Consider the following 129,416-nt stretch of genomic DNA (forward strand, 5'->3'; position numbering starts at 1 on the left):
GATGTAATACAACGAGGTAAAAGCAAAATACTGCGGGTGCTGGAAATCTGAAACAAAAACAAAAATAGCTGGAAAAACTCAGCAGGTCTGACAGCATCTGCGGAGAGGGATACAGTTAACGTTTCGAGTCCGTACGACTCTTCATCAGAACAATGAGATTCTTGGCGCCTGGTGGCGGAGAATGCCTCCCGCCATCGACAGGCTGAGCGGAGGATGGCAAACTGGTTTCACGCCGTCGTGAAACCAATCGCGGCATATTGTTCGCTCACGCCACTGAACACGCCCGATGCCAGCGGGCATGGAAAATCCCAGCCATTGTCTTTTAAAGTTTGGTGTCTCAAAATGAATTTGTGCAGGTTTATTGATAAATGGAAGGAAAGAACTTGAACACGAGTTAAGAAACTTGTGACTAGTTCCATTTTCAGTCAAAATATTGATATTAAAGTTTTCCATTAAATATTTTTTTATTTCGAGTTAACAATGTGTCCAGTCAAAATTTAAATTCATTGAGCTACAAATCAAGATCACCATGAGGTGGCCTATATATGATACTGACAATCATATTCTGATCATTCGTATCATATATTCAGTACTGTTGGTCAAAATACATAATTCTTCTATAGTTTTAAATGAACATGAGCTTTGAATGTATATGGCTACTCCTCACCTCTTGTATTTTCTTGAACTGCACATATCACTGTTACACCTACACCTTCGTGGATAATCAAGGATTGACAATAGCTCATAGAAAACTTCAACATTCTTGACTATGTGAGTTTAAATGAAGTAGGCTAAATAGAATCATAGAATCATAGAATGGTTACAGCACAGAAGGAGGCCATTCAGCCTGTCATGTCTGTGCTGGTCCTCCGAAGGACCAAATCACCTGGTATCACACCCCACCTTCTCTCCACCCAGAGGGAAAAACCAGTTCGGACCAGTACTCTTCTTTTCTCGTTTTTACTGTCCTTTCATTCTGCATAATCCTGCACATTCTTCCTTTTCAGATAATAGTACAATTTCCTCTTAAATGCCTTGATTGAACCTGCCTCCATCACACTCTCAGGCAGTGCATTCCAGATCGGAACCTCTCGCTGTGTGAAAATGTTTTTCCTCATGTCGCCATTGCTCCTTTTGCCAACTACATTAAATCTTTGCCTTCTGGATCTGGATCCTTTCACCAATGGGAACTGTTTCTCCCTATCTACTCTATCCAGATGCCTCATGATTTTGAATACCTCTATCAAATCTGCTCTTAACCTTCTCCTCTCCAAGGAAAACAGTCCCTACTTCTCCAATCTATCTACGTAACAGAAGTGAATAGTGGAGTACCAGAGGGTCAATGCTGGGGCCTCAGCTATTTACAATCTATATCAATGACTTAGGTGAAGTGACAGAGAGTAATGTAACTAAGTTTGCTGATAATATAAAACTAGGTGGAAAGGTAAGCTGTGGGGAGGACACAGAGGCTGCAAACAGATATAGACAGGTTAAGACAGCGGGCAACAAGATGGCGGATGGATTATAATGTAAGGAAGTGTGAAGTTATTCACGTTGGTCGAAAGAATAGATGAGCTGAATACATTTTTAAAGGTGAGAAACTTATTGGTGTTGATGTTCAAAGAGACATGGGTGCTGTAATACAAGGAGGGGAATGAAAGGGAAGTGGTATAATAAATAAATAAATGGGAATATACTAAGAGGGGTAGATGAAGTGAGAGATCTTGGCGTACAAGTACACAGGTCTGTGAAGGCAGCAGTTCAAGTAGACAAGGTTGTAAAGAAGGCAAATGGAATGCTCTTCTTCATTGGCAGAGGTTTAGAATATAAAAGTAAGGATATAATGTTGGAATTGTATAAAACACTGGTGAGGCCACAACTGGAGTATTGTGTGCAGTTCTGGTCACCACATTACAGGAAGGACGTCATAGCTCTGGAGAGAGTGCAGAGGAGGTTTACAAGAATGTTGCCAGGGTTAGAAAAGTGTAGCTACGAGGAGAGATTGGATAGATTGGTGTTATTTTCCTTAGAACAAAGAAGGCTGAGAGGTGACTTGATTGAGGTGTACAAAATGATGAGGGGAATAGATAGAGTGGACAGGATAAAATTGTTTCCCTTGATGGAGAATTCTAGAACCAGGGGACATAGATTCAGGATAAATGGCAGAAGGTGTAGGGGGGACATGAGGAAGACATTTTTTACCTAGTGGGTAGTGGGAGTCTGGAATTCGCTGTCCAAGTTGGTGATAGAGGCTTTAAACTCTTTCAAAAGGTACCTGGTTCTGCACCTAAAGTGCTGTAAGCCGCAGGGCTATGGGCCGGGTGCAGGAAGGTGGGATTAGAAAGGGCACCTGGGTGTCCTCGGGCTGGCATGGACAAAATGGGCCAAATGGCCTCCTTCTGCGCTGAAACTTTTCTATGATTCTATGGTAAAGCCACTGGTCTAGTAATCCAGAAGTTCAGATTGATGCCCAGGGGCCATAAGTTCAAATCCCACCATGGCAGCTGTTGGAATTTAAATTCAATTAATTAAACCTAGAATATAAAGCTAGTCTCAATAACGATGACTATGAAACTGTCATTTATTTCTGTGTTTTTAAAACAACCCATATGGTTCACTACTATCTCTTAGGGACGGAAATCTGCCATCCTTACCTGGTCAGGCATACAAGTGACTCACGATCCACAACAATGTGGTTGACTCACTCTGAACTGTCTTGGCAAGCCCATTTGCTCAAGAGCAATTAATGTGCGGCAACCATCGCTGGCCTTAGTAGTGATGCCCCATTCCATGAAATATTAAAAAAATGGAATGCAAAAAATTTATCATACAGATGCAGCAAGCAATTAGGAGGGCAAAGACATGTGGGCCTTTATTGCAAGGGGATTGAGTACAGGAATAAAGAAGTCTTGCTACAGTTGTACAGGGTTTTGGTGAGGCCACATCTGGAATACTATGTACAGTTTTGGTACTTGTATTGGAGGCGGTACAGCAAAAGTTTACTAAATTGGTCCCTGGGATGAGGGGTTGTCCTGTAATGAGAGGTTGAGCAAATTGGGTCTATTTTTTCCTGGAGTTTAGAAAAATGGCAGGTGATCTCATTGAAACTTACAAGATTCTGAAGGGGCTTGATAGGGTAGATGCTGAGAGATTGTTTCTGCTGGTTGGGGAATCAAGAAAGTTGTGGATGCTCCATCATTGAATACATTTAAGGCTGGGATAGACAGATTCATGGTCCTTCGGGGAGTCAAGGGCTATGGGGAGTGGGTCTGGAGTTGAAGCCCATGATCAGCCATGATCGTATTGCAGGGTGGTGTCAGGAAGATGTAATAATTTTCTTAATGTTATTGGAATTTATTGTAGAGTAGTAGTGGGGTCTATGTGTGTGTGTGTGTGTGTCTGAATTGAATTAAAGGCAACTGGTCTGAAGGCTTTGATGTATCAGAAGTTAAGCTAGGTTTGAAATGTTAAGCAAACATGGGGGAAGTTTTAGAATGTGAGGTGTAAAGGGAACAATTACATTTTTAAATAAACCAGACTAGCTTGAAATAAAAAGAGGGGGTGAAATGTGTCACCTAGCCAGGTGAAGTTAAGAAACAATGTGTTTATTTTTCCCAAAGATTACTGTTAAAATTGGTACTATGATAGTTTTTTTATTATTAGAGAGGTAAAGTCCAAAGACATGTTAAAACAATGGGCATTTGCATTCAAAGGGGAAAATATGTATAAAGGAGAGAAGGCTGTGTGGAAGGGCAGGCATTCTAAGATCTAACACAAGTGTGAAAAGCCTCCAGCATCTAAGCCCCAAGCTACTGCCTACAAAGTACCGAAACTGAGAAAAACTCACTTTGAATTCGACTGTTCAGGGTATTGTGTGTTACCTCGCCTGGGTCTTTCACAATCTATGTTGCCTTACTGTTGCCTTAATGAAAGTGTAACTGGGAGTTAGATTAACTAGATGATTTAGAAGTTATCATAGTAGATATTTGTAGATCTATGTATGTGCTTAAAATAATTTCTTCTATTAATAAAGGTTTTAGTCTTGTAAGAAACCTATAAGACTTGTGGTCTTATTATTACTGAATTCAAGGCATGCATCTCAAAATATATACAAATTGCAAAACAGTTATGGCAATTGTTTCAAGCTTCCCATTGGGATTTGAGCAGCTTAGCATTTGGCATCAGCTGTGCCATAACAGCAGTGCAGGCTTGATGGGCCATATGGTCTACTCCTGCTCCTCTTTCTTGTGTTCTTGTGTTGAAGTTCCTCATCTCTGGAACATTTCTCATAAATCTTTTCTGCACCCTCTTTAATATCTTCGCATCCTTCCTAAAATGTGGTGCCAGAACTGGACACAATACTCCAGCTGAGGCTGGACCATTGTTTTATACAAGTTTAACCTAACTTCCTTGCTTTTGGACTCTATGCTCCTATTAATAAAGCTTAGGGTGCTGTATGTTTTATTAACCACTCACCCAACTTGTCCTGCTACCTTCAATGACTTATGCACATATACACCCTGTATTTGCTCCTGCACCCCTTTTAGAATTGTACCCATTATTTTACATTGTCTCTCCATGTTCTTTCTATAAAAGGATACAGACAGGATGGTGGGATGGATGGAGAAGTGGAAGATGAAATTTAAAGCAGAGAAGTGTGAAGTGATTCATTTTGGTAGAAAGAATTCGGAGAAACAATATAAAATAATGGGTACAATTCATGGGCTAGGTCATTAAATCAGAAGAGCAGGGGTCCTAATGCCGACCCCTGGGAACTTCACTATATGCTTCCCTACAGTCTGAAAAACATTAAACACTACCCTCTGTTTCCTGTCACTCATCCAATTTTGTATTCACGTTATTACTGTCTCTAATATTCCATGAGATCTAACTTTGCTCTGTTGAGTGGCACCTTATCAGGTGCCTTTTGGATGTCCATATACACCACATCAACAGCATTATCTTCACCAACATTCTCTGTTAGCTCATAAAAAACTCATGCAAGTTAGTAAAACAAGGTTCTCCTTTAACAAATCCCTGCTGACTTATCTAAATTAACCCACATTTACCCAAGTGACTGTTAATTTGGTCCCGAATTATTGTTTCTAGAAGCTTCCCCGCCACCAAGGTTAAACTGACTGGACTATAGTTGCTGGCTTTATCTTTACACGCTTTTTTGAACAAGAGTGTAATATTTGAAATTGTGCAGTCCTCTGGCACCAACGCTAAGCCTAAGGAAGATTGGAAAATTATGGCCAGTGCATCTCACATTTCCACTCCTACTTCCTTCAGTATCCTTGGATCTATCTGATCTGGTACTGGTGCTTAAGTACAGAGAATCATATCCAATACCTTCTCCTTAACAATTTTAAACCTATCAAGTGTCTGAACTACCTCTTCTTTCACGATGGCCTTGGCAGCTTCTTTTTCCTTGGCAAAGGCAGATGGAAGGTATTCATTTAATGTCTTAGCCACGCATCTGCATCCACGTGTAAATCCCCACTCTTCCTTTTACCGCTTTTTTACTATTTAAGTGCCCGTAGAAGACTTTTGGATTTAGTTTTATGTTAGCTGTCAGTCTCTTCTCTGGAGTGCTGCTTTGGGCAGCATTTAAGTGCTTCAGTTGGAGTTTGGTGAGTCAGGGAGTTTTAAGGGTTAATTTAATTTAGGGGTTAATTTGTATCTACAATCTAGTCTTTCTTTAATTAAACAATTAACTGAAAGTTGCTCTTTGGGTAGGGAGAAGGCGAATTTTAGTCCAGTTTTAAAACAGGGCTCATTCAGGCTCTGCTCGAAGCGAGTTAATTAGTTAACTGGCTTAAACAGGTTTCCAGAAGCTAGGTTCAGACAGCATAAAAGTAAGCCATATATAGTGCTGTTTTTGTCTGTGCTGGAGTGCAGGCTTTGGGCTGTATTCAAGTGCTTCAGTTGAAGTTTGGTGAGTGAGGGAGTGAGTGAGTGAGGGAGGGAGGGAGGGAGGGAGTGAGGGAGGGAGTGAGTGAGGGAGGGAGGGAGGGAGTGAGGGAGGGAGTTTTCTGAAAAGGGAAGGTGATCCTTTCATTTTCTACCTTTCCTCAGAAAGAAGGGCAGCTGTGTTGGTAAGTGGGACTTGGTGAGTATTTCTGCTGTCCTTAATATTCTCTAAACTGGAGGAAGTAAAAGTAAAGGGAGTAATTTAAGGGTAAGTCATGATAGGGCTACTCGGTCATGTGGATTGCTCCTCCTGTGCAATGTGGGAAGTCAGGGATACTTCCAGTGTCCATGGTGACCACGTATGCAGGAGGTGTCTCCAGCTAACCTGCCCCTCCCTCCCCACTGTGGGCCACTCCCATGACCCCACCCCCTGACCTCTGATCCCTCGCTCCCCCCCATGACCTGCAACATTTCCGACCCCCTGACCTCCGACAACGCTCACCCCCCACCCCCCCCACCCCCACCAAAACTTCGGCCATCCCACTCCCCATAAACTGCCAACCCCCTGTCACCTCTACTCACACCCCACCCTCTCCCCCCAGGAATTCCAACCTCCCCCCCACAGCTGACTTCGGATGCCCCCACGAACACCCCTGGACCTTCGACCACCCCCATCTCCACCCCCGCAAACCTCCGACTTCCTGGGAGCCTAATGTTATATAGCTGAAATCTGGAAGTAACTTTGTTGAGTTGAGTTTCAAACTTGTAATTAAATCTGAAGCATTGGCTGATGTCAAGAATGCAGCACCAGTCCAGTTAATCAGCAAGACACTGGAAACAGGTTTTACACCTTATCGGTAGCACCTCCTTATAGTCAGACATATGAAGCAAACACCCTCAAAAAAGCATCTCAAGACTGTTTAAATAGGACCTAATGCAGTGAACATTCAGTTAATGAGAAGATTCCAAGGCTGGAACAGCCTCTGTCTCATTATGGAGCCCAGGATGCTTCCCTGCTTCACTTTAGTAGTTGCACTTTTCTGTAAGTTTTCTGCTATCTGTTTTATTTTTAAAAGGGCATGAGCCTTAGATGTATCTAACTCAGGTTTATTCTTTTGGGGCACTGTGGGTAGGATCGAGCTATCACTGAGCAAGATATACACTTGACACAGCTTGCAGTATTGATGGCTCGAATTTTTGTCAGACTAATTACTAATGAGAAAGTAGTTTTAATTGTTTAGTTAAAAGCAAAATACTGCAGATGCTGGAAATCTGAAACAAAAACAGAAAAGGCTGGAAAATCTCAGCAGGTCTAACAGCATCGGTGGAGAGAGAAAAACAGAGTTAACATTTTGAGTCTGTATGACTCTTCTTCAGAGCTCTGAAGAAGAGTCATATGGACTCAAAACGTTAACCCTGTTTTTCTCTCCACAAATGCTGTTAGACCTGCTGAGTTTTTCCAGCATTTTCTGTTTTTGTTTAATTGTTTATTGTTGTTTTAGCTTAAAAATATTATTGGTGTCTGGTATTTTCAAAATAAATTTCAAATTCTGCTTTACTTTTTTTTTCATTTATAAAATTTTGTCCCTTTTATTTTCCTAAGTCACAAAGCTGCTGTGCCTGAGGCATTGGGTGAATGGTCTGCCCGCACCCCTCTAACACTGTTTCCCGTCAGCTGGCTGCAAAGTAGTGTGCACAGCAGCGAAGAGATGACTCTCCCTCTGGCTTCACCGTGTCACATAGACCTTCACCAGACAGTCGTGACTAGGATGAGACAGTCAGTGATGGGTCAAACCTTTTTCATCCTCTCGATGGTGTGATGAAATTGATGATCCCATCAGTAGCATCAGTGAATTTAATAGTGAGGTATTTTGGAATGTGTCACAGTTAATACGATGGAATAAAATAAAAGTACATTAATCTGGCAATAGAGCCTGAGTTTTCAAATCCTTCTTAAGAGTGATTGTGAAATGCTCCCTTCAGAGATCCTTTCTTAGATCTGCAATCTGGCACTTGCAGCTTTTTATTTGTTTGTTGATATTTTACGATAGAGGGCGTGTGTAGCAGGTCATAAATATATAAAGAAGAAATAATTGAAAGTTCAAGGTGTATGAAGAAAACTTCTCACTTAAGGTATTTTGTTTTATAAATGGGTTCACCCTAGAAAGGGCTGAGAAATGTTGTCTCTTATTAACAAGAAATGGGAGTTCTTATCATCTAAGGTATTTCCAATATAACACGAGTGTTTATAAAGCTAAATAAAAAGAAATCACAGTTAAATTGTGCCTTATCACATCCTCGGGACATCTTAAGACATTTTCTAACCGTTTGTTTTTAAAGTACATCAGCAGAATGTTAACCTAGCTTAAGTACCCTAGTCTTGGGATGGGGTTTAAGTCCAGAATCTTTGGATTAAGGATAAAGAGGGCTACCAACTGAACCAAACTACCATTGTGCAAAAGCTGCTGGGGCTCAAATTTGAAAGTGAATCACTATCTCTTGCTGTCAAGTGATTGTTGATAATTTTATTTAAAGCTCATGATGCATGTAACTTTCTTTTGTCAATGGTAAATTCAATCAGTCTTCTAATGCACAGTATTTTCTCCCGTGCATATCAATTAACAGAGTATCCTTAGGCTTGGGAGGTGAATAAACACATCAAGCTAAATAAAAAGAACTTGCAGTTAACTCGTGCCTTATCTACTCTCAGGGCATTGTAACTAATTATTTTTAACGTATTGTAGTCGAATGTCACCCTAGCTTATGTACCTAAGTCTTAGAATGGGGCTTAAGTCCCATAGGAGCATGTGAGGAAGGGTTGGCCATTCAGCCCCTCGAGCCTGTTCCACACTGTTCAATGAGAACATGACTGATGTGCGACCTAACTCCAAATACCTGCTTTTGCCCCATATCCCTTAATACCTTTGGTTAACAACAATCTATCAATTTCAGATTTAAAATTAACGGTTTATCCAGGATCAATTGTCATTTATGGAAAAGAGTTCCAAACTTCTACCAACTTTTGAATGTAGATGTGTTTCCTGATTCAACTCCTGAAAAAATCTGGCTAAATTTTTAGACTATAACCCTTAGTCCTGGACTCGTCTCCCTTCCATTCCTATTGATTACGCTTCATATCTTGAAAACTTTGATTAAATTCCCACTTAACCTTCGAATTTCCATGATTAGAACCCTATTTTGTGAAATCGTTCCTCATATTTTAACCCTGGGAGTCCAGGTATTATTCTGGTAAAGATATGCTGCACTTCCTCCAAGGCCAGTATATCTTTGTGGTGCCCAGAACTGCTCGCAGTACTTCAGGTGTGGTCTAACCAGAGCCTTGTATAACTGAAGCATGACCTCTACCCACTTTGTATTCCATTCCTTGAGAAATAAAGGCCAGATTCCATTTGCTTTTTTGGATTAATTTCTATACCTGTTCATGATATTTTAATGATCTACGCACCTGGAACCCCATGTCTCTTTGAACCTTCACTGGTTCTAACTTTTCGCCATGTAGAATGTACCCTGTTCTTTCTTTTTTAGGTCCAAAGTGGATGATCTCACACTTACCTACATTGAAATCCATTTCCTTTCGTTTTGTCCATTCATTTAGTCTATCAGTATCTCTTTATAATGTTACGCTTCCATCTATTCTGGTTACAATGTCACCTATCAATGTGCCATCAGCAAATTTAGCTGTGTGGCTTTCTGTCCCATTACCTAAGTCATTAATAAATAGGGTGAATAGTCGGGGCCCCAACACAAGTTACATGCTACCAATTCCCTCAAATGCTATTCGGAGATTTTATTGGGAAGTGCCGATGTGTGAACAACAGATGAGGCAACATTGGCCCAGCTGTGATGTCTAGTAATGGTAACTATTCTGACAATGTTCAATGTCTTGTCACATATGTTGGTGTAAAAATATTATGCCAACGCTATAACTGGGGTACTTGCGCTCACACACAGAATGAAGCAGCGTCCACATGCTAATTGAACGGAACTTACCATGAGTTGGTGCATGCTGTGGCCCCACCTTTCACAACAAAGAAAATGTTACAAAAGGTGACTAATTCTACAAACAGTAAATAATTATAGCCGGGCAGTGGAGATTTTCTCTTTGAGGATATACTGTATCTTCATAATAAATAAAACAATGGGATGGAATTCATTATTAACTGTCAGATGTATTGAATGTTAAGTAATATGTCAAAAATGATCTGCCTTCTTTCATATGTGAGAGGCACCTTGTTGATTACACTTATTCATGCACAACTTAAAATTATAAGAAAGCAAAACATAATTAAAAAAAAATTAAAACAATCAAGTTCAGGATTAAATTAATCAGGTTTTAAGTTACAGCCCAAAAGTGACATGCGAGAAGCAGGTTGGTTTGGCTCTGTGAGAATTACTGGTGCTACTGCTTAAATAGTTTGGAAGAGCAGCCCGACTACATGTGTTTTGTTGAGTGCGGAGGTAGAAAATAATGAGAAGTGGACAGTAATTACAAAGGCCCTGAAAAGCTGAGCAGGGCCTGATGCCAAGAGTTAGAAAGGAGAACGATGTCAAGCCTGGAGGCACATAGGAACAGGATATTCAGTATCTCGAGCTTCCTCCAACATTCAATTAGGTCAGGGCTGATCTGTCCCTCGACTTTATTTACCCAAATCAGCTCCATATCTTTAGATACCTTAACCTCACAAAAATCTGTCAAGCTCAGTCTTGAAAACTCCAGCATCCATAACCTTTTGGAGGAGGAGAAAATTCCAGATGTCTATGATGCTTTGTGTGATAAGTTATTTCCTGATGTTCCTCTTAGCTCCAACTTCATGCCCCCTCGTTTTGATTCTCTCGTCAGACGGAATGGGATATCGTTATCTAACCTATCAAATTCTTTTAACATGTTAAGTACCTCAATTAGATCATCTCTCAATGTTCTATATGCAAAGGAAGACAAGCCAAGTTGATGCAACCTGTCCTCATGATTTAACCCTCTAAGCCCCGGTATCATTCTGTGGTATAACATTGGCTTGCTAGAATTTAACTGGAGGAAGTTGAGGCTCAGCCAGGATAATGCTGAGCGGGCAGTTGGAGGCAATGGGTTCAATGGAGATGGCAGAGGATGGATCTGATGGGGGATCTAACCTCACAATCCTGAATGACAATTGACAAGTGGCAGTATATAAATTGTGAAAAGGAGGGATGGGAAGTGCTTCTAGCTTTGGGGTACATCAGTTTATTCAAGAGGATTTAGACAAAGGTACAAGAAGAATGATTTTGAAGTTTGCTGACGATAGCAAATTAGGGGGAACTTAAAAGGAAGATTGGAAGAAATTTCAGGACGATAAAGACAAAATGAAAGAGTTGAATTTATAAAGCTCTTTCATGATCTCAGGAGATCATAAAGCGCTTTATAACCAACATTTTCGTTTGTGTAGGCATTATTGCAATGCAGGAAATGTAACAACCAATTTATGCACAGCAAGGTCCCATGACCAGCAATGTAACATGACCAGATAATCTGTTTTGCTGATAGATATTAAGGTTCCCTCAGCATTGCACGGAAGGGGAGGATTTTCCCAGGCAGGAAGGGGAGATGGGTTTGCATGTGTGTGGGGTGTTAAATCACTGAAATTGACTTCTGGTCAGGACCTCAACGTCATCGTGCCCTCTTACGGGTTTCACCTTCTGAGGCTGGCGGTGTTGCCCTTGAATCTCATGGAAAACCAAATAAGGCAATTAAAAAGGCAATTAAGAGCTCCGGTAGCCCTGGATCCTGACTTTGGCAGCCAAGGCACTTATTTCCTGATCTGTCATCAAGTTGTCATGGTCACCAAGGCGAGTGCACTGTGGGAAGAAGATCTTCAGTGAGGCTAACAAGCTGGAAAAGCTTTGGTCAGTTACACTGAAGAGCTCCAGCCATGACCAGATGAGAGAGTGCTGTTCAAAGCACCTCTTCTCTCCGAAGAGTGCTCTCACTGCGTGACAGGTGATTGCCAACTTGGAAGGTGCTCACCTTCAGCACTTCCCTGCTGCCAGGCTTCACCATAGATTTGGAGGAGTTCCGCCTGGACCTCTGATGAGGGGTAAGAGCAGAAGTGATATCATTGCCAACAGTAGCAGCTGAGTAAAGATCAAAACAGGTGAAGTGCCTTTCAAGAAGCTGTCAATCAACTGCCAAGCAGTGATAGCATTCTCTGAGAGAAGAGGTGCTTTGAATAGTACCTGGCCATGGCTGGAGCTCTTCAGTGTAACTGATTAAAGCCTTCCCAGCCTGTCAGTTTCACTGAAGAAGCTCTTCCCACAGTGCTCACCGTGGTGAACTGCTAACAGGTTGGGAAACTGGTGTCCTGGCTTGGAAAGCTGGAACTGGGTGTTAAAACAACAATTCTTAATTAGTTTTTTAATTACATCACTAAATTACCTGACGGGTCTAAGGAGGTTCCTTCCTTGTCGACGATCCCACCCCATGGAAATCTGGAAGAGGATGGGATGACGTTGGATCCTGATTCAACCCCAATTTCAGGGGGTTTAACTCCTCCCTGCATTCACCCAAACCTGCTTTCCCTTGCCTGTGAAAATTTCCCCTAAAGTCTCTGGAGTGGGAATTGAACTCACAAGCTCCTGACTCAGAAGTGACAGTGCTACTAACTGAGCCATGGCTAACACAGTGATTATATTAGTCAGTGAGGTAGGCAGCTGGTATCAGGTTCTGAGGAATAAAACATTGGAAAAGAGAACAATGAAAGGAAATATGTGCTAAAATCTTGAGTTGAATAGAGGAACAGAGACCTAGAGATTAGAGATCAGAGATCAGAGAATAGAGTAAGAGAGATCTGTTTCTTGATAATGTTGGGAGAGCATTTAGAAAGACCAATAAAGACAAATGTGTTCACAAGGAAGGACTTATATTGAATTTGTACGAGGCTACAGATGGAATATTGCAAGGAATGGAAGCTTTTTTCACAGAATTGGGGAAGGTTAAGTGGGTGGGGTGGGAAGATCTAATGCAAGGTTACAAAACTCAGAAATACTTCAATTGGGTAGTTCAGGAAAGATGAGAGGGCTGTCCAATGAGGAGTGATTGACTTAAATGAATAGGCCATATTCTCCGGAGTTTAAAAGGATAAGAGTGGATGTCATTGAAATATTGAAGATTCTGAGGGGGCTTAACAGGGTAGATGTTGAGAGGCTGTCTCCTCTGGTTGGAGAGTCTAGAAAATGAGGCCACAGTCTTGGAATAAGAGTGGGGGAGAAATTTCTTCATTCAAGGGGTAGCGGACATTTGGAATTCTCTACCTCAGAAAGCTGTGGCTGCTCAGTCGTTGAGATTGATAGATTTTTGGATGCTAAGGGAATTAATGGATATTGAGAAGGTGCAGAAAGGTGGGAATGGTATGGAAGATCAGCCATGATCTTAATGACTGGTGGAGCAGGCTTAAAAGACTGAAATGCCTACTGTGGTTTCGATTTCTTATGTTGTTAAGGTGTTTGCGTTCTTCATGGTGCGGTGCCCAGAATTATTTTGACAGGTTTCGAAATATTTATGAGAAACATAATAGATTCAATGCGAATGATAGTTTTACTTTATATTAAGAGCATCTAGGAACTTGCACAGTCAAGTGGGTTTTATCTAAATAAAAAGTAATTTTGATAAAGTTATAAAACTACATGGTTACCAGAATTAGTACGATTGAGGGAGATTTACTGTGGCCAGTTCACGACAAACACGTGACATATGTTTGTGTCACAAACCTTGTATATGTTTAATTGTTCAATATTCAATATATTTAACTGTTCCATCGCCTTCAGATAAAAAAAAATTCCTAAAATGTGAACATTATTAGTTTTAATCCCTGTAATTAACAAAACCTAGCCCTGCTTGGCTACACTATGGCATAATGTGCTCTCAAAAAATTGTTTTGAAACCTTGGGAAGAATAATGAATATTCTATAATTTCTTTGTCTGTTTTAGTGCCTTATCAGGGACTAAGTGTTGCTAACTGCCTTGTTCAGCTTGAGGTGCTTGGTTCCAGCACAACTCTATACCGTGACATTCATTGTTATAGTGTGCAGATAATGTGGGTATTAGCTAAAGAATAATTTCATTAAATAATTGGAATTCTCTCACCAAAGTTATGACAGAGAAATGGGAGAGGTTTTGGAAATACCCCTCCATGAACTACATTTTAAGGAGCTTGGTTGACCTTTGTACAACATTGCTCATGCCCTCTGCTCAGTCACGGCACCCTTACACTCTGAAATTTTCTTTCCCAACATTACAGTTTTGCAATCTCACTCTCTATTTTCAGCAGCCTCCTCCAAACCTACCGTTTGGACTTTGGCCATCACCCCAAACGACTTTCTGTCTCACTGTTTGGTTTGCTTTAAAACGTCATGGGATGTTCTTGGCACACAAAAGGTGCACTAAAAGTACTAATTATTACTCTTTCAGTAATTGTTCAGCCAATTCTTCTGTTTACCAATGAATTGCAATGTGTTAGTGATCTAAATAGAATGCTTCTACTTGCAAACAAACCTCTTCTAAAATAAATTATGTTTCATAAGCTTAACTACCGTAACCTTTAAGAGAATCATTAGAAAGGAATGTAACCTCACTACATGGTGACTCATGGGGCCGACGTTCCACCCGAATGGTTTCATTGTTGGTGAACTTCTGCTGGTCTCTAATGCAACCCCACTGTTACCCTAGTACATTCTTCCGAGTTGCCTCCAGTGGCGGATTTAGAGTTAGTGGGATGCTGCGCGCAGCTTCATTTTCGCATGGTGAGACAGTATAAAATAAAGGAGACTATTCTAAAGGGTGTGCAGGAGCAGAGAGACCTGGGTGTATATGTACATACGTTATTAAAGGTGGCAGAGGACAGGTAGAGAGCTGTTTCCAAAGCATACCATATTCTATGCTTCATTAATTCGGGCATAAGTATAAGAGCACGGAGGTTATGATGAACTTATATAAGACTGGTTAGACCTCAGCTGGAGTATTGTGTACAGTTCTGGGCAGTGCACTATAGCAAAGATGTGAACACATTGAGGAGAGTGCAGAAGAGGTTTACGAGAATGGTTCCAGGGTTGAGACACTTCAGTTATGAGGAAAGATTGGAGAAGCTGGGACTGTTTTTCTTGGAGAGGGGAAGGCTAAGAGGAGACTTAATAGAAGTTTTCAAAATCATGAGGGGTCTGGACAGAGTAGATAGGGAGAAACTGTTCCCGCTGTAAACGGATTGGGAACCAGAGGGCACAGGTTTAAAGTGTTTTGCAAAGTAAGTGAATGCGAGGTGAGAAAAAAACTTTTTCACACAGCGAGTAGTTTGGGTTTGGAATGAACTGCCTGGAAGTGTGGTGGAGGCAGGTTCAACTGAGGCATTAAAGAGGGCATTGGATGATTATTTAAATAGAAACAATGCTCAAGGTTATGGGGTAAAGGTAGGAGATTGGCACTAAGTTAAAATGCTCAGAGAGCTGGTGCAGGCACGATGGGCCAAATGGCCTCTTTCTGCACCATAACTGTTCTATGATTCTGTGATTCTCTCTTATTTCCACCACCCCGCACCCCCCCCAGCATTTTTCATTCTTGCGTGCGCAAACCACAAGGACAGAAAAATGGATCGCTGGCCCTTAAATAGTTGAACACTTTAAATGTCCCATTTAATTCATTGGTGCATTTTCAAACTGAGTTTTACAGTTTAATACAGATACTGATGACTTTTTACAAAGCAGCTGAAATCTGTTTGATTTATCTTCATTCAAATGTACTGGCGTCTGCAGCAATGGTGAGATAAGTAGCTTTTAATAGCGTTTGTGTACGGTCTATTGGGGCCAATAGAAAGATTTTCATCTCATCTCCTGCATCAACAAAAACATATATCAGATATCTAAAAGTATTACATATCTAAGCGCACATGGAGCTTTAAAAAAAATATATATAAATTCCTCTAGATGAGGGAACTGGTGACCAAGGAACACATAGAGAGTCGATGCAGAAGATATGGGGATTGTATGGGAAAGTGAAGCTCAGTCTGTTAGACTAAAGGAAAGACTTTCAATGAGCAAAAGATTCAAAGACTGAGACAGGACAAGATCTCCAGCAGTGCCACTTGGAAGATATCTTGTCAAGTGCACGAATTCATAACAGAAACAATCTAACCAACCTGAAAGATAGTTGCAAACCATGAGAGGCAAGTAGTTAAATCTCTTGGGAGAAGAGATTTGTTTACAATTCCTAATGATGCTTTTTGAAAAAGAAAAAGAGCTCCAAAATAACGTGCTTTTAAGAGACCTGCAGGTGAATTGTGCTTTTTACTGGATGGTGCATTGAGTCATGTGCTCATTGCATCTGACGTACACAAAATAAGTATACATAACATGCTTAATTACAGAACTCTTAAACCACTAACAATCAAACTTATCTCCCATTATATAGACAATTTTAAAAATAGATATTCTTTAACTTCAACTACTGTAATTTAATAAAAAGCATTCAAAAAGTGCAAAATCACAACACGGGGAGATGGCGTAGTGGTATTGTTGCTGGACTAGTAATCCGGAGACCTAAGGTAATGCTCCTGGGGACCTGGGTGTGAATCCTGCCACGGCTGATGGTGGAATTTGAATTCAATAATCTAGAATTAAATGTCTAATGATGACTATGAAATCATTGTCGATTTATTGTAAAAACCCATCTGGTTCACTAATATCCTTTTAGGGAGGGGGAATCTGCTGTCCTTACCTGGTCTGGTCTGGCCTACATGTGACTCCAGACCCACAGCAGTGTGGTTGACTCTTAAATGCCCTCTGAACAAGGGCAATTAGCGATGGGCAATAAATGCTGGCCCAGCCAGTGATGCTCCCGCCCCATGAACAAATAAAAAAAATGTAATGCATGTGGCTGAATTCTAAAAATGCCGGGCCTGAGAATCCAGAAGATGGTAAAGGTTGTTGGGTCGCTTTATTAAGCTATAGAAAGAAAGAGGACAAACTCAATGATGGTGGAGAGAGTTTAGACAATAAGGCCAAATAAACTAGGCCTTTCAGTAGAGGATGGAGGGGTGATTTTGCTCAGTATCTGCTCCAAAAAATGCATTTTTAAAAAAACAAACACATGTGGTTTTGCTAGCTACAGTCGTAAATCTAATGAACGTGATCCTATATATGTCTGATTTCACTTTTACTTCTATTTAGGCCATATTGTGTCATAAGAGATGATATCCTGCTTGTCTTTGATTTTCAGAAAATTAGCAAGAATGATGCACATATATAGTAATAGGGTGGACAGTGCACTCACTGGGCGTAAGGTTTCTCGGTTCGGGACCACAGTACCCAAATAGGCAGTTGAATATTCGTAATTTTAAGATAGCTTATTGAGTTTATTAAGAAACAACAGTGAAGATATGATACATTAACTAATTAGACTGAAAAATAAGTATACGACCTGTAACAGCTTGTGATAACAAGCTCTCCAGCTGAAGTTTCAGGAAGCTCTTCCCTCGATCTTCCTCCTCCTCCTCCTCCTCTGGTCCAGCTTCCATCTCAAGAGGGCAGCTGACCAATGAGCACTGCCGCCTCACCAACCCCTCAGCATGACACGAATCTATACAACCTTCTTTAGGAGGCCGGTAGCTTACCCAGTGTCAATCATCTATCTAACTATTCTGACCAATAGACACAGGACAGGTCCTCAAAATGTCAGGGTGGTTGCCACCCACCCTGTGCATCACCCCGCTTGAGCTCAGGTTTTTAGTTTACATCTTGCTGAGGGTTACATCCTGGTCTTTTTTAAACAATTGCGTAGATAAGGGGGTACAGAAGACGCCATCTTAACTGAGGAATGACAACATGAACTAAGTGACCTTGCCTGTTTCCACAGACTGTTTAAAAATTGTTGCCTTTTTAGAAAGTTTTTTAGGGGGCGTTATATTGCGCAGAAAATATCTGTTTACTCAAGACCCCCAATTTCTTACAGTACAGTACTTTGCAAGCTGCCTCCTGGTGCAATGCCCAAGTGGTTAACGAGTCCAAGTAGATGGCTTTTGGAGTGTTCAATGGGATGAAGCAGGGGAGATAAAGAAAAGGGAGGCATGTTAAAATATGATCCAACTCCCTCCTAATGTGATGAGCAATCTCCTGTCCCCCCCCGGTCCATAATTTTCCCCAACTGAAACTGTGTTGCTTTGCTCCAGAAACAATTGCAGCGGGTGATTTTAATGTTTGGTCTGCGAGAGACAGACAGAGTCCCACTCGGCTCTGCGTTCCCCACTAACTGCAAGCTATCGAGGAAATTGTGGAGCACCTCGCTTTAAATTTCTTTGGCCAAAATTCGTTTGTGAGGGATGCAGCTTATATCTCGTCGACTAACTGATGTGGAATTTGTTAATCTAAAGATATCGTTATCTTCATTTTAAAGCAGGAAGCGGCGCGTTATCTCTTCTTGAACGCAAGGCAATCCCATCGCCATTTTTGTGAAACTGTAGACTTGTCAGATTGGCCCTGCAATTTGGGGCCCCTTGTCGTTGGGGGGCCCTGTGCCACCGCACGGTTTGTATCACGGTAAATCCGCCACTGGTTGGCTCTCATTCGATTTGAAGGTTGGGCTTCTGCCACTTCCGGCCAAGGGAATTCATGGATAAAAGTTTAAAACTGGAGGCTCTTGAGGAACTGTTGGCAACATATTAATGTAAATTTATTCCAGCTTTGAGGAACCACAGGATGGCGGGGTGTGTCAACTGAAAATAGGAGGTGGTAGGTGTACAACATGACAGGTTTGGATAAGGTAGACAAGGAGAAGCTGTTCCCATTAGCTGATGGTACAAAGAATAGGGGGCACAGGTTGAAGGTTTTGGGCAAGAGATGCAAGGGGCGGGTGTGGGGAAGAACTTCTTTTATGCTGCGAGTGGTAATGACCTGCAACTCGTTGCCTACCAGGGTGTTGGAAGCAGAGATGATGGATGGTTCCAAAAGGCAATTGGATGAGGGAAATGAACGGGGGAATGGGAATGACAGGATTGCTCTACAGAGAGCACACATAGATTTGATGGGCTGAATGGCCTCATTCTGTACTGAAAATAACTCTATGGGAAGAATTTTCCCTCCGTCGGGGGGAAGTACAGGGGCGGGCGTGGGCAGGTGCGTCTCTGATCGGCGCCCCCAAATTTACGTAGGCGGGCCAATTAAGGCCCGCCCAGCGTGATGTCCGCCAAGAGGTGCTATGCACTCCCTGGGGGGGGTGGGGGGTTTTCCCTCAGCCAAGAGTGTGCTCTTTCACGCTTGCGCGCCAAAGAGTGAACTCATCTTCCTGAGGCTAAGTGCTGCCTCAGGGAGATTGGCGCCAAATTTAAAAATGGTCGATGCACAAAAATCAGATTTCCCTGACATGCCTCCTCACATGACACTGTTACATCAGTTGGGACATGTCCATCACATTTAATCAAACTTTGATTTAATTTTTAAAAACCCTCATGAAACCTCATCCCGCCGGTGGATGAGGTTTGATGCTTTTTCTAATGCCCGCCAGGGCTCCCGGCCTGCCCGCCAACCTTAAGGCTGGACGGGCAGGTCCATTAATGACTTGAATTATTTTATCAATGGCCTCAATGTGCCGATGACAGGTCGGCGGGCGCACAGCTGATTCGGCTGCTCCCCCGCCGACCTGACAATTGAAATGAGGCGGGGTGACGGGAGTTCCGCCCGACCTCATCCCGCGTCATTTTACGCATCGGCGAGCGGGCCCCGCCCCTCTCCCGCTCGCCGACCTAAACATCCTGGCCTATGTCTGGGATTTTCCCTTCCCGTCCCGTCATGGTGGGACCTGCAGTGGGAGATTCGGCAGCCTAGCCAAAAGCCCATTGGCTTTCAACAGGACTGGACCATCCCGATGGTGGGCAGGGCCAGATAATCCCACCCTATGACTTTATGACATTGCCAGGAAAGCAGGGAAGGGGCTTTGTTCAGGTAAGTTGTGTTAAACCTGTTCTCGCCTTCCGGGAGCGGAGGCAGCCGGACCTTCGAGGGACAGCTCAACTCGGGCAGCGGACTGAGCTTGGAAAAAAAACCCAGGAGCGACATCGCGGGAAAACTGTAAGTTCATTGGTTGGTGAGAAGCTGCTGTTACGGAGTGTGTTTAAATAGCTTAATACTAGAAAAACGTATCATTTATAAAGACGTCGCTGCTTGGATTTCAGTAAGGAACACTAGCGATAGGGAAGTAAAGTTAAATCAAGTCAAAGTGAAATAAGGTAATAAAGTAAACCAAAGTAAGGTAAAATTAGCATAAGTGTAGTTAAGTTACTAGTAATTTATTCTACTCATTCTACTTACTCTAAGTGTAATAAATAGTTTTTAGAGTTACGGGATGGCAGGTCAGCTTGGCCAAGTGGAGTGTGCATCCTGCGGTATGTGTGAAGTCGTGGACGCACCATGTGTCCCTGACAAGCACATCTGTAGGAAGTGTTACCAGCTGCACAAGCTTGAGCTCTGGGTATCGGAACTTGAGTGGCGGCTAGAGTCACTGGGTATCTGCAAGGCAGAGGGCTATGTGGATAGCACGTTTAGGGAGGTGGGCACACCGCAGATCAGAAGCGTGCAGCCAGAGAAGGAATGGGTGACCGCCAGGCAGTCTAAGTGAACCAGGCAGGTAGTGCAGGAGTCCTCTGAGTCTATCCTTGCTAATCAGTTTTCCATTTTGGATGCTGATGAGGGCGATGGTTCCTCAGGGGAGTGCAGCCAGCGGCAAGCCTGTGGCACCATGGGCAGCTCAGCTGTACAGGGGGGTGGTGGAAGAAGAATGGAAGAGCAATAGTGATAGGGGATTCCATAGTCAAGGGATCAGACAGGCGTTTCTGCGGCAGTAAATGTGACTCCATGATGGTGTGTTGCCTCCTTGGTGCCAGGGTCACAAGGATGTCATGGATTGACTGCAGGACATCCTTCAGGGGGAAGGGGATCAACCTTAAGCCATGGTTCATATTGGTACAACGACAAAGGTAGGAAGAGGTCCTGAAAGCAGATTTCAGGGAGTTAGGTAGGAAATCAAAAAGCAGACCTCAAAAGCAGTAATCTCAGGATTACACCCAGTGTCACGTGCTAGTGAGCATAGGAATAGGAGGATAGATTGATTAAATATGTGGCTGGAGAACTGGTGTAGGAGGGAGTGCATCAGGTTTCTGAGGCATAGGGACCAGTTCTGGGGCAGGTGGGTCCAGTACAAACTGGACGGGCTACATTGTAACAGGCCTGTGACTGGTATACTCACAGGGAGATTTGCTAGTGCTGTTGGGGTGGGTTTAAACTAACTTGTCAGGGGGTGGGAACCTGAGGGGTGGCCCAAATTGGAAGAAAGTAAAGTTGGTAACAGGGAGTAATAGTGAGACTAGAAGGCAGGAGAAACAAAGCAGAGCATTGAGTACGCTTTGAATGCAGAATGATGTCAAAAAGACAAAGTCACTGATGCACGCAGCATTTGCAATAAGGTAGATGATCTAAAGGCACAAATAGAGGTAAAGGGGTATGATATAATTGTCATTACGGAAACATGGCTGCATGGTGACCAAGACTGGGAACTGAATATTCAAGGATATTCGCGTTTAGGAAGGACAGACAAGAAGGGAAAGGAGGTGGAGTTGCGCTGATAATAAGGGATGGGATCAGTGCATTAGTAAGGGAGGATCTCAGATTGGAAGAACAATGTGTGGAATCTGTTTGGGTGGAGCTAAGAAACAGCAAAGGGCAGCAGACATTGGTTGCAGTTGTTTATCGGCCACCAAACAGTAATGGTAATGTGGGGCATGGTATTAATCAGGAGATGAGAGAAGCATGTAGCACAGGCAATACAGTAAACATGGGTGACTTCAATCTGCATATAGACTGAGTAAACCAACTGAGCACTAATGCTGTGGAAGAAGAGTTTCTGGAGTGTGTTAGGGATGGTTTTCTAGAGCAATATGTTGAGGAGCTGATTACAGGACTGGCTATTTTAGATCTAGTATTATGTAATGAAAAAGGGTTAATTAATAATCTTGTTGTAAAAGAACCTTTAGGGATGAGTGTCCACAATGCTTTATGTTTGAAAGGGAGGTACTTCACTCTGAAGCAAGGGTGTTGAAGTTGAATAAAGGAAATTATGAAGGCATGAGGGACAAATTGGCTGAGGTGTATTGGGAAAATACATTAAAAGGTATGACTGTACATAGGGAATAAATAGTTTTCAAATAACTATGACATAGCTTACAGCAGCTATACATTCCTTCAAGGTGCAAAAACCCAAAAATGTCAGTCAACCGTGGCTGATAAAGGAAGTTAAGGATTGCATAAGATTAAAAGAAAAGGCTTATAAAGTTGCCAGAAGTAGTAGTAAACCTGAGGATTGGGAGGTTTTTAGAAAACAGCAAAGGAAGACCAAGAAACTGGTAAAGAAAGGGAGAATAGAACATGAATGCAATCTAGCAAAAAGCATAAAACGGGCTGTAAAAGCTTCTATATATATATGGAAAAAGGAAACATTTGGCTGAGATAAATGTGGGCCCATTACAGGCAGAGTCAGGAGAATTCATAATGGGGAATAGAGAAATGGCAGAGAAGCTAAATGATTACTTTGTGTCTGTCTTCACTGAGGAAGATACAGGAAATCTCCCAGATTTAGAGATCCAAGGGACTAGGGAGAATGAGGAGTTGAAGGAAATTAGTATAAGTAAGAAGGTTGTATTGGAGAAATTAATGGGACTGTAGGTTGATAAGTCCCCAGGACCTGATATTCCCAGAGTGTTGAAAGAGGTTACTATAGAGATAATGGATGCATTGGTGATCATTTCCCAAAATTCTATAGACTCTGGAATGGTTCCTGGAGATTGGAAGGTAGCAAATGTCACCCCACTATTTAAGAAGGGAGGGAAAGAGAAAACAGGGAACTACAGACCTGTTAGCCTTACATCAGTGGTACGGAAAATGCTAGAATCAATTATAAAGGATGTGATAAATGGATACTTGGGTAATCATAATCTGGTTGGGCATAGTCAGCATGGATTTGCGAATGGGAAATCATGTTTGACGAACTTGTTGGAGTTTATTTGAGGATGTTACTAACAAAATTGATAAAGGAGAGTTGATAGGTGTCGTATACCTGGATTTTCAGAAGGCTTTTGATAATGTCCCCACAGGAGGTTGATTAACAAAATAAAACCATATGGGATTTGAGACAATATACTGGCCTGGGTTAGGGATTGGTTAACAGGCAGAAAGCAGAGTAGGAATAAACAGGTCATTCTCGTATTGGCAAGCTGTGACTTGTGGGGTACCACAAGGATCAGTACTTGGGCCCCCAGCTGTTCACAATATATATCAATGATTTGGGTGTGGGGACTAAATGTAATATTTCCAAGTTCGCAGATGATACAAAGCTAGGTGGGAATGTGTGTTGTGAAGAAGAAGTAAAGCAACTACAGGAGGATTTGGACAGACTTAGTGAGGGGGCAAGAGCATGGCAGAGGGAACATAATGTGGAAAAATGTGAGGTTTTCCACTTTGGCGGAAGGAACAGATGTGCAATAATAGCATTTGATTTTTTAAAACTACCTATCGCTAAAAGGCTGATTGTCTCCACCTCTATTAAAATTATTCTTCGATTTTCGCTGCTAAGTTATTTTTCTTTATTCTTCGGCCAGCGGGGGCTGTTTCCCGCTTCTTGGCAGAGTCTTGCATTTTCACGCCCCCTTTCAGCTGGGGTTTCCTTCCGATGTGGAAGGAATTTTCACTCAAACTTTATTACAGTTTTTTAAACCCTACATGAAACCTCACCCCGCCGGTAGATGAGGTTTCATGTTTTTTCTGAAGCCCACTGGGGCTCCTGGCCTGCCCGCCAGCCTTAAGGTTGGACGGGCAGGTCCTTTAATTGTTTTAATTATCCTGTCAATGGCCTCAATTGGCTATTGACAGGTCGGTGGGCCCGCAGCTGACTTGGCTGTGCCCCCGCCTTCCTTAAAATTAAAAAATGGAGCGCGGGCCCCACCCCCTGCTCACCAACGGCAAAATTCAGCCCACAATGTTTCGTTAGCTGCTTCAAATGTGCCAGGTAGCATGCAATCACCCGGGACTCTATTTCATGAATTAAACCTGAACCTGAGCATCCTGACTGAGGGCTTGGGTTGAAAATGACCCTTCAGGAGCTCCACCAATTCATCGAAATTCTTTGAATCTGGGGCACTGAGTCCTGTCATGATTCGAATCACACTGTAGTTTTGCTCCCACAAGCACTCAAGAGGCTCACCTGTTCCCTTCGCCTGTAATCCTGTTCACTTGATAAGGAACGTGAGGCGTTCTATGTAATGAGACTGTGGCTGGTTCAAAAAAATCAATTCTCCCAAATTGTGGCATTTTGAGAGGGGATAACTTCTTCAATTCTAATGGAGCTTGCTACTTACAATCACTGGATGAGGTACAGTGCTGATTTCTTTTTAACTTGATTTCTTCTGTTCATTCCTGTTTTATCCTCATCGCCAGTTTGTTACATGAGTGGCGGAGTTGCTAATATTGTCGATAGAGTTGATCTTCAGACACTTCTTGGGTAGAAACATTAGGTTTATTTACAATATACTCAGCAGCAAATACACGCGTGCTTTCAACTCCAACTCTATCTCTACACCGACTGCTGAGGTAGCCCGCGGTACTCTCTGATTGGTTACTACAGATCATGTGATCTTCCTTAACAAGTAATATTCTTAAAGGTACATTACACACTAAGTTAAACCATAATTACACAGAAGGCTAATGGAATCTTACCCTTTATCGCAACAGGATTTGAGTACAGGAGTAGTGAAGTCTTACTTCAATTGTATCGAAGGTTGGTTAGATCGCACTTGGAGTACTGTGTGTAGTTTTGGTCCCCTTACCTCAGAAAATATATTATTGCCATAGAGGGAGTGCAATGAAGGTTCACTAGACTTGTTCCAGGGATGGCGGGACTGTCTTATGAAGAGAGGTTGGGAAAACTAGGCCTGTATTCTCTAGAGTTTCGAAGAGTGAGAGATGATCTCATTGAAATCTACAAAATACTTAAAGGAATAGACAGAGTAGATGCAGGTAAGATGTTTCCCCTGGTTGGACACAAGTTAAAATAAGGGGGAAGCCATTTAGGACTGGGATGAGGAGAAATTTCTTTACACAGAGGGTTGTGAATCTTTGGAATTCTCTACCCCAGAGGGCCGTGGAAGCTCAGTCAGTGAGTATGTTTAAGATAGAGATTGATAGATTTCTGATTAACAATCACGTAAAGGGTTATGGGGATAGTGTGGGTAAAGAGCATTGAAGTATTCGATCAGCCATGATCGTATTGAATGGTGGAGCAGGCTCGATGGGCTGAATGGCCTTCTCTTGTTCCTATGAACATTACTGATGCTGAGGCAGAGGTCAACAGAAGAAAAGTGGTATCTCACAAAGTAGTTGTACTTGGCAACCACTTCATATTGACAAATTATTCCTCCTTTGTAGTTTATTTTGCTTTGAAAGACACTTATTGTTCAGCATCTTTTAGATATCAGTCCAAATTTGTTACGTCAGCTTACCGTAGCTGGTATTAATAGTGCCTCTGAATTAGAAGGTTTTGATTTCAAACCTTGCACTAGAACGTGAACATCTGAAGACGGTGCAAGGAGTTTTCTCTCCACCAGATGTCACTGTAAGACTGCGGAACACGAATGCAATGCAAGCTTTCAATTTGATAATTCTTCCCACTTGAGCAACAAGGTGTCCTGTATCTTAACTAGAATAAATGAAGGCGTTTACGTGTTACTTTGCTCTCTTCTTCCTATTATTTACAACACTGCCATTTCTAGGGATTTTCTTTTCAACGTTTACCATACAATACAAAGCACAAGAGCGATTTCAACAATAACAACAACTTGCATTTATATAGCATCTTTAGCATAGTAAAACATCCCAAGGCATTTCACAGAAGCATTACCAAACAAAATTTGTCATTGCATCACATAAGGAGATATTAAAGCAGCTGATCAGGTCAATGAGGTAGAGTTGACGTTTTGAGTCCGTATGACTTCTTCAGCTCTGAAGAAGAGTCATACAGACTGGAAATGTTAACTCTGTCTTTCTCCCTCCACAGATGCCGTCAGACCTGCTGAGTTTTTCCAGCATTTTTCGTTTTTGTTTCAGATTTCCGGCATCTGCAGTATCTTGCCTTTATCAAAGAGGCAGGTTTTAAGGAGTGTCTTGATGAGGAAAGATTGGTAATGAGGTGAAGAATTTTAGGGGGGGGGGATTTCCAGAGCTGAGGGCCGAGGTCACTGAATGACAGTCAGTGGTGGATCGATTTAAAATCGGGTATGTTCAAGCGGCCAAAACTGGAGCAGTGCAGATATTTCCGAAGGTTGTTGGCTGGAGGAGGTTGCTGAGAGGGCGAGGGGCGGAGGGATTTGAAAACAAGGATGAGAATTTTAAAATTATTTCACTATGTAGATCAGCCAGCATTGGGGCGATGGCTGAACGGTGTTTGATGAGAGTTATAACTTGGGCAGCAGGGTTTTGGATGACCTCAAATTTATGGAGGGGAGTCTGTCGGTTGCTGGCCAGGAGTGTGTTGAAATAGTCCAGTTTAGGTTAACAGTTTTGGCAGGAGATGAACTGAGGCAGGGGCAAACAGATCTCCACTCCTTCCTTGAGTGAAGACTCAACCAATCTCCATTCAGCACCACTCTCCTCCGCCTGGCTGAATTTTCTCTCACGCTGAACAACCTCTCCTTCGACTCCTCCAAATAAAAGGTGTTCTCTGGGTGCCTGCGTGGGTCCTAGCTACGTCTGCCTTTCTGTGGGACATTTTTCTTTCCCAGTTCGAAACAAGCACTTCACCCCTCTTTCCGGTGCGTCGATGACTGGATCAGTGCCTCGCTCTCGCCCAAAAGTGGAAAATTTCACCAACTTTGCTTCCAATTGACAACCTTCTCCTGTCTTCAGATGGTGAATCTCTGACTCTTCCCTTGCCTTCCTTGACTTTTCTGTCTCCATTTCTGGTGGTTAAACCATCAACCAGTTTTCACTGCAACCCCAGTGACTCCCACAGCTACCTTGACTACATTTCCTCACATCCCACTTCCTGAAAGGACTCTTCCATATTCCCAGTTTCTCCAACCCCCCCCTCCATCTGTTCCAATTATTCCAATGATGTAACCTTCCCTCCCAGCGCTTCCAAAATGCCTTCCTTTTTCCTTACCCATGATCCCTCTCCTCTGTTGTGGGCAGGGCCTTCACTGTGTCCGATTTATTTCCAAAATTTCTGCTTTCACCCCCTTCTCCTCCCTCCCAGAACCACACCAGTGTGCCCCCTGTCCTCACTTTCGATCCCACCTGCCTCTGAATTCAATAAATCATTCTCTGCCATTGCTGTCACTTTCAACACGATACCATCAACAAACTAATTTTCCCCTCCCTTTTCAGAATTCCAAAGAGGCCGTTCCTGCTGTGATACCTTGGCCCACTCCTCAGTTACCCGCAATATGCCTTCGCTTTCCAATGGCACCTTTGCCTGAAAGACCAGGAAATGCAACATCTTGCCCTTTTTACCATCTCCCTTCTCACTGTCCGAGGTCCCCCAACACTCCTTCCAAGTTAAGCAGCGATTTACTTGTACTTTTTCAATTTGGCACACTGTAATCGATGCTTATGATATGCCTCTTTGACACTGGAAAGACCAAATGCAGACCAGGTGACCACTTTGCAGATCACCTCTGCTCATTCCGCAAGTGTGACCCCCTAGCTTCCCCGTCGCCTGTCATTTTAATTCTCCACGCGGCTCTCACACTGACCGCTCTGTCCTTGGCCCCCTGCAATGTTCCAGTGAAGCTCAGTACAAGCTCAAGACACAACACCTCATCTTTCAATGAGGTGCTTTATAGCCTTTTGGACTTAACAGTGAGTTCAACAATTTAAGTCATGACCTCTACCTCCATTATTTTTTCATGTTTCTTTGCTGGTTTGATTTTTTTTCTCCAGTTGCCTCTTATTTCCTTTGCTTTTGGATGGCAACTATTCAGAGTCCTCCCATTCACACCCCCTCTAGACACATCTTTTTTTTCCCCCCTTGTCCCATTACTGTTTCATATGCTCTTGGCATGATTGCTGGCTCCTGGTATGCCTGATCTATCTTCCCTTGAGAGTCTATAGTCTTACGCTGGTACTTGCTTTTAAACTGGTTTTTAACACTATATATAAGATGGCTTACAAAGCAGGTATGTCTCTGCTGAGTACAAAATGTTCCATCCTCTCTCCAAAGTGTCTAGCACGTGACTGCCGATATCATGGTCCACATGACTCATTAGCATATCCATTCTATTAACCCATTACACAACATCTCTGCCTAAGTATTCTACCAACTTTTTACCAACAAGAGGAAACTATGGGCAGAATGTTTCCGTTGGCGAGCTGGGGGCGGGGCCTGCTAGCTGACGCGAAAATGATGCGGGATGATGTCGGGCGGAACCCCTGACATCATCCCGCCCTATTTAAATATTCAGGAAGGCGGGGGCACAGCGCGATCAGCTGTCTGCCCGCCAACCTGTCAATGGCCAATTGAGGCCATTGACAGGGTAGTTAAATCAATTAAAGGCCCTGCCCGTCCAACCTTAAGGCTGGCGGGCAGGCCAGGAGCCCCAGCGGGCTTCTGAAAAAACATGAAACCTCATCCACTGGCGGGATGAGGTTTCATGTCAGTTTTAAAAAACTTTAATAAAGTTTCTGTGATATTTATTAACTGTCCCATCTCGTGTGAAATTGTCACATGAGGGGGACATGTTAATGATTTTTTTCATTTTTCTATTTTTAAAGTTTCAAAAACTTTCAGCGATCTCCCTGAGGCAGCACTTAGCCTCAGGGAGATGTGCGCTCTTTTGCGTGCATGTGCGAAAGAGCACACTCTCGCATTTAGCGAATGCCCCTCCCCTGTCCGCACAGGGAGCGGATAGCGCTTCCCGTCGGGTGTCACGCTGGGTGGGCCTTAATTGGCCCGCCCACTTAAAATGGCGGCGGGGCCCGTTTCGGCGGCGGTGATTGGCTGCCCGCCCGCCGCTGAGTCGGTTGGGCCCGCCCGCCCATCAAGGGCAAAATTCTGCCCTGTATTTCAAACTATTTACATTCTATTTTGCTGCTACAGGTCCTACCCAACTTTTCCTCCTACTGCACGTCCGCCCACAACTCCCCCCACCTCCAAATCGCTGCTATAAGGGATTCAGTCTCCCACAGTGTTCTCAGATTTTTGGGATGGCATCTTGGAGATATGGGCATTCCTCTTTTCCTTGGAGGGCATCATCATCAGTGAAATAGGACAGCAACTTTGCTGGACCGCTGGTAATCAGAGTGTAGGCTTCAGGGCTGCTGAACGGTAAGGATTGCCGGACCCTCTGCAAAGGGATCTGATCCAAGGGAGGAGACGGAAGGGCACCAACACTTGAACTCGCTTGAACTAGAAGAAAATAAATTCGGAACTCCCTCAGGATTACTCTGCTCTCTAAAGCACACTGGGAAAAGACCTGAGGAAAAGAAGGATCTTCAATCCCAACGAAGGCTCTCACAGCTGGATCATTCATTGAGGACTGGAAAAGTATTGAAGACCTGAGATTCTAGTGAATCTGGATGACGGGAAGAAAAACATCAAAATTCCGCTGGGCATTGCAGGAAATTAAGAAGAGATGATTTCCTGATGACATTTTTGGAACGGTCATTCCCTTTCTGTTGGCAGTGGTGACATTGCCACGCTTACCTCTGCCCGAGGCTGCTCCACTGTGGGCAATGGGAAGAAGTTTTGAGGATAAGATAAGACAGCACCATTTTCTCAGATGGGTTGAAACTCTAGGACAATATGAAGATAAATTTCCTGTTAGGGCTTCCGAAGCTGTTGGAGTTCCGAAGATTCTGCCTCAGCTCCTGCGCTGAAGGACAGCTCTAGTGGGAAGGATATTTTCAGCTGGGGCTGAAATGTGGGCATCAATTTACTTTCCCCCTGGGAAACCGGTGCTACCAACTCTCTGGTAGTGAGATCTTCTATGGACTCAAGCATGGAATCCAGTATGTTGTTCTCCCTGGAAGATCTTCATGGTTAACCAGCAATGCACAATGCATTGTATTGGGAGGAGCAGATCTGAATGCCACAGTTAAACACAGCTGACTCCTGAGAAAGGACAACAGAGTTCATCTGGCTCAGAAGTAGATTGGAATAGCGCACCAACCTCTAGGATCTCATCTTCCAACCCGATCACTCGGTGCTACAATGGCCTTTTCCTCATTAGCTCCTTCGGGGAAGAGCCAACCCATGTCCAAAATGCTTTCTTGCGGATGGCCACTGTCTGCCGCAGTGCCTTTGTGTCTGCATCCTCTGGCCTAGCTTCATAAAGGACTGAGAGACCCACAACCTTAATATCCGCCCAAGATCCAGTGGATGGTGTCTCTGTGACGGAGAGGGAGTCGCTGCTTACTGAATAAACCTCCCTAGCTGCCTTAGGCTGAAAATCCACTGGTTCTGCATAAAACTTTGGAAATTCTTCCATGAAAGGCATCGAGTTGTCCAAGTGCAGATTATTATCCGTTTTTTTCCAGAATAGCCAGTAGTACAGTAGTAGTAACATCTTCACCTAATAGGGATGTGCACTGCTTGTGAACAACATAGAAAGAATCAACAATCTGTTGCCCTTTATAATGAAGACAGGCAATTAGCCTGCCTTTTATTGGAAGATCTGTGCCACCTGGACATTGCAATTTAATATCTTATAGATGAAAGGATATTGGCTGAAGCCAGTCCAGATGATCAGCTAGTATGTTAATGCCAGCTCCAGTGTTAATTTTAAAGTTGGTGCCAAAGCCGTTAACTTGCATTGTAACTGACCAATAGTCTTGATTAAGACCACTTACTCCCCCTAGAAACTCTGGAATTTCATCCCTGTCATGATTTCCGATTTCTTGGATAGAATGCATTTCATAAATACTCTCTTGTCTTCTTCCCCGAATAAAGTCATGTCCATGAAGAAATGTCCAGCCTTCCTGCACTGGAAGCACCTGTGCCCCCTGCTGGGCCATCTTGGCATCTGTGCTGTTTCTTTCCATCACAATGTAATCACCACAAAATGGCTGCTGTGGGGTTTCCCTCCCTTTTGCCCGTTTTGGCAGGCTTTTGAGTAGGTGGTGCCACTGCCCGTGGGCCTACCCAGTTAATGGAGTAATCTGGAGCCTCGGTGTCGCCACGAATTATAGCCTGTTTCATCTCCCTGAGTTCAGCCTGTCTCGCGTACTGAACAGCTTGATCTAAAGTGAGGTCACCCTCATCTGTAAAAAAAAAAATCGGAATGCTTTCCATTGTGGACCTCAATGACTCGGTGATATATGTCGGTAAGAAATAATTCAACTGATTCCCTGGTCTTTGGGACCTTTGGTTAAAGTGGGCACACTCAATTACTAGGTTTAGCTTCGGGCTAAGTTATGTGTTGAAGGCTTTGAGAACGGTGTCGAAGTCCGTGGAGGGCTCTTCCCCCACCCCTGCCCCCCCATTCTTCAGGAGGACATCATCAGCTACCGGACCTGTGGCATTAAGAAACAAACTGACCTGGTGCTCCTGCTATAACGCATGAAGGCCCGATACTGCTCGATATTGAAGGAAGTGCTTCATACATAGGACCCACTTTATGTCCTCTCTGTAGCCCATGGAGATTCTCAAACAGGTAGGGTAAGGGCAGGGACTGCTCACCGGGTACAGATACTTTTACCTCTCAACAGCTTGCCTCCCTCTTCAGTAGGAATATAAATCTTCAGTCTACCAGGTTTTCTTACACTTTCCTGCAATGATTCTGTTGATGGCACCAGTACGTCTTTAGATTGCTGTCCCCACTGCTGCTACCATGTTACACATCCTCTTGGCATGGTTGCTTGCTTCTGATCTGCATGAGAAACTGTAATCTTATTCTGGTACTTGTTTTAACCTGCTTTATTAACACTATCTCTGGGATAGGTTACAGAGTAGGTGTGTCTCTCCTGAGTACAGTGTGTTCCACCCTCTCTCTTGAAAGCCTAGCACATGACTGCTGATGTCACTGATACATCATGGTATACATCATTCATTAGCATAACTATTCTATTAACCCATTACACTACAATTACCACTTCCATTGGTCATGCACCTTCTGTCATTTAATCTCTTCTGCCTTCCACCCTATCTCAGACCTCACTTTTTTGTTCACTTGATTCAATTCACTTGATCAACGCCTATTGCATTTGTAGATTTTCCCAGTTCTGATGGAAGGTCACAGATCTGAAACATGAATTTGGTTTCTATCTCTTCAGATTGCTCCAGAATTGCTGGGCATTTCCAGCGATTTCTGTTTTCATTTCCAATTTCCATCATCTGTGGTATTTGGCTTTTGTAAAAGCAGATGAATGTTCTGATTTATATCAAACGGGTGAAGATAGAGCTGATTTTATCTTTTGAGCAACTGGCCAATTTACTTGGCCGGTCCACTCGGTCCCGATTGCAATATCGTTTGCTGTTGGCATAGTGAGGACTCACTGAAATGGGTCAGTCTGCTGGCATGTGAGCTCTCCTGCATCAGCAGTGACAATGGGGAATGTCGCAGTTCAACCCCAATCCAAACAGCGTCAAAGGAAAGCACAAGCTTACGCAGTTGCCTTTCATATCCTGCGGACATCTCAAAGCACATCACAGCCAACAAATTTCTTTTCAAGCACAATCATTGTCACAATTTGGAAAGTGCAGCAGTCGATTTACACACCATAGAGATACATATCCCTAAAATCTATGTCAGTGGTATTGGGTGAGGGATAAATGTTGGCCATAGGATGTCAGGAGCACTCTTGAGCTCTTTGAATTGCTGCAGAATCTTTTATGTCCACTTGAGAGTGCAGACATGGCCTTGTTTAACACGTCCCAACTCAACAGCACTGGACTGAAGGGCTAAAGCTAGATTATGCATTGAAATCTCTCAAGTGATGTTTGAACTCATAACTATCTAACTCAGGGACAAAAGCCTTATACCAAGTCAACACTGATGCCTTGGCAGCACAATAGCATCAGAGCAACTAACTCCAAAGTTTCCTTTTATTGCCTCGTCCTTTATATCATTTAGAAGTTTTTTTTATTAAGCATTCAACTTTGACTGATGTTTCTATTGCTTCCTCTCTTTCCTGTTCTCTTGTTAATTTGTCCAATCTTATTACAATTCCTTCTTATCTCTTAGTCAGTTCTTTTGAAGGATCCATGTTAATTTGTTCTTTCTCTTTGCAGATGGTGATTAACCAACCAGATAAATCTGCCATTTTGTACTTTTATATCCGAATCTCAAACCATTTATTTTGATATAGTGTTGCCAACAAGCACAGACATTTTTTGCTTTTTGGCCACAGGTTTGACATTAGAATCTACAACATTTAACATATCAACAACTTCCAGCCCGATGCCAGACACTACAGCAACAGGTAAAGAAATCCTTAACCAATAAGCCTTCTACACCAAGCTAAGTTTCCTCATGCACATTGAAAGTTACTGTTAAGTTACATTAGATGTCCCTGATGTCTCAGTTGGTAAAGAAATTGTGTAACTAGACCAGGAGGTCCCTGATTTGAGCCCCAATTATGCTGAATAGGCAGTCAAAACCCTACACAACTACACCCCTTCCTTCTGGTAATAGAGTTGTGCAATAGTTTACTTGGGAAGACCATTGAAGTGATCAATGTCAATATATATACATATCAGGTTTTTGGACAGTGAAGGGCTTGAAGGATTTGGTAGGGATGTGATGCATGGTAAATGAATAAGCTTAGACAGCGTGTAGGATTTTGTTCATGGTGCCAATATGGATATACAGCTTGCCCCATTTCCCCTGGTATTGCTTATGCACAAGAATATAAGAGCATAAGAAATAAGAGCTGGAGTAGATTATTTGGCCCCTCGAGCCTGCTCCGCCATTCAATAAGATCATGGCTCATATGATCGTGGCCTCAACTGCACTTTGCTGCTTCACCCCCACCCCATAACCTTTGACTCCCTTGGAGGGCAAAAATCTGTTTAACTCAGCCTTGAATATTTTCAATGATCCAGTCTCCACTCCTCTCCCGGGTAGAGAATTCCAAAGACTAACAACCCTCTTGAGAAGAAATTCCTCCTCATCTCCATCTTAAATGGGAGACTCCTTACTATGAAAATGTGTCCCCTTGTTCTAGATTCCCCTACGAGGGGAAACAACCTCTCAGCATCTACCAGCTCCTCAGGATCTTATATGTTTCAATAAAATCACCTCTCATTCTTCTAAGCTCCAAAGAGAATAGGCCCATCCTGCATAACCTTTCCTTGTAAGACAACCCCTTCATCCCAGGAATCAGCCTAGTGAACCTTCTCTGAACTGCCTCCAATGCAAGTTGCCCCCCACCCAAGTAAGGAGACCAAAACTGTACTCTGTACTCTAGGTATGGTCCAACAATACCCTGTATAGTTGCAGCGAGCTTTCCTAATTTTACACTTTATACCCTTTGCAATAAAGTCCAACATTTCATTTGATTCACGTACAAAGATACCCAGATCTCTCTGTATCTCAGAGTTCTGCAATCTCTTTTCATTTAAATATGTTGCCTTTCTATTCCTCCTGCCAAAAGTAGATAACCTCACATTTCCCCACATTGTAATCCATCTTGCTGCCCACTTACTCAACCCATCTCTATCCCCTGGCAGAGTCTCGGGCTGGGGTTTTCCAGCCCCTCATGCAGGCGGGATCTTTTGGTCCTGCCGATGTGAATGGAGATTTCAATGGCTCACTGGCCCTGCCACGGGGGTGCAGGAGAATTTCTGCCTTTGTGCCCTCCTCACAGCCTACTTTCCTACCTATCTTTGTATAGTTATTTTCTTAGGTCTGCTGTGCTCATTCCCGAAGAGGGATACCTCCCTTGGCTCACTTCGTCCAAGAGAGTTTCAACAGCCCCATCACCGCGATAGAACAATTTGTTGTCCACTTATATCCAGACGTGGGTCTGGATTCTCCTCTCCCATTCTCGGCCCACAAATGGGTGTTACTATGGCAGCGGAGTAGGAAAACTAGAGCAGGATGGCTATTTTCTGGATCCACCATGCTCAAAAAGAATCCTGGAATATATTTCTTATGTGTGACTGCTGGCTTTTGTTGTAAAGTAGAGTTACTGCCAAGAACCCAGCCCATTGTGAACACCAAACCAGGAAAATGAGTTGGAATGAAGAGAGCATCGGGCAAACAGGAATATGTTTTTTATTATTCATTCATGGGATGTGGGCATCACTGGTTAGGCCAGCATTTATTGCCCATCCCTAACTGTCCTTGAGAAGGTGGTGGTGAGCTGTCTTCTTGAACCGCTGCAGTCCATGTGGTGTAGGTACACCCACAGTGCTGTTAGGGAGGGAGTTCCAGGATTTTGACGCAGCGACAGTGAAGGAACGGGGATACATTTCCAAGCCAGGATGGTGAGTGGCTTGGAGGGGAACTTGCAGGTGGTGGTGTTCCCATCTATCTGCTGCTCTTGTCCTGCTAGTTGGAGCGGTCATGGTTTTGGAAGGTGCTGTCGAAGGAGACTTGGTGAGTTGCTGCAGTGCATCTTGTAGATGGTACAAAATGCTGCTACTGGGCATGGATGGTGGAGGGAGTGAATGTTTGTGAATGGAGTGCCGCCATCTAGGTTCGGTGGTCAAACGTCCCCCGATAGAAAATTCAACACCAAATCTTTTGTTGTCCGCCATAAGAATACTCAAACTTGGTTGCTCTAGAATAGAAAATTACTTTCTGTGAGCATTCTGTGAAGCACTTAAACATCATGCAACCTTTCTCAAGTAGACACCAGAGTGAAGCATTCATGCTTTAGTTGATGGCATTTTGGCTACCAGGAAATGTATGAGAGAAAACAAAGGAAATTAATCCACTAAATTTCCCAATATAGTGTAAAGGGAAGGGTGCAGCCAGAACACTGCATTACCTCATGATAATGCAGTGAAGAGGGGTTCACTTCTGATAGCAAACCAAAGGATTGCCATTATGTTGTGTGGCAAATTAGCCATAGGAAACCATGAAGCTAAATATTTCTCAGCGAATTTGGAAAAGCTGAAGTTTACAAGATAAATATTTTTCCTTTCAAAGCGGATTCCAGCAGTTCAAAGGGGGATTCCTCAACAGGCATGCTAACATGGACAACTATGGAATCAACAAGCCTAACAAAGACGTCAGAAACAATAGCACCAACTAGCGGAGCAAACCTAATGACCACAGCAGCAACAACTGCAAACCTAACGACCCCACCAGCAACAACTGCAAACCCAACGAACACACCAGCAACAACTGCAAGCCCAACGACCACACCAGCAACAACTGCAAGCCCAACGACCACACCAGCAACAACTGTAAACCTAACGACCACACCAGCAACAACTGCAAACCCAACGACCACACCAGCAACAACTGCAAACCTAACGAACACACCAGCAACAACTGCAAACCCAACGACCATGCCAGCAACAACTGCAAGCCAAACGACCACACCAGCAACAACTGCAAACCCAACGACCACGCCAGCCACAACTGCAAGCCCAACAACCACGCCAGCAACAACTGCAAGCCCAACGACGACGCCAGCAACAAATGCAAGCCCAATGAACACAGCAGCAACAACTGCAAGCACAACGACCACAGCAGCAACAACTGCAAGTCCTACGACCACACCAGCAACAACTGCAAGCCCAACGAACACGCCAGCAACAACTGCAAGCCCCACGACCACAGCAGCAACAACTGCAAGCCCAACGACCACAGCAGCAACAACTGCAAACCTAATGACCACAGCAGCAACAACTGCAAACCTAACGACCACACCAGCAACAACTGCAAACCTAACGACCACAGCAGCAACAACGGCAAACCTAATGACCACAGCAGCAACAACTGCAAACCTAACGACCACACCAGCAACAACTGCAAGCCCAACGACCACAGCAGCAACAACTGCAAACCTAACGACCACACCAGCAACAACTGCAAACCTAACGACCACAGCAGCAACAACTGCAAACCTAACGACCACACCAGCAACAACTGCAAAACTAACGACCGCACCAGGAACAACTGCTAACCTAACGACCACACCAGCTACAGCAAACCTACCGACCCCACCAGCTACAACTGCAACCCTAACGACCTCACCAGCAACAACTGCAAACCTAACGACCACACCAGCTACAACTGCAAACCTACCGACCCCACCAGCTACAACTGCAAACCTAACGACCACACCAGCAACTACTGCAAACCTAACGACCACAACAGCAACAATTGCAAACCTAACGACCCCACCAGCAACAGCTGCAAAAAGAACGACCACACCAGCTACAACTGCAAACCTACCGACCCCACCAGCTACAACTGCAAACCTAACGACCACAACAGCAACAATTGCAAACCTAACGACCACAACAGCAACAACTGCAAGCCCAACGAACACGCCAGCAACAACTGCAAGCCCCACGACTACAGCAGCAACAACTGCAAGCCCAACGACCACAGCAGCAACAACTGCAAACCTAACGACCACAGCAGCAACAACTGCAAACCTAACGACCACACCAGCAACAACTGCAAACCTAACGACCACAGCAGCAACAACTGCAAACCTAACGACCAGAGCAGCCACAACTGCAAGCCCAACAACCACAGTAGAAACTACTGCAAGACCAACGACCACAGCAGCAACAACTGCAAGCCCAACGACCACAGCAGCAACAACTGAAAGCCCAACGACCACAGCCGCCACAACTGCAAGCCCAACGACCACAGTAGAAACAACTGCAAGCCCAACGACCACAGCAGAAACAACTGTAAGCCCAACGACCATAGCAGCAACAGCTGCAAGCACAACAACCACAGCAGCAACAACTGCAAGCCCAACGACCACAGCAGCCACAACTGCAAGCCCAATGACCACAGTAGAAAGAACTGCAAGCCCAACAAGCACAGCAGCAACAACTGCAAGCCCAACGACCACACCAACAACTACTGAAAGCCCAATGACCAAAGCACCAACAGCTGCAAGCCCAACGACCTCACCAGCAACAACAGCAAGCCAAACGACCACACTAACAACAACTGCAAGCCCAACGATCACACCAGCAACAACTGCAAGCCCAACGATCAGAGCAGCAACAACTGCAAGCCCAACGACCACAGCAGCAACAACTGCAAGCCCAACGACCACAGCAGCAACAACTGCAAGCCCAACGACCACAGCAGCAACAACTGCAAACCTAACGACCACACCAGCAACAACTGCAAACCTAACGACCACAGCAGCAACAACTGCAAGCCCAACGAACACGCCAGCAACAACTGCAAGCCCCACGACCACAGCAGCAACAACTGCAAGCCCAACGACCACAGCAGCAACAACTGCAAACCTAACGACCACAGCAGCAACAACTGCAAACCTAACGACCACACCAGCAACAATTGCAAACCTAACGACCACAGCAGCAACAACTGCAAACCTAACGACCACAGCAGCAACAACTGCAAGCCCAACGACCACAGCAGCAACAACTGCAAACCTAACGACCACACCAGCAACAACTGCAAACCTAACGACCACAGCAGCAACAACTGCAAACCTAACGACCACAGCAGCAACAACTGCAAACCTAACGACCACACCAGCAACAACTGCAAGCCCAACGACCACACCAGCAACAACTGCAAACCTAACGACCACACCAGCAACAACTGCAAACCTAACGACCACACCAGCAACAACTGCAAGCCCAATGACCACACCAGCAACAACTGCAAACCTAACGACCACACCAGCAACAACTGCAAGCCCAATGACCACACCAGCAGCAACTGCAAACCTAACGACCACACCAGCAGCTACTGCAAACCTAACGACCACAGCAGCAGCAACTGCAAGCCCAAAGATCACAGCAGCAACAACTGCAAACCTAACGACCACAGCAGCAGCAACTGCAAGCCCAAAGATCACAGCAGCAACAACTGCAAACCTAACGACCACAGCAGCAGCAACTGCAAGCCCAAAGATCACAGCAGCAACAACTGCAAACCTAATGACCACACCAGCAACAACTGCAAACCTAACGACCACACCAGCAACAACTGCAAACCTAACGACCACAGCAGCAACAACTGCAAGCCCAAAGATCACAGCAGCAACAACTGCAAACCTAGCGATCACACCAGCAGCTACTGCAAACCTAGCGACCTCACCAGCAGCTACTGCAAACCAAACGACCACACCAGCAACATCTGCAAACCTAGTTACTACACCAGCAGCTACTGCAAAGCTAATGACCACACCAGCAACATCTGTAAACCTAAAAAAAACACCAGAAGCTACTGGAAACCTAGACACCACACCAGCAACTACTGCAAACCTAACGACCACACCAACAACAACTGCAAACCTAACGACCACACCAGCAGCTACTGCAAACCTAATGACCACATCAGCCACAACTGCAAACCTAACGACCCCACCAGCAACAACTGCAAACTTAACGACTACACCAGCAACAACTGCAAAACTAACGACCGCAGCAGCAACAACTGCAAACCTAACGACCACACCAGCAACAATTGCAAAACTAACGACCGCACCAGGAACAACTGCTAACCTAACGACCACACCAGCTACAACTGCAAACCTACCGACCCCACCAGCTACAACTGCAACCCTAACGACCTCACCAGCAACAACTGCAAACCTAACGACCACACCAGCTACAACTGCAAACCTACCGACCCCACCAGCTACAACTGCAAACCTACCGACCCCACCAGCTACAGCTGCAAACCTAATAACCACACCAGCAACTACTGTAAACCTAACGACCACAGCAGCAACAACTGCAAGCCCAACGACCACAGCAGCAACAACTGCAAGCCCAACGACCACAGCAGCAACAACTGCAAGCCCAACGACCACAGCAGCAACAACTGCAAGCCCAACGACCACAGCAGCAACAACTGCAAGCCCAACGACCACAGCAGCAACAACTGCAAGCCCAACGACCACAGCAGCAACAACTGCAAGCCCAACGACCACAGCAGCAACAACTGCAAGTCCAACGACCAGAGCAGCAACAAGTACAAGCCCAACGACCACAGCAGCAACAACTGCAAGTCCAACGATCAAAGCAGCAACAACTGCAAGGCCAAGGACCACAGCAACAATAAGTGCAAGTCCAACGACCACAGCAGCAACAACTCCAAACCCAACGACCACAGCAGCAACAACTGCAAGTCCAACGACCACGCCAGCATCAATTGCAAGCCCAACGACCACAGCAGCAGCAACTGCAAGCACAACGACCACACCAGCAACAACTGCAAGCCTAACGACGACAGCAGCAACAACTGCAAGCCCAACGACCACAGCAGCAACAACTGCAAGCCCAACGACCACACCAGCAACAACTGCAAACCTAACGAGCACAGCAGCAACAACTGCAAGCCCAACGACCACAGCAGCAACAACTGCAAGCCCAACAACCACAGCAGCAACAACTGCAAGCCCAACGACCACAGCAGCAACAACTGCAAGCCCAACGACCACAGCAGCAACAACTGTAAACCCAACGACCACAGCAGCAACAAGTGCAAGCCCAGCGACCACACCAGAAACAACTGCAAACCTAGTTACCACACCAGCAGCTACTGCAAACCTAATGACCACACCAGCAACAACTGTAAACCTAACGAAAACACCAGAAGCTAATGGAAACCTAGCCACCACACCAGCAACTACTGCAAACCGAACGACCACACCAGGAACAACTGCAAGCCTAACGACGACAGCAGCAACAACTGCAAGCCCAACGACGACAGCAGCAACAATTGCAAGCCCAACGACCACACCAGCAACAAATGCAAGCCTAACGACGACAGCAGCAACAACTGCAAGCCCAACGACGACAGCAGCAACAACTGCAAGCCCAACGACCACACCAGCAACAACTGCAAGCCTAACAAGCACAGCAACAACAACTGCAAGCCCAACGACCACAGCAGCAACAACTGCAAGCCCAACAACCACAACAGCAACAACTGCAAGCCCAACGACCACACCAGCAGCTACTGCAAACCTAATGACCACATCAGCCACAACTGCAAACCTAACGACCCCACCAGCAACAACTGCAAAGCTAACGACCCCACCAGCAACAATTGCAAACCTAACGACCACGCCAGCAACAACTGCAAACTTAACGACTATACTAGCAACAACTGCAAACCTAACGACTATACCAGCAACAACTGCAAACCTAACGACCGCACCAGGAACAACTGCTAACCTAATGACCACACCAGCAACAACTGCAAACCTAACGACCACACCAGCAACAACTGCAAAACTTACGACCGCACCAGGAACAACTGCTAACCTAACGACCACACCAGCTACAACTGCAAACCTACCGACCCCACCAGCTACAGCTGCAACCCTAACGACCTCACCAGCAACAACTGCAAACCTAATGACCACAACAGCAACAATTGCAAACCTAACGACCTCACCAGCAACAGCTGCAAACCTAACCACCACAACAGCAACAACTGCAAACCTAACGACCACACCAGCAAGAACTGCAAACCTAACGACCACACCAGCAACAACTGCAAAGCTAGCGTCCACAACAGCAACAACTGCAAACCTAACGACCACACCAGCAATTACTGCAAACCTAATGACCACACCAGCAGCTACTGCAAACCTAACAACCACTCCAGCAGCAACTGCAAACCTAACGACCACACCAGCAGCTACTGCAAACCTAGCGACCACACCAGCAGCTACTGCAAACCGAACAACCACACCAGCAATAATTGCAAACCTAGCAACCAAACCAGCAACAACTGCAAACCTAACGACCACACCAGCAACAACTGCAAACCTAACGACCGCACCAGGAACAACTGCTAACCTAATGACCACACCAGCAACAACTGCAAACCTAACGACCACACCAGCAACAACTGCAAAACTTACGACCGCACCAGGAACAACTGCTAACCTAACGACCACACCAGCTACAACTGCAAACCTACCGACCCCACCAGCTACAGCTGCAACCCTAACGACCTCACCAGCAACAACTGCAAACCTAATGACCATAGCAGCAACAACTGCAAACCTAACGACCACTGCAGCAACAACTGGAAGCCCAACGAACACTGCAGAAACAACTGCAAGTCCAACAACCACACCAGCAACAACTGCAAGCCCAACGACCACACCAGCAAATACTGCAAACCTAACGACCCCAGCAGCAACAACTGCAAACCTAATGACCCCACCAGCTGCAACTGCAAACCTAACGACCACACCAGCTAAAACCACAAACCTAACGACCACACCAGCAACATCTGCAAACCTAACGACCACACCAGCAACAACTGCAAACCTAATGACCACACCAGCAACAACTGCAAACCTAACGACCCCACAAGCAACAAATGCAAACCTAACGACCACAACAGCAACAACTGCAAAACTAACGACCACACAAGCAACAAATGCAAACCTAACGAATACACCAGCAACAACTGCAAACCTAACGACCACACCAGCAACAACTGCAAACCTAACGACCACACCAGCAACAACTGCAAATCTAACGACCACACCAGCAACAACTGCTAACCTAACGACCACACCAGCGACTGCTGCAAACCTAACGACCCCATCAGCTACAACTGCAAACCTAACGACATCACCAGCAACATCTACAAACCTAACGACCACACCAGCAACTATTGCAAACCTAATGACAACACCAGAAACATCTGCAAACCTAACGACCACACCAGCAACAACTGCAAACCTAACGACCACACCAGCAACAACTGCAAACTTAACGACCCCACCAGTAACTATTGCAAACCTAACGACCGCTCCAGCAACATCTGCAAACCGAACGACCACACCAGCAACATCTGCAAACCTAACGACCCCACCAGCAACAACTGCCAACCTAACGACCACACCAGCAACATCTGCAAACTTAACGACCCCACCAGCAACAACTGCAAACCTAACGACCACACCAGCAAAAACTGCAAACCTAATGACCACACCAGCAGCTACTGCAAACCTAACGACCACTCCAGCAGCAACTGCAAAACTAGCGACGACACCAGCAATAACTGCAAACCTAACGACCACACCAGCAGCTACTGCAAACCTAGCGACCACACCAGCAACAACTGCAAACCAAACGACCCCACCAGCAACAACTGCAAGCCCAACTACCACACCAGCAACAACTGCAAACCTTACGACCACGCCAGCAACAACTGCAAACCTAACAACAACATCAGCAACATCTGCAAACCAAACGACCACAACAGCAACAACTGCAAACCTAACGACCCCACCAGCAACAACTGCAAACTTAACGACCCCACCAGCAACAACTGCAAACCTAACAATCCCACCAGCAACAACTGCAAACCTAACGAGCACACCAGTAACATCTGCAAACCTAACGAACCCACAAGCAACAATTGCAAACCTAACGACCACACCAGCAATAACTGCAAACCTAACGACCACACCAGCAACAACTGCAAACCCAAAGACGTCACCAGCAACAACTGCAAACCTAACGACCACACCAGCAACAAATGCAAACCTAACGACCCCACTTACAACAACTGTAAACCTAATGACCCCACCAGCAACAACTGCAAACCCAATGACATCACCAGCAACAAATGCAAACCTAACGACCCCACTTAGAACAACTGCAAAGCTAACGACCACACCAGCAACAAATGCAAACCTGACGACCCCACCAGCAACAACTGCAATCCTAACGACCCCAATAGCAATAGCAAACCTGACAATCCCACCAGCAACAACTGCAACCCTAACGACCACACCAGCAACAACTGCAAACCTAACGACCACACCAGCAACAACTGCAAACCCAACGACGTCACCAGCAACAACTGCAAACCTAACGACCACACCAGCAACAAATGCAAACCTTACGACCCCACTTACAACAACTGTAAACCTAATGACCCCACCAGCAACAACTGCAAACCCAATGACATCACCAGCAACAAATGCAAACCTAACGACCCCACTTAGAACAACTGCAAAGCTAACGACCACACCAGCAACAAATGCAAACCTAACGACCCCACCAGCAACAACTGCAATCCTAACAACCCCAATAGCAACAGCAAACCTAACAATCCCACCAGCAACAACTGCAAACCTAACGACCACACCAGCAACAACTGCAAACCTAACGACCACACCAGCAACAACTGCAAACCCAACAACGTCACCAGCAACAACTGCAAACCTAATGACCACACCAGCAACAAATGCAAACCTAACGACCCCACTTACAACAACTGTAAACCTAATGACCCCACCAGCAACAACTGCAAACCCAATGACCACACCAGCAACAAATGCAAACCTAACGACCCCACCAGCAACAACTGCAACCCTAACGACCCCACCAGCAACAACTGCAAACCTAACGACCACACCAGCAACAACTGCAAACCTTACGACCACACCAGCAACATCTGAAAACCGAACCACCACACGAGCACCATCTGCAAATCTAACGACCACACCAGCAAAATCTGCAAATCTAACGACCACACCAGCAACAACTGCAAACCTAACGTCCCCACCAGCAACATCTGCAAATCTAACGACCACACCAGCAACAACTGCAAACCTAAGGACCCCATTAGCAACAACTGCAAACCTAACGACCACACCAGCAACAACTGCAAACCTAACGACCCCATTAGCAACAACTGCAAACCTAACGTCCCCACCAGCAACATCTGCAAATCTAACGACCACACCAGCAACAACTGCAAACTTAACGACCCCATTAGCAACAACTGCAAACCTAACGAACCCACCAGCAACAACTGCAAACCTAACGACCCCACCAGCCACAACTGCAAACCTACCGATCCCACCAGCTACAACTGCAAACCTAACGACCCCACCAGCTACAACTGCAAACCTAGCGACAACACCAGCAACTACTACAAACCTACCGATCTCACCAGCTGCAACTGCAAACCTAACGACCCCACCAGCTACAACTGCAAATCTAACGACCCCACCAGCTACAACTGCAAATCTAACGACCCCACCAGCTACAACTGCAAACCTAACGACCACACCAGCAACAACTGCAAATCTAACGACCCCACCAGCAACAACTGCAAACCTAACGACCACACCAGCAACAACTGCAACCCTAAGGACCCCATTAGCAACAACTGCAAACCTAACGACCACACCAGCAAAAACTGCAAACCTAACGACCCCACCAGCTACAACTGCAAACCTACCGACCACACCAGCTACAACTGCAAACCTAACGACCCCACCAGCCACAACTGCAAACCTATCGACCCCACCAGCTACAACTGCAAACCTAACGACCCCACCAGCTGCAACTGCAAACCTAGCGACCACACCAGCAACTACTACAAACCTACCGACCCCACCAGCTACAACTGCAATCCTAACGACCCCACCAGCTACAACTGCAAATCTAACGACCCCACCAGCAACAACTGCAAACCTAACGACCACACCAGCAACAACTGCAAATCTAACGACCCCACCAGCAACAACTGCAAATCTAACGACCCCACCAGCAACAACTCCAAACGTAACGACCACACCAGCAACTGCTGCAAACCTAACGACCCCACCAGCTACAACTATTAATCTAACTACCACACCAGCAACAACTGCAAACTTAACGACCACACCAGCTACAACTGCAAACCTAATGACCACACCAGCAGCTAATGCGAACCTAACCACCACACCAGCTACAAATGCAAACCTAACGACCACACCAGCAACAGCTGCAAACCTAGCGACAACACCAGCAGCTACTGCAAACCTAACGAATAAACCAGCAGCTACTGCAAACCTAACGACCACATCAGCAGCTACTGCAAACCTAGCGACCACACCAGCAGCTACTGCAAACCTAACGAATACACCAGCAGCTACTGCAAACCTAACGACCACATCAGCAGCTACTGCAAACCTAACGACCACACCAGCAACATCTGCAAATCTAACGACCACACCAGCAACAACTGCAACCCTAACGACCCCATTAGCAACAACTGCAAACCTAACGACCACACCAGCAAAAACTGCAAACCTAACGACCCCACCAGCTACAACTGCAAACCTACCGACGACACCAGCAACAACTGCAAACCTAACGACTCCACCAGCTACAACTGCAAACCTAGCGACCACACCAGCAACTACTACAAACCTACCGACCCCACCAGCTACAACTGCAAACCTAACGACCCCACCAGCTACAACTGCAAACCTAGCGTCCAGACCAGCAACTACTACAAACCTACCGACCCTACCAGCTACAACTGCAAATCTAACGACCCCACCAGCTACAACTGCAAACCTAACGACCACACCAGCAACAACTGCAAATCTAACGACCCCACCAGCTACAACTGCAAATCTAACGACCCCACCAGCTACAACTGCAAACCTAACGACCACACCAGCAACAACTGCAAATCTAACGACCCCACCAGCAACAACTCCAAACGTAACGACCACACCAGCTACAACTGCAAACCTAATGACCACACCAGCAGCTAATGCGACCCTAACGACCACACCAGCTACAAATGCAAACCTAACGACCACACCAGCAACAGCTGCAAACCTAGCGACAACACCAGCAGCTACTGCAAACCTAACGAATAAACCAGCAGCTACTGCAAACCTAACGACCACATCAGCAGCTACTGCAAACCTAGCGACCACACCAGCAGCTACTGCAAACCTAACGAATACACCAGCAGCTACTGCAAACCTAACGACCACATCAGCAGCTACTGCAAACCTAGCGACCACACCAGCAGCTACTGCAAACCTAACGAATACACCAGCAGCTACTGCAAACCTAACGACCACATCAGCAGCTACTGCAAACCTAGCGACCACACCAGCAGCTACTGCAAACCTAACGAATACACCAGCAGCTACTGCAAACCTAACGACCACAGCAGCAACATCTGCAAATCTAACGACCACACCAGCAATAACTGCAAACCTAACGACCACATCAGCAACAACTGCAAACCTTACGACCACACCAGCAACAACTGCAAACCTAACGACCACACCAGCAACAACTGCAAACCTTACGACCACACCAGCAAAAACTGCAAACCCAACGACCCCACCAGCAACAACTGCAAACCGAACGACCGCATTAGCAACAACTGCAAACCTACCGACCCCACCAGCAACAACTGCAAACCTAACGACCCCACCAGCAACAACTGCAAACCTAACCACCGCGCCAGCAACAATTGAAAACTTAACGACCACACCAGCTACATCTGCAAATCTAACGACACCACAAGCAACAACTGCAAAACTAACGACTGCACCAGCAACAACTGCAAACCTAACCACCTTACCTGCAACAACTGCAAACCTAACGACTACACCAGCAAAAACTGCTAACCTAACGCCCACAACAGCAACAACTGCAAACCTAACGACCACACCAGCAGCTACTGCAAAACTAATGACCACACCAGCAACTACTGCAATCCTAACGACCACGCCAGCAACAACTGCAAACCTAACGACCACACCAGCAACAACTGCAAACCTAACGACCCCACCTGCAACAACTGCAAATCTAATGACCACACCACCAAGAACTGCAAACCTAATGACCTCAGCAGCAACAACTGCAAACGTAACGACCACACCAGCAACAACTGCAACCCTAACGACCCCACCAGCAACAACTGCAAACCTAACGACCACACCAGCAACAACTGCAAACCTTACGACCACACCAGCAACATCTGAAAACCGAACGACCACACGAGCACCATCTGCAAATCTAACGACCACACCAGCAAAATCTGCAAATCTAACGACCACACCAGCAACAACTGCAAACCTAACGTCCCCACCAGCAACATCTGCAAATCTAACGACCACACCAGCAACAACTGCAAACCTAAGGACCCCATTAGCAACAACTGCAAACCTAACAACCACACCAGCAACAACTGCAAACCTAACGACCCCATTAGCAACAACTGCAAACGTAACGTCCCCACCAGCAACATCTGCAAATCTAACGACCACACCAGCAACAACTGCAAACTTAACGACCCCATTAGCAACAACTGCAAACCTAACGAACCCACCAGCAACAACTGCAAACCTAACGACCCCACCAGCCACAACTGCAAACCTACCGACCCCACCAGCTACAACTGCAAACCTAACGACCCCACCAGCTACAACTGCAAACCTAGCGACAACACCAGCAACTACTACAAACCTACCGATCTTACCAGCTGCAACTGCAAACCTAACGACCCCACCAGCTACAACTGCAAATCTAACGACCCCACCAGCTACAACTGCAAATCTAACGACCCCACCAGCTACAACTGCAAACCTAACGACCACACCAGCAACAACTGCAAATCTAACGACCCCACCAGCAACAACTGCAACCCTAAGGACCCCATTAGCAACAACTGCAAACCTAACGACCACACCAGCAAAAACTGCAAACCTAACGACCCCAACAGCTACAACTGCAAACCTACCGACCACACCAGCAACAACTGCAAACCTAACGACCCCACCAGCCACAACTGCAAACCTACCGACCCCACCAGCTACAACTGCAAACCTAACGACCCCACCAGCTACAACTGCAAACCTAGCGACCACACCAGCAACTACTACAAACCTACCGACCCCACCAGCTACAACTGCAAACCTAACGACCCCACCAGCTACAACTGCAAATCTAACGACCCCACCAGCTACAACTGCAAACCTAACGACCACACCAGCAACAACTGCAAATCTAACGACCCCACCAGCTACAACTGCAAATCTAACGACCCCACCAGCTACAATTGCAAACCTAACGACCACACCAGCAACAACTGCAAATCTAACGACCCCACCAGCTACAACTATTAATCTAACGACCACACCAGCAACAACTGCAAACTTAACGACCACACCAGCTACAACTGCAAACCTAATGACCACACCAGCAGCTAATGCGAACCGAACCACCACACCAGCTACAAATGCAAACCTAACGACCACACCAGCAACAGCTGCAAACCTAGCGACAACACCAGCAGCTACTGCAAACCTAACGAATAAACCAGCAGCTACTGCAAACCTAATGACCACATCAGCAGCTACTGCAAACCTAGCGACCACACCAGCAGCTACTGCAAACCTAACGAATACACCAGCAGCTACTGCAAACCTAACGACCACATCAGCAGCTACTGCAAACCTAACGACCACACCAGCAACATCTGCAAATCTAACGACCACACCAGCAACAACTGCAACCCTAACGACCCCATTAGCAACAACTGCAAACCTAACGACCACACCAGCAAAAACTGCAAACCTAACGACCCCACCAGCTACAACTGCAAACCCACCGACCACACCAGCTACAACTGCAAACCTAACGACCCCACCAGCCACAACTGCAAACCTACCGACCCCACCAGCTACAATTGCAAACCTAACGACCCCACCAGCTACAACTGCAAACCTAGCGACCACACCAGCAACTACTACAAACCTACCGACCCCACCAGCTACAACTGCAAACCTAACGACCCCACCAGCTACAACTGCAAACCGAACGACCACACCAGCAACAACTGCAAACCGAACGACCACACCAGCTACAACTGCAAACCTAAAGACCCCACCAGCAACAACTGCAAACCGAACGACCACACCAGCTACAACTGCAAACCTAAAGACCCCACCAGCAACAACTGCAAACCGAACGACCATACCAGCTACAACTGCAAACCTAAAGACCCCACCAGCAACAACTGCAAACCGAACGACCACACCAGCTACAACTGCAAACCGAACGACCACACCAGCAACAACTGCAAACCGAACGACCACACCAGCTACAACTGCAAACCTAATGACCACACCAGCTACAACTGCAAACCTAACGACCCCACCAGCAACAACTGCAAACCTAACTACACCACCAGCTACAACTTCAAACCTAACGACCCTACCAGCTACAACTGCAAACCTAACGACCACACCAGGAACAACTGCAAACCTATCGACCCCACCAGCTACAACTGCAAACCTAACGACCACACCAGCAACAGCTGCAAACCTAACGACGCCACTAGCTACAACTATAAATCTAACGACCACACCAGCAACATGTGCAAACCTAACGACCACACCAGCAACAACTGCAAACCTCACGACCACACCAGCAACAGCTGCAAACCTCACGACGCCACTAGCTACAACTATAAATCTACCGACCACACCAGTAACAACTGCAAACCTAACGACCACACCAGCAATAACTGCAAACCTAACGACCACACCAGCAACAACTGCAAAACTAACGACTACATCAGTAACAACTGCAAACCTAATGACCACACCAGCAATAACTGCAAACCTAACGACCACACCAGCAACAACTGCAAAACTAATGACTACACCAGTAACAACTGCAAACCTAACGACCACACCAGCAACAACTGCAAACCTAACGACCTCACCAGCAACAACTGCCATCCTAACGTCGACACCAGAAACCACTGCACACCTAACGACCCCACCAGCTACAACTCCAAACCTAACGACCTCACCAGCAACAACTGCAAACCTAACGACGACACCAGAAACCACTGCACACCTAACGACCACACCAGCTACTACTGCAAACCTAACGACACCACCAGCTACAACTGCAAACCTAACGACCCCACCAGCTACAACTGCAAACCTAACGACCCCACCAGCTACAACTGCAAACCTAACGACCACACCAGCTACAACTGCAAACCTAACGACCACACCAGCAACAACTGCAAAACTAACGACTACACCAGTTACAACTGCAAACCTAACGACCTCACCAGCAAAAACTGCAAACCTAACGACCTCACCAGCAACAACTGCAAACCGAACGACGGCACCAGAAACCACTGCACACCTAACGACCCCATCAGCTACAACTGCAAACCTAATGACACCACCAGCTACAACTGCAAACCTAATGACCCTACCAGCTACAACTGCAAACCTAACGACCCCACCAGCTACAACTGCAAACCTAAAGACCCCACCAGCAACAACTGCAAACCGAACGACCACATCAGCTACAACTGCAAACCTAACGACCACACCAGCTACAACTGCAAACCTAACGACCACACCAGCTACAACTGCAAACCTAACGACCCCACTAGCAACAACTGCAAACCTAACTACACCACCAGCTACAACTTCAAACCTAACGACCCCACCAGCAACAACTGCAAACCTAACGACACCACCAGCTACAACTGCAAACCTAATGACCCTACCAGCTACAACTGCAAACCTAACGACCCCACCAGCTACAACTGCAAACCTAAAGACCCCACCAGCAACAACTGCAAACCCAACGACCACACCAACAACATCTGCAAACGTAATGACCCCACCAGCAACATCTGCAAACCTAACGACCACACCAGCAGCTACTGCAAACCTAATGACCACACCAGCAACAACTGCAAATCTAATGACCCCACCAGCAACAACTGCAAACCTAACGACCACACCAGCAACATCTGCAAATCTAACGACCACACCAGCAACAACTGCAACCCTAAGGACCCCATTAGCAACAACTGCAAACCTAACGACCACACCAGCAAAAACTGCAAACCTAACGACCCCACCAGCTACAACTGCAAACCTACCGACCACACCAGCTACAACTGCAAACCTAACGACCCCACCAGCCACAACTGCAAACCTACCGACCCCACCAGCTACAACTGCAAACCTAACGACCCCACCAGCTACAACTGCAAACCTACCGACCACACCAGCAACTACTACAAACCTACCGACCCCACCAGCTACAACTGCAAACCTAACGACCCCACCAGCTACAACTGCAAATCTAACGACCCCACCAGCTACAACTGCAAACCTAACGACCACACCAGCAACAACTGCAAATCTAACGACCCCACCAGCTACAACTGCAAATCTAACGACCCCACCAGCTACAGTTGCAAACCTAACGACCACACCAGCAACAACTGCAAATCTAACGACCCCACCAGCAACAACTCCAAACGTAACGACCACACCAGCAACTGCTGCAAACCTAACGACCCCACCAGCTACAACTATTAATCTAACGACCACACCAGCAACAACTGCAAACTTAACGACCACACCAGCTACAACTGCAAACCTAATGACCACACCAGCAGCTAATGCGAACCTAACCACCACACCAGCTACAAATGCAAACCTAACGACCACACCAGCAACAGCTGCAAACCTAGCGACATCCCCAGCAGCTACTGCAAACCTAACGAATAAACCAGCAGCTACTGCAAACCTAACGACCACATCAGCAGCTACTGCAAACCTAGCGACCACACCAGCAGCTACTGCAAACCTAACGAATACACCAGCAGCTACTGCAAACCTAACGACCACATCAGCAGCTACTGCAAACCTAACGACCACACCAGCAACATCTGCAAATCTAACGACCACACCAGCAACAACTGCAACCCTAACAACCCCATTAGCAACAACTGCAAACCTAACGACCACACCAGCAAAAACTGCAAACCTAACGACCCCACCAGCTACAACTGCAAACCTAGCGACCACACCAGCAACTACTACAAACCTACCGATACCACCAGCTACAACTGCAAACCTAACGACCCCACCAGCAACAACTGCAACCCTAACGACCACACCAGCAGCTACTGCAAACCTAACGACCCCACCAGCAACTACTGCAAACCTAACGACCACACCAGCAACAACTGCAAACCGAATGACCCCACCAGCAACAACTGCAAACCTAACGACCACACCAGCAGCTACTGCAAACCTAACGACCCCACCAGCAACAACTGCAAACCTAACGACCACACCAGCAGCTACTGCAAACCTAACGACCACACCAGCAACAACTGCAAACCTAACGACCCCACCAGCTACAACTGCAAACCTAACGACCCCACCAGCTACAACTGCAAACCTAACGACGCCACTAGCTACAACTGCAAACCTAACGACCCCACCAGCTACAACTGCAAACCTAACGACGCCACTAGCTACAACTATAAACCTAACGACCCCACCAGCTACAACTGCAAACCTAACGACCCCACCAGCTACAACTGCAAACCTAACGACGCCACTAGCTACAACTATAAATCTAACGACCACACCAGCAACATCTGCAAACTTAACGACCACACCAGCTACAACTGCAAACCTAACGAACACACCAGCAGCTACTACAAACCTAACGACCAAACCAGCAGCTACTGCAAACCAAGCGACCACACCAGCAGCTACTGCAAACCTAACGACCACACCAGCAACTACTGCAAACCTAACGACCACACCAGCAACTACTGCAAACCTAACGACCTTACCAGCAACAATTGCAAACCTAACGACCTCACCAGCAACAACTGCAAATCTAACGACCCCACAAGCAACAACTGCTAACCTAATGACCTCACCAGCAACAACTGCAAACCTAACGACCTCACCAGCAACAACTGCAAACCTAACGACCCCACCAGCTACTACTGCAAACCTAACGACCCCACCAGCTACAACTGCAAACCTAATGACCCCACCAGCTACCACTGCAAACCTAACGACCCCACCAGCTACAACTGCAAACCTAACGACCACACCAGCAACAACTGCAAACATAACGACCAAAACAGCAACAACTGCAAACCTAACGACCCCACCAGTAATAACTGCAAACCAATCAACCACACCAGCAACACCTGCAAACCAATCAACCACACCAGCAACATCTGCAAACCAATCAACCACACCAGCAACAACTGCAAACCTAATGACCAAACCAGCAACAACTGCAAACCTTACGACCAAACCAGCAACAACTGCAAACCAATCAAACACACCAGCAACAACTGCAAACCAATCAAACACACCAGCAACAACGGCAAACCTAACGACCACACCAGCAACATCTGCAAAACTAACGACCACACCAGCAACTGCTGCAAACCTAACGACCACACCAGCAACAACTGTAAACCTAACGACCACACCAGCAACAACTGCAAACTTAACGACCACACAATCTACAACTGCAAACCTAACGACCACAACAGCAGCTACTGCAAACCTAACAACCTTACCAGCAACAACTGCAAACCTAGCGACCACACCAGCAACAACTGCAGACCTAACGACCACACCAGCAACTACTGCAAACCTAACGACCACACCCGCAAATAATGCAAACCTAACGACCACACCAGCAACAACTGCAAACCTAATGACCACACAAGCCACAACTACAAACCTAACGACCAAACCAGCAACAACTGCAAACTTAACGGCCACACAATCTACAACTGCAAACCTAACGACCAGACCAGCAGCTACTGCAAACCTAACAACCTTACCAGCAACAACTGCAAACCTAGCGACCACACCAGCAACAACTGCAGACCTAACGACCACACCAGCAACTACTGCAAACCTAACGACCACACCCGCAAATAATGCAAACCTAACGACCACACCAGCAACAACTGCAAACCTAACGACCGCACCAGCAACAACTGCTAACCTAACGACCTCACCAGCAACAGGTGCAAACCTAACGACCACACCAGCAACAACTGCATGCCCAACAACCACACCAGCAACAACTGCAAACCTAACGACCACACCAGCAACAACTGCAAACCTCACGACCCCTCCAGCTACAACTGCAACCGTAACGACCACACCAGCAACAACTGCAAACCTAACGACCACACCAGCAACAACTGCAAAACTAATGACAACACCGGCAACAACTGCAAACCCAACGAACCCACCAGCAACAACTGCAAACCTAACGACCCCACCAGGAACAACTGTAAACCTAACGACCACACCTGCAACAACTGGAAAACTAATGACCACACCAGCAACAACTGCAAGCCCAACAACCACACCAGCAACAACTGCAAACCTAACGACCACACCAGCAACAACTGCAAAACTAATGACCACACCAGCAACAACTGCAAACCCAACGAACCCACCAGAAACAACTGCAAATCTAACGACCACACCAGCAACAACTGCAAACCTAACGACCAAAACAGCAACAACTGCAAACCTAATGACCCCACCAGCTACAACTGTAAACCTAACGACCACACCAGCAACAACTGCAAACCTAACGACCCCACCAGCTACAACTGCAAACCTAACGACCACACCAACAACATCTGCAAACGTAACGACCCCACCAGCAACATCTGCAAACCTAACGACCACACCAGCAGCTACTGCAAAGCTAGCGACCACACCAGCTACAACTGCAAACCTAACGACCCCACCAGCAACATCTGCTAACCTAGCAACCACACCAGCAACAACTGCACACCTTCCGACCACACCAGCAACAACTGCAGACCTAACGACCACACCAGCAACGACTGCAAACCCAACCACCACACCAGCTACAACTGCAAACCTAACGACCACACCAGCTACAACTGCAAACATAACGACCTCACCAGCCACAACTGCAAACCTAACGACCACACCAACAAAAACTGCAAACCTAACGACCACACCAGCAACAACTGCAAACCTAATGACCACACCAGCAAATACTGCAAACCTAACGACCACACCAGCAACTACTGCAAACCTAACGACCACACGAACAACAACTGCAAACCTAACGACCACACAAGCAACAACTGCAAACCTAACGACCACACCAGCAACAACTGCAAACCTTACGACCACACCAGCAACTACTCCAAACCGAAAGACCACACCAGCAACAACTGCAAACCTGACGACCACACCAGCAACAACTGCAAACCTAACGACCACACCAGCTCCAACTGCAAACCCAATGACCCCACCAGCTACAACTGCAAACCTAACGACCCCACCAGCTACACCTGCAAATCTAACGACCCCACCAGCTACAACTGCAAACCTAACGACCCCACCAGCTACTACTGCAAACCTAACGACCCCACCAGCTACACCTGCAAATCTAACGACCCCACCAGCTACAACTGCAAACCTAACGACCCCACCAGCTACTACTGCAAACCTAACGACCCCACCAGCAACAACTGCAAACCTAGCGACCACACCAGCAACAACTGCAAACCTAACGACCTCACCAGCTACAACTGCAAAACTAACGACCACACCAGCAACAACTGCAAACCTAACGACCACACCAGCAACAACTGCAAACCTAACGACCACACCAGCTACAACTGCAAAACTAACGAACACACCAGCAACAACTGCAAACCTAACGACCCCACCAGCTACAACTTCAAACCTAACGAACACACCAGCAACAACTACAAGCCCAACGACCCCACCAGCAACAACTGCAAACCTAACGACCCCACCAGCTACAACTTCAAACCTAACGAACACACCAGCAACAACTACAAGCCCAACGACCCCACCAGCAACAACTGCAAACCTAACGACCAAAACAGCAACAACTGCAAACCTAACGACCCCACCAGTAATAACTGCAAACCAGTCAACCACACCATCAACATCTGTAAACCAATCAACCACACCAGCAACAACTGCAAACCTAACGACCTCACCAGGAACAACTGCAAACCTAACGACCCCACAAACAACATCTGCTAACCTAATGACCACACCAGCAACAACTGCAAGCCCAACGACCACACCAGCAACAACGGCAAACCTAACGACCACACCAGCAACAACTGCAAACCTAACGTCCCCACCAGCTACAACTGCAAACCTAATGACCACACCAGCAACAACTGCAAACCTAACGACCATGCCAGCAACAACTGCAAACCTAACGACCCCGCCAGCAACAACTGCAAAACTAACGTCCCCACCAGCAACAACTGCAAACCTAACGTCCCCACCAGCAACAACTGCAAACCTAACGTCCCCACCAGCTACAACTGCAAACCTAACGACCACACCAGCAACAACTGCAAACCTAATGACCCCACCAGCTACAACTGTAAACCTAACGACCACACCAGCAACAACTGCAAACCTAACGACCCCACCAGCTACAACTGCAAACCTAACGACCACACCAACAACATCTGCAAACGTAACGACCCCACCAGCAACATCTGCAAACCTAACGACCACACCAGCAGCTACTGCAAAGCTAGCGACCACACCAGCTACAACTGCAAACCTAACGACCCCACCAGCAACATCTGCTAACCTAGCAACCACACCAGCAACAACTGCACACCTTCCGACCACACCAGCAACAACTGCAGACCTAACGACCACACCAGCAACGACTGCAAACCCAACCACCACACAAGCCACAACTGCAAACCTAACGACCACACCAGCAACAGCTGCAAACCTAACGACCACACCAGCTACAACTGCAAACCTAACGACCACACCAGCTACAACTGCAAACATAACGACCTCACCAGCCACAACTGCAAACCTAACGACCACACCAACAAAAACTGCAAACCTAACGACCACACCAGCAACAACTGCAAACCTAATGACCACACCAGCAAATACTGCAAACCTAACGACCACACCAGCAACTACTGCAAACCTAACGACCACACGAACAACAACTGCAAACCTAACGACCACACAAGCAACAACTGCAAACCTAACGACCACACCAGCAACAACTGCAAACCTTACGACCACACCAGCAACTACTCCAAACCGAAAGACCACACCAGCAACAACTGCAAACCTGACGACCACACCAGCAACAACTGCAAACCTAACGACCACACCAGCTCCAACTGCAAACCCAATGACCCCACCAGCTACAACTGCAAACCTAACGACCCCACCAGCTACACCTGCAAATCTAACGACCCCACCAGCTACAACTGCAAACCTAACGACCCCACCAGCTACTACTGCAAACCTAACGACCCCACCAGCTACACCTGCAAATCTAACGACCCCACCAGCTACAACTGCAAACCTAACGACCCCACCAGCTACTACTGCAAACCTAACGACCCCACCAGCAACAACTGCAAACCTAGCGACCACACCAGCAACAACTGCAAACCTAACGACCTCACCAGCTACAACTGCAAAACTAACGACCACACCAGCAACAACTGCAAACCTAACGACCACACCAGCAACAACTGCAAACCTAACGACCACACCAGCTACAACTGCAAAACTAACGAACACACCAGCAACAACTGCAAACCTAACGACCCCACCAGCTACAACTTCAAACCTAACGAACACACCAGCAACAACTACAAGCCCAACGACCCCACCAGCAACAACTGCAAACCTAACGACCCCACCAGCTACAACTTCAAACCTAACGAACACACCAGCAACAACTACAAGCCCAACGACCCCACCAGCAACAACTGCAAACCTAACGACCAAAACAGCAACAACTGCAAACCTAACGACCCCACCAGTAATAACTGCAAACCAGTCAACCACACCATCAACATCTGTAAACCAATCAACCACACCAGCAACAACTGCAAACCTAACGACCTCACCAGGAACAACTGCAAACCTAACGACCCCACAAACAACATCTGCTAACCTAATGACCACACCAGCAACAACTGCAAGCCCAACGACCACACCAGCAACAACGGCAAACCTAACGACCACACCAGCAACAACTGCAAACCTAACGTCCCCACCAGCTACAACTGCAAACCTAATGACCACACCAGCAACAACTGCAAACCTAACGACCATGCCAGCAACAACTGCAAACCTAACGACCCCGCCAGCAACAACTGCAAAACTAACGTCCCCACCAGCAACAACTGCAAACCTAACGTCCCCACCAGCAACAACTGCAAACCTAACGTCCCCACCAGCTACAACTGCAAACCTAACGACCACACCAGCAACAGCTGCAAACCTAACGACCACACCAGCAACAACTGCAAACCTAATGACCCCACCAGCAAGAACTGCAAACCTAACGTCCCCACCAGCAACAACTGGAAACCTAACGTCCCCACCAGCAACAACTGCAAACCTAATGACCCCACCAGCTACAACTGCAAACCTAACGACCACACCAGCAACAACTGGAAGCCCAACGACCACACCAGCAACAACTGCTAACCTAACGACCACACCAGCAACAACTGCAAACCTAACGACCCCACCAGCAACAACTGCAAAACTAATGACCTCACCACCAACAACTGCAAACCTAACGACCTCACCAGCAACAACTGCAAACCAAACGACCCCACAAGCAACAACTGCTAACCTAATGACCACACCAGCAACAACTACAAAACTAATGACCTCACCAGCAACAACTGCCAACCTAATGACCACACCAGCAACAACTGCAAACCTAACGTCCACACCAGCAACAACTGCAAACCTAACGACCCCACCAGCTACAACTGCAAACCTAACGACCCCACCAGCTACAACTGCAAACCTAACGACCACACCAGCAACAACTACAAGCCCAACGACCCCACCAGCAACAACTGCAATCCTAACGACCAAACCAGCAACAACTGCAAACCTAACGACCCTACCAGTAATAACTGCAAACCAGTCAACCGGACCAGCAACATCTGTAAACCAATCAACCACTCCAGCAACTACTGCAAACCTAACGACCACAGCAGCAACTACTGCAAACCTAACGACAACACCAGCAACATCTGCAAAACTAACGACCCCACCATCTACAACTGCAAACCTAACGCCCCCACCGGCTACAACTGCAAACCTAAGGACCACACCAGCTACAACTGCAAACCTAACGACGCCACTAGCTACAACTGTAAATCTAACGACCACACCAGCAACTACTGCAAACCTAACGAGCACACCAGCAACAACTGGAAACCTAACGACCACACCAACAACAACTTCAAACTTAACGACCACACCAGCTACAACTGCAAACCTAACGTCCCCACCAGCTACAACTGCAAACCTAACGAACACACCAGCAGCTACTACAAACCTAACAACAAACCCTGCATCAACTGCAAACCTAACGACCACACCAGCAGCTGCTGCGAACCTAACGACCACACCAGCTACAACTGCAAACCTAACGACCACACCAGCAACAGCTGCAAACCTAACGAACACACCAGCAGCTACTACAAACCTAACAACAAACCCTGCATCAACTGCAAACCTAACGACCACACCAGCAGCTACTGCAAACCTAACGAACACACCAGCAACTACTGCAAAGCTAACGACCCAACCCGCAACTACTGCAAACCTAACGTCCACATCAGCAACTACTGCAAACCTAACGACTACACCAGCAACTACTGCACACCTAACGACTGAACCAGCATCTACTGCAAACCTAACGACCACACCAGCAACAACTGCAAATCTAACGACCACACCAGCAAGAACTGCAAACCTAACGACCACACCAGCATCTACTGCAAACCTACCGACCCCACCAGCTACCACTGGAAACCTAACGACCCCACCAGCTACAACTGCAAACCTAACGACCCCACCAGCTACAACTGCAAATCTAACGACCCCACCAGCTGCAACTCCAAACCTAACTACCACACCAGCAAGAACTGCAAACCCAACGACCAGACCAGCAACAACTGCAAACCTAATGACCAAAACAGCAACAACTGCAAACCTAATGACACCACCAGTAATAACTGCAAACCAATCGACCACACCAGCAACATCTGCAAACCTAACCACCTCACCAGCAACAACTGCAAACCTAACGACAACACCAGCAACAACCGCAAACCTAACGACACCGCCAGCAACCACAGCAAACATAATGACCCCACCAGCAACAACTGCAAACCTAACGACCCCACCAGCTACAACTGCAAACCTACCGACCCCACCAGCAACAACTGCAAACCTAACGACCCCACCAGCAACAACTGCAAACCTAACGACCCCACCAGCTACAATAGCAAACCTAACGACCCCACCAGCTACAACTCCAAACCTAATGACCACACCAGCAACAACTGCAAACCTAACGACCCCACCAGCTACAACTGCAAACCTAATGAACCCACCAGCTACAATAGCAAACCTAACGACCCCACCAGCTACAACTCCAAACCTAATGACCACACCAGCAACAACTGCAAACCTAACGACCCCACCAGCTACAACTGCAAACCTAACGACCCTCCCAGCTACAACTGCAAACCTAACGAACACACCAGCAACAACTGCAAATCTAATGACCACACCAGCAAGAACTGCAAATCTAGCGAACACACCAGCAACAACTGCAAACCTAACGACCCCACCAGCTCCAACTGCAAACCTAACGACCCCACCAGCTCCAACTGCAAACCTAACGACCCCACCAGCTACAACTGCAAATCTAACGACCCCACCAGCTAAAACTCCAAACCTAACGACCACACCAGCAACAACTGCAAGCCCAACGACCACACCAGCAACATCTACAAACCTAACGACCACACCAGCAACAACTGCAAACCTAACGACCACACCAGCAACAACTGCAAACCTAACGACCACACCAGCAACATCTACAAACCTAACGACCACACCAGCAACAACTGCAAACCTAACGACCACATCAGCAACATCTACAAACCTAACGACCCCACCAGCAACAACTGCAAACTTAATGACCCCACCAGCATCAACTGCAAACCTAACGACCCCACCAGCATCAACTGTAAGCCCAACGACCCCACCAGCATCAACTGCAAACCTAACGACCTCTCCAGCAACAACTGCAAACCTAACGTCCCCACCAGCTACAACTGCAAACCTAATGACCACACCAGCAACAACTGCAAACCTAACGTCCCCACCAGGAACAACTGCAAACCTAACGACCCCACCAGAAACAACTGCAAACCTAACGTCCCCACCAGCAACAACTGCAAACCTAACGTCCCCACCAGCAACAACTGCAAACCTAACGTCCCCACCAGCTACTACTGCAAACCTAACGACCACACCAGCAACAACTGCAAACCTAACGACCACACCAGCAACAACTGCAAACCTAATGACCCCACCAGCAAGAACTGCAAACCTAACGTCCCCACCAGCAACAACTGGAAACCTAACGTCCCCACCAGCAACAACTGCAAACCTAATGACCCCACCAGCTACAACTGCAAACCTAACGACCACACCAGCAACAACTGGAAGCCCAACGACCACACCAGCAACAACTGCAAACCTAATGACCACACCAGCAACAACTGCAAACCTAACGACCCCACCAGCAACAACTGCAAAACTAATGACCTCACTACCAACAACTGCAAACCTAACGACCTCACCAGCAACAACTGCAAACCAAACGACCCCACAAGCAACAACTGCTAACCTAATGACCACACCAGCAACAACTGCAAAACTAATGACCTCACCAGCAACAACTGCCAACCTAATGACCACACCAGCAACAACTGCAAACCTAACGTCCACACCAGCAACAACTGCAAACCTAACGACCCCACCAGCTACAACTGCGAACCTAACGACCCCACCAGCTACAACTGCAAACCTAACGACCACACCAGCAACAACTGCAAATCTAACGACCCCACCAGCTACAACTGCAAACCTAACGAACACACCAGCTACAACTGCAAACCTAACGACCCCACCAGATACAACTGCAAACCTAACGACCCCACCAGCTACAACTGCAAACCTAACGACCACACCAGCAACAACTACAAGCCCAACGACCCCACCAGCAACAACTGCAATCCTAACGACCAAACCAGTAACAACTGCAAACCTAACGACCCCACCAGTAATAACTGCAAACCAGTCAACCGGACCAGCAACATCTGTAAACCAGTCAACCACTCCAGCAACTACTGCAAACCTAACGACCACAGCAGCAACTACTGCAAACCTAACGACAACACCAGCAACATCTGCAAAACTAACGACCCCACCAGCTACAACTGCAAACCTAACGACCCCACCAGCTACAACTGCAAACCTAAGGACCACACCAGCTACAACTGCAAACCTAACGACGCCACTAGCTACAACTGTAAATCTAACGACCACACCAGCAACTACTGCAAAGCTAATGAGCACACCAGCAACAACTACAAACCTAACGACCCCACCAGCTACAATTGCAAACTTAACGACCACACCAGCAACTACTGCAAACCTAACGACCACACCAGCAACAACTGCAATCCTAACGACCCCACCAGCTACAACTGCAAACCTAACGACCACACCAGCTACAACTGCAAACCTAACGACCACACCAGCAACAACTGCAAACCTAACGACCACGCCAGCAAGAACTGTATACCTAACGACCACATCTGCAAGAACTGCAAACCTAGCGACCACACCAGCAGCTACTGCTAACCTAACGACCACACCAGCAGCTACTGCAAACCTAACGAACACACCAGCAGCTACTGCAAACCTAGCGACCACACCAGCAACTACTGCAAACCTAACGACTACACCATCAATAACTGCAAAACTAACGAACACACCAGCAACAACTGCAAATCTAATGACCACACCAGCAAGAACGGCAAATCTAACGAACACACCAGCAACAACTGCAAACCTAACAACCCCACCAGCTCCAACTGCAAACCTAACGACCCCACCAGCTACAACTGCAAACCTAACGACCCCACAAGCTGCAACTGCAAATCTAACGACCCCACCAGCTACAACTGCAAATCTAACGACCCCACCAGCTACAACTCCAAACCTAATGACCACACCAGCAACAACTCCAAACCTAATGACCACACCAGCAACAATTGCAAACCTAACGACTCCACCAGCTCCAACTGCAAACCTAACGACCCCACCAGCTACAACTGCAAATCTAACGACCCCACCAGCTACAACTCCAAACCTAATGACCACACCAGCAACAACTGCAAGCCCAACGACCACACCAGCAACATCTACAAACCTAACGACCACACCAGCAACAACTGCAAACCTAACGACCACACCAGCAACAACTGCAAACCTAACGACCACACCAGCAACATCTACAAACCTAACGACCACACCAGCAACAACTGCAAACCTAACGACCACACCAGCAACAACTGCAAACCTAACGACCACATCAGCAACATCTACAAACCTAACGACCCCTCCAGCAACAACTGCAAACTTAATGACCCCACCAGCATCAACTGCAAACCTAACGACCCCACCAGCTACAACGGGAAACCTAACGACCCCACCAGCTACGACTGCAAGCCCAACGACCACACCAGCAACAACTGCAAACCTAACGACCACACCAGCAACAACTGCAAACCTAACGACCACACCAGCAACATCTACAAACCTAACGACCACACCAGCAACAACTGCAAACCTAACGACAACACCAGCAACAACTGCAAACCTAACGACCACATCAGCAACATCTACAAACCTAACGACCCCACCAGCAACAACTGCAAACTTAATGACCCCACCAGCATCAACTGCAAACCTAACGACCCCACCAGCTACAACGGGAAACCTAACGACCCCACCAGCTACGACTGCAAGCCCAACGACCACACCAGCAACAACTGCAAACCTAACGACCTCTCCAGCAACAACTGCAAACCTAACGTCCCCACCAGCTACAACTGCAAACCTAATGACCACACCAGCAACAACTGCAAACCTAACGTCCCCACCAGGAACAACTGCAAACCTAACGACCCCACCAGCAACAACTGCAAACCTAACGTCCCCACCAGCAACAACTGCAAACCTAACGTCCCCACCAGCAACAACTGCAAACCTAACGTCCGCATCAGCTACTACTGCAAACCTAACGACCACACCAGCAACAACTGCAAACCTAACGACCACACCAGCAACAACTGCAAACCTAATGACCCCACCAGCAAGAACTGCAAACCTAACGTCCCCACCAGCAACAACTGGAAACCTAACGTCCCCACCAGCAACAACTGCAAACCTAATGACCCCACCAGCTACAACTGCAAACCTAACGACCACACCAGCAACAACTGGAAGCCCAACGACCACACCAGCAACAACTGCAAACCTAATGACCACACCAGCAACAACTGCAAACCTAACGACCCCACCAGCAACAACTGCAAAACTAATGACCTCACTACCAACAACTGCAAACCTAACGACCTCACCAGCAACAACTGCAAACCAAACGACCCCACAAGCAACAACTGCTAACCTAATGACCACACCAGCAACAACTGCAAAACTAATGACCTCACCAGCAACAACTGCCAACCTAATGACCACACCAGCAACAACTGCAAACCTAACGTCCACACCAGCAACAACTGCAAACCTAACGACCCCACCAGCTACAACTGCAATCCTAACGACCAAACCAGTAACAACTGCAAACCTAACGACCCCACCAGTAATAACTGCAAACCAGTCAACCGGACCAGCAACATCTGTAAACCAATCAACCACTCCAGCAACTACTGCAAACCTAACGACCACAGCAGCAACTACTGCAAACCTAACGACAACACCAGCAACATCTGCAAAACTAACGACCCCACCAGCTACAACTGCAAACCTAACGACCCCACCGGCTACAACTGCAAACGTAAGGACCACACCAGCTACAACTGCAAACCTAACGACGCCACTAGCTACAACTGTAAATCTAACGACCACACCAGCAACTACTGCAAACCTAATGAGCACACCAGCAACAACTACAAACCTAACGACCCCACCAGCTACAATTGCAAACTTAACGACCACACCAGCAACTACTGCAAACCTAACGACCACACCAGCAACAACTGCAATCCTAACGACCCCACCAGCTACAACTGCAAACCTAACGACCACACCAGCTACAACTGCAAACCTAACGACCACACCAGCAAAAACTGCAAACCTAACGACCACGCCAGCAACAACTGTATACCTAACGACCACATCTGCAAGAACTGCAAACCTAGCGACCACACCAGCAGCTACTGCTAACCTAACGACCACACCAGCAGCTACTGCAAACCTAACGAACACACCAGCAGCTACTGCAAACCTAGCGACCACACCAGCAACTACTGCAAACCTAACGACTGCACCATCAATAACTGCAAAACTAACGAACACACCAGCAACAACTGCAAATCTAATGACCACACCAGCAGGAACTGCAAATCTAACGAACACACCAGCAACAACTGCAAACCTAACGACCCCACCAGCTCCAACTGCAAACCTAACGACCCCACCAGCTCCAACTGCAAACCTAACGACCCCACAAGCTGCAACTGCAAATCTAACGACCCCACCAGCTACAACTGCAAATCTAACGACCCCACCAGCTACAACTCCAAACCTAATGACCACACCAGCAACAACTCCAAACCTAATGACCCCACCAGCTACAACTCCAAACCTAATGACCACACCAGCAACAATTGCAAACCTAACGACCCCACCAGCTCCAACTGCAAACCTAACGACCCCACCAGCTACAACTGCAAATCTAACGACCCCACCAGCTACAACTCCAAACCTAATGACCACACCAGCAACAACTGCAAGCCCAACGACCACACCAGCAACATCTACAAACCTAACGACCACACCAGCAACAACTGCAAACCTAACGACCACACCAGCAACAACTGCAAACCTAACGACCACACCAGCAACATCTACAAACCTAACGACCACACCAGCAACAACTGCAAACCTAACGACCACACCAGCAACAACTGCAAACCTAACGACCACATCAGCAACATCTACAAACCTAACGACCCCACCAGCAACAACTGCAAACTTAATGACCCCACCAGCATCAACTGCAAACCTAACGACCCCACCAGCTACAACGGGAAACCTAGCGACCCCACCAGCTACGACTGCAAACCTAACGTCCCCACCAGCTACAACTGCAAACCTAATGACCACACCAGCAACAACTGCAAACCTAACGACCACACCAGCAACAACTGCAAACCTAACGTCCCCACCAGCTACAACTGCAAACCTAATGACCACACCAGCAACAACTGCAAACCTAACGTCCCCACCAGGAACAACTGCAAACCTAACGACCCCACCAGCAAAAACTGCAAACCTAACGTCCCCACCAGCAACAACTGCAAACCTAACGACCACGCCAGCAAGAACTGTATACCTAACGACCACATCTGCAAGAACTGCAAACCTAGCGACCACACCAGCAGCTACTGCTAACCTAACGACCACACCAGCAGCTACTGCAAACCTAACGAACACACCAGCAGCTACTGCAAACCTAGCGACCACACCAGCAACTACTGCAAACCTAACGACTACACCATCAATAACTGCAAAACTAACGAACACACCAGCAACAACTGCAAATCTAATGACCACACCAGCAAGAACGGCAAATCTAACGAACACACCAGCAACAACTGCAAACCTAACAACCCCACCAGCTCCAACTGCAAACCTAACGACCCCACCAGCTACAACTGCAAACCTAACGACCCCACCAGCTCCAACTGCAAATCTAACGACCCCACCAGCTACAACTGCAAATCTAACGACCCCACCAGCTACAACTCCAAACCTAATGACCACACCAGCAACAACTCCAAACCTAATGACCCCACCAGCTACAACTCCAAACCTAATGACCACACCAGCAACAATTGCAAACCTAACGACCCCACCAGCTCCAACTGCAAACCTAACGACCCCACCAGCTACAACTGCAAATCTAACGACCCCACCAGCTACAACTCCAAACCTAATGACCACACCAGCAACAACTGCAAGCCCAACGACCACACCAGCAACATCTACAAACCTAACGACCACACCAGCAACAACTGCAAACCTAACGACCACACCAGCAACAACTGCAAACCTAACGACCACACCAGCAACATCTACAAACCTAACGACCACACCAGCAACAACTGCAAACCTAACGAACACACCAGCAACAACTGCAAACCTAACGACCACATCAGCAACATCTACAAACCTAACGACCCCTCCAGCAACAACTGCAAACTTAATGACCCCACCAGCATCAACTGCAAACCTAACGACCCCACCAGCTACAACGGGAAACCTAACGACCCCACCAGCTACGACTGCAAGCCCAACGACCACACCAGCAACAACTGCAAACCTAACGACCACACCAGCAACAACTGCAAACCTAACGACCACACCAGCAACATCTACAAACCTAACGACCACACCAGCAACAACTGCAAACCTAACGACCACACCAGCAACAACTGCAAACCTAACGACCACATCAGCAACATCTACAAACCTAAGGACCCCACCAGCAACAACTGCAAACTTAATGACCCCACCAGCATCAACTGCAAACCTAACGACCCCACCAGCTACAACGGGAAACCTAACGACCCCACCAGCTACGACTGCAAGCCCAACGACCACACCAGCAACAACTGCAAACCTAACGACCTCTCCAGCAACAACTGCAAACCTAACGTCCCCACCAGCTACAACTGCAAACCTAATGACCACACCAGCAACAACTGCAAACCTAACGTCCCCACCAGGAACAACTGCAAACCTAACGACCCCACCAGCAACAACTGCAAACCTAACGTCCCCACCAGCAACAACTGCAAACCTAACGTCCCCACCAGCAACAACTGCAAACCTAACGTCCGCATCAGCTACTACTGCAAACCTAACGACCACACCAGCAACAACTGCAAACCTAACGACCACACCAGCAACAACTGCAAACCTAATGACCCCACCAGCAAGAACTGCAAACCTAACGTCCCCACCAGCAACAACTGGAAACCTAACGTCCCCACCAGCAACAACTGCAAACCTAATGACCCCACCAGCTACAACTGCAAACCTAACGACCACACCAGCAACAACTGGAAGCCCAACGACCACACCAGCAACAACTGCAAACCTAATGACCACACCAGCAACAACTGCAAACCTAACGACCCCACCAGCAACAACTGCAAAACTAATGACCTCACTACCAACAACTGCAAACCTAACGACCTCACCAGCAACAACTGCAAACCAAACGACCCCACAAGCAACAACTGCTAACCTAATGACCACACCAGCAACAACTGCAAAACTAATGACCTCACCAGCAACAACTGCCAACCTAATGACCACACCAGCAACAACTGCAAACCTAACGTCCACACCAGCAACAACTGCAAACCTAACGACCCCACCAGCTACAACTGCGAACCTAACGACCACACCAGCAACAACTACAAGCCCAACGACCCCACCAGCAACAACTGCAATCCTAACGACCAAACCAGTAACAACTGCAAACCTAACGACCCCACCAGTAATAACTGCAAACCAGTCAACCGGACCAGCAACATCTGTAAACCAATCAACCACTCCAGCAACTACTGCAAACCTAACGACCACAGCAGCAACTACTGCAAACCTAACGACAACACCAGCAACATCTGCAAAACTAACGACCCCACCAGCTACAACTGCAAACCTAACGACCCCACCGGCTACAACTGCAAACGTAAGGACCACACCAGCTACAACTGCAAACCTAACGACGCCACTAGCTACAACTGTAAATCTAACGACCACACCAGCAACTACTGCAAACCTAATGAGCACACCAGCAACAACTACAAACCTAACGACCCCACCAGCTACAATTGCAAACTTAACGACCACACCAGCAACTACTGCAAACCTAACGACCACACCAGCAACAACTGCAATCCTAACGACCCCACCAGCTACAACTGCAAACCTAACGACCACACCAGCTACAACTGCAAACCTAACGACCACACCAGCAAAAACTGCAAACCTAACGACCACGCCAGCAACAACTGTATACCTAACGACCACATCTGCAAGAACTGCAAACCTAGCGACCACACCAGCAGCTACTGCTAACCTAACGACCACACCAGCAGCTACTGCAAACCTAACGAACACACCAGCAGCTACTGCAAACCTAGCGACCACACCAGCAACTACTGCAAACCTAACGACTGCACCATCAATAACTGCAAAACTAACGAACACACCAGCAACAACTGCAAATCTAATGACCACACCAGCAAGAACTGCAAATCTAACGAACACACCAGCAACAACTGCAAACCTAACGACCCCACCAGCTCCAACTGCAAACCTAACGACCCCACCAGCTCCAACTGCAAACCTAACGACCCCACAAGCTGCAACTGCAAATCTAACGACCCCACCAGCTACAACTGCAAATCTAACGACCCCACCAGCTACAACTCCAAACCTAATGACCACACCAGCAACAACTCCAAACCTAATGACCCCACCAGCTACAACTCCAAACCTAATGACCACACCAGCAACAATTGCAAACCTAACGACCCCACCAGCTCCAACTGCAAACCTAACGACCCCACCAGCTACAACTGCAAATCTAACGACCCCACCAGCTACAACTCCAAACCTAATGACCACACCAGCAACAACTGCAAGCCCAACGACCACACCAGCAACATCTACAAACCTAACGACCACACCAGCAACAACTGCAAACCTAACGACCACACCAGCAACAACTGCAAACCTAACGACCACACCAGCAACATCTACAAACCTAACGACCACACCAGCAACAACTGCAAACCTAACGACCACACCAGCAACAACTGCAAACCTAACGACCACATCAGCAACATCTACAAACCTAACGACCCCACCAGCAACAACTGCAAACTTAATGACCCCACCAGCATCAACTGCAAACCTAACGACCCCACCAGCTACAACGGGAAACCTAGCGACCCCACCAGCTACGACTGCAAGCCCAACGACCACACCAGCAACAACGGCAAACCTAACGACCACACCAGCAACAACTGCAAACCTAACGTCCCCACCAGCTACAACTGCAAACCTAATGACCACACCAGCAACAACTGCAAACCTAACGTCCCCACCAGGAACAACTGCAAACCTAACGACCCCACCAGCAAAAACTGCAAACCTAACGTCCCCACCAGCAACAACTGCAAACCTAACGTCCCCACCAGCAACAACTGCAAACCTAACGTCCCCACCAGCTACTACCGCAAACCTAACGACCACACCAGCAACAACTGCAAACCTAACGACCACACCAGCAACAACTGCAAACCTAATGACCCCACCAGCAAGAACTGCAAACCTAACGTCCCCACCAGCAACAACTGGAAACCTAACGTCCCCACCAGCAACAACTGCAAACCTAATGACCCCACTTGCTACAACTGCAAACCTAATGACCACACCAGCAACAACTGGAAGCCCAACGACCACACCAGCAACAACTGCAAACCTAATGACCACACCAGCAACAACTGCAAACCTAACGACCCCACCAGCAACAACTGCAAAACTAATGACCTCACTACCAACAACTGCAAACCTAACGACCTCACCAGCAACAACTGCAAACCAAACGACCCCACAAGCAACAACTGCTAACCTAATGACCACACCAGCAACAACTGCAAAACTAATGACCTCACCAGCAACAACTGCCAACCTAATGACCACACCAGCAACAACTGCAAACCTAACGTCCACACCAGCAACAACTGCAAACCTAACGACCCCACCAGCTACAACTGCGAACCTAACGACCCCACCAGCTACAACTGCAAACCTAACGACCACACCAGCAACAACTGCAAATCTAACGACCACACCAGGATCAATTGCAAACTTAACGACCCCACCAGCTACAACGGGAAACCTAACGACCCCACCAGCTACGACTGCAAGCCCAACGACCACACCAGCAACAACGGCAAACCTAACGACCACACCAGCAACAACTGCAAACCTAACGTCCCCACCAGCTACAACTGCAAACCTAATGACCACACCAGCAACAACTGCAAACCTAACGACCATGCCAGCAACAACTGCAAACCTAACGACCCCACCAGCAACAACTGCAAAACTAACGTCCCCACCAGCAACAACTGCAAACCTAACGTCCCCACCAGCAACAACTGCAAACCTAACGTCCCCACCAGCTACAACTGCAAACCTAACGACCACACCAGCAACAACTGCAAACCTAACGACCACACCAGCAACAACTGCAAACCTAATGACCCCACCAGCAAGAACTGCAAACCTAACGTCCCCACCAGCAACAACTGGGAACCTAACGTCCCCACCAGCAACAACTGCAAACCTAATGACCCCACCAGCTACAACTGCAAACCTAACGACCACACCAGCAACAACTGGAAGCCCAACGACCACACCAGCAACAACTGCAAACCTAACGACCACACCAGCAACAACTGCAAACCTAACGACCCCACCAGCAACAACTGCAAAACTAATGACCTCACCACCAACAACTGCAAACCTAACGACCTCACCAGCAACAACTGCAAACCAAACGACCCCACAAGCAACAACTGCTAACCTAATGACCACACCAGCAACAACTGCAAAACTAATGACCTCACCAGCAACAACTGCCAACCTAATGACCACACCAGCAACAACTGCAAACCTAACGTCCACACCAGCAACAACTGCAAACCTAACGACCCCACCAGCTACAACTGCAAACCTAACGACCACACCAGCAACAACTGCAAATTTAACGACCCCACCAGCTACAACTGCAAACCTAACGAACACACCAGCTACAACTGCAAACCTAACGACCCCACCAGCTACAACTGCAAACCTAACGACCCCACCAGCTACAACTGCAAACCTAACGACCCCACCAGCTACAACTGCAAACCTAACGACCACACCAGCAACAACTACAAGCCCAACGACCCCACCAGCAACAACTGCAATCCTAACGACCAAACCAGCAACAACTGCAAACCTAACGACCCCACCAGTAATAACTGCAAACCAGTCAACCGGACCAGCAACATCTGTAAACCAATCAACCACTCCAGCAACTACTGCAAACCTAACGACCACAGCAGCAACTACTGCAAACCTAACGACAACACCAGCAACATCTGCAAAACTAACGACCCCACCATCTACAACTGCAAACCTAACGCCCCCACCGGCTACAACTGCAAACCTAAGGACCACACCAGCTACAACTGCAAACCTAACGACGCCACTAGCTACAACTGTAAATCTAACGACCACACCAGCAACTACTGCAAACCTAACGAGCACACCAGCAACAACTGGAAACCTAACGACCACACCAGCAACAACTGCAAACTTCACGACCACACCATCTACAACTGCAAACCTAACGACCACACCAGCAGCTCCTGCGAACCTAACGACCACACCAGCAACAGCTGCAAACCTAACGAACACACCAGCAGCTACTACAAACCTAACAACAAACCCTGCATCAACTGCAAACCAATCGACCACACCAGCAACATCTGCAAACCTAACGACCACACCAGCAACTACTGCAAAGCTAACGACCCAACCCGCAACTACTGCAAACCTAACGTCCACATCAGCAACTACTGCAAACCTAACGACTACACCAGCAACTACTGCACAGCTAACGACTGAACCAGCAACAACTGCAAATCTAACGACCACACCAGCAAGAACTGCAAACCTAACGACCCCACCAGCTCCAACTGCAAACCTAACGACCCCACCAGCTCCAACTGCAAACCTAACGACCCCACAAGCTGCAACTGCAAATCTAACGACCCCACCAGCTACAACTGCAAATCTAACGACCCCACCAGCTACAACTCCAAACCTAATGACCACACCAGCAACAACTCCAAACCTAATGACCCCACCAGCTACAACTCCAAACCTAATGACCACACCAGCAACAATTGCAAACCTAACGACCCCACCAGCTCCAACTGCAAACCTAACGACCCCACCAGCTACAACTGCAAATCTAACGACCCCACCAGCTACAACTCCAAACCTAATGACCACACCAGCAACAACTGCAAGCCCAACGACCACACCAGCAACATCTACAAACCTAACGACCACACCAGCAACAACTGCAAACCTAACGACCACACCAGCAACAACTGCAAACCTAACGACCACACCAGCAACATCTACAAACCTAACGACCACACCAGCAACATCTACAAACCTAACGACCACACCAGCAACAACTGCAAACCTAACGACCACACCAGCAACAACTGCAAACCTAACGACCACACCAGCAACATCTACAAACCTAACGACCACACCAGCAACAACTGCAAACCTAACGACCACATCAGCAACATCTACAAACCTAACGACCACACCAGCAACAACTGCAAACCTAACGACCACACCAGCAACAACTGCAAACCTAACGACCACATCAGCAACATCTACAAACCTAACGACCCCACCAGCAACAACTGCAAACTTAATGACCCCACCAGCATCAACTGCAAACCTAACGACCCCACCAGCTACAACGGGAAACCTAACGACCCCACCAGCTACGACTGCAAACCTAATGTCCCCACCAGCTACAACTGCAAACCTAATGACCACACCAGCAACAACTGCAAACCTAACGTCCCCACCAGGAACAACTGCAAACCTAACGACCCCACCAGCAACAACTGCAAACCTAACGTCCCCACCAGCAACAACTGCAAACCTAACGTCCCCACCAGCAACAACTGCAAACCTAACGTCCGCACCAGCTACTACTGCAAACCTAACGACCACACCAGCAACAACTGCAAACCTAACGTCCCCACCAGCAACAACTAGAAACCTAACGTCCCCACCAGCAACAACTGCAAACCTAATGACCCCACCAGCTACAACTGCAAACCTAACGACCACACCAGCAACAACTGGAAGCCCAACGACCACACCAGCAACAACTGCAAACCTAATGACCACACCAGCAACAACTGCAAACCTAACGACCCCACCAGCAACAACTGCAAAACTAATGACCTCACTACCAACAACTGCAAACCTAACGACCTCACCAGCAACAACTGCAAACCAAACGACCCCACAAGCAACAACTGCTAACCTAATGACCACACCAGCAACAACTGCAAAACTAATGACCTCACCAGCAACAACTGCCAACCTAATGACCACACCAGCAACAACTGCAAACCTAACGTCCACACCAGCAACAACTGCAAACCTAACGACCCCACCAGCTACAACTGCGAACCTAACGACCCCACCAGCTACAACTGCAAACCTAACGACCACACCAGCAACAACTGCAAATCTAACGACCCCACCAGCTACAACTGCAAACCTAATGAACACACCAGCTACAACTGCAAACCTAACGACCCCACCAGCTACAACTGCAAACCTAACGACCCCACCAGCTACAACTGCAAACCTAACGACCACACCAGCAACAACTACAAGCCCAACGACCCCACCAGCAACAACTGCAATCCTAACGACCAAACCAGTAACAACTGCAAACCTAACGACCCCACCAGTAATAACTGCAAACCAGTCAACCGGACCAGCAACATCTGTAAACCAATCAACCACTCCAGCAACTACTGCAAACCTAACGACCACAGCAGCAACTACTGCAAACCTAACGACAACACCAGCAACATCTGCAAAACTAACGACCCCACCAGCTACAACTGCAAACCTAACGACCCCACCGGCTACAACTGCAAACCTAAGGACCACACCAGCTACAACTGCAAACCTAACGACGCCACTAGCTACAACTGTAAATCTAACGACCACACCAGCAACTACTGCAAACCTAACGAGCACACCAGCAACAACTGGAAACCTAACGACCACACCAGCAACAACTGCAAACTTAACGACCACACCAGCTACAACTGCAAACCTAACGACCACACCAGCAGCTGCTGCGAACCTAACGACCACACCAGCTACAACTGCAAACCTAACGACCACACCAGCAACAGCTGCAAACCTAACAAACACACCAGCAGCTACTACAAACCTAACAACAAACCCTGCATCAACTGCAAACCTAACGACCACACCAGCAGCTACTGCAAACCTAACGAACACACCAGCAACTACTGCAAAGCTAACGACCCAACCCGCAACTACTGCAAACCTAACGTCCACATCAGCAACTACTGCAAACCTAACGACTACACCAGCAACTACTGCACACCTAACGACCGAACCAGCAACAACTGCAAATCTAACGACCACACCAGCAAGAACTGCAAACCTAACGACCACACCAGCATCTACTGCAAACCTACCGACCCCACCAGCTGCAACTCCAAACCTAACTACCACACCAGCAACAACTGCAAGCCCAACGACCAGACCAGCAACAACTGCAAACCTAATGACCAAAACAGCAACAACTGCAAACCTAATGACACCACCAGTAATAACTGCAAACCAATCGACCACACCAGCAACATCTGCAAACCTAACGACCGCACCAGCAACAACTGCAAACCTAACCACCTCACCAGCAACAACTGCAAACCTAATGACAACACCAGCAACAACCGCAAACCTAACGACACCGCCAGCAACCACAGCAAACATAATGACCCCACCAGCAACAACTGCAAACCTAACGACCCCACCAGCTACAACTGCAAACCTACCGACCCCACCAGCAACAACTGCAAACCTAACGACCCCACCAGCAACAACTGCAAACCTAACGACCCCACCAGCTACAATAGCAAACCTAACGACCCCACCAGCTACAACTCCAAACCTAATGACCACACCAGCAACAACTGCAAACCTAACGACCCCACCAGCTACAACTGCAAACCTAACGACCCTCCCAGCTACAACTGCAAACCTAACGACCCCACCAGCTCCAACTGCAAACCTAACGACCCCACCAGCTACAACTGCAAACCTAACGACCCTCCCAGCTACAACTGCAAACCTAACGACCCCACCAGCTCCAACTGCAAACCTAACGACCCCACCAGCTACAACTGCAAATCTAACGACCACACCAGCAACAACTACAAACCTAACGACCCCACCAGCTACAATTGCAAACTTAACGACCACACCAGCAACTACTGCAAATCTAACGACCACACCAGCAACAACTGCAAACCTAACGACCCCACCAGCTACAACTGCAAACCTAACGACCACACCAGCTACAACTGCAAACCTAACGACCACACCAGCAACAACTGCAAACCTAACGACCACGCCAGCAACAACTGTATACCTAACGACCACATCTGCAAGAACTGCAAACCTAGCGACCACACCAGCAGCTACTGCTAACCTAACGACCACACCAGCAGCTACTGCAAACCTAACGAACACACCAGCAGCTACTGCAAACCTAGCGACCACACCAGCAACTACTGCAAACCTAACGACTACACCATCAATAACTGCAAAACTAACGAACACACCAGCAACAACTGCAAATCTAACGACCACACCAGCAAGAACTGCAAATCTAACGAACACACCAGCAACAACTGCAAACCTAACGACCCCACCAGCTCCAACTGCAAACCTAACGACCCCACCAGCTACAACTGCAAATCTAACGACCCCACCAGCTACAACTGCAAATCTAACGACCCCACCAGCTACAACTCCAAACCTAATGACCACACCAGCAACAATTGCAAACCTAACGACCCCACCAGCTCCAACTGCAAACCTAACGACCCCACCAGCTACAACTGCAAATCTAACGACCCCACCAGCTACAACTCCAAACCTAATGACCACACCAGCAACAACTGCAAGCCCAACGACCACACCAGCAACATCTACAAACCTAACGACCACACCAGGAACAACTGCAAACCTAACGACCACACCAGCAACAACTGCAAACCTAACGACCACACCAGCAACATCTACAAACCTAACGACCACACCAGCAACAACTGCAAACCTAACGACCACACCAGCAACAACTGCAAACCTAACGACCACACCAGCAACAACTGCAAACCTAACGATCAAATCAGCAACATCTACAAACCTAACGACCCCACCAGCAACAACTGCAAACTTAATGACCCCACCAGCAACAACTGCAAACCTAACGACCCCACCAGCTACAACTGGAAACCTAATGACCCCACCAGCTACGACTGCAAACCTAACTACCACACCAGCAACTACTGCAAGCCCAACGACCACACCAGCTACAACTGCAAACCCAACGACCCCACCAGCAACAACTGCAAACCTAATGACCACGCCAGCAACAGTTGTAAACCTAACGACCACGCCAGCAACAACGGCAAACCTAACCAGCACACCAGCAACAACTGCAAACCTAATCACCACCCCAGCAACAACTGTAAACCTAACTACCACGCCAGCAACAACTGCAAACCTAATGACCGCAACAGCAACAACTGCAAACCTAACGAACGCACCAGCAACAACTGCAAACCTAACGACCACACCAGCAACAACTGCAAACCTAACGAACGCACCAGCAACAACTACAAACCTATCGACCACACCAGCAACAACTGGAAACCTAATGACCCCACCATCAACAACTGCAAAGCTAAGGCCCATGCCAGCAACAATTGCAAACCTAACGACCACACCAGCAACAACTGCAAACCTAACGTCCACACCTGAAACTGCTAGTGTTACTTTACCAGAAACTGCAAACCTAACGTCCACACCTGAAACTGCAAACCTAACAACCACACCAGAAACCTCAAGCTTAATCGCAACACCAGAAACAACATCCCTATTTTCCACGCTAGAGATTAGAGCCCTAATTACCACATCAGAAATTACAACTCTAACCCCCAGATCAGAAACTACATCTCTAACTACCACAACCTTAATTTCCAGACCAGAAGCTACAGCCACCACAACCTCATCAGAAACTACAAGCTCAGCTAGCATACTAGAACCAACTGCCTTAACTCCCACGCCAGAAGCAACACTAACTCCCGCACCAGAAACTACAACCTTAACCATTACACCAGAAACTGCAACTTTAACTTCCTCACCAGGAACTTTAACCCCATCTCTCACACCAGAACCTACAGCCCTAACCATCCCGCCATTGACCAAAACAACCCCGACTCTCAAACCAACCACAATTGCCACAACGTTCACACCGACTACCAGTACATTAAGCACCACACCAACCTCAAGCAATCCAATCACTGTGTCAACTACAATTACCCTAACTACCGCATCAAGCGCAACTAACCCAACTTTCACACCAGCCCCAACCACCGCAACGCCTGCTACTTCATCTGCTGCTACCATCGCTACAACCACGGCTACCTCTCTTGCCTCCTGTGGTAAGTAACTTGAATATTGTTTTCTGTAGCACACTGACTATATAATTACTTTTTACTGGTTGCGAGCAAGCTTTTCTAACAGTCATGTTAACTTAGATCAGGATGGTCCCCAATCTTTTCACAGGGGTGAGGGGGGAGCCACATTTCAAAATTTCGCTCACTCAAGGGGCTGATGAGCAGATTTTAGAAAGAATTTTCAGTGCATTATTACACGTGAATTTTTAAAAAAAAAGAGATACTCAATGCCATGATGGAGCAGCAAGTTTGGTGAAGAAAAGGCTAAACTTTATTTAGGAGACGTGTAGAGGTGCTTGCACGCTAGACGTAATCTCTCCATCGGAAACCCCACCCACCGGATTACCCACGCAATAAACTTATTGGTCGAAGCCCCCGTAAATGTAAGACATGATAGGTGATTGACAGGAGGGAGGGACAATGCATCTAGTTACTACACTTCCTACCCCTTTAGGTTTCTTACATTTACAGTGAAAGAGTGTCAGAAAAACCAGGAAACGTTTGTACTTTCTCTGGCGATTACAAATCAAGTCTCCTGGGGTTCCTGTCGAAGGCGGTTAGAGCGGAGCAGCTCTACCGAAGGAGGCTCCTGAACAGGATTAACAAAATCTGGATCTGCGCTAGGAGATACATCACTGGAACTGGGCAGTTCAGTACCTGGCAACTCGTTAGATACAAACAAAAAACTACTGCGGATGCTGGAAATCCAAAACAAAAACAGAATTACCTGGAAAAACTCAGCAGGTCTGGCAGCATCGGCAGAGAAGAAAAGGGTTGACGTTTCGAGTCCTCATGACCCTTCAGCAGAATGTCTGGAACACCAGCTCTAGAACCATCACATGCCTCAGAAGTCGGCGGCAAAACATTAATCACAGGTTGTTCTTGCACTCGGTGGGATGCTTCTCTCGGCTGGATATTATCTGCGTGTTTAGGTACGGTTCTACCTTCAACTTGCGCTTGAAAAGATAGTGGTCCAGTCTCTGAAATGATGGCTCCTGCAGTCCCACAGGGTCCACTTCCAACATTACGCACCTACTTGGAACGCACGAGCATTGCTGTGTAAGTCACGGTTCAATTATTCTGTCTCACTGTCACCTTCCCCTCTAGATTTGGGTACACCAAGTGTAAACGCGTACGCTAGTGACTCTGAGGGTTTCGAGCCCGGAGTAGAATGGGGTGTCATGTGGTAACTTAGGAGAAATCAGAAAACTGAACAGGCTGAATTATTCCCAGGTTTTCCAACCTGCACAATGCTGCTTTCACTTTTTCTTCTCGTGAGTGAGGCGCTGGTCTGGCCTTGAAGAAACGTGGTGCTGCCTGGGAATCAATGTGCATTTTAGCCTGCATGCCCTTCAGTTTTTTCCCAATTCATCTTGAAGAAATATGACACTGTTTTTCAAGAGCTCTGGAAATCCGTTGGGCTTCAAATGGAATATTTCTGACCAGTCAAATTTTTATTTTCTGGAGCCAATCTCGACCCAAAAGACTGGGCCCCTCCCCGTTTACGCTTATCACATGCAGTTGGGCTGTCTGTTGTTTGTAGCAGACTGGGGCAGCGGCAATGCCTTTGACCTGAATGGATTCTCCAGCCTGAGTTCTCAGTTTGGCAGGCGTCCGCTCCAATGTCAATGACTGACTCCCTTCACTGAGGTACTTGAGCGTGTGCTCCCCAACAACAGTGGCTGAAGCGCCGGTATCCGTCTGCATCTGCAGTTGCTTGCCATTCACGTGCGCTGTCACTGTAACGAGCTCAGATTTAACAGCAGTCACATGATACAGAGAGTACACATCAGGAGTAGCAGCCTCAGCCTTTGCTGTATCAGTTAGCTCAACCAGATTTGTTTGTTGTTTTGCTGTTTGCCTATCCTTTGTTCTGTACTGTTGAACCAGGTGTCCTTTCCTGTGGATAATTGCATTCTGCCTCTTTGAATCTACAAACATCTGCTCCATGATTTCCTCCACCTCTGTAGCAAGCGCGTATCTTACTAGCTGACCATTGGGTTACCACTAACATCAGGAAATAGTCCCAAGCCTTTGTGTACTGGGCATAGGATCGCGTCTAAAATCTGCTGCTCTGTTTCTCGTGCCACGCTCGGCAGCAGGTTCCCGGCCAACATGGAGTACGGCACCATTATCCCCACGCTGCAAAGCCTGACAGTCTTTCGCGGCACTTTCCATAGTGAGAAAAAGCTCCAGGGCATGCTCGAAATACATACCGGATTTGGCTAGCAAGCGGCCCTCTATGGCGCCGCCCTCGACTCCGCATACAAGTCTGTTCTGCAGCGTTTTATCCCCAAACTCTCAGTATTCGGTTAACTGTTTCAGATTCACCGCAAATGGTAGCAATGGACTTTCCCGGGGCACGAACTCTTGAATTAAACTTGAGGCGCAGCAGCAGGATCACAGGCGGTTTGGGCTGAAAGTGCGATTTCACGGGTTCCACTAGCTCGCTGTACGACTGAGAACCGGGTGTGTTTGGGGCAGTCAGGTTTCGAATCAGGTTATACATTCTGCTTCCACACGCACTCGGTAGGATAGCTTTATGCTTTTCTTTGGTGGTAATTTCTTTCGCAATGAAGTAAAACCCAAGGCGCTCAACATACTGAATCCAATCTTCAATGCTAGCACTATATGGATCAATTCTTCCAAACAACGGCAGCAGTGGTAAGTACTTTTTTTTAACTTGGTTTTACTCACAGCAACCAGGGTGAAGTACACAGCCGAAATCAGTTTTATCCTCACCGCCAAATGTAATGACTTGATGGAGCAGCAGGTTTGGTGAAGAAAAGGCTAAACTGTGTTTAGGAGAGATGTAGAGGTTCTTGCACACCAAATGCAATCTGTCCGTCGGAAGCCCCACCCACCAGATTCCCCACGCAATAAGCTTATTGGTCGAAACCCCTGTAATCACATCACATGATAAGTTATTGACATAAGGAAGGGACAATACATCTAGTTACTGCAAGATATGAAATGAAGCAACTTACTGAGCAAAAAAAAACAATGAGTGATAAATAAAGATGAGTATTAGAGTGTAATAGGGTGTGTATTTGTGTGTGTCCACTTCACTCCCAGTCTGAGGGTGCTCACTCACACACACTCACCCTCTGTGAGAGTGGATAAGAGTGCTTGATGGCGTGTGTGGGTGAGGGTGAATGAAAACCTTGATACTGAGAGAGAGCCAGACTTATAGACACACTCTGCCCCCGCACACACTCTCTCCCCTCTCACACACAGTCTCCCCCCTCACACACACTCTCCCCTCTTCCCCTCACACACACTCTCCCTCCCTTCCCCTCATACATACTCTCTCCCTCTTCCTCTCACACCCACTCTCCCCTCTCACACACACTCTCCCCATTCACACCCACTCTCCCCTCTCTCCCCTTCACACACTCTCCCCTGTCTCCTCCCATACACACACTCTCCCCCATTCACACCCACTCTCCCCTCTCTCCCCTTCACACACTCTCCCCTCTCTCCTCCCATACACACACTCTCCCCCTCTTCCCCTCACACACAGTCTTCCCCCATTCACACCCACTGTCCCCTCTTTCTCCCGTCACAAATACTTTCCCCTCTCTCCCCTTCACACCCTCTCTCTCCTTCACATATACTCTCCCCTCTCTCCTCCCTCACACACACTCTCCCCTTTCTCTTCCTCACACACACTCCTCCCTCACTCTCTCTCTCTCCTCACATGTACTCTCCCCCTTCACACACACCTTGCCCCTCTCTCCCCCTCACACACACACTCCCCCTCTTCCTCTCACACCCACTCTCCCCTCTCACACACACTCTCCCCATTCACACCCACTTTCCCCTCTCTCCCCTTCACACACTCTCCCCTGTCTCCTCCCATACACACACTCTCCCCCATTCACACCCACTCTCCCCTCTCTCCCCTTCACACACTCTCCCCTCTCTTCTCCCATACACACACTCTCCCCCATTCACACCCACTCTCCCCTCTCTCCCCTTCATACACTCTCCCCTCTCTCCTCCCTCACATACAGTCTTCCCCCATTCACACCCACTTTTCCCTCTTTCTCGCATCACAAATACTTTCCCCTCTCTCCCCTTCACACCCTCTCTCTCCTTCACATACACTCTCCCCTCCCTCCTCCCTCACACACACTCTCCCCTTTCTCTTCCTCACACACACTCCTCCCTCACTCTCTCTCTCTCCTCACATGTACTCTCCCCCTTCACACACACCTTGCCCCTCTCTCCCCCTCACACACACACTCTCTCTCTCTCACCCCCCCCACACCCTCTCGCACTCTGTCTCTAGTCACTCACCTACTCAGATGCCAGTGTGCACAAATCCCACTGCCTCGTTCTTCATTCTGGATGCCTGGGCCCCACCTCCTGGCATCTCCACTCCTGGGCTCCCTGCTCCTGGATTCTCCAGCCTTCATCTCCCCGCTCCTGTGTTCCCCTGCCCTCAGCCCTCTGCTCCTGGGCTTCCTGCTCCTCTGCTCCCTGGGCCCCGAAAGCACTGTGGCTGATGTTCACTGCTCCTCCAATCACAAATTGTTTCACTCCCATATTTGCTGCTGATAAGCTCACCAATGAGCCTATCACAGTGTCAACTACAATTACCCTGGCTCCAGGGGCTGCATAGAGTGGCTTCACGGGCTGGGTACGTTGGACAAACCTGACTTGGATTTTCTAATGCCTGTAACTCAGTGGAGTTCAGTATTCTAAGGGCGGGATTTAAAGGAATTTAAAAGGCTTAAGTCCTATTTTGCTTGCTACGTGGAACCCCAAAGCAGTGCGTTAAATTCATTCACAGATAACTTAAAGGAAAGAAAGACTTGTATTTATAAAGAGCACTGAACGCCTCAGGGTGTTTTGCGGCCAATGAAGTACCTTTGGAAATGTAGGAAACGCAGAAGCTAATTTCCACTCAGGAAACTCCCACAAACAACAATGTGATAATGTACAGATGATCTGTTTTATGTGATTTTGCTCGGGAGATAACTCCCCGGCACTTCTTTGAAATAGTGCCGTGGGGTCTTTTACACCCATCTGAGCAGGCAGATTGTGCCTGAGTTTGACATCTTATCTAAAAGACGGTACCTCCAACAGTGCATCACTCCCTCAGTACTCCACTGGAGACTCAGCATTGACTTTTCTGCTCAACCTCTGGAGTGGGACTTGAATCAGGAACTTTGCGATTCAGAGGAGAGAGTGCTACCAACTGAGGCACAGCTCCTCTTGACTGCCATGCTTCCCCCTGAAGGGTTTCTAGCTGCTGCCTCTGGCCTTCGGCATTCCTTTCCGGCTGTCCACCAGACTGTCCATTTGGGTGGTTGCTGGGCGGCAGACAAGGCCACAAAATGTTAACACGGTCCTAGCGTTGTGATCGGCCAGACCTCCACACGCCCGGGCTTCACTTACACCTTCCCTGCCTCCCAGTAAATATCTGGGATCTTTGGGTGGGAAGAGGTGCTGTTAGATAAAGCTCCTGCTTTGAGAGCTAGTGTGCTACTGTGGTTGTTTTGGCTGGCATTACAGGCCTAATTTTAACTCTGCAACCCAGGCAAGAGTGAGGCCAAATTCTTCTAGCCTGCCCATTGCCATTTTTAAAATATATTCATTCGTATGATGTAGGCGTCACTGAAAAGGCCATTATTTAAAGCCCATTATCTAACTGCACTTGAGAAACTGGTGAGGAGTCACATTAGAGATTCCTAGGCCATTTCACAGGGCAGTTAAGAGTCAATCACATCAATATGCAGTCATATAGGCCCGGTTCTAACATGCCTTTAAGGAATATCAGCATGACATCACGAGAGGGGAAATGTTTCATGTGATTTTTAAAAAAAAAATCATTCATGGGACGTGGGCAGTGCTGGCAAGGCCAGCAGTTATTGCCCATCCCTGATTACCCTTGAGAAGGTGGTGGTGAGCTGCCCTCTTGAACCGCTGCAGTCCCTGTGGTGTAGGTACGCCCACAGTGCTGTTAGGGTGGGAGTTCCAGAATTTTGACCCAACAACAGTGAAGGAACGGCGATATATTTCCAAGTCAGGATGATCAGTCGCTTGGAGGGGATCTTCCATGTGGTGGTGTTCCCATGTGTCTGCTGCTCTTGTCCTTCTAGATGGTAGCGGTCGTGGTTTTGGAAGGTGCTGCCTAAGGAGCCTTGGTGTATACCTGCAGTGCATCTTGTAGATGGTACACAATGTTGCTACTGTGCGTTGGTGGTGAAGGGAGTGAACGTTTGTGTAAGGAGTGCCAATCAAGCGGGCTGCTTTGTCCTGGATGGTGTCAAGCTTCATGAGTATTGTTTGAGCTGTACTCATCCAGGCAAGTGGAGAGTGTTCCATCACACTCCTGACTTGTGCCTTGTAGATGATGGACAGGCTTTGGGGAGTCAGGTGGTGAGTTACTTGCAGCAGGATTCCCAGCCTTTGACCTGCTCTTGTAGCCACAGTATTTATATGGCTAGTCCAGTTCAGTTTCTGGTCAATGGTAACCCCCAGGATTTTGATAGTGGGGGATTCAGGGTTGATAATGCCATTGAATGTCAAGGGGCGATGGTTAAATTCTCTCTTGTTGGAGATGGTCATTGCCAGGAATTTGTGTGGCATGAATGTTACTTGCCACTCATCAGCCCAAGCCTGGATATTGTCCAGGTCTTGCTGCATTTGGACATACACTGCTTCAGTATCTGAGCAGTCGCGAATGGTGCTGAACATTGTGCAATCATCAGCGAACATCCCCACTTCTGACCTTATGATGGAAGGAAGGTCATTGATGAAGCAACTGAAGATGGTTGGGCCGAGGACACTACCCTGAGGAACTCCTTCAGTGGTATCCTGGAACTGAGATGATTGACCTCCAACCACCACAACCATCTTCCTTTGTGCTCGGTATGAATCTAACCAGTGGAAACTTTTCCCTGTGTAGTAATTATTGTTTTATTTAGTGTGTAATGTACCTTTAAGAATTATACTTGTTAGGAAAGATCACATGTCCTGTTGTAACCAATAGGAGAGTAATGAACTTAGAGAGCAGTGTAGAGATAGAGTTGGAGTTGAAAGCACACGTGTAGTTACTGCTGAGTATGTTGTAAATAAACTTAATGTTTCCACCCAAGTAGTGCCTGCAGATTAACTCTATTACTAATAGTACAACCCTGCCACCCTTACAACAAACTGGTGATGAGGATAAAACAGTATTGAACAGAAGGAATCAAGTTAGAAAGAAATCTCGCCCAGTGATTGTAAGTAGCAAGCTCCGATAGAATTGAAGAAGTTATCCTCTTCTCAAAATGCCGCAATTCGGGAGAATTGATCCTTTTGAACCAGCCACGGACGATTGCTCTCAATACATAGAACACCTCACGTTGTTTTTTCAAGCGAATGAGATTATGGGGGTAGAGAATAGGCGAGCGATCCTCTTGAGTACATGTGGGAGCAAAACCTGTAGTTTGATTCGAAGTTTGATGACACCCAGTGCCCCAGATTCGAAGAATTTCGATGAATTGGTGGACCTCGTGAAGAGTCACTTCCAACCAAAGCCCTCAGTCATGGTGCAGAAGTTCAGGTTTAATTCGCGAAATAGAACCCTGGGTGAGACAATTGCATGCTATGTGGCAAATTTGAAGCAGCTAACGGAACATTGTGAGTTCGGCACCACTCTGAACGACATGCTCAGAAATTGTTTAGTGTGTGATGTGAAAGAAGACACTATTCAGAAAAGATTATTGCCCGCAGTGAATCTGAATTTCAAGAAGGCACTAGAGATAGCGCTGGCAAGTGGGAAGCGCAGTAAGAAATACAAGGTGTGCGAAATGTCATCGTCCTCCACATCGGAAGGAAACCTCAAGCAAAAGTGGCGCAAAAAAGCGAGACTTGGCTGAGAAGCAGGAGACAGCTCCCGTTAGCCGAAGAATAGAGAAAAGTAGCTTAGCAGCGAAATCGAAGAATAATTTTTATTGAGGTGGAAACAATCAGTCTTTTAGCCACTGGCCATTTAAAGAAATCAAATGCTACTATTATGTGTCACAGAAAAGGGCATATAATGAGGCAGTGCAAGGAAAGATTAAAACAAGCTTGTGAACAAAAGAAGAAACCCAGTGAAATCTACAATGTAGACGTGCCCGGAAAAGCAAATGTTGACATTTACTCATTGTTTAATCTGAAAGTTTGAAAAACAGAACCGATATTTGTCACAGTGAAAATAAATGGCAAACCTGTTAAAATGGAAGTGGACATGGGAGCTTTCACTACTGTAATTGGGAACGTACCTTTAGATACTTGAATAATGGTGAACATCAATTAAGCTTAGAACAAACTAGCTGCCAAGCTCAAAACATATACGGGTGAAGACATTCAAGTAAAAGGCACAAGCAGAGTAACTATCCATTATAGAAGCCAATCGGCAAAACTAACCAGTGTTGGTGTTGAGAGGCAGAGGACCAAACCTACCAGGTCCAAACTGGCTGAGGGAAATCAATTTGTCACAGAGATTCCAAAAGGGAGCTGAATACATTCCTGTTTTAGAAAAGGAGTGTGTAAGGGCCCAATGACATGGAGAAATTCAGGCCGTCTTAAGCCAAAACCTGGAAGAACATCAGAAGAAACTGGAAGAGATCCTGCTTGATGACAGAGTTCGAGATGAGGTGAGTGACCTTCGCAGGGAAAAAGAAAACCTGTTGAAAGATTTCACTTCACACGCTACAAGATTCTCTCGGGTCAAAGTTTGTACCTCTGGAAAAGTATGAAGAGAAACAGAAAGAATTCAGCACTTCTCTGAATAAACTGAAGAATGAGTTGGCAGAGACGACATAACAATGTACAATTTTCCAGGAGGCAGCAAACCAATAGAAAAAAAGATGGGGAAGAGCTGAAGAATCAGCTGAAATCCAGATTCACCTCGGAAGCAAAAGTCTCAGAATTTTCTAAGAAGCAGACAGATAATTAAGTTCACTATCGTAAATCAACTCCCAAGAATGTCTCCCTGCCTATGGCTCCTTGTTCTGATGAACAGTGTGTGTGTCACTCAGATGTGAAATCTTGGTTCCTACACAAGATAAAGGCAGGTGTCTCAGTCCAGGGCCTCTTCCCTGTGTTCTGTGCAACCTTCAGACCAAAGTGATGGTCCGGCCTCACACGCCCTGGACACGTTGCTGATGCCTGCACCTCGATGGTGCTTGTCATTGCTGCCAGAATCTGGTGGGAAGGTGTCACAGAGCTCCATCATTCTCTCTGTGTGCCCTCAGCACATTTAAGGTGCAGCTGGTCCACATCTCGTCAGCACCTGTGACCGGTGACGCTGTGCTCCTGAAGGCATTTAAAGTTTCATGGCTGAGTCTCCATGATATGTTCCTGATCACAGAGCCAGACAGGAGTCAGGCATTCACAGAGGCTATGTGAAGATCTATGGTGTGCCCTCACTGCATGTTGTCATCATCCTCCTGGAATCGAGGGACTATTAGGGCTTCCACTGTGTATCCATTGACAGGAGCCTTATCACAGAAGGTATGTGTGCTGCCATCAGCCAGACATGAGTCAAACATTCACAGATGCGATGTGAGGATCTATGGTGTCTCCTCACTGCATGTCGTCATCATCCTCCATAAATCTAGCAGCAATGAGGGCCTCTTGAGCTTGCCTGCCTCGTCTGGCCAGCGCGAGGGCCTTATCACCGTCATCGCCGCCTTCGAGGACCTCCTCACCCTCATCCCCATCGATGTCCTCCTCATCGGAGGAGACCTCCAGCTCCTCTATCTCCTCCTCAGCCAGCTCCCCTCCCCGTTGTGACTCCAGATTGTAAAGGGCGCAGCAGGCGATGACGATGCATGACACCCTCTGCGGACTATATTGCAGGGCTCCACCAGACCAGTCCAGGCACCGGAACCTCCTTTTTAGCATCTTGATGGTCTGCTCCACCAAGGTGCGAGTTTCAGCATGAGCCTCGTTATAGCGTCACTCTGCTGCAGTCTGAGGCCGCCGTACGGGTGTCATCAGCCACGGCCTCTGTGGGTAGCCCTTGACCCCGAGGAGCCATCCCTGCAGCTGTGGACCCTGGAATATGTCAGGGATCTGAGACTGACTGAGCTCGGTCAGTGCAATCACGCCGCCGTGCTCGGATGATCCAGCGGTGGGGGGCATTATTCCGGAGGGCTGGTCTTATAATGATATGCAGATGTATTACAATGATGTTCCTGATGCCTGACAGTGGGAAACATGGCCCACCATTGATGAGCAGAGCGGACGATTGCAAACTGGGTTCATGGCATCGTGAAACCGATTTTTGGTCTTCTCACCATATTGTCCACTCACGCCACCGAACACACCCGACGCCAGTGGGCACAGAAAATTCCACCCATAGAGTTCTAATGCCTTCATGCTTTATACCTATGTATAACTATTCTAATGTGCCTTGTCTTAATAAATAAACCCACAGCGTATTTACCCAATCCCTTGTGAGTGATTAGGTATTATGTCATTATAATAGCACAACAGGCCCAGCTGAAAAAGTTTCTCTCTCTGCACTCTGCCAATTTCTTTCAAAATTCTAAAAAAACTCAATCAAATCATCTGGCATCCTTCCATGTTCCCAGGAATCGAAACCTAGTTTATGTAATCACACCTCCTAATCTAAACCTGGTGATATTCTGGTGAATCACACTGCACTCCTCCAAGGTCAATATATAATGAATATAAACACCATTGCTACTGCACATCCATCACAGTTAGGACAGTGGACTTGGAACAACTCCCAGGGATTCCGAGATTAAGTGACCTTTTTTGTTGAAGAAGGAGTCAGAAAGGCAAAGAGTCATAGGCAGGCTCTAATATTGGACAGAGGTTCAAGATAGTTTTGGGACTAATATCAGGAAATTTTCCTTTGCGCATTGAGTGATCAATGCCTGGACTGGATTTCCAGATCCGATGGTGCAGGTGAACGCGCTGGAATCACTCAATAAAGTCAACGATAAGGGGACATAACCTACAAATCAGAGACAGGTCATTCACAAGAGAAGTTAGGAAACACTTCCTCATGCAAGTGATGGTAGAAATATGAAATTTCCTCTTACAAAAAGCAACAGATGCTAATTCAATTAATAATTTTAATCTCAAATGGATAGATTTGTGCCATCTGAGCTTTTAAGGGACATGGATCTAAGGTGGGTATATGGAGTTAAGATATAGATCAGCCATGATTTCATTGAAAGGGGGGGGGTCAAGCTAATAGGCTGATTGGACTCCTCCTTCCTGTTCCTGTGTTCCTATGTACAGCAGCAGAGTGGGAGCAACTTGGAAGAAATTCAAAGCCATTATGTTATCCATTCATAAAAGTATATCACAGACTGTTTGGGATGATCAAAGTGAATATGGTTGCAAATTCATACCCTCACTCCAGAACCCAAGCATAAGTCAGATGAACCCTTCACCGTCACCCCGTACTGTATTGGAGGAGTTCTCTATTGCACTGGCGCTGTCCCTCAAGTGGGACATTAAAGTGAAGGACCCTCTGCTTGTTCTGGTAGGCATTAAACAGCCCTAACAGAAACTACTTGTACAAAATATTGGAGTCCTCCCGTGCCCTGGCCAGTATGTCCTCCTTAATGAACACTGCCCAAAAAAACAAACTTATTGCCCATTCTGTACGTGGAATCTTGCTGTGCACAAAATATCTACCACACTTATCTGCATAGCTATAGGCACTGCAATTAAAAGTAACGTGAAAAAATGTAGATGCTTCTCGGGGTGTGTTAAGGTACCAAATAAGTGGAAATCTTTCTTTTAATGTAAGAAGCCAACAAATGATCATTATTAAATAACTCTTTATGTTTCTCAGTTCCAGTCAGGTTCATTCGTATGAATTTGATTCGTGTGAGCAGTGCAGAAATTTCAGTTTCCTGGGACACGAACAATGTACTCGCTGCGGCTCTTTATGAAGTCACTTTCTTCAGGGCTAATACTAAAATGTCCCAGTTTACAACGAGTACAAGAAAGGCAGTATTCAAGAAACTACTTCCTGATGTTGAATATCGAGTTGTTGTATTGGTGAAAACTTGCAACCAACAACAGACAATAGGAAGAAGAATCCGGACACGTAAGTCTTCAACATTAGCACTTGAATAACAAAATATGACTCCTGTTCCTGGTCTATTCCTGGTTTATTCTTGTTAAACATCAGTAACTGTAAAAAAAAGGGAAGACTTGCCACTGTTTCAGACAGATTAAACCAGCCTTTCTTGTTCCTTTTTAGAGTTTGTCAATGTTGTGGTAGTCTGTGCTTCTCTGAACTTTTCTCTGTTCAGCCTCAGAAGCTACAAGTGCTCGAATCTACATGCTGTTCCCCACCCACCTCCCTTGCAGCCTCATTCTATTGGAAATTAATGCTCATGGGACCTACCTTAGTCTAACATTCCTTCATGAGATTTGAAGGGCATGGCATTTTTATATGTCGCACAGACCTCGCTTCATTCTACAGTCTTCAAACTGTCAGATCCCAAGTTGAGTGGCACCCAGCCTGTTTCCTCTTCATTTGCCTCATTGTTGTTGGTGCTATTTTCAACATTGCTGATGCTCTGCACTGGGAGGCTCAATCCTCTTCCACCTGCTACTTAGAAAACTGACCTTTCACCTTCATTCAGACTTTGCTTGCTTGTGTGCTTCGAGAAGTGGTTAAGGCCATTAGCTCTTTGGTGGGACAATTGACTGTTCACTCGACTGATACCTGGGATTGGGGGGGTGGTTATCATGTGAGGAAAGGTTGGACAGGCTGGGCCTGTATCCATTGGAGTTTAGAAGATTAAGAATTGATCTTTTTGAAACATAGAAGATCCTGAAGGGGCTTGACAAGGTGGGTGCTGAAAGGATGGTTCACCTTGTGGGAGAGACTAGAACTAGGGGACATAGTTTAAAAATAAGGCGTCCCCCATTTAAGACAGATGAGATTTTTTTCTCTCAGAGGGTCATGAATCTTTGGAACCCTCTTCCCTGGAGAGTGGTGGAGGCAGGGTTAATGAATAGATAAGTGATAGATTCTTGATTAACAAAGGAGTCAAAGGTTATCTGAGGTAGGCAGAATGTGGAGTTGAGGCTACAATCAGACCAGTCAAGATCTTATTGAATGACAGAGCAGGCACAAGTCAGGAGCGTGATGGAATACTCTCCACTTGCCTGGATGAGTTCAGCTCCAACAACACTCAAGAAGCTTGACACCATCCAGGACAAAGCAATCTACTTGATTGGCACCCCATTCACAAACATTCACTCCCTTCACCACCAACGCACAGTGACTGCATTGTGTACCATCTATAAGATGCACTGCAGGAACTCACCAAGGCTCCTTCCAAACCCATGACCACTACCATGTAAAAGGACAAGGGCAGCAAATACATGGGAAAACCACCATCTGAAAATTCCCCTCTAAGTCTCTCACCATCCTGACTTGGAAATATATCGCCGTTCCTTCACTGTTGCTGGGCCCAAATCCTGGAACTCCCTCCAAAACAGCACTGTGGGTGTACTTAAACCACAGGACTGCAGCGATTCAAGAAGGCAGCTCACCATCACCTTCTCAAGGGCAATTAGGGCTGGGCACTAAATGCTGGTACATCCAGGGGTACCTGCATCCCATGATTGAATTAAAAAAGGCTCAAAGGACCAAAAGGCCTACTCCTCCTAATTCGTGTGTTTGTATGTATATATGTTCGTTTGTAACCAGTAGCAAGGATACACCATTTGTAATGGCATTGAAAATGGAAGTTTTGATCTTTCCCAGAAGGTAGAGCCATTTTAGTGCAGTGGCAGTCAGAGTAAGCTAACTAATCCCTCTAGAATTTCAGCCTGATCAAAAGTGAATTTAAATTCTACTGCGTTAGCACAACACTGCCACCACGTGTACAGGGAGCATGCCTGGGATGGTGGCAGTCTTCCGGCCTGTAAGATGATGGTTTGTGCTGTGGTGGCCAACTCTGTGTTAAGCATCACCTTGGATCAGTGACTCAGGAGCCCCACTCTGACATGGCAGCCTCTGTTGCATTTGCTGCAGAGGAGAGACAGTGGGCTGAGATGGTGATGCAGCCATTGAAGCAGATGGTGGGTGACCACCCTACTATTTGGGAGCTGCCTGACTTGAGGTGAGTTGTGTTTGACCAGTGGACATGATGGTTCCTCCCACGGTCAGGAACAGCCCGTAGCACCTGTACTGTGTGCCAGTTGATCTGGGCTTATCAGTTGTGACCACGGTATCCTGTGTGTGGCATTAACACTCTGCAGCGAAACTGGAGTGTCCTCTGGAGGACAAAATTTACAGAGACCCTGGGCTGCCCAAGCATCAGGGTCTCCCTCTCGATCTCCCCAGTTGAGTCCAAAGGAATGCTAAGCACTATGGCTGGAATTTTCCAGTCCCTCACACCAGCGGGATCTTCCGGTCTCGCCGATGTGAACGGTGATATTAATGGCTCCCTGGCTCCGCTGCCTGGGGGCTGGAAGATTCCAGCCTATGGTTGGCATCGGCTTTTGTTGCAGGCATTTCCAGAAAGATGACATATTTAGACATCAGTGCACCTTTGGGCTCCACTCCAGATTTTATGGCAAGCTTTACTCACTTAGCCTTCAACTCTTGGGAGATACCCATGAGGCAAGTGGAGCTATTTGCCTGTAGCTGGGAGTTTGGTTCATGAGTGCTAGAATGTGTTCACATGTCAGGGGGCCTGCACACTACATGTCTGGGGGCCAAACCTCCTCCGAAGATTTAGCCTGGGGCCATGAGGGACACAATTTGTGTGCATTGCCATGAGGAGGCACAGCTGAGGACTTGCTGATGGAGAGGTTATATACTGCCAGGGAGGGACTTACACATTTGGCTCTGTTTTTTTGTCAGCCAGTGGTGTAGGCTGAAAATGAGAAGTAGCCAAAAATGTGCTAACTCCCTTCACACTCACATGTTAGATGCTTTCTTAGCACAATAGACAGCCCTTTGAACTGGAGCATCAGTCTCCTAATCTGAGGGCACTGAATTCAATCCTCAGAGAAGGCAAGGTTACTTACATGGAAATCCAGGGAAATATACATATTCTGTTTCTGATAAGGCTTCGGGAGAACTCATGCCATCTGTGAACTGCAAAATCTTATCTCCGGTATCTGGGTTTCCAGCTCCAGTTCAAAGGGCTGTCTTCACTTGGCTTAAACGTTTACCTTCACACCCTCTGATCATGGATTTTTCAATCTTTCTTAATTCTTACCCTAGAAAGCTGTGGCGCACGGTCTCAGCTGCTGTGTCCGCACAGTTGCTCGGTAACTAGGCCGATGGGAATATTGCTCGATATGTACGCTTTGTGTTTTACTCAACATGTTTTCTTTTCATTTTCCAAAGGTGCCAAAGTGTTGAGTGCAAGAACAAGGGTTAGAAACAGGACCTTCTTACCAGATTTTAGAGACAAAGAAAGTCAACTATATAAACAATTCGTAAATAATTTCATTCAAGATGTAAGTCTTTTCTCATTGTCAGCTCTTGTACGTGGAAAGAATGAAGCACTGATTAATAATTAAAAGAGAAGCACCCAATATGTGTTTGTTTTTGTGGGTGTAAAAGAATAACAAGACGCTATGCGTGTGGACGGAATAAGGTGATGGTCAGTACTCAGTGTAGTGAAAAACACACTGGTTGTTCTCTCCTCCCATATTAATAGGCACTGAGGGCTGGGGTCTGCCACGTGTATCTCCCGTATGGCAGGTGGCAAAGGCAAGGCCAGTGGCAATTCTGTCAAGGAAAATTAATGTTGTGAGGGAGCAGAATAGCACAGGAAAATCTAGGTCCAGATTTTACTCACTGACTCTTTTTGTTTTGCTTCAGTTGCTAAGCAGAATAGTTCAAAGATTCAGAGTTTTGTACGACCTTGGAAGGCTGAGAATTGTCGTAAATCGTCTTATGCCAGGGAGTGTGAATATAGATTTTGACATTGTGTTGTCAACGGATGAAAATGTCACATTGAGCGAAACCAGAGAAAAATTTGCCGATTCTTTAAACAGGAGTACAGAGTTTGACATAGACCTTGGAAACACAACTATAGCAGGTAAGGCATTTGACAACAGACCTTTCAACCATGTTAATAATTGTAAAATGTTAGCAATACAATATAATATATCTCTCTGCTCCTTTAGCTCTTACCTTTTGACCAACCCTTTTCTGTTGTCCCCATCATTAGTTACTGTGCCTTCATGTGTTGAGGTGCTGCACTTTGGAATTTCCTCCTAAATTCCCCCACCCCATCCTCCTCCATCTCGTCCAAGTTATTTAACATATTCCATAAAACCAAAATGTGCTGAAGTTTTGATCATCCCACCCAACATCTCCTTCTTTGCCCCAGTATCCAATTTTGCCTGATTACACCCCTGTGAAGTGCTTTGTCCTGGATGGTGTTGAGCTTCTTGAGAGTTTTTGAAGCTGTGCTCATCTAGGAAAATGGAAAACATTACATCACACTCCTGGTGTAGATGGTGGACAGGCTTTGGGGAATCAGGAGGCAAGTTACTCACACAGATTTGTCAGCACCTGACTTGCTCTTGCAGCCATAGTATTTATGTGATTGGTCCAATCAAGTTTTTGGTCAATGGTAACCCCTAGGATGCTGATGGTAGGGGATTCATCAATGGTAATACCATTGAACATCAGGCAGAGAACGTCACTGCCTAGCATTTGTGTGGCACAAATGCTACTTGCCACTTACCAGCCCAAGCCTGGATGTTGTCCATACCTTGCTGCATATGAGCATGGACTGCTTCAGAATTGGAGGCATTGTGAATGCTACTGAACATTGTACAATTGTCAGCAAACATCCCCAATTCTAACCTTATGGTGGATGGATGGTCTTTGGTGAAGCAGTTGAAGGTGGTTGGCCCTAGGATACCACCCTGAGGGTCTCCAGTAATGATGTCCTGTGGCTGGGATGATTGGTCTCCAACAACCATAATCATTTTCCTTTGTGCTAGGTATGACTCTAACCAGTGGAAAGTTTTCCCCTGATTCCTAGTGAGTTCAATTTTGCTAGGGCTCCTTGATGACACATGCAGTCAAATGCTGCCTTGATGTCAAGGACAGTCATCCTCACCTCACCTCTGGAATTCAACTCTAGTGCCCATCTTTGAAGCAGTGCTGTAGTGAGGTCACGAGCTGAGTGGTCCTTGAAGAACCCAATTTGCGCGTGTGAGCAGCTTAGTGCTGAGCCACTAGATGGCATTGTTCACAACACCTTCCATCACTTGGTTGATCATCTAGAGTAGACTGATGGGGTAGTAATTGGCTGGATTGAATTTGACCTGCATTTTTGGACAGAACATACCTGGGCAATGTTGCACATTATCCGGGAGATGCTAGTGTTGTAGCTGCACTGGAACAACTTGGCTGGGGGCTCAGCTAATTTTGGAGCACAAGCCCTCAGTACTACCTACTGCCGGAATGTTGTCAGAGCCTATAGCCTTTGCAGTATCTAGTGCCTTCAGCTGTTTCTTGATATCACTCGGAGTGAGTTGAATTGATTGAAGTCTGGCATCTATAATAATCAGGATCTCAGGAGGAGGCCGAGATGGATCATCTACTCGGCACTTCTGGCTGCAGATGGTTGCAAATGTTTCAGCCTAGTCTTTTGCGCTGACATGCTGGGCTTCATTCTTCAATTTTGAGGTTTGGGATATTTTGTGGTGCCTGCTCCTCCAGTTAGTTGATTAATTGTCCACCATCATTCACGACTGGATGTGGCAGGATTGCCATGTGCTGGACTGAGTAACCTACCCTTGTTCTTACACTGCCAGGGAAGTTGCAGCAGTAAAAGAAAGAGATAGATAGCAGGTAGTGAAGTGGAGGTGATTGAACAATCAGATGATATGCTTTCTCCTGTGTTCTGAACAAGAATTGTGCTGTCAGTCCATACTGGCTTGGGGCTGGGCAGACTTGGCCTTTATTGAACCGTACTAACTCTTTAAAATCATTTTAAGTAACTCAATTCCAAAGGAATCCATTTTCTAACACAGAACTTCCCTCTTCATTACAGACAGAGACAGCTGCCTGTCAGGGCTGAATGACTGTTCCGTTCATGGAACTTGTATCAGACAGAATACAACTTACACCTGTCTGTGTAACGCTGGGTTCAGAGACACAAGTCCCAGTGTACCTGGGAGGATATGTGAAGGTAGGACATTGCCTGGGTTTAAATAATTGGGTGAAAGTAACTTTTACTCTAAGTGATTGTTTTGATCTAATTCTTGTTTCAGACATCGACGAGTGTCAGACTGGGAACAACACATGCTCTGAATTAGCTGTCTGCACGAACACGCCAGGAAATTTCTCATGTAGTTGTAAAGAGGGAACTATAGATACCAATCTGGCAAACCCAGGAACAAAGTGCAGAGGTAAAGATCTGAACTGTTTAAACCAGGAGTGGTGTGATAGTAAGGAATGTGAAAATTGATGACATTGGTGATATTAATATGTGATTGCGTTACATGTTTATTTTACATTCATCTCAGGACCATTTTAAAACCCCTTTAACCATTTAAACTAAACGGATTAATGACTTGTTTAAACTAATGCAGGAATGTCAAGTGGAAAGTTCTGAAGTCAGAGGATTTTTTAGGGCAGAATGAGGCCTTTCAGCCTTTAATACTCGTGCTGGTTCTTTGAAAGAGTTCTCCAATTACCCCCATTAGATTGCCCTTTCCCCACAGCCCTGGGAATATTTCCTGTTTCCATTATATAATTATTTCCCGGTTTTTAAAACATTTTGTCATGGGATGTGACTTCACTGGCAAGGCCAGCATTAATTGCCCTTGAGAAGGTGGTGCTGAGCTGCCTTTTTGAAGAGTTGCAGTGGATGTGGTGAAAGTGCACCCACAGTGCTATTAGGGAGGGAGTTCTAGAAAGTTTATCCAGTTCCTATGAAGGAATGGTGATATAGTTCCAAGTCAGGATGGCGTGTGACTTGGAAGGGAACTTTCAGCTGGTGGTGTTCCCATGTGTCTGCTGCCCTTGTCCTTCCAGGTAGTAAAGGCCGCAGGTTTGGAAGGTGCTGTTCAAGGAGCCCTGGCAGATTTGCTGCACTGCATCTTGTAGATGGTACACACTGCTACCACTGTGCAGCGATGGTGGAGGGAATGAATGCATAATGAGATAGATGGGGTGTCTTTCAAGCGGGCTGCTTTGCCCTGGGTAGTGTGAGCTTTTTCGGTTTTGCCGGAGCTGTACTTATCGGCAAGTGTGCAGTATTGCATTACATTCCTGACTTGTGCCTGGTGGACAAGCTTCAGAAAATCAGGAGGTGAGTTGCTCACCGCAAAATTCCCAGCCTCTGACCTGCTCTTGCTGCCATTGTATTTAAAAGGCTGGCCCAGTGAGGTTTCTGGTCAATGTTAACCCCCAGGATCACAGAATCACAGAAGTACACAGTGCAGTTCGGTCCATTGAGGCTGCACCGACACATGAGAAACACCTGACCTACCTACCTAATCCCATTTACAGGCACTTGGCCCATAGCCTTGAATGTTATGACGTGCCAGGTGCTCATCCAGGTACTTTTTAAAGGATGTGAGGCAACCCGCCTCCACCACCCTCCCAGGCAGTGCATTCCAGACCGTCACCACCCTCTGGGTAAAAAAGTTTTTCATCACATCCCCCCTAAACCTCCTGCCCCTCACCTTGAACTTGTGTCCCATTGTGACTGCCCCTTCAACTAAGGGGAACAGCTGCTCCCTATCCACCCTGTCCATGCCCCTCATAATCTTGTACACCTCGATCAGGTCACCCCTCAGTCTTCTCTCCTCCACCAAAAACAACCCAAGTCTATCCAACCTCTCTTCATAACTTAAATGTTTCATCCCAGGCAACATCCTGGTGAATCTCCCCTGCACCCCCTCCAGTGCAATCACATCCTTCCTATAATGTGGCGCCCAAAACTGCACACATTACTCCAGCTGTGGCCTCACTAAGGTTCTATACAACTCCAACATGACCGCCCTACTTTTGTAATCTATGCCTCGATTGATAAAGGCAAGTGTCCCATATGCCTTTTTCACCACCCCACTAACATGCCCCTCTGCCTTCAGAGATCTATGGACACACACGCCAAAGTCACTTTGTTCCTCAGAACTTCCTGGTGTCATGCCATTCATTGAATACTTCCTTGTCAAATTATTCCTTCCAAAGTGTATCACCTCACACTTTTCAGGGTTAAGCTCCATCTGCCACTTATCTGCCCATTTGACCACCCCATCTATATCTTCCTGTAGCCCAAGACACTCAACCTCACTGTTAACCACCCGGCCAATCTTTGTGTCATCCACAAACTTACTAATCCTACCCCCCACTTAATCATCTATGTCATTTATATAAATGACAAATAATAGGGGACCCAGCACAGATCCCTGTGGTACGCCACTGGACACTGGCTTCTAGTCACTAAAGCAGCCTTCTGTCTTCACCCTCTGTCTCCAACATGTGAGCCAATTTTGAATCCACCTTATCAAATTACCCTGTATCCCATGTGCATTTGCCTTCTTTATAAGTCTCCCATGTGGGACCTTGTCAAAGGCTTTGCTCAAATCCATATAAACTACATCAACTGCACTACCCTCATCTACATACCTGGTCACCTCCTCAAAAAATTCAATCGAATTTGTTAGGCATGACCTCCCTCTGACAAAGCCATGCTGACTATCCCTGACCAAACCTTGCCTCTCCAAGTGGAGATAGATTCTCTCCTTCAGAATTTTCTCCAATAGTTTCCCTACCACTGACGTGAGACTCACTGGCCTATAGTTCCCTGGCTTATCTCTACAACCCTTCTTAAATAGCGGAACCACATTAGCTGTTCTCCAGTCCTCTGGCACCTCCCCCGTGGCCAGAGAGGAATTAAAAATTTGGGTCAGAGCCCCTGCTATCTCCTCCCTTGCCTCCCTCAGCAGTCTGGGACACAAATCATCGGGACCTGGAGATTTGTCCACTTTTAAGCCTGCCAGCACCTCCAATACCTTGTCACTCCCTATATCAATTTGCTTAAGAACCTCGCAGTCTCTCTCCCTGAGTTCCAAACCTTCATCCTCATTCTCTTGGGTGAAGACAGATGTGAAGTATTTGTTCAACACTCTACCGATGTCCTCTGGCTCCACCCATAGATTGCCCCCTTGGTCCCTTATGGGCCCTACTCTTTCCCTGGCTATCCTCTTCCCATTGATATACTTATAGAATATCTTGGGATTTTCCCTACTTTTACCAGCCAGAGCTTTCTCATATCCCCTCTTTGCTCTCCTAATTGCTTTCTTAAGCTCCACCCTGCACTTTCTGTACTCCACTAATGCCTCTGTTGATTTGCTCCCCTTGCACCTGCAAAAAACCTCTCTTTTCCTTCTCATCGTATCCTGAATATCTCTGGTCATCCATGGTTCTCTGGGCTTCTTACTCCTTCCTATCATCCTAGAGGGAACATGTTGAGCCTGTACCCGCCCTGTTTCCTTTTTGAATGCCCCCCACTGCTCTTCTGTAGATTTCCCCACAAGTAGCTGTTCCCAGTCTGCCTTGGCCAGATCCTGCCTTATTTTACTAAAATCCGCTCTTCCCCAATCCGAAACATTTTTTTGCAACTTGTCAATTTCTTTGTCCATAACAAGGATGGTGTTGATTGTGGATTTAGTGATACTAATGCTGCTGAACATCACATGGAGATGGTTACATTTTCTTTTGTTGGAGATGGTCACTGCCTGGCAGTTGTGTGGCATAAACGTTACTTCCCATTTGCCAGTCTGTGGTAAAGTGAGGTACCTCATACCTTTAAGAGAATGCAAGTGTACTGATCTTGTGACAGCACTGATGAATCACTGTACAGCATGGGCAACTGGGAACAGTAAGTTTAGTTCTGAAGGTGTCTGAGTGAGCACGCATGATCTGATGCCCTGCCCTATGTCCCAATAAACCATCACTGTTTATTCTTACATCAGTCTCTCCCTGTTATTGATTGCATGTAGCAATTGATGAGAACATAGGCAGGCATGCATTTCGAGTTTGGTTGGCCAACGAACTCATTTGCCCAAGGCAGAAAATTGGTGATGAGGATAAAAACATTGCAAGACCCCTGAGTGTGAGTCCACAAAACGGGCGAGCAAAGCATTGAAAAGAGCATCTGTACTTACCTTGTAAACTAGGCGATAGCCGACAATCGGAGCAGAAAGCAGTGCTGCAGTTTAAAATTTTTTAAAAACCCTGTAGAATTGCGATCGCGGGGATCCCGGCAAAACTTGAAAAGAGCGCAAAACCCAGCACAGAAAAACCAACAGCAGCAGAGATGGAGTTAAAAAAAACAGTGACTGCTCTTAAAGTGGCAATACATTTAAAAGGGTAAATACATGAAAAATGGCTACGGACAGAACATTATAAGAGACCCCAGAGACAGCACGACTCCGCGGTAAGCCAAACACATTAAATTCGTCACTACCTGGAAAGCCTATCGGGAGTGCAGTCCCCTTGCATTCATTCACGATGCCACAGTTCGGGCGTATCGATCCATTTGACCCCATTTCAGATGACTAGTCTCAGTGTGTCAAATACTAGCGTTCTTTTTTACCGCTAATGACATCGCAGGAGAGGAGAAGAAGAGGGTGATTCTTTTGTCCTCGTGCGGGAACAAAACGTACGGGCTGATCTGTAGCCTCACGTCACCCAGCGCTCCAGACTCGAAGACTTTCGACGAGTTAATAAAAATTGTACAGAGCCACCTGAGACCACAGCCCTCAGTCACTATGCAGCGCTTCAAGTTCAATTCAAGGAACAGGCTTCCAGGGGAGACAATAGCTGACTATGTGGCCAATTTAAAGGCATTAACTGAGCATTGTGAATTCAGAACGCCCATTACTGATATGTTGAGGGACTGGCTGATATGAGGGATTGGAGATGATACTATCCAAAGGCGTTTGCTAGCTGGACCTAGTCTAGACTTCAATAAGGCATTAGAATTAGCTACCACGATGGAAAGTGCTGTTAGAAATTCCGAAGTTATAAAAGAAACACAAAATGGCGCCGTCCATCTGGTCGAGTGGGACAATCCGGCAACAAAAGGCGCGAAAACTTCGGACTCCACGGAAAGACGGGAAGCGCTCTCTAGCTCCAGACCATTGAAAAACAACAGTACTGCAGTGAAAACCTGCCAAATGAATGAGAGAAATACATCCAGGCCTCCAGTGTGCAAACGACAACTCAAACAAGTCGAGTGCTTTTTCTGCCACCACTATGGTCACTTGATGCGGCACTGCAGAGAAAGGCTAAAACAACACTATAAAGGCAGAAGGAAAAATCGTGCAATATGCCTCATGGAAGCGCCAGAAGAAATAGAAGCAGACACCCATTCATTATGTAACCTCAAAGTGGGTAGAACTGAGCCAATCCAAGTAGCCATAGTGATCAATGGACAACCCATTACGACGGAAGCGTTGATACAGGAGTGTCAATGTCCATCATTGGAGAACACACATTTAGATATCTGAGTAAAGGAACACATCCTTTTAAGTTAGAAGTTTCAGACACAAAGCTACGAAGAAATAAATGTGAAAGGGGTATGTCAAGTCAAGGTGCAGTATGAGGAACTGTCTGCAAAATTACCCCTATTTGTAATGACAGGCAGGGGACTGAGTCTCCTCGGAAGGAACTGACCGGGAGAGATAAATCTTGAGGGCCCGCTAAGTTCCCAATTCAAAACCGGAAGTGTAGATGCAGGAAAAAATGAGTATGCAAAGACCCAACGGGAGAAGCTCATAGAAGTATTACACTGGGACAGAGTTCAATCTGAAGTCAGCATCCTTCAAAAGGAAATGGAAAATCTATTAAAGGACTTTCGTGCGCTACAAAATTCAACTCCCAATTTGTGCCACGAGAAAGATATGAAGAGGAAAAGGAAGAGTTAAGCCTGTCTCTGGCCAAGCTAAGGAACGAATTAGCTGAGAAGGGGCAATGATATGCAATTCTCCAGGAAACTATTAATGAGAATAGAAAAGAATTGGAAGAGTGGAAGCAGCAGCTGCACAAAAACCCCTGAAGTTTTAAAGCTAGAAGGCCCTGAATTCTCAGAAGAGCTGTCGGAAAACCCAACCACTGAGCTCAACCACGTTCAGCTCGCGCCTGCGTCTAGTCCAGCGAAGTTAAAGAGAAGACAGAGATACGACTCAGTGCTCCCAAGAAAAGGACACACAGGAAGAAGAAGAGAATTTATTGACAGCCCTCAGAAAGGAAAACAAAAGGATTTTTTTTCCTTTTCCTCTTTCTCCTCACACATCATGTAGCTCATCGCTGTATTGCTTTGTGCTTATTGCCCTTTATCTGTTTCAGTTGGAGGGAAGGGGCAGCAGGAGTGAACGTGACTGCACCCAGAAGATGGTGAAATCATCCACTGAGGGACATAGTGGGCAACTTCCCCCTGAAAAGGAGGTCTCGGAAATACCAGCCGAGGTTGTTGGGCTACGACACTCAACCTATCAAAGAAAGCCTCCTGAGAGACTTGACCTGTAAACAGTTATTGTGTAAATAGTTAATGTGTTTTAAGCTTGTTAGCTGTACTTTTAAATAAAGGGGGAGGGATGTGGTAAAGTGAGGTACCCTGTTCCTTTAAGAGAATGCAAGTGTACTGATCATGTGACAGCACTGAGGAATCATTGGACAACGTGGGCAACCGGGCACTGTAAGTCTAGTTCTGGAGGTCTCTGAGTGAGCACATATGATCTGGTGCTCTGCCCTATGTCTCTGTTTATTCATTCATCAGTCTCTCCCCATTATTGATTGCAAGCAGCAGTTGATAAGAACTTAGAAAGGCATGCAGTTAGAGTTCGGTTGACCAATGAACTCATTTACCCAAGACATAAAATAGTCCAAGACTGAAAGTTGTACAGGTCTTGCTGCAGATGGGCATGGACTGCTTCAGTACCTGAGGAGTTGAAAATGGTACTCAACATTGTGCAATCATCAGTGAACATCCCTACTTCTGACCTTATGATGGAGGGAAGGTCATTGATGAAGCAACAGAACATCGTTGGGCCAAGGACACTTCCCTGAGGAACTGCTGCAGTGATGCCCTGGAGCTGAGATGATTGGCTTTCAACAACCATAACCATTTCCTTTTGTGCTGGGCATGATTCCAACCAATGGAGAGTTTTCCCCCTGATTCTTAGTGACTTCAATTTTGCTAGAGCTCTTTTGTGCCACACATGGTCAGATGCTGGGTTAATGCCAAGGGCAGTCAATCTCACCTCACTATGGTATACAGCTCTTGTGTCTGTTATGATTCTTGGTCAGACCCCCAAGTTGCTGGTGAGATCCGGTTAGGGACCTGGAGCTGAGATGATTGGCTTTCAACAACCATAACCATTTCCTTTTGTGCTGGGCATGATTCCAACCAATGGAGAGTTTTCCCCCTGATTCTTAGTGACTTCAATTTTGCTAGAGCTCTTTTGTGCCACACATGGTCAGATGCTGGGTTAATGCCAAGGGCAGTCAATCTCACCTCACTATGGTATACAGCTCTTGTGTCTGTTATGATTCTTGGTCAGACCCCCAAGTTGCTGGTGAGATCCGGTTAGGGACCAATAGCGTTTTGTTTAAAGTAGACAAAATTTGAGATTTAAGACAGTCGCTAATAGAATAAAGCCTCAAGATTCCACAGGTTTTGAACAAGCAAATATAAAGTTCACTATACAAGGTGAGAAAGATAAAACGATTTACAATAAGTACCTTATACTTTAGCACTCAAGCTAAGTATGAGGTATGTGTGAATTGACAGGTAAACTCTGGTCGGACAAACCACACTACATAATAAATGACAGATGCAACCAAAGAAGATTCCATGGATTTCTCAACAACCCACACAGATGTTAGTCAAACTGTGAGTCAACCAATCTCATTGAGGAAATAATACGGAATTGATACCTTAACTCTGCTTCTCTCTCCACAGATACTGCCAGACCTGCTGAATTTTTCCAGCATTTTCTGCTTTTATTTCAGATTTCCAGCATCCGCGGTACTTTGTTTTCATCTCAATGAAACTCTGTCTCACTCATGAGGGTTTCCAAACTTTACCTTCGAAGGTCATGTTTTGAAATTCTCTCCAAAAGTCGCTTCAACTGGGATGGCTTCAATGGCCGCCCACCTGTCGGGGTTTTAATCTTGTCTTCCAAGATTCCATTCCCCTGGATTCCAGACTACACTCAAACATCAACTCACAAGCACAATTTCAGCTCTTTGGCCGTGCCAAGCAGAACAATACTGCTCCAAAGAGGCACCTTTACCCAACGGCTCACAGCGCGGAGTCGCCAAACTTCAGCTGCTTCTCCTGAGCCCACTTCCCTTAAGTCTGCCCCCAGCATCCCTTTTCTCTAATTGGAGCATGTTTCCCTGCTCCTTCCTCTTAATCGAACTTACCTGGGACCTGTTGTTTTTTTCCTGTCTTTGTCCCTTACCTGGGACTCTTCTTCTTGGGATCTCTCCCTGTCCCCTCTCCCTTGTCCCTCTCTCTGGGACACTTACTGGATCTGGCACGCTGCACCTGGTCACCTGACCAGGGGCTTTCGCACCTTCTTCTTCCGCCCAAGTGCACAGGCCTGGTCCTCGACCCGAGGAACATAAAAGGTGCCGAACGGTGCACGTGCAGAAAGCCCGATGTCTGCCAGGACTTGCAGTTCCCCACCTTCACGCTCAACCAGGTAAGTTGGGATCTCTCAACATGTCCAAATTCGGACTGAAGCTGTAGTGGGGTCTTGAGCTGAGGGCGTCTGGCGGAACCCAATTTGAGCATCAGTGACCAGGTTATTGCTGTATAATAAAAGCCAAACACTGCCGATGCTGGAGTGAGTGCTGAAATAAAAACAGAAACTACTGGAAAAACTCGGCAGGTCTGGCAGCACTCGTGGATGGAGGAACAGAGTGAATGTTTCGAATTGAACCAAATGTGACTCTTCTACAGAACATGATTGTAAATCATTGGGTAAAGTAACATTTACTCCAAGTTGATCTAATTCTTGTCTCAGACATCGACGAGTGTCAGAGTGGGAACAACACATGCTCTGAATCGCTGTCTGCGCGAACACGCCAGGAAATTTCTCGTGCAGTTGTTTAGAAGGAACTATAGATACCAATCTGGTAAACCCAGGAAAACAGTGCAGAGGTAAAGACCTGAACTGTTTAAACCAGGCGTGGTGCGATAGTAAGGAAATATGAAAATTGATTATATTAATATGTGAATGCTTTACATGTTTATTTTACATTCATCTTAGCGCCATTTTAAAACCCTTTTACCCATTTAAACTAAACAGATTAATGACTTGTTTAAACTGATAGTGGAATGTCAAGTGGGATGATGTAACTTTTCAACACAAAATGAGGCCATTCAGCCCTTAATACTTGTGCTCGTTCTTTGAAAATGTTTTCTGATTAGTTCCTTCGGCCTTGGCCCTTCCCCACAGCACTGTAATTTTTTTTTCTTTTCAGTTGTATGATCATTTACCATTAAGAAAAAAAAATGTTTATAGGATGTAAGCGTCGCTGGCAAGGCCAGCATTAATTTCCCCTCCCTATTTGCCCTTGAGAAGGTGGTGATGTGCAGACGCAGGCTGCTGCCAGAGAGGGTCGTATGACCATTCGGTAAAGGAACTAGTATAAGATTGGATGCAACTTACACCTTATCGGTGTGATGCTGGGTCCAGAGGCACAAGCTTTAGTGCGTCAGGAGATATTTATGAAAGTGGGACATGGCCTGAGTTTAACATGACTTGAAACCATTGGGTTAAAAACCTTGTACTCCTATTGATTATTTTGCTCTAATTCTTGTTTCAGACATCGACGAGTGTCAGACCGGGAACAACACATGCTCTGCTTTAGCGGTCTGCATGAACACTCCAGGAAATTTCTCATGTAGCTGTTTCCAGGGGCTTTTAGATACCAATCCAGCAAACCCAGGAACACAGTGCAGAGGTAAAGATCTGAACGCTTTAAACCAGGAGTGACGGGGCAGTACAGATTATTAAAGGGAATAGATTTTCGGGCGGGGTTGTGTTGGGAAGTGTGGGTGGGGGAGGGGGTTTGTTCTTTCGGATTGCAAATTTGCAATCCCAAATCTGACAAGTTTTCATCCCACTTTGGAACTTCTAAGAAACCCCAGCCTGCCAAAGCAGCAGCAGCAGCTTCTGCCAGCCCCAGTTCTGTGGGTGGTGGGGAGTCTGTGGGGGTAAAAGCCAAGAATCAGGTGCACCTGATAGGCTCATCCACTCCCACTTGCTGAAAGCAGTCATAGCTCCTGTTTTGGGCCTAGTGAAGGCCCCAGCATGTGAAGGAAAACATTAATGGATTCCAGGTGAATTAGTTATCATTAAAATCTGTCTTGTGGGTCAGAATTTTATGCTGCTCCCCTGGCAGGTTCTGAGTTGGGTGGAGGGAGGGGGGGGCGCAAAGTGAAATTGCACGGACGGGATTTCCTCCGCTCCCCACCCGTCCGACCTCGCAGCGATTTTACGCTGGGGCAGGCAGGGCCTTGGATAGGAAGCCCGCCCTTGCCCCAATTAAGACCCTTAAGTGGCCACTTAAGGGCCATTTCCTGCCCAGCCTCAATTTTTAGGCTGGTGGGCAGATGAGAGCTCGTGGGGAAAAGCCAGAAATGAAGATTTGGACCTCGGGCAGGAAGAAGGTCAGACGCCTCCATCAGAAGCCCCCTTCTGACTGGAGGCGCCCTCTCCTTAAGGCACCATGACCTGAGGACCTGCCTCCTCTCCCAGCCCATCCCCTGAGACCCTGATCGCTCCCCCCTTGCGACCCTCTCCGCCTGGACATCTGACGCTTTTTCTCCGGTTCCCTGGGCCTGAATCTTCTGGTCGGCCTGCGGAGGCAGGCCCCGCACGCCGATGTGTAAAATGATGTCGGGCGTGTGTCCCGACGTCACCGCACGTCATTCCGATCTTCAGTTCGGCGGGCACGCACCAGAGTCGGCTGTGCACCCGCAGAACCGTCAAAGGCCTTTTAAGGCCATTAATCAACTAATTGAGGCACTTGTCAGGGCTGCCCGTCTAACCTTAAGGTTGGCAGGGGGGGTGCAGGTGAAGAGCCCAGGCGGCCTTCGCATTTTTCATAGAACCTCATCCACAGGCGGGATGAGGTTTCATGAAGGTTTTAATAAGTTAATAAAATGTTTTGTGTAAATGGATAAACATGTCCCACCTCATGTGACGATGTCACGTGAGGGGAGATGTCTGAATAATTTTATTTTCTTATTTATCACATTTTTATGACTTTCCTTAATCTCCATGCCTCAGGGAGATTGCTGCGCTCTTTTGCGCGCGTGCACGAAAGAGCGCAGGCCCCAACTCTCCCTCCTCCCCCCCCCCTGTCTACACAGGTAGCACTGCGCAATTCTGGGTGCGCGTCATGCAGGCAGCGATCGGCTGCGTGCCTGCCCGCACCTGCTCCCGCCCAGCCTGCACGACGGGGAGAAAATTCTCCCCCTGGACCTCGGCTCAGATTTCTTGCAGCGCCTCTTCCGGCCCACTGCAGGGCTGGTCCTGGAGGGACTGGTGAGCTGCCGGCCAATCTGATTGGCCGGCAGCTCTCCGCGATGCGGCTTCCTCCCAAGTGAGAGGGTGGAAGTGCCGTCTGCGGCCAATCCATGCTCGTTAGAGCCCCTGCCACCCTAAAAATTCTGACCCTGGTTGTTGTAATGCTTCAGTTTTCCTCTCCAACCTGATGTGGGTCTTGTTTCCCTCTCCGTTGGTGAGACAAAGCACTGGACTGCGTTCTGCTTCCACCCTGAGTTTGAAACCTGCTGCGATCGCAGATGTTTAAATTGAGACAAGTCCCCCGCAATTTGTTCAAGGTCAGCGGAGGGTCAGAGCGCCAAATGGAATTTGCTTCTTTCAACATTTCCACGGAACTTCCAGGCTTATGTTGTTGGAGTCTAAGCAGAAATAAAATCAGGCTGGCTTTCTTATTGGCATGAGTCTAGTATCCCTCTATTTGTAGTGCTAAGGTTAGCCAATAGTTTCAGTTGCAGGATTTTACGTCATGGGATATTAGTGTAGGAATACTAAATGGTAGGATTTTCCCAGACCTGCAGTGAGCGGCTAGGAGGCGGCTGCCCAGGAAACCAGAGAGGAGCCAGGTTGGATGGCTACCGATGCAGTTCCCCCACCACTGGGGAGGTTTCCCAGAGATAGAGGAGGATCGGCTGCCTGCCAAACAGAAGTGGGCAGCCAAAGGTAAATAATTAAAGGCCTATAAAGGGCAGTGGCTGAGTGCTCCAGCCCCCACCACTGTGCAAGGGAGGCCCCAAGTTCATGGAGCGAGATCCTCAGCGCAATGCATTGATTTCCAAAGTTCTTTTTCCAGCAGAAGTACAAAACATTCCAACCGATATTCCGCTGGGACCATTTTGTTAATCTACCCACTAGGAGATCATGTCGAAAATTTGAGAATGATTTTCTGACCATTGATTTAATTGGTTATAAATTGTGCGAACGCATGAACTCAAATTTCTCATATGGCTCCCTGCTGGGAGTGTTAAAGCAGAAAACATCAAATTTTAATGTGCTGCGCAGTATATCTCTCCTTATTCTGATAGTTTTCTCCCACCTTCTGTTGCGGAGCTGGGATCGAGGTCTTCCTACTTAGATTGACTTCGAACTCACTGCATTATTTTCAGCCAAGTAGGTCAGCTGAAGATTGATTTTTGACCTGATTGTACCAATGGAGTCATGCGGTCAAACCTATGCTGCTCTGAGTGCATATCCGTTACCTCATTGGGAATTCTGAGAATCGTGTACCATCAAAGGAAGTTGTAACAGACACAGGTCTTTAGGAACAAAAACAAACATAGCTGGAAAAACTCAGCAGGCCTGACAGCATCTGCGGAGAGGAAGACAGAGTTAACCTTTCGAGTCCGCATGACCCTTCATCAGACGGACTCGAAAAGTTAACTGCGTTCCTCTCCGCAGATGCTGTCAGACCTGCTGAGTTTTCCCAGCTATTTTTGTTTTTGTTTCAGATTTCCAGCATCCGCGGTATTTTGCTTTTATATGGGTCTTTAGGAGTTTACTGGGGCTCTTTTTAGACCTAAGACTGGAATTAAAAATGTAGGTTTGATACAAAATAGACTTCAAGGGGGGGCCAGAAAGAGTTTTTAACAAATCCAGTAGAAAATAAGGAGAAATTTGTTTTCTCAGAGAGAGGTAAAGTATGGAACCAGCTACGACAGGAAGTGATTGAGGCAAATAACTTACCCGCTTTCAAAAGAAAGCTAGACCAGTACATGAGAGAAAACTGGACCACTATGATGTTTTGAAAGGCTGAGATGAAACTTGCGTGCAGTACAATCACCAATATCGGCGAGTAGGTCCAAATGACTTGTTTTTTTTGCTGAATGTTCTACTCTAAAAGAGGACTGACCATCCCTTAAAAGCTGCTAGGCCAGATTTCACCCTTTCTCTGTAAAAAGTGGCTCAGTGATGCTATCTGCCTGATAATGTAACGTTCATCACAAAACACGGATTACCACACACGATAGTGATTACCACACAGGACTATGACAAGTAGCGCTTCTTAGCTCTTTCCTTACCTAGAAATACTGACCAATCCCGTTTTTATGGGTGTATAATTGCAAATGACCACAAGAATTGTTTGTTTGTTTCATATCTTCACACACGCTCTTTCTCCCTTGGGGAATAGCACAGGAAGCATCGGAAGGATTACAAGGCTGATTATCAACCTGTTGAACTGCATTGTGCACAGTCCTTCTGTGGGCATTTATTTCTGGAACGGAAGTGAACCCAGTGCATTCTGACTCAGAGGCAGGGGTGCTACCGACTGAGACACAAAGATAAACTTTGGTGGGGAAGTCCGTGAGGCACATCAGGTTCACCCTTTCATAAAACCTATAGTCCGTCCCATCACGACATCAAACTCCCTCAGGTTTTTTGCTTTCACCACCCGACCTGGACATTCATTTCTCAGCCTTAGCCTGGGAAAGTGCATCCTGACATCAGCCTCCATCTTGATGTTTGCCGATTTAAACCTACACTCTCGCATCCAACAGTGAATGCTTAGCTTAAAATCTCTTTCTACTTTAAATATATCTAATATAGTCCAACAGCCCCTCCACTGTCCCATTCCTCTCACAGATTAAGTAAAATTTTACCCAGGCTATCATCATAACTTAATCTTTCTGCACAAAATCAGCCACACATATATTAAATTAATCCTACTGTAATAGTGAACAACTGAAAAAGACCTCTTATTTATTCAGAAATGTTAACATTCCTATAATCGACTGACTCTTGCGGAGAATCCTTGCTTAATATTGACTAAAATATTGTTTTCATTTACCTGCAGATCCTAATACTTGTTTCATCAATACTGGAGATATCTGTGCTTTGTCTGACTGCATGATGTCTACAGTCAGCGACTGTAATAGTAAGTGGGTTTTATCTTCCCTGGTCTTTCTCTGTGATGCAATCCAGATGCTCATTAACTCCCATTCTCATTGCCTTTACAATATTTCCTCCTGAGTTTAAATGTTTAATGTAAACATTACACAATCATTATGGCAACAATAGCAAGCCATTAGGAATAAAACTCATTTTCCCCTACGAGCTTTCGGTATAATTACAGACCAGTTGCTATAATCAGGGAAAGTGGGCTATCAGTTAATAACGACAGTGAGAGCATGAGAGAGGAGCTGTGTGGCATTAATAGTGAGAGAGAGAGTGAAAGGAACAGTGGGTTCATTAAGAGTGAGAGTGTGAGAGGAACAGCGGGGCCATTAACAGTGAGGGTGCGAGAAAAGCAGCGGGACCTTTAACAGGGAAAGAGTGAGAGAGGAGCAGTGGGGGCCATTAACACTGTGAGAGGAGCAGTGGGGCCATTAACAGGGAGAGAGTGTGAGAGGAACAGCAGGGCCATTAACAGTGAGAGTGAGAGGAGAAGTGAGGCCTTTAACAGGGAGAGAGTGTGAGAGGAGCAGTGGGGGCCATTAACAGTGAGAGTGTGAGAGGAGAAGTGAGGCCTTTAACAGGGAGAGAGTGTGAGAGGAGCAGTGGGGGCCATTAACAGTGAGAGTGCAAGAGAAGCACAGGGCCTTAACACTGTGAGAGGAGCAGCAGGGCCATTAACAGTGAGAGTGTGAGAGGAACAGCAGGGCCATTAACAGGGAGAGAGTGCGAGAGGAGCAGCGGGGCTTTTAACGCTGTGAGAGCAGCAGCGGGGCCATTAACAGGGAGCGAGCGCTAGAGGAGTAGGGGGCTATTAACAGTGAGAGAGGGAGAGGAGCAGCAGATCCATTAGCAGTGAGAGAGTGTGAGAAGAGCAAAAGAGTGTGGAGAGCATCTATTTGGTGAGTAGGATTGGTGAGTATTTCTAGTCTTTAAAGTAAAAGTAAGGTCTTTAGTTTGTGTTTAGGTCTCTAGTCTTTTTTTTCTTCTTTTCTCTTTTTCTTAAAAATAGCTTGTTAAGTATAGGATCGATACTGGTGTGTAAAAAAAAATTACAATAAAGTGTAAAGGGCAGGGATTCTTCAGGGATACTAGAGTAATTAATTAAGTAGTTAAATAAAATATGATAGTGATGGCAGGATGGGTGATGTGTTGCTGCTGCAGCATGTGGGACCTGCTGGACACCAAGGTGGTCCAGGGCGGACAGACCTTTAGTAAGTGTTTGCAGCTCAAGGAACTTCAGATCTGAGTTAAGGAGCTGGAGTCTGAGCTGCAGACATTGCACCACATCAGGGAGGGGGAAAGTTCCCTGGACACTTTGCTCCAGGAGGTGGTGACACCCCTCAGGTTAGGTAATTCAAATTTGGTCTGTGATCAGGGACAGGAGGGTATGACTGCAGGTGAAGCAGGTTTGGGAACCCGGGGCTAGCGTTCGAGAAGCCTTGGCCCCTGCAACTGTCCAACAGTTACGAGGTACTTGCAAGCTGTGTAGGTGAGAGCAGGGACTGCAGGGAGGATGAGTGAACTGACCATGGCACCATGGTACAGGGAGCCATTCAAGTGGGGTGAGGAAATAGGAACGTAGTAGTGGTAGGGGACAGTATAATTAGGGGGATGGCTACTGTTCTCTGCAGCCATGAGCTTGAGTCCCGAAGGCTGTGTTGCCTGCCCTGTGCCAGGGTTAAGGACATCTTCTCAGGGTTGGAGAGGAACTTGGAGTGGGAGAGGAGGGATCCAGTTGTTGTTGTCCCTATTGGTACCAACGACATTGATAGGACAGGAAAGGAGGCTCAGCTGAAAGAGCGTGAACAGTTTGGGACTAAACTAGAAAAGCTAAATTTAAAAGAACCTCCCAAGGTAATAATCTCGGGATTACTACATGAGTCTCGTGCAAACTGGCATTGGGTAAATAAAGACAAGGAGTTAAATGCATGGCTCAAAGGTTGGTGTGGGAGGAATGGGTTTTAGTTCATGGGGCACTGTCATCAGTGCTGGGGTAGAAGGGAGCTGTTCCGGCGGGATGGGCTTCACTTGAACCATGCTGGGAACAGTCTCCTGGCAAATCGAATAACTAGGGCTGTAGAGAGGGCTTTAAACTCAATAGGAGGGGTGGGGAGGGTTCTGGAGAGGGGTACATGGGCTAACAAAGCAAAAGGATATGGCAGCCTTGCAGGGCAGTTGTTTAGGTATTGATACCCAGAGTATGACAGGAAGGGACAGAGTGTACAAACATAAAAAAAAAACAGCAGCAAATTGGGTCAAAGGGGAAAAAAAATGGTAAAAAGGCCAAATTAATGGCTGTTTAATACTACATGCATTACACGTAGTATTCGGAACAAAATAAATGAATTAGCGGCACAACTAGAGGTTAATGATTATGATCTTATACCCATTATGGAGACATGGTCACAAGGAAATCAAAGCTGGGAACTAAATATTCAGGGGTATGTGACTTTTTGAAGGGGCAGGCAGGAAGGAAAGGGTGGTGGGGTAGCTCTGTTAGCGCGAGGTGGAATAAGTACGATAGCAAGAAATGATCTTGGATCGGAAGATGTAGAATCCATATGGGTGGAGGTCAGAAATAACAAGGGGAAGAAGACACAGGCCCCTTAACAGTAGTTATACTGTAGGACAGAGAATAAATCAGGAGATAATGAGGGCATGTATAAAAGGCAGTAAATTAATCATGGGTGACTTTAATCTTCATATAGATTAGGAAAATCAAAATGGCAGAGGTAGCCACGAGCAAGAGTTCATAGAGTGTATTCAGGACAGTTTCCTAGAACAATATGTTGTGGATCCAACCAGGGATCAGGTTACTTTGGATCTGGTAATGTGTAATGAGGCAGGTTTAATAAATGATCTCAGAGTAAAAGATCCCATAGGAAAAAGTGACCATAACATGGTGGAATTTAGCATTCAGCTTGAGAGTGAAAAACTTGGGTCGGAAACAACTGTGCTAAACTTAAATAAGGGTAATTACAAAGGAATGAGGGCAGAGTTGGCTGGAGTGGACTGGGAAAGGAGTTCAGCAGAAAAGACAGTTGATGAACAATGGCAAACATTTAAGAAAATAATTCATGACTCACAACAAAGATATATCCCCGTGAGAAAGAAGGATTCTAGGAATGGTTAACCAAGGGAGTTAAGGACAGTATCAAATTGAAAGAAAAAATCATACAATGTAGCAAAGATTAGTAGCAAGCTAGAGGATTGGGAAAGATTTTAAAACCAACAGAAGATGATCAAAAGAATAATAAAGAGGGAGAGAATAAACATTGAGGGTAAACTAGCAAGTAATATAAAAATGCACAGTAAGAGCTTCTTTAACTATATAAAAAGGAAGAGAGAGGCCAAAGTGAACATAGGCCCTTTACAGAATGAGGCTGGGGAAGTAATAATGGGGAACCAGGAAATGACAGAGGAGTTGAATATATACTTTGCATCAGTCTTCATGGTTGAAGGCACGAATAGCATTCCAAAAATACTAAATAATCAAGGGGCAAAAGCGGAGGAGGAACTCAGTACAATAACTATTACTAGAGAAGAAGCACTAGGGAAACTAATGGGGCTAAAGGCCGATAAGCCCGCTGGACCTGATGGGTTGCATCCTAGGATATTAAAGGAAGTTGCTACACAAATGGTGGATGCATTGGTAGTAATCTTCCAAGAATCCCTTGATTCTGGAAAAGTCCCAGAGGATTGGAAAACTGCCAATGTAGGACCTTTATTCAAAAAGGGAGGGAGACAAAACACAGGTAACTATAGGCCAGTTAGCTTAACATCTGTCATCGGGAAAATGTTAGAGTCTATTATAAAGGATGTAATAGCAGAGCATTTAGAAATGCATAATATAATCAAGCAGAATCATCATGGCTTCATGAAGGTGAAATCATGCCTGACAAATTTATTAGAATTCTTTGAGGAGGTAATAAGCAGGGTCGATAAAGAGGAAGTAGTAGATGTAGTATATTTGGATTTCCAAAAGGCGTTCGATAAGGTACTGCACATAAAGCTACTTAATAAGATAAGAGCTCTTGGTGTTGGGGGTAGTGTGTTAACATGGATAGAGGATTGGCTAACTAATAGAAGACAGAGTTAGGATAAGGGGGTATTTTCAGGATGGCAACCTGTAACTAGTGGAGTGCCACAGTGCTGGAGCCACAATTATTTACAATATATATTAGTGACTTAGATGAAGGAAGTGAACATACTATCGCCAAGTTTGTGGATGACACAAAAATAGGTGGGAAAGCAAACGGTAAGGATGACACAAAGAGTCTACAGAGGCTTAACCTGTCTATAGACAGGTTAAGTGAGTGGGCAAAAACTCGGCAGATGGAATATAATGTGGGAAAATCTGAGGTTATGCATTTTGCAGGATGAATAGAAGAGCTGAATATTATTCAAATGGATTGCAGAAGGCTACAGCACAGAGGGATTTGGGACTCCTCGTGCATGAATCCCAAAAAGCCAGCATACAAGTTCAGCAGGTAATAGGGAAAGCAAATAGAGTGTTGGCCTTTATTTCAAAGGGAATGGTGTATAGAAATAGGGAAGTCTTGCTAAAACTATACAAGGCACTAGTTAGACCACACCCAGAATACTGTGAACAGTTTTTGGCCCCTTAACTGAGGAAAGATATACTGGCATTGGAGGCAGTCCAGAGAAGGTTCACTAGGTTGATCCCAGGTATGGAGGGATTTCCTTATGAGGAGAGGTTGAGTAGGTTGGGTCTGTACTCATTGGAGCTTAGAAGAATGAGAGGCGACCTTACTGAAACATATGATTCTTAGGGAGCTTGATAGAGTAGATGCTGAGAGGTTGTTTTCCCTTGTGGGAGAATCTAGGATCAGAGTAATCTCAAAGTAAGGGGTCGCCCATTTAAGACAGAGATGAGGAGGAATTTCTTTTCTCAGAGAGTGGTGAGCCTATGGAATTCTTTACCACAGAGGGCTGTAGAGGCTGGGTTATTAAGCATATTCAAGGCTGAGATAAACAGATTTTTAATCAGTAGGGGAATCAAGGGGTATGGGGGAAAAGGCAGGAAAGTGGGGTTGAAGATTATCAGATCAACCATGATCTCATTGAATGGCAGAGCAGCCTCGATGGGCCGAATGGCCTACTTCTGCTCCTATGTCTTATGGTCTGGTGGACTCCAAGGCATACTTACTATTGATTAGGATTGTTCAGGTGCCTCCAATTCAGGCACGTACCTTACACAGATGACGCCAACATGGAAGAATTGCCATTTACTCCCTGGTCACCAGCATTAGGGAATCTGGCAAATTTACTTGGGTAACCTTAGTGAGATTAGTGCCCAGGGAATCAGCAAATGCTATAGCAACAGACTAAAGACACAGAAAAACAGAGTCTCCTGTGAAAATTATAGCATAGAGGTAGGCCAAAAGGAGCACTATTCACAGTGGATTACACATAGTACAAAAGCTGTAAAGATTTTTAAAGTCATCAGTAAATTAATTTATTGAGCAAATGACAGAAGACAGTTTAAAAATAGTCCCCTTAGAAATTATTTACCTCCTTCAAAAAAAAAATTGAAATAAGTGATGGTGGTTGGGGTCCTGAGGGAAATGTTGCTGATGGTGAGCTTCCCTGCTTGCTGTGGGTTAACAACATCTTAAACATCACGTGACTGCTTCATTTGTTAATTCTTCCTGACTAAATTTCACATATGTGTTTACAAATTTTGCTGGAAATATCAATCCAAAAGAACTCTCTGTTTATGACGTTGTTGGAACAGAATGCCTGGAAGAAACTTTCCTCCAACGTGAATTGTACATTTTCCACTGGATGGAACGGAGCTTGCTAATACAATGGCCTTTTCTCAATCCGCACTTCATTTGCGTCCCCACAGCAAAAGGACTTCAGCACCATTTCTTATTTGTTTTGCGCCCGGTCTAGCGTAGAACATTCCTCTGGCTGTATCAATTAACCCTTTCCTTTGAACAACTGAAATTTAAGCAGAAACAGATTAAGATCCTGCATGATTTTAGGACAATGTAATCCTCTGTGCACTGGAGCGTCATGCGTCTGAATAACTTCTTATTATACTGTGGAATTGTTCATGTCTTGTAAATCTAAGGCAATGTGGCCCTAATTCCAATGCAAATTCAACATAGGCTGAAGAGAAATAGCTAATGGTTTCTTATTGTTTGTACAGGCAAAATTGCATTTCGTATGAAAGCAACATTGAAATCCACAGAGTTCTCCAATGACCTGAAAAATCCTGCAAGTGAAGCCTACAGGAACTTATCTGACAATTTTATAAACACAGTAAGTTAAATTACTTTTGTGCTTGCTTCTTTTTGTAAAACAAATTCTCATTGTTAGACCCAATAGTTTGTATGCTAATCCCTCTAAGGATTAGTGAGTGTTAAACATGTACTCACCCTGCAGATTGCATTTACTCACTGGATGCCCCTTGGCTTGCCTCTCCTGCTTATTTTATTTCTTTTATGCAGATGGTTGGATGGATGAGTTAATAGATGAGTGGTTGGAAGGATAGGTGGATTGAAGGATGATTTGGAAGAAAAGATGGGTGGATAGATAGATTAATGAATAGGTTTCTGGATGGATGGATGAGTAATGGATGGATCAGTTGCCGGAGATGTAGATGAGTAATGGGTGGATGACTGGGTGAATGGGTGGTTGGTAGATGGATGGATGAGTGGGTGGATGGATAGATGGAATCCTTGCTGGATGGATAAGAGAACGGGTGAGGGATGTAATGAATGGAACTCGGAAGTGCAACTTAGTGCTGAGTAAATAATATTTGTACTTTGTTTTCAGGTTGTGCCAACTACACAAACCAATCTCAATGATAATAGTTTTAATGTCTCCATCGTTGGTTTTCAAAATGGAAGCGTAGTGGTAAATTTTCTGGCTGTCTTGAACAACACCTCAAATGTCAACAGAAGCAGTTTGCTAAGTGCTGTTGGCACTGCATTAAAAGCACTTGATAGCAACAGTTCAGTCTCCATAACAGGCAAGTGTTACGATGTGTATATAGCAATAATTATATGGTCAGTGCTTTCTTCTTTTTTGAGTTAAAAATGTCCTACGCAATTCTCGACCACTCTGAATGTGTGTTTAAATCAAGATTCACTGTCCCACTTTCTCCCTAACTCATTCCTCACCAGCACACAAGGGTTTGGGCGAGATTTTCCAGCCCTGTCAGTGGCAGGCATCGTTGCGGCGGGACAGGAAAATTTGGAGCAATTGACTTTTGGTCGCTCTCCAAATTTTCCTGTTCTGCCCACGGCAATGCCTGCCACAGGCAGGGCTGGAAAATCCTGGTCTATGGAACTCCTTACCTTTCTCAGCCTTTCCTTCCTCCTATCGCAAGTGTTCGGGAGCCCAGCAGGATACAAAGGAGCGAGAGAGAGCGATAGAGAGAGAGAGAGAGAGAGAAGAGTGTGAGACTTTGGGAGCATTGTAGGATATAAAGGAGAGCGAGGGAGAGAGAGATAGAGGGAGGGAGAGAGAGAGAGGAGAGTGTGAGACTTTGGGAGCATTGTAGGTTATAAAGGAGAGCGAGGGAGAGAGAGATAGAGAGGGAGGGTGAGAAGAGTGTGCTTATGATAGATGTCAGGTAGGAAATACAATTAAGAACCAGGCTGAATATAGAAGGTTCAGAGGGGAGGTAAAAAAGCAAATAAAAGAAGCAAAGAGGGAGCATGAAAAGAGACTGGCAGCCAACATAAAATTCAATCCCAAAGTCTTCCACAGGCATATAAATAGTAAAAGGGTAGCAAAAAGAGGCGTAGAGCTGATTAAGAACCAAAAAGGGGATTTATGCATGGATGCAAGGGGCATGGCTGAAGTATTAAATGAATACTTTGCATCTATCGTTACCAAGGAAGAAGTTGCTACCCAGGCCCTGGTGAAAGAGAAAAAACTTCAGGCACCAGAATGGTTGAAAATTGATCAGGAGGAGTTATTGGATAAGCTGTCTGTACCTAACGTTCAAAAGGCACCGGAACCGAATGAGTAAAACTTCAAAAGGACATAGACAATTTGGTAGAATGGATGGACAGGTCACAGAAGTTCAATGTGGAGAAATATGAATTGATTCATTTTGGGAGGAAGAACAAGGAGGGACAATATAAATTAAAGGGTACAATTCCAAAGGGGGTGCAGGAGCAGAGGGACCTGAGTGTATTTGTGCCTAATTCATTGAAGGTGGCGGGACAGATTGAAAGTTGAGTTAATAAAGCATACAGTATCCTAGGCTTGATTAATAGGGGCATAGAGTACAAGAGCAAGGAGGTTATGTTGGATAAGACACCAGTTAGGCCGCAGTTGGGGTATTGCGTCTAGTTCTGGGTGCTGCACTTTAGAAAGGATGTGAAGGCATTGGAGAGAGTGCAGAAAAGATTCACAAGAATGGTTCCAGGGATGAGGAACTTCAGTTAGGAAGATAGACTGGAGAAGTTAGGACTGTTTTCCTTGGAGAAAAGAGGCTCGGAGGAGATTTCATAGAGGTATTCAAAATCATGAAGAGTCTGGACAGAGAAGATAGGGAGACGCTATTCCCACTCATGGAAAGATTGAGAATGCAAGGGCACAGATTTAAAATAATTGCCAAAAGAATCAAAAGTGGCATGGGAAAAAGCTTTTTCACACAGCGAGTAGTTAAGGTCTGCAACGCACTACCTGAGAATCAACCTGGCCTGACCTTGTGTAGCTTCTCGTAGACAATTCTGGGTTACATTGGCCATTGCTTGGGGTGTTTCCTTTTATTCTTTGCAGCACCAGCTGTATCATTGTCTAAAGAGTCTTTTGTAAAATTATGATAAGCTTTGTTTTAATAGTTCCACATTATCTGTTATAGGTACAACACAACTTACGACTGAGCCCCCTATCCGATCACAGTCTGTTCCCAACGTGCAGCCTAATCCTGGAACTGAAAATGGATGGAGAGTGGCTGTAATTGTTTTGGGAGCTGTTCTAGGTGTAGCTCTGCTGACTACCCTTACAGCAGTAATAACAGCAATCTATACAAAGAAAAAATCCGGGAAGTGTAGCATAGAAACATCTGACATTGTAAAACAAATCAGCTATTCAAACATATAGCTGTATCCATAAAACCTTATTGAAGAAATGTAGATAATTTTACCTGTTTTCTCACGATTTGGATGCAATATTTTTAACGTTATAATCTTCTGGAGCACTCCAACCTAATGTAGGATAAGTAATGCTGCAAAAGTATGAATGTGCACTTATATTAATGTAACAAAAATCAAAGCGTGTTTAATTGTACTTAGTGCTTCAAGTTGGTGTGTTTAATCTGTGAATGGCGGCAGAATGCGTCAAACAATATTTGTGTTAACTAATGATGAGTAATGCCACATAGCCCTGAGTACGTATGGTTCTCAGCTGTCTGGAGTGTAAATCATGTTCTCAATTGGGATTTATGATCTTCAAGTAACAGAAACCAATACATAAGCATGACCTCCCCTCAAAGCTGTAGTTGGTGGATATATCGCCTGATTTGGTACTGAGCCACACGAACGTTAGCCAGATGCCAGATTTGACCCTGGTATGCGGTGAGTTCGCTGATCTCATTTGGCATGACGGCAGCAGTAGTACAATTGTCCTCCGACCATCTGGGCCTGGGAGGGTGAGGCAGGATCTAGCTTGGCTGATGCTCCTTGTAATGGAATTGCCTGGTGTCCCTACTTACTAACGAAGGATGACCATTCTCCACTCAGGAGAAGAGCGGAGAAAAATGTAAGGAAAAGACAGCACAAAAAGAAAACCTTTCAACGGTCACAAATTTGTAGTTTTACAAGCAGATCATTGCAGGATTATTTTGATGCCAAATTATTCTTAACACTTCAATTAAGCCTTCTGATGTTGAAAGCAATTGTATATTTTCTATTTTTTTATGCATTTTCTTAATTATTGCACAATTGTTGTCAATAAATAAATACATGTATGTTTTTCTTGTAAAATTTGAAATTTGCCTTTGAGAAATTCTTTGCAAAAGTCAAAAAAAAAGATCTTGAGCACTTTTAACCCCCTATATCTTATGGTTTTGGTTGGGTGTGGGGTTAAAATGAATAAATTCTCAATCAATGCTGAAAAGAGAGACATGTTGCTGAAGCTTTTCATCTTGCACTTATCAGGACAAAGGCAAGAATGCCAAATTTCAAATGATCACAACAATTGCTACAGGAGAAAAGGATGCTGATTGGTTGACAAGCCAATTCTGATTGGCCGAGGTGTTGTCGTAGAGAAAGCAACAGGAACTATAGGCTCCCCAAGCTCCTGTGTAATTCAAAAAATGTGCAAAGCTTGAACTTATTCCTTTTGTTTGCAGAGAACGCGTTCATGCGTATGAATGTGTAACGCGTCTAGTAAAGTGTAAATGAACCATGTTACGATCTCTACTGATTATCTTAAATTGGTTGTTAGTGTTGTTATTAGCACACTCAGGATTGTTCTGCAAGTGCTGCCCAATAGTGGAATCACATCTAACAGTAGGCATTTTGCCTTGGGCTTTGCAAGCATGGGGTGGATGAATACAGTCTGTACTCTGTCTATTGCGAACAACTTGATTCGATCAGCCAGTTGTTCGGACATATGGCCTACAATCGGGATTGCAACCTGGATCCCTGCGCCCAATTCTGGGTTTAATGGAGTCACATTTGGATGGTGATGAGGAACCCATTCACTGATGTTGGGGATTCAACTATTGCAGGTGGGTGGGTAGTCATTGGTGCAATGGCCATTCTTGAGGAGATGTTAATGAGGCCTTTGTAAATGGATTTTAACTCTGTTCTAAATTTGATGCGTGCATGGGTCTCCCCGGGCTCAAGTAACAGACCAGAGAAACAGGGGCAGAGAGTGCTTTTGTTCAGCCCTGGAGGATTTCAAACTGACATGATCAGGATGGGAGGTGCATGGATGTGTTTAATAGCATATCAGAAGAAAAAGACCATCGCTATTCAAGGCAGTGACTTTGTGCTGTAGTGGGATCGGCACTTGCGCTGGTCAGGGGAGGGAGCTGAGATCACAGGAGACATCACTGCAAAGTTTAAAGAGGCTCAGTTTCCTTAACCCATCAGAAGGGTAGAAGTTTCAGAGATGGAAATTGTCACATCATGTGGTGGCAGAAATTGTCAGCCTCCCACACAAGGAACCGTTACCTGTTGAAGCCTGCAGACACAAATTTCTATAAATATCAGTGGCTGTGAAGGTTAACACTGCCCTCAATTGTTTTGCCTCTGGTTCTATCCAGAGTGCAGCTAGGAACTTCTCCATGGCAAATAAATGCATAAAGCAGATGACGGATAGATTATTTGCCAGCACTGGGAGTTAAAGTTGCCTCCCTGGCTGGCCAATAACTGCACATACTTACCATTCCACGCATTATTATAACAACCAGGAGCTTTTATAAACGACAAGGGACAGCTGGTTTGTAACCACAAAAAGAGGTCCATGCAGGTTCTCTTTATTCAGCCTTAGGATGTGAGCACTACTGCCAAGACCAGCACTTATTGCCCATTCCTAATTGGCCTTGAGAAGGTGTTGGTGAACTGCCTTCTTGAACAACTGCAGTCCATGTGAAGGAGGTACTCCTTTCTGTAGTGGCTTGATACACCTGAGTAGCTTTTCAGAGGACAGTTAAAGGTCAGTCAACCACATTGCTGAATACCTGGGCTCACAGACTGGGTAAAGATGGCAGATTTTCCTTCCCTAAATGACATTAGTGAACCGGATAGGTTTTTGTGACAATCCAGTAGTTCCATGATCATTATTAATAAGGCTATCATTTTATTCCAGATTTATTAATTAATTGAATTTAAGTTCTCCCAGCTGCCATGGTAGGATTTGAATTCGTGCCATCAGAGCATTTGTCAAGGTTTCTGGATTACTAGACCAGTAACATTACCACGACGCTACCAGCCCCCTCTCTGCTAGGTTCCTTGGGAACTGTCATGATGCAAACATACTGTGGAAGTCCAATATTCCAGACCATTTTTGTTCAAGGAAGCAGACTTAAGGCTGTCTCAGTAGAGTCAAGAGACCTTCAGACCTGGCTCATTTCTGCGGACCCCCACCAATGAGGTGCAGGAGCATTACAATAAGGGCCACATGTGAAGATTGGAGGGAGGACAAACAAGCCCATTATCCGCCTTCAGGTGAGGAACATAGAGGAGAAGAAGGAGGTGGAAGAAGATGAAAACGGAGCACCCATCACCAGAACAGCTATTTACATTTCTTCCTGTGGTACCGATAATGTCCTAATATCACAAATGTTCATCCAGTATAAAATATAGGAAATGAAATCCAGCAGTCTGTACCTACCACCAGAAACATCACCTCACCTACCTTTACACTACATAGTCCTTCAACCACTCATCCACCCATTGCACATCAACCCTGATGGGTGCCGTCATTTATTGACATCCATCATGAAACCGGTGAAAGGGTGAATTGGCACATGGGACACAATAATGGGCAAGGTAAATTTTAGTTGGCATTATTTTACAAAGAACACTTGACAACAGAATATTTGGTTATACACCCATACTATTGGTGTACCAAATTGTACATTTGCTACCTACCACTTACATGATACATCCCGTGTTGCTCAGCATAGATAGAGGCAGGCAGCTCTGATCCATAAAAAAAAAATCAAGATACTATGGATGCTGGAAATCTGAAGTACAAACAGAAAGTGCTGGAAAATCTCAGCAGGTCTGGCACCACCTGTGGAGAAAGAAACAGAGTTAAAGTTTTGAGTCCAATCTGAAAGAGTCCAATATGACTCTTCTTTGGATGAAGAGCCACAGTGGACTCAAAACATTAACTCTGTTTCTCTTTCCACAAATGTTGCCAGACTTGCTGAGTTTTTCCAGCACTTTCTGTTTTTGTTCAGATCACTACCTTGTTTCTGGGATACTTTTGGTGCACATCCTCCAGGGCATTGATAAAGAATGTTCCATCTACACGTGTGGGAGTAAGACTCGACCAATAGGGAGACAAGAAAGTATTCATCCAATATTGCATTGCATTCATTGAGGGTGATTGTGAGAAAGGTGCATGGCATTGCTTAATGATGTTGGTTATGAACTGTAAGATCCATTCTGCATGTCGCATGTGATGTAGTAGGTTTAATTCCTTCTTAGGATGTGAATGATGCTGGCAAGATGTGATACAGGATACAGAATGCAGCAGGTCTCAAAAAGCAAAGATAATCACAAATAATGGCAGAGCAGAGTGAGTGCAAATAACAAGCTTAAGCCAGAAGCGTCAAGTAGATGATTCACCTTGCTTCTTCCTGAGGTCCTCACCTTAATAAAAGCCAATTTAATTCACTCCATGTGATATCAAGGAATGGCTGAGTACACTAGGTACAGCAAATGCCATGCACCCTGTGCTCTAGAACTAGCCGTGCCTCCGGCTGAGCAGTTTCAGTACAGCGATAACACTGGCATCTGCTTGACAAAATGGAAAACTGCCCAGATACATCCTGTCCACAAAAAGCAGGACATACCTAATGTGGCCAAATACCACACCATCAGTCTACTCTCAGTCATCATCAAAGTGATGGAAGGGATCATTGACAGTGCTGTCAAGCAGCACTTACCCTGGGTCTCTCCTCTCTTGAAAAAAGAAGGCTGGGAGATAATAAAAGCCTTTAAAAATTATGGAAGATTATGACAGAGTGGATGCAGAAAGAATGTTTCCTCTTGTGGAGAAGAGCATAACTATAGGCCATCAATATTAGATAGTCACCAAGAAATCCAGTCGAGAATTAAGAAGTAACTTCTGTATCCAAAGAGTGGTAAGAATTTTTTTTTCTTTCATGGGGTGTGGGCATCGTTGGCTAGGCCAGCATTTATTGCCCATCCCTAATTGCCCTTGAGAAGGTGGTGGTGAGTCTTCTTCTTGAACTGCTGCAGTCCATATGTGTAGGTACACCCACAGTGCTGTTAGGGACGGAGCTCCAGGACTTTGAACCAACAACCGAAAGCGGGTCTCAAGCCCATGCAGGTGGACGCCAAAGCACCAAGTGGGATTTTACCAGAGGCAGCCAATGAAGAGGCTGCAGCTGGGGCCACTGTCCAATTAAAGATGCTGCTCTGCCTCTCGGAGATGCCGACCCCAATCAGGCTCGGCAGTGTCACTAAGAGTGGTGGCCACTGCTGAGGCTGAAGGAAGAAGAAGAGCTTGCCTCCAAGCTGTGGCTCCCTTAATGGCCAGGTAAGAGATTTTATCGAATGCCAGGGCCAGGTAGGCCTTGGTGATTGGAGGGACCAGGGGTCCCCCACCACGGGAAGAGGTAGCCATTGCCGCCAGCCATGGACCATGCCCATAAAGGACGGCCCCAGCCACCCTGCCATTCTGGAAGGCTGCTGGGAAGCTGACTTGATACCTCCCCACATGGGAGGGCACCATCATGGTGATGGAGAAATGCTGGTGGGCAGCCATGCTGCTGCCCCTCCTGCAGTTGATAATACCCCTTGACAGCAGGAAGACTCTCCCATGCCTTCCACCGCCATTTTACATGGCTTCCCACCTCCCAGTCCCGAGAGGGCTTTTAAAATCCAGCCCAATGTTTGTCTAATGCTTATACTTTCTGGAAGAAGAAAAGCAGGAGCAATGGAAGAATTCCAGGCATTCTTATCATCCTGAATCCATATTCCATTATGTAAACAAATAACCTTAAAACCTTTCACTTTATTCTGGGGTCTAATTCCCTCACATTGTTAATTTTTACAAAAGATAAACACTAGTATAAAGTTGTTTTTGCTCCTCTCTGGCTTTGTTTGCCCAGTTTGAGGTGAAGTTTCAAATGATGGGCCTATTATAGTTGGAGAGCTTGTTTTAAAAGCTATTTTTTCTCCAGTTGGAAAACCCGCACTTTGAACATTGACATAGTCATACCATAAATCGACATATATTGATGGGTTTTTATCCAGCAAACCGCAAAGCGAGCTGATGGTCAAGATTACTCATCAGCTGCTCCTGGAGCCAAGCGATGTCCAGGCCCTGGCAAGTTCAGACGCAGCACAATAATTACAACTTGGGCTCATAAAGCACCTGCAGAGTGGCAAGATTTTCCACTGAGGTGGAATAAAAAATTAGACACTGTGCAAAAGAAGAACACATTTTGAGGGGTGGTCAAAAGCATGGACAAGAGGTGAGTGTTTAAGGGGGAAAGCAAGGTGGAAGAGGTAGACAAAGTTAGAGAAGGAAAAACTAGAGTGTGTGTCCAGTTGGCTGAAGCTATAACTGCCACAGATGGGCAAAAGTACAGGGAGAGGTAACGGTCAAAGGACAAAGAAATGGCGGAGAGGTGGCAGGGAGGGGAGGATGGTTGGAGGAAGTTACTGAGAAATGGAAGGATGAGGCCATGAAGTAATTTAATCTTAGGGATGAGAATTTTAAATTGGAGATTGTGTCACATAAGTGCCAGGCAATGACTATCTCAAACAAGAGAGAATCTAACCACCTCCCCTTAACATTCAATGGCATTACCATTGCTGAGTCCCCCACTATCAACATCCTGGGGGGCTACTATTGACTAGAAACTGAACTGAGCTAGTCATATAAATACTGTGGCCACCACAGCAGGTCACAGACTGGGAATTCTGCAGCGAGTACCTTGTCTCCTGTCTCCTCAAAGCCTGTCCACCATCTACAAGGTACAAGTCAAGGGTGTGATGGAATACTCCCCACTTGCCTGGATAAGTGCAGCTCCCACAACACTGAAGAAACTCAAAACCATCGAGGGAGAAACAGCCCAGTTGAATGACACCTTTTCCACTACCTTCAACATTTACTCCCTCCACTGTTGATGTGCAGAGGCAGCAGTGTGTGCCATCTACTAGATGCATTGCAGCAACCCATCAAGGGTCCTTTGACAGTACCTTACAAACCCGTGATCTCTACCACCTCAAATAACAAGCTCAGCAGATACATGGGAACACCACCACTTGCAAGTTCCCCTCCAAGCCACTCGCTATCTTGGCCAGAATTTTCCGTCCTCCTGAATGGGTGTAAGATCGCGCGAGATGGCATCGGGCGAGCATCCTGACGTCATCGAACGCTCGCGCAATATTTTGCTGGGCGGGCGCGCACAAAAGCTCATTAACAGCCCGATTGAAAGCTATTTCTCGTGGCTCATCCAAACTTATGGTTGGCGGACGGGCCAATCGGCCGGGCGGCCTTTATATTTTTGATGAAACCTCATCCAAGGGCAGGGATGAAATCTCCGTTAGGATTTAAAATAAAAAGAAATATCTGGAGACTGTTTTTTTTATGAGGTCGGCTTTCAGGTGCTTGATTGTCCTGCATGGACATTTTTCACAGCAATTTTGGGCTTTCTTTTATTATTCGGAGGCCTGCAGCTCCCTGGGGCAGCTGTCTGCCCTTCAGCGAGCTCAGTGGAAGCGCTCACCAGCACCCGCAGTGACATCATCGACCGCTCTCTTCCCACCCCCACCCACCCCCCACCCCCACCCCCGCACCGGCAGTGCTGGGCCCTTTCTCCAGGCGCATTTCACACTGGCTGGCCAATTAACGGCCAGCTGGCGTAAGATCGCGTTGACAGCACAATCTTGGCAGCAACGGGTTTTACATCTGCATCCGGCCGTGCCGACTTTGGGCACACCCTGAGGGTAAAATTCAGGCCCTTGACTTGGAACTATATCACCGTTCTTTCACTGTTGTAGGGTCAAAAACCTTGAACTCCCTCCCTAATAGCATTGTGGGTTTACCTACAACACATGGGCTACAGAGGTTCAAAAGGCAGCTCACCACCACCTTCTCATGGGCAATTAGAGGCGGGTGGTAAATGTTGGAAGCCAATGTAGATATGCAAACAAAACAATTCAGGATATGAAGTGGGCGGCAAACTAATGGATGAGTTGAAGTATATGGAGGTTGGGTATGGGAGGTCAGTCAAGACAGGACTGGAATGGTCAGGCTAGAGGTGAAAAATACATGGGTGAGAGATTTATCAGAAGTTGAACTCAGATAGGAAAGGAGATGTGCAATATTTTGGAATGGAAGAGTTTGTGTTGGAAGGCATTGTTGCTAGGGCTTAAAAATTGCAGCTATGAGGAAAGATTGGATAGGCTATGGTTTTTTCCCTTAGAGCAGAGAAGGCTGAGGGGTGACCTAATTGAGGTGTACAATATATGAGGAGCCTAACTAGCACAGACAGGAAAGACGTGTTTCCCCTAGATGCGGGGTCAATTACCAGGGGGTATAGATTTAAGATGATTGGTAGAAGGATTAGAGGGGACATGAGGAAAAACTCTTTCACCCAGAGAGTGCAGGGCATCTGGAATTCACTGCCTAAATTGGTGGTTGAGGCTGAAACACTCAATTCACTTAAAAGGTACCTGGATCTGCACCTGAAGTGTTGTAATCTGCAAGTGAGTGATTAAAAATGAGCGGCCAGTTTTTTTTTCTTTTTTTTTGACCGGCACAGGCAGTATGGGCTGAATGGCCTCTTTCTGCAATGTAACTTTTCTATGGTTTCCATGGTTTTAGGATCTGGGGTCAGAAGCTTTGCTCAGGGTAAAATGGGAT

The 129,416-nt window shown here is 46.3% G+C and overlaps 2 protein-coding genes across 2 annotated transcripts; both read left to right on the top strand.

Annotated features, from left to right (window-relative positions):
* Positions 1-66,934: 66,934 nt before the first annotated feature.
* LOC144691899 (uncharacterized) lies at positions 66,935-78,575 on the top strand. Its single transcript, XM_078560473.1, has 4 exons — positions 66,935-67,026; positions 67,371-67,525; positions 67,818-68,485; positions 78,528-78,575. The coding sequence occupies exons 1-4, from the start codon at positions 66,935-66,937 to the stop codon at positions 78,573-78,575; spliced, it is 963 nt and encodes a 320-aa protein (XP_078416599.1).
* A 35-nt stretch (positions 78,576-78,610) lies between these two features.
* LOC144691900 (uncharacterized) lies at positions 78,611-121,483 on the top strand. Its single transcript, XM_078560474.1, has 11 exons — positions 78,611-79,361; positions 91,198-91,455; positions 94,729-94,841; positions 95,209-95,428; positions 97,403-97,540; positions 97,623-97,760; positions 107,206-107,343; positions 111,742-111,822; positions 118,021-118,133; positions 118,650-118,845; positions 120,694-121,483. The coding sequence occupies exons 1-11, from the start codon at positions 78,611-78,613 to the stop codon at positions 120,933-120,935; spliced, it is 2,388 nt and encodes a 795-aa protein (XP_078416600.1). The 3' UTR covers positions 120,936-121,483.
* The last annotated feature ends 7,933 nt before the right edge of the window (positions 121,484-129,416 follow it).

The sequence above is a fragment of the Cetorhinus maximus genome, chromosome 16 (assembly GCF_964194155.1).
Source record: "Cetorhinus maximus chromosome 16, sCetMax3.hap1.1, whole genome shotgun sequence".
Lineage (NCBI taxonomy): Eukaryota > Metazoa > Chordata > Chondrichthyes > Lamniformes > Cetorhinidae > Cetorhinus > Cetorhinus maximus.

Bases quoted from the DNA above. Each gene is read 5' to 3' on its own strand.
- LOC144691899 (XM_078560473.1), top strand. From the start codon at position 66,935: ATGACCCCACCAGCATCAACTGCAAACCTAACGACCCCACCAGCTACA. The intron at 67,027-67,370 runs GTCCCCACCAGC...CCACACCAGCAG, and splicing joins GCTACGACTGCAAACCTAAC to CTACTGCAAACCTAACGAAC. The intron at 68,486-78,527 runs GCAAACCTAACG...CGAACGCACCAG, and splicing joins TGACCCCACCAGCATCAACT to CAACAACTACAAACCTATCG.
- LOC144691900 (XM_078560474.1), top strand. From the start codon at position 78,611: ATGCCAGCAACAATTGCAAACCTAACGACCACACCAGCAACAACTGCA. The intron at 107,344-111,741 runs GTAAAGATCTGA...ATTTACCTGCAG, and splicing joins CCCAGGAACACAGTGCAGAG to ATCCTAATACTTGTTTCATC. The intron at 118,134-118,649 runs GTAAGTTAAATT...CTTTGTTTTCAG, and splicing joins CTGACAATTTTATAAACACA to GTTGTGCCAACTACACAAAC.